General features: G+C 39.2%; 5 protein-coding genes across 13 annotated transcripts in view; 2 read left to right on the top strand and 3 right to left on the bottom strand.

Moving 5' to 3' along the window:
• The window catches only part of CDC73 (cell division cycle 73), a 102,602-nt gene extending 90,626 nt beyond the window's left edge, over positions 1 to 11,976 (bottom strand). The window contains exons 1-6 of the mRNA XM_043484745.1: positions 11,643 to 11,976; positions 9,015 to 9,120; positions 5,439 to 5,508; positions 3,386 to 3,448; positions 3,254 to 3,306; positions 47 to 135 (exon numbers count right to left, since the gene is read on the bottom strand). Of these exons, the coding sequence (XP_043340680.1) occupies positions 47 to 135; positions 3,254 to 3,306; positions 3,386 to 3,448; positions 5,439 to 5,508; positions 9,015 to 9,120; positions 11,643 to 11,773 (512 nt within the window). The 5' untranslated portion in view covers positions 11,774 to 11,976. The remainder of the gene's footprint in view (positions 1 to 46; positions 136 to 3,253; positions 3,307 to 3,385; positions 3,449 to 5,438; positions 5,509 to 9,014; positions 9,121 to 11,642) is intronic.
• Positions 11,977 to 14,007: 2,031 nt separating this feature from the next.
• LOC122452408 (guanine nucleotide-binding protein G(I)/G(S)/G(O) subunit gamma-5-like) lies at positions 14,008 to 14,461 on the bottom strand. Its single transcript, XM_043485987.1, has one exon. It carries the CDS (start codon positions 14,448 to 14,450, stop codon positions 14,244 to 14,246), a length of 207 nt encoding a protein of 68 aa, XP_043341922.1. The 5' UTR covers positions 14,451 to 14,461; the 3' UTR covers positions 14,008 to 14,243.
• An 18,338-nt stretch (positions 14,462 to 32,799) lies between these two features.
• Positions 32,800 to 54,892, top strand: GLRX2 (glutaredoxin 2). 8 transcript variants are annotated; one of them, XM_043486325.1, is made up of 6 exons: positions 32,800 to 32,988; positions 34,452 to 34,515; positions 39,869 to 40,045; positions 41,282 to 41,393; positions 50,808 to 50,992; positions 51,854 to 52,029. In XM_043486325.1, exons 1-5 carry the CDS (start codon positions 32,888 to 32,890, stop codon positions 50,963 to 50,965), a joined length of 612 nt encoding a protein of 203 aa, XP_043342260.1. In that variant the 5' UTR covers positions 32,800 to 32,887; the 3' UTR covers positions 50,966 to 50,992; positions 51,854 to 52,029. The 8 variants fall into 8 exon arrangements, 7 of the variants coding, with proteins under 7 accessions (XP_043342260.1, XP_043342265.1, XP_043342266.1 ...); XR_006272754.1 differs by having other exon boundaries at positions 32,803 to 32,988; positions 41,282 to 41,417; XM_043486326.1 differs by lacking the exon at positions 32,800 to 32,988 and adding an exon at positions 33,432 to 33,518.
• RO60 (Ro60, Y RNA binding protein) lies at positions 43,587 to 73,484 on the bottom strand. Its single transcript, XM_043486322.1, has 9 exons — positions 73,352 to 73,484; positions 60,597 to 61,195; positions 58,094 to 58,314; positions 57,347 to 57,493; positions 56,667 to 56,804; positions 53,206 to 53,322; positions 52,302 to 52,415; positions 51,836 to 51,982; positions 43,587 to 50,146 (listed from the first exon to the last, which is right to left on the bottom strand). Exons 2-9 carry the CDS (start codon positions 61,174 to 61,176, stop codon positions 49,994 to 49,996), a joined length of 1,617 nt encoding a protein of 538 aa, XP_043342257.1. The 5' UTR covers positions 61,177 to 61,195; positions 73,352 to 73,484; the 3' UTR covers positions 43,587 to 49,993.
• Positions 73,485 to 73,654: 170 nt separating this feature from the next.
• On the top strand, positions 73,655 to 117,455 carry UCHL5 (ubiquitin C-terminal hydrolase L5). 2 transcript variants are annotated; one of them, XM_043486324.1, is made up of 11 exons: positions 73,655 to 73,961; positions 82,557 to 82,620; positions 84,551 to 84,656; positions 102,278 to 102,403; positions 102,486 to 102,547; positions 102,634 to 102,764; positions 104,284 to 104,347; positions 108,320 to 108,422; positions 109,302 to 109,412; positions 111,761 to 111,859; positions 117,196 to 117,455. In XM_043486324.1, exons 1-11 carry the CDS (start codon positions 73,886 to 73,888, stop codon positions 117,238 to 117,240), a joined length of 987 nt encoding a protein of 328 aa, XP_043342259.1. In that variant the 5' UTR covers positions 73,655 to 73,885; the 3' UTR covers positions 117,241 to 117,455. The 2 variants fall into 2 exon arrangements, with proteins under 2 accessions (XP_043342259.1, XP_043342258.1); XM_043486323.1 differs by having other exon boundaries at positions 109,299 to 109,412.
• The last annotated feature ends 26,724 nt before the right edge of the window (positions 117,456 to 144,179 follow it).

Genomic DNA, 144,179 nt, shown 5'->3' with positions numbered 1-144,179 from the left:
ATATATACTGCCTAAATTGCCTATTTTCTACCAAAGAAATTCTTACCTGATCTGTTCAGTCTGTACAATCCCTTCTTTGTGACCCTCCAAACGAGCAGCCAATCTCTCTTTATCAAGGCGTACACACTCTTCATCCTGAAAATAATCAGTCAGTAAATATTTTAAAATTTTACTTAACTTTTAGAACAACAAAAACACCATAAACACTGCACGTAACTTTTACCAAAGTTCCCACCTATAAAGTCCCAGGCATCACTGGCGTTGGGTCAATTTTAAAATACTTTTAGTTACATAAAGAACCGACTCATTGGAAAAGACCCTGATGCTGGGAAAGATTGAAGGCAGGAGGAGAAAGGGATGACAGAGGATGAGATGGTTGGATGGCATCACCGACTCGATGGACATGAGTTTGAGTAAACTCTGGGAGTTGGTGATGGACAGGGAAGCCTGGCGTGCTGCAGTCCAGGGGGTCACAAAGAGTCAGACACGACTTAAGCGATTGAACTGAACATAAAAACAATAACAAATGTATGCTGGAGCACCTAAGATTAGAACTGAAAAATTACAAATAAACTTTATTAAGTTTTTCCTATGACTAAGGCTTCTTTTATAATATATCATAGCTACTCTTACTCAGAAAGATAATATACAACAAAAAATTCCTTCTCCTCAGAAAAGTGTATAGCTAAATTTTATCAGTCCTAAATGTTCATTGGAAGGACTGATGCTGAAGCTAAAACTCCAATACTTTGGCCTCCTGATGCGAAGAACTGACTCACTGGAAACGACCCTGATGCTGGGAAAGATTGAAGGTGGGAGAAGGGGATGACAGTGGATGAGATAGTTGGATGGCATCACGGACTCAATGGACATGAGTTTGAGCAAGCTCCGGGAGATGGTGAAGGACAGGGAGGCCTGGCGTGCTGCAGTCCATAGGGTCACAAAGAGTCAGACACGACCAAGTGATTGAACTGAACTGATGAGAAGCCTTCACCACAGTCAAGACTTTCACCTTGGATCCAGATGGTTTTCATATGTTGCCCCAGGTCCTGACTCTTTCAACACAGAACAACACCAGAAGTGAAAGCTGAATGTTTTTCAAAGGACCTTCTTCAGAACACCAGGCACTTCCTACAAAGTGCCCATGAGCCACTTCATACCTGACTTCAACCTTTGCAACTCAGCTTCTACCTTATTTAGGTATTAGAATCTCAGGTAAAAGTTAAGTCTGAAAAGGAATGGTTACTTAAAAAACAAAACATACTAACTCTGATCTAGTTTAATGCCTACATTCAACAAATGAGAAAACTGAGAGCCAGAGTCAGTGTCTATGGCTAACGAATATGAAATTGTATAAATTCCATCAGTAGATTCTACAGATCCAGAGAAATGTCATGCTCTAACCATGTTAAACTCAAAACAGCCATCTTGCCGGGGTGAATGCAAAGATTAATATCTCAACAAATGTGTTAAATACACCTAAAATAAAGGTTTAACACATATTACTCAAGTTCCTTAAGAGACTGATTTTAAAGACAACTGCAGCCTAGGTTTCAACCAGATCCCAAAGTTTCTCGCTGTTAGCACAGTGCCTAGCAGGCCCTCAACAGATATTTAATGAACTGAAAACTCTCCGTGTGTAATATGGCTATTTATGTAGTTCATTCTAACTCTACAAATACTCTGGAAAGAATTCTATTATGCTATTTCTTGTTGGTTTTTAAAGTTATCAGAATCCTAGCAATTCTTCAATTCTGATACATTCAACTTTTTCAAATAATTAAATCATGAATTTCAGTTTTTCCCCAATAAACCATATCTTTAAATTCACTTATTTTGTACACAATGTGTTACAACCTCCTTTCACACACAAACAGTTGTGGAAAATTTCAGTTTTGCTGCCACAAAATCTGTACCCAGCAGAGGGGAACAGCCAGGAGCCAGACTGCCTGGGCTCTAATCCCAGTTATGTGCACCCCAGCAAGTCACTGCTCTCTGAGCCTGTGAGCTCACAGATGACATGTGTGGTACTGCCAACTTCAGGAGGTGATGGTGAGGATTACAGGAGTTAATAATGTACATGAAGTACACAGAGTATCACCTAGCACAGAATAATAACAATGAGCTAATTATCTCTATCATTATCTGAAAAGTCAAGTCTCAGAGTACACTGAAGCAAAAATACATAATCTTGGCATCATATTTTGTCAGTGATTCTACTGTATATATTTAACAACCAACCTTGCTCCTAAGAGTTACTTTCCTTATCCTTCTCCAACTGTGGATGCTTTGCTGTTCATGAAGCAGGCAAAAGGTAAACTATTTGATTGTTACACAAGTGTCAAATGAAAAGACTTACAGTTTCTAGTAATGTTAACCCTACCAGTGATTACAAGTGTTATTCCTATACTGGTCATTTATTTACAGCCGATTTAATCATTTCTCAGATTTTAAGCAAGCCTCTAATGCATGATCTTCCATTTTCAGAGTGTTTATATGTAACTGATCTGATGCTTGTTACAAACTTAAATAAACAGTACTATAATTATACAATTTAAATTTCTAACATTTTAAAACTTCATAAAGTTTTAAGACAACTGAGCTAGTCAATAAATTATCTTTTCAACATTTACTGCATTTCTTACAGGGTTCTATTCAACATGAACTGTCCTTGTTTACCAACAGTAATATTCCACTTGCTGGCTATAAAATACTACCAAATCATCTAACCTGATAAGTCAACATTGGAAAAAGAAACTGTTCACAGCTCTTCAGAGGGGAGCAAACTCCCATATCACCTATTCCAAGGGAAACTGAACCACAACACAAAGGCCAAATCTGGCCCATCGCCCGTTTTATGAAGTTTTTTGGAGTACAGCCTCGCCTCGTCATTGACGCGCTGCTCTGCCTACAGTGCAGAGGGGAGGGGCTGGATGAAGACGAGGCCCCAAAAGCCTGAAGGAGGGCCTCTCTGGCCCTTTATAGAAAAAGGCTCTGACAACCATCTAGTCCAACACTTTCATCAATAAGGATATAAAGGCAAAGAAAATAATTTGTCCATCATGCAGCCTGTATGTGAGAGATCTTATAGAATGTAAGAGCTCAAGCTACTTATTAATCAACTGTCAATATAACCACTTTTCAAGAAAAAAAGCTCTTAGGACTACGATGAGCAAAGAATTCTTACTACTACACAATTTCAATCTCCATTTAAAAAAAAAAAAGAATCACTTTAAAAATAAAGTCCTATTACCTCAATTCGTGGTTTTTTTGCTTCTGCCAAAACTTCATCTGCAGCTCGTTTGACTGTAAGAAAAAAAGAAATTAATGTACAGTTTGGGGATAGGTGTTTGAAAGTTCAGTATAAACATGAAACAAGACATACCTTGAGTAGATCTCTGCAGACCTATTTCTAGAGGGGCACTTCTGTCTATACTGGCTGATGTTGCTGAAGATTTAAAAAGATACGTGAGAGGATAAATATTTGAATATGTAGATTAGAAATTAATGCAAGGGAAATACTCAAGATCTATTACATTTCTTACTTAATATAGGATTATGTCTCTTAAAAAACTAAGTTTTAAAGCAAGTTTGCAAAAGCATTTTATTATAAAAGATTGACCTGTAATAGAAAGTATGTTAAGAGGTCAAACTATTTTTGACCATTTAAGTTACAATCTGACGGAAATCAGCTACAAGGAACATACTCCCACATAATACAATGTAGGTATGTAGAAGTGTAAGAAAACATAAATAAAAATATAAATGTATGTACTAATTCACGAGGGATCAACTTTAGCACACAGCTCTGAATCAGGTGGCGAGTAGTGAGCCACGTGACAACGTGAAACAAAGCGTAACACAGAGGGAACGGCAAGTGCACAGGATCTCAAGTCAGAAAAGCTACAAGAACCAGGGAGACTGGGAGCCCAAGAGGTCACAGAGACGAGCAGAAGCATGGCTGTGCAGGTCAGGGAAGGAGGGTGAGCTGTATTCCAAGTGTGATGGGAAGGCGCAGGACCGCCTTGAGCAGGTGAGTGACAGGATCAAGTTCAGATGCTCTTCAAAAACAGGCCCCTCTAAGTGGTGCTCAGAGACTACACGGTAGGAAACGAACAGCAAGGACCCTCAAGAGGGCTGTGCAATGGTCACAGGAAGAAGGTGGATCCGGGTGGTCATCCGATGCCAAGAACCTGTCATGCTCTCAAAGATTAAGAAAGGACTTGGCTGGTGGAGCTGGTGTAAAGGATGTGAGCTGTGACGGTATAGGAATCAAAGATTTCTCCAGGGTTTGCAGCCTAAGCCACTACATGAATGGGGGACCATTTGCTGAGATGGGAACACTGGGAGACCAGACCTACTCTTTCCTTGTCTGTGGCGAGAAGGAAAAGAGGGAGTCGGCACTCTATTTAAGAAATGTTACATTTCAGACGCCTGTTCAATACCCAAGAGAAGATGCTGACAGTCAATTTATAAATGTGAAGCTCAGTAATACGTCAATGTTGGAGATAAGGAATCAAGGGAAAAAAAAAGCAAGGTGAACAATGAGTAGAAAGAGAACCTCAAGAGTCTGTTGCCCCAAATGGCAAGTCAAGAAAAGCTTTCCAAAGGGGAGTAAGTAGTCAACAGCATCAAGTGCTAGTGAGGTCAGGTTAGCTGTGAAAAGCAGAGACCAAAGGATCTGCCAATCATGCGTCAGCATTGACCTTATAAGAGTGATTTGAGTGAGACAGTGAGGAAGAAAGTTAGGCTAAAGTAGACTCAAGAGAGAATCAGAGGTAAAGAGGAAGCAGTGATACCATGCAACTCTTGCAAAGAATTTTGTAACAAAAAGAAGAAAACTGGAGCAGCAGAGAACAGGAAGCGCGCGTGTGCTAAGTCTACTCAATTGTGCTCCACTTTTTGTGACCCCATGGACTGTATCGCCAGGCTCCTCTGTCCATGGGATTCTCCAGGCAAGAATACTGGAGTGGGTTTCCATTTCCTCCTCAGGGGATCTTTCCTACCCAGAGATAGAACCTGCATGTTATGTCTCCTGAATTGGCAGGCAGGTTCTTTACCACTAGCGCCACCTGGGAAGCCCAGCAAATAGGAAGGAGGGAGTTTAAAAAAAGTTTTTAATGAGAGATATTACTGTGTACATCCTAAAGGGAATGATTCAGAAGAGAACTGATGATGTAAGAGAGAAGCAAAATTTACAAAGGAAAAGTCTCTTGAGAGAGCAAAAGGCGATGGACTCCATATGCAGGGAAGGGCTAGCTGGTCCTAGGAGTAAAGTACATACATGGTAACAGGAAAGAGAGAGCAGCGTGTGGACAGAGTTGCAGGTAGGGGAAGTTTATAATGAGCATTCACAATCTCTCCCCACTGATTCTTATTTCACAGGGAGTGGAAACCAATGCCTGTTTAAGAGTGAGAGCAACTTAAAAATTACTCACATGCTTCACCATTGAGATATCCGAGTAGATCTTTTCGGTCAGGTCTTCTAACTACTGGAATATTTTCGGTCTAAAGCCAAAATTTTTAAATAGATATCAAATCAATAACAATTATAAGAAACTTTAGTAAAGTTAAACAACATTTAACACCTGAATTTTATTCCAACTTATCTGGCAACATATATTAGAATCATATTTCTAGAAAATAACCAGACAGAAAAAATCTAATAAAATCTTGAAAATGTTTAAGCATATTAATTTTTGGTAACGTCTCAAAATTCCAGTAACATATACAAAAGATAACCATTAGAAATGAAACAATAACCCTAACCCTCTTCAAAATACCAACTATATTCTTATTTTTTCCCTTGGATTATTCTAAGTATTTATTAATTCTACTCATGATGTTTTGGATTTAGTCCCATAGACTGCTCATTTTATTTAAGGTTTCCAAAGTGCCTTTGTTTCTCACACCCTAACCACACCTCCTCAAAATATGGTACTTGAACTCTTTCAAATAAACTAAATTAGCCACTAGAACTAAATTTTCATAATTAACAGTAAGTACATGTCCCAAGAATATACACTGGGGAAAAGACAGGCTTTTCAATAAATGGTGCTTGGAAAACTGGACTGTTACAAGAACAAGAATCAAACTGGGCCACTTTCTTATAACATATACAAAAACAAACTCAAAATGGATTAAATACAACAATAAAACTCCAGGAGAAAATACAGGCAGTGTGTTCTTTGACATGAATCTTAGCAGTATTTTTCTGGATCTGCCTCCTCAGGTAAGGGCAACAAAATAAAAAAATAAACAAATGGACTACATCAAATTAAAAAGCTTTTGCACCATAAAGGAAACCATCAACAAAATGAAAAGGCAACCTCCTGAATGGCAGAAGATATTTGCAAACAATATATTCAATAAGGGATTAGCCTCCAAAATAGAATAACTCACACAACTCAACATCAAACAACAATCAATCCGATTATGAAGTCATGGGAATGTAATGCATAGCATAAGGAGTATAGCCAATAATACTGTAAAGATGTTGTATGATGACAGACAGCTACCAGCTAGACTCACTGTGGTCATCAAGTCACAATGTATAAAATGTAGAGTCACTATGTTGTACACCTGAAACTACTATTGCATGCTGACTATACTTCAATAAAGAAAATGACTAAAAAACAGGTATGTGTTATTTAGGCATGGGAAAAAATTTAGGAGACTATACAGTAAAATGTTAATGACAGCTGTTTACTTTCTACATCTCTTTTCTTACCCTTGAGTGTGTATAAATTTTGTAAGCAGGAGAAAAAGAGTGAAAAATTACATCTGGAAAATTTGCCTATTGTGCTAAATGAGTAGGTTTCCTTTATTCTCTGTTAGCAATTTGTAAAGAGGTGAGCAAAACAAATAAAACTGTATACTTTAGGCACCAAGTCGTCCTTGGATGATAAACTCAATGAATTCTGTCATTACTACAGTTTTCCCCAGTTTGTGGGGAATGTAATGCAAACAAACAATGGCAGGGCACAGGGAAAAGCTGGTTACAGGATTATAGTTATAAACTGTTACTCTCTGTAGGCAACAATGAATAAGCACCCTTAATATTTTGGGTAATTACCTTATACTGAATACTGACCATATTTTACTGCACCAAATATTCTGCACATACACCTTGATGATACGAGATAAACAATATTTAATCACTTGAAATTAATTTGTTTTTTAAAAGTTAGGTTATATTTTAATTTCTGCTTGTGAGTATAAACAAGTAAGAGTGCACAGGTTTTGGGCTTGTTTTTAAAAACTAGTCTACATGGACTACCATTAACAGTTAAAAGATTTGAATTTTCTTTAAATTACTATATCTAAGTTTGAAAATACACTTGATTATTCAGTCACTAATGAATTATGTATTACGTTATCACCAACAGAAAATACGGGCTATGAGTCAGGAAAAGTTGTTTCAGAAAGTCTGCTCAAAAGAAAAAGCAACAAAGGAGTTAAAAATTTTGTAGAACCCTACTTTCCAAATTCTACCCTTTCAATCTAGCAAATATTCAAGAGAAATGATAGTTAAACCTTATGCGACCAAAGGTCCTAAGGACCACAGTAACAATTAGGGCATCAGTTATGTGCTATAGTCATTCCCCAGAAATATAATGTAAACCTAAACTAAGAGTCTGGACTATCTTTATCAGCTCAAAATGAATGGACCTATTCAACAAAGCATTCTAATGAGTGCCTGATTTCATTTTTAAAGATCTGAGTTAACATAGCTTTATAGAGCACGATGCTTCTATTTTATACCACAATTTCCCAAGTCACAAATAATTTCACCCCACATATTGCATTTTTCAATACACACTTGACACTAAATATATATTTCTTGTTCAGAGAAGCAGTGTTCAAGCACTTTGAGGCAGAAAGCAGGCACATTTCAAGCATCTGAAAACAAATAAATTTATCAATAATGAAAAATGTTTGTTGATTAAAAATTCATCTTAAAAAGCCGTCTACTAGGTTCCCAGCAGTCCAGTAGTAGGGACTCTAATCCCTGAAAAAAGGAAAAAAAGGGGGGAGGAGGGAAAGCTGTCTACTAACTTGACTCTTTTTGATGCCAAAAAATCCTTTTTTTCTTTGAGATTAAACTAGAGCTCCAAAATCACTGCAGATGGTGACTACAGTCATGAAATTAAAAGACGCTTGCTCCTTGCAAGAAAAGCTATGACCAACCTAGACAGCATATTAAAAAGCAGAGATATTGCTTTGCCAACAAAGATCCATCTACTCAAAGCTATGGTTTTTCCAGTAGTCATGTATGGATGTGACAGCTGGACTATAAAGAAAGCTGAGTTCCAAAGAATTGATGCTTTTGAATTGCGGTGCTGGAGAAGACTCTTGAGAGTCCCTTGGACTGCAAGGAGATCCAACCAGTCCATCCTAAAGGAGATCAGTCCTGAATATTCATTGGAAGGACTGATGCTGAAGCTGAAACTCCAATACTTTGGCCACCTGATGTGAGGAACCGACTCAACGGAAAAGACCCTGATGCTGGGAGAGATTGCAGGTGGGAGGAAAAGGGGATGACAGAGGATGAGATGGTTGGATGGCTATCACCGGTACGACAGACATGAGTTTGAGTAGGCTCCGGGAGTTGGTGATGGACAGGGAGGCCTGGAGTGCTGCAGTCCATGGAATCACAAACAGTCGGACACGACTGAGCAACTGAACTGAACTGAACTGAACTGAACTGAAACTAGAGTTCTGAATATCAGGATCTTCCCACAGGCTTACTTAATTTTTAAAACATCCCTAAAAAACAACTCTCAAACTCCTACTGCTATAAACATTACCCGCAACTCACAAGTTTAAAAAAAGAAAAAAATCACAAATTTTAAAAAATCCACATAAATTAAATTGATCTATTTTTGACCCTCCAGGAGACTTTCTTACAGATAAACCTTTCATTCTTTTGATCTGAAACTCATCAGGGAAGTTATCACTAAATAGGATCAACTATCAAATTCAAAACAAGTCTCTAAATGAATTCTACTTACAGCTGCACGTCGGACATAGACAGGATGAGATAGGTGCACATTATTTAGCAGAAATAAGATCGAATCCAATGTGTAGTACTCTCTAGGTTGGCCTTCCTTCCCAGTCCTGAAATGATTAAAACAAGATTTTTACTCACAATTCTAATACAACTCCTTGGGCTTAATCACATAGTATTATCTACACACACTGCTATCCAACAAAAGATATTCTTAAGAGTATGAAACCTAATAAGTGAAAATGTCATTTGGGCAAAAGGGACACAAATGGAAACAATGACAAAAAGCAAGAGGTAAGGAAAGTACTATTCAAACTTTATTACTACAGACTTTTTAGAATTTGGTACAAATTAGCTTCTGGGCTTTGTCAATAGAGAAACCTAAACAGTTAGGAAGGATCCATAAGAGAAGCAAACTGATTAAAAGAAACACACTCGTCACTTAGGCTAAACTTGCAAGAAATGTACCATGTTTTCTAAGTAAGATTCTGCTGAGAAAACACCCTTACCAACATTCTTTATTACTACAGTTAACTTCAGAGATATGATTCTTACGACTTCTCTCAAAAAGTGATGTAAAACCAAAACTAATTCTACCTGTGATAAAACTAAGTCGTCCAGGAGTGCAAGCTCTTTCATGCAAATACATAATACTACTTGCTCAACAAATGTTAGTGTCCAATCTGACTGTCCTATTACATTCTCCCCACCTAGAAATATCAACATATTGCTTAAATTCATCTGAATATGGCCCAATATAATCAGTCCCAAACTTATTTTTCTAGCCTCTATTTCCAGTTTTTCTCTAAATCAGTATACTTCAAACCACATATCACTTATCAATCACTGTACTATGACGTATATAATACATGAGTAACAAGTTGTATCTCTTCATGATATATTATAAAAAACAATGCACTGCATTCAGAAAGGGTAAATATTAATTTCATGCGTATGTTTGCATTTCCATATACACAGAGAATAACACTCAATGAAAATACATATACTGTTGTGATTCACTGCTGCGAAAGTTTGAAATCTACTGTTCTAAGCACTCTTTTCTTACTACTGACTTCACTCAGCTATCAAAACATTTCCTTTCCAGCTCTCAAGTCTTTAAGTATGCAGTTCCCTCAGCTGGAAAGACCTAGCCCACTACTTCGCCCTCAGAATTCCTATCCATCCCTTAACATTTGTTCATTCATTTATTCAAGAAAAACCTAGCATGTCCATAGGTCAAACACACTTCTATGAAAACTTTCCCAGCTAGAAGTGATTGCTCTCTTTAGGGACTGGAATTCGATTCTTATCAAGTTATGTGTCATCTCTTCCACTCTGACTGAGATAACCTCCTTTGAGGCACCGACCCAGGTTCTCAAAATTTTTTCCAGTTCTCGGATTGAACAGCCTTACGCTGTGAATATTCAACCATTTTTTAAAGAAAAACCAATCAGTTAAAAATTCAATCAGGCCGAGCTCCTACAGAATGTGTGGGGCAGAGGACTCCTAACCTCTTCCAGCTTGGTACTCCCCAAATCAAATAGACTTTTCTTCACATAAACTGTTAATTTGTTTTTAAAATGTAAATCTGCCTGTGCAAATTCTTTTTGAAAGGGAAAAAAAAAAAAACACAGAAAACTCAGAATGATTTTACCCATCTTCACAAAGCTAATTAAACCGTAAGCCCATGATGCAAAAAAATAAATAAATAAAAACCAAGGAACTAAACTTCCCCTAGCTTTTCATCAACTCTTCCTAAAGCCCACTGCTCTCATTCAATCAAGCAAAATAAGTACGGATGTTTCTGTCTAGGGTTCTAGCTATCCAAAGGAAACGCCGCTGAGAGGGCTCACTCAAAAAGCCCCTCACGATGATCAGACCTTTTTTTCCTTTTGCAATATATATGCATATATCTTCTTTTTCAGATACTTTTCCCATGTAGGTTACCCACAGACCTCCCTTTGGGTGTCTTCCTTCAGGACTGAAACTTGGGCAACCCCCACCGGGATCCACATTCCCAGACACACTCTCTTCACGCACATCTGCCCCCAATCGCACACTCCATTCGTTCCCCACTTAGAACGGCAAAGTTGACTTCATTTCAGCAGGAACTTTCTCCCTGAGGGAGACCCCTGCCTTCACCTCCAACAGATTCCGACGACTCGTCCCAGGTCGCCGAAATCTCTTTCCCGTCCTAACCTGACGGAGTGGGTTCCCGTCTCTCTCTGCTTGAGGGAATCGCTAAAGGAGACGGAACCGACCGGGAGCTGCAAAGGGCCAGCAGAGACCATCGCAGAACAGCCTCCGAGAGAGATTTAAAAAAACAAACTAAAGGACAAAACGAGCCGCCCGAGGACCCGGCGGGGCGCTCCTTCATATGCACCTATGCACCCGGCCGGCTCTCCACACACAGGGCCAGCGACCTCCACACGGAGCCGCGGAGGAGAGACCCCTCCGGACGCCGCTCCTCCGGCGCCCCCCTCACAGACGGGCTGCAACTTCTGCTCCCGGGAAAACTTTTCCCCGGAGCACCCGTTTCCCTCCATACCCAAGGGGAGCGGGGGGGAGGGGTTGGGAGAGAGGGGGTGGCCCCGGGGGCGCCCAGCCCTGCCCCCGGCCGCAGCAGACTCACCCCCAAACTACATAGTTGGTCTTCACATTCTTGGGCCAGGAGAACTCGCCGAAGATCACTTCGTCCCCTTTCACCACAATCTCCTTCTTCTGGATGTTGTACTGTCGCAGGACGCTGAGCACGTCCGCCATCTTCGCCCCCCTCGCCGCCGCCGGCCCCGGGCCCCGCCGCCGCCGCCGCGCCCGCCGCCCCCTTCGGCTGTCGCCTCAGACCCCCCCCCCTCCCCGCCCCTCTGCCTCGGCCGCCGCCGCCGCCGCCGCCGCCGCCGCGAGCCAACTGCAGCCGCACTGGCAGCCGTCCGCGCCTACGACAGCAGCGGGGGAAGGAGCCACCCAGGCCGCCGAGGACCCCGCGCTAGGAGGCAAGGCCCCGCCGCGGGCTGCCCGCGGAGAACGCCTGACCGCGCGCGCCGCCGCCGCCGCCCGCCACCAGGGGGCGCCGCGCCCGCCCGGGAAACGCCCCGCCCAGACACCCACTTGGCGCGCGGGGCCGACTCCCGGCCCGCAACTCACAAGGCGCGGGGACGGCGCGCCCACGTACGACGCACGTACGGGGAAGCTTTGCCCGGCGCACGCGCGGGAGCACGTACCTCATCCTCCTTCCCCCCCCCACCCCCGACCCGCCCTCCACGCGCAGCGCGCACGCGGCAGGAGACAGGTGCGCGCGCACCTGCGCGGAGGCTCTGGGACCTCAGTCCCCAGAGCGCGCACTGGGTGCTCCTCGACGGCCCCGCAGTGTTGGCCCCTGGCCAGGGCAGTGTGGTCTCTCCTTTAAGCAGGCTGCAGCCTGGTGAGAGATTTGCAGAACCAAGGTTGCCGTCCCGACAGGTCGGACCTACCTAGCAAATGGCCTCTTGATAAACCCCTATAGAAGGGAAAGGTGTTTGGGGGAAGGTGTTGCTTTGGGGGTTATTTTTTATTTTGTGTTTTTAGTGGACTCGCCTAGTGGAAAAGGCCAAAGATCAATGCTGGGGCACTGGTGTTTGTTAGCTACCTTTTGACCTCAGTCAAGTTACACACCTTCTCACAGAATCAATTGGTTAATGGAGAACATGGAATTAGTATAAGAAGGTAAAAGCATCACGCAAATAAAAAAATCATAAATATTGGATCTTCCTCCTCTCAGTTCCATAGATGGTGGCTTTTTCCATCTTGTCCCCTTCTCCTGGCCAGCCTCAAGAGGCTACAGTTTAATAGCTGTTTTCCGAGATGCTAATAGGAGAGTTAGAGAACGCAAGCTCAGTTTATTGATATAAATTCAATGTACTGTGGCATGTCTGCCTTAAACATATACCATGGGCCATTAAAAAATAAAATTTCTCTTACTATAGCAGAAAAGGGGAAAAGCAAATTTTGTAATTGACGTAACCAAATTCTTTTACCTGATTTGAAAGAAAGCAATTTTTGTTATGTGCACTGCAGAGAGATCTATAGAAGAATGTGGTTCACTTTTCTGTATTCACTCTTCAGCCATTTTGCAGCTGAATTTGAGAAATTTTGACTATTCTGTAAATTTTCCTGTTACAATAGTATTTTCCTAAACTTCACCCCAAACACGTTAAAAAAAGAACCTTTTATTTATCCCCAGTACTATCTACTGGATTTATACTTATATCAGAGCATCCAGTACTACTTGACTATCTCACTGCAGAGGAATTCAAGGAAGTCAGGGTTTTATGATACATTAGGAGAGTCAGAGTCTCCTCAGAAGATACTGAACTTTATTTCCCACACAAATGATGGCTTAGTCCATTAAGGCTGCTACAGGAGAATGACGTATACTAGGTGTCCTATAGACGGATTTATTCCTGATAGCTCTGAAGTCTAGGAAGTCCAAGATGAAGGCACCGGTAGACTCAGTGTCTGGTGAGAGCCTGCTTCCTGCTTCAAATACCTGAGTCTTCATATTGCATCTTCATGTGGTGGGAAGAAAAGCAGTCTCTGAGGTCTTTTTTGAGTAAGGTCCTAGTCACCCCCACAAAGGTCTCACTCTTAGTACTGTCATGCTGGAATTAGAATTTCAACTTATGAGTTTGAGGAGGACATGAACACTCAATTTTACAGCAATTACCAAAAACAGTCTCTCTTTGGAGGTAAATTAAGTTTTTTATTTTAAGGGTAATGATTCTTTTTTTTTCTATTCTATTATAGTTTATTATAAGATATTGGATATATTTTCCTAGGCTATACAGTAAGCCATTGTTGTTTATCTGTTTCATGTATAGTAGTTTGTATCTGCTAATCCCAAACTCCAAATAAACCAAGTTTGTTCTGTACATCTGTGAGTCTCTTTCTGTTTGTAAATGAGTCCATTTGTATCATATTTTAGATTCCACATGTAAGTGATATCATACTACTTGTCTTTTTTTATTACTAATTATTTTATTGTATGCTGCCATCAGTGTATATAAAATAATTACCCTTGTGAAACAGAAAATTATGAATATTCAGAGAGGTAGACATTAAGGACTGAAAAAGTACAAGTTTGTATAGTATGGCACGTTACAGAGAGGCTTTTGTACAGGCTTCAAATTTAGCTTTCCTTTGAATATTCACTGGTTTATGAAAAGTGGTTTGGAAAACCTTGTCAAGATTCGTCTTACTACAAAAAGGAACAGACTTTCTGGGGCCTGAAGGGATTTGCACTTGAAGATACGCCAGTCAGCAGAGGGTCATGTTGAGCATTCTGCAGACAGAACTGTTTCAAATCTGCAACTGCCTGGGAGAACTTCACCCGATTGAGCTCGGCCTCCAGCCGGAGCTGTTGAACCACTTTTTTCATAACTGCGACACTGGATGAACCAGACATGGTGCACTCGAAAAGATGGCAGATTTGCCATCTTGTCTTTCTTTGACTTCACTTAGTGTGATCATGTCTAGCTCCATCCATATTGCTGCAAATGACATTATTTCATTATTTTTATGGCTGAGTAGTATTCCATTGCATACTATATCTTATTTATCCATTCATTTAGGTTGCTTACATGTCTTTACTATTGTAAACAGTGCTGCTATGAATATTGAGGTGCATGTATCTTTTCAAATTGGAGTTTTCTCCAGATACATGTCTAGGAGTGGGATTGCTGGATCATGTGGTAATTCTATTTTTACCTTTTAAGGAGCCTCCAAACTGCTCTCCATAGTGGCTGCACCAATTTATATTACCACCAACAGTGTAGAAGGGGGTACCATTTCTCCACACCTTGGGAGTAATGATACTTAATGCAGTGAGATATAGCATCAGTAATCTATTGCTTGTAACAGTCAAAGGGCTGAAAATTGTAGATCATTTAGTTTAAATCTCTTAAAAGTGCCCCACTAATATTGGTTCAGTAATGGTGTCAAAATACAGTTAAAGGCAAGGTCAGTCGTAGAGCTGAAAAATTAGAAAATTAATTTTTCCAGTAGTCATATATGGATTTGAGAATTGGAGCATAAAGAAGGCTGATCACCAAAGAACTTATGCTTTCAAATTGTGGTGCTGGATAAGCCTTTTTTAAGAGTCCTTTTGGACTGCAAGGAGATCAAAGAAGACAATCCTAAAGGAAATCAACTCTGAAATTTGTTGGAAGGACTGATGTTGAACTGAAACTCCAGTACTTTGGCAGCCTGATGCGACGAGCTGACACATCAGAAAAGATCCTGATGCTGGGAAAGATTGAAGGCAAAAGGAGAAAGGAATGGCAGAGGATGAGATGATTAGATAGCATCATTGACTCAATAAACATGAATTTGAGCAAACTCCGGGAGATATTAAAGGACGGGGAAGCATGGTATACTGCAGTCCATGGGGTCACAAAGAGTCAGACACAAGTTAGCAACTGAACAACAACAAATAGAAAAATATTGAGAAATTAGCCTTGTTTCTTGGTCTTAGAATGAAAGCTGCTCATTTTCTCCAGTCATTATCATCTTCTAAAGAATTCCTAACAATCCTCAATGTGAAGTCTACTAGTAGAATGAAGTCCAGTGGGACTTCCCTGGTGGCCCAGTCGTTAAGAATCTGTCTTGCAGTGCAGAGGACTTGGGTTTGATCCCTGGTCAGAGAACTAAGATCTGACATGCCCTGGGGCAATTAAGCCCATGCATTGCAGCTAGAGAAGCCCTGTGAGCTGCAACTAGAGAAATAAGCCCATGCACCACAACAAAGACTCAGCAAAGCCAAAATTTAAAGAGTGATTTTTCAAAAAGAGAATACTGGAGGACAGGAAACCAGTAATTACCTCACTAATTTTTTTCTCCATGAATGTGCATTTTATATCATTTTAATAATTTGGAAGTAGTAAAAATAAGCATACATACCACCCAGAGACATTTGTGTATTTTGTTAATCCATTGCTTTTCCTAAAAATAGGAGTAAAGAAAAATTATGTTTAGTAACCAGTGGTTTTTCATTCTGCTTTTTACTTAGAAATTATCCAGGCTTCAAAAGATTCGTTATTAGTTAATTTAATTCTGTGTCTCACATCTTAAAGTTAGTTAAGGATCTGGAATTTACGATTTTTAGCTAACACATTAATCCCTCATTATTTGTAGCATTCTAAGAATTTAACTATTGAAAAAGGTATCTGTTATTACCATTTCATTTAGTTAAATACAATTACATATATTTTATTTTTATATATTTATTTATATATACTGCTGCTGCTGCTGCTAAGTCGCTTCCGTTGTGTCCAACTCTGTGCGACCCCATGGATGGCAGCCCACCAGGCTCCTCCGTTCCTGGGATTCTCCAGGCAAGAACACTGGAGTGGGTTGCCATTTCCTTCTCCAATGCATGAAAGTGAAAAGTAAAAGTGAAGTCGCTCAGTAGTGTCCAACTCTTTGCGACCCCATGGACTGCAGCCTACCAGGCTCCTCCGTCCATGGGATTTTCCAGGCAAGAGTACTGGAGTGGGGTGCCATTGCCTTCTCTGTTTATATATGCACACATGTATGAATATAATTTTAATCATGTTGTAGAAACAATGATAATTCATTTAACTCATAAAGCCAACTTTGCAAATTTAAGAAATTTAAATTAAGAGAAGTTTAACCCTAGTCCTATATAAAACAAAATATTGTGTTGACATTATTTTTATATAGTAAATTAAAATGTAAAATACATACTATAAGGTCTTCTTTTCTTTTGGAATTAAGTCAAGCTTTGTCTTCTTATAAGTATGTAACTAGGGCTATTCAGTAAAAACACTTCTCAGGGTTCACAAAATAAACGCTTAGAGTTTGACAAATTTTTTTAAAAAAATATTTTGACTGTTTATCTGGACTAGATATTCCTAACTATGCCAGTTAGAAAGCTAAGCATACAAGTTAATGTTGTGGTGTGAAACATAAAGGAAGAAGGTTTGGGACATGGAAGTGGCAGTTTTTGATTGCAAGGAACCCACGAGAACAGCAGTGTTCCCCAAAGATATGCTTGTACAACGCTGCTGGAAGTTGGCCAAAGGCTCAGCATCACCAAACACAAGTTGGACAAAGCTCTTGCTTTGAACCAGTTGAAATGAAAGGAATCAGGGACACAAAGACAAGACTCAGGAGAAAGTCTTTGTATAATTTTAAAACAGAGACTTGAGGCAAAGTTGGTTCAGAGACACTGGTCCAAGGAGACTGTCCTCATCAGCCCAGGACCAGCTCAAGCATAGACTTATGAGGTCTCTGCCTGTCCTCTTCCCATAGCCTTTCCCTCTAATAGACAAAAAAAGAAGCAGACAGGCCTCAGGGAAAAAAATGTTAGAAAGCTAGAAAACAATTTCACTAAGGAGCAGTTCAGATAACCGATATCTGATAACAGATACTCTTCTGATCAGATAACAGAAGGATCCCCTGACACTTTATTCCGAGGAAAAGAAAGTAAAACCCAACACGAAGGCCCTCAACAAAATACTGGAGCTCAATTAAACATCAGTTTACCTCCCCATTCCAGGAATGAGGGCTTTAATCAGGAGACTATGGAAGAGATTTCAGCCATTCAGCCTAGAAAGTTGTGGGTCCTGTCTGTAGCCATGAAAATCTGAACTCAGTCTTGGTGGAAATTTCACTTCTGTCAATGACCTTCAAAGAGTGACCACCAGGAGCCCACTGTAGGGGAGAGGCAGTCCGCCAAGGGCCCTGGGTGCCCCTCTGTGTTCTTTCTGAGGTTGCCAGACTGCAAGGTTCACCCATCTTCTGATTCTAAATAGTTTCTGTGTTAAGTAACAGAGGCAACTAAATGTCAAGGTAACTGCAACCTCACTTCTGTTCAGCCGGCAGGCAAAAGAGACTGGTTTAATGGCATCTTGTCATAACCTTTGTTATTGTTCGAAAAGCGCTGGACGCTTAGCCCTGGGTTCTTTTTCTGTAAAGCAACACCCTGAATATATATACTGGTGTCATCTGGCCCTCCACATCTCCCTGTTAGAATTGGGGCCCTGGAAACCAGTGTAAACATGCTGATAGTCTAGCCACTGCTTCCAGTAATAAAGTCCTTCTTCTCTGATCCAGAAATCTTGTGTCTTTTGTCATCATCTCTGAAACTGATGCAAATTAACTTGGCAGCTTGTAAGTACAATAAAATCTCAGACCCTTCACAGTTCTTGACCAGGAGTTGGGAACTTTTTCTTGAAGGGTCGAATAAGAGATATTTTAGCATTTGTGAGACATATAGTCTCTGTTACATATTCTTCCTCATTTGTTTGTTTGATTTGAAACAATCCTTTGATTTACAAAAATCACTCATAGCTTTCAAGTCATAGGAAAACAGGCCACAGAGAAGACTTGGCTTGAGTTTGCTGGCTGTTATTCTTGATACATTTATTAGTCAAAGGAAGTTGGGCATATTGACTGTTTGCTATAAGAAAGACTACACATTATGTTTATCTGTACATTTTCTCTGTAACAGGATGTTAGGATTACTGTAGGCTTTGGGGCTTGACTTAGGTAATTTGGGGAACTATTTATGGATGTGGAGCTTTTCTCAGCTTATGACTGGATATCTTACTTTTCTCCAACACATGGATTGATAACTTTTTCTGTAAATAGCCAGATGCAAAAGAACACTTTAGACTTTTCAGGTTACCTATGATCTCTTTCACATATTATCCTTTGTTTTTTTTTTTTTCCTTTAAAAAATGTTAAAAACCATTCTTCACTCAAAGGCTGTATGGAAACAGTCAAGGTCCAGATCTGGCCTTATCTCGAAGGCGAGAGGAATGAAGTGAGACCTAAGCTGTAACTGGCGAAGGAGCCCCGATAGTGCTCATGGTTTGATGCGTGCTCAGATCTGATTCCTGAGTGATCTTGTTTTGTCTTGATCCATCGTGGTCACAGAGTGATCTCATTTGAAGTTAGTGCTCTGTGAAATTCTCTGTATTTAGCAGGAGAGCATCATGGCCTCGCTGTTGGTGTGGACCCAGGCCCTAGATGGCAAGGACAACTTTTCTCTTTGTGAACGGACAGAGGGTCGGAATGACTTCTCTCACTACTGTTGGCCTAACTGGGCCCGCCTCAGGTGCCCTGTAAGATTTACACTTTACAGCAAACAGTTTGATGGACCTCATAGCATACTGGAACTTTGGTGAGATTTGAATTAGAGAAACCTGAGATCAAATTTCAATTCTGTCAGCAGTCAGTCTAGCCTTGGTTCTGTTACTTGCCCTTCCTGCTTTCATTCCTGGTTAGAGATAGGAATATTTCATCATGGGGTTTGGTTTCAGACTACTTGGATTAAAAACCCAATCTATCAGCTGCATAACTCTAGACAAGTTACCTAACCTCATGGTGCTTTGGGTTCTTTATATGTAAAATGGAGGAAAGAACAAATCTGTTTCATAGGGTGGCTAAGAATAGTCAGTGAAAAAACATGTCAAGTACACTTGATCCTTGAACAACAGATTTGGAATTCATGTGTCCACTCATACATGGATTTTTTTTTCAATAGTAGGTACTACAGTCCTGCACAATCTGAGGTTGGTTGAACTCCCGGATGCAGAACCTTAAATATAGAGAAATTGAGGATACAGGAGACCAACTTAGGAATTACACATGGGGATTTCTGACTGTGCAGTGCCCTTAACCACAGCATTGTTCAAGGGTCAACTGGATTTCCCAAGTAAGCTGTTGTTTACCAAGTGAGTTTCTATATTGGAATCACTCAAATGCAGCATCTGACATATCATTAAGTGTGAGTTATTTTCCCCTCTTCATGGTGCTGATAACCTCCTTTTCACCTGGGAGAGGGTCAGGCATTTTGATCTTTGTTACCTTGTAGGAGGATGGAGAGAAGACAGCAGTGGTCTTCTGCAGGTTCCAGGTCCCTTCCTTCTAGCTCAGACCTGGAGCATTGTTGAGAGATCCTCTGTGTGCCTTGGACCTGCCCCTTTACCTTTTTTCTCCTTCCCTCACCTCTGCTGTCCAGACCGACCACCTGGGCCTGCTTCATCCACAGCTTCATGGTCAATCCCTTTGTCAGTCACTTCTAATCTGACCTCTGCTACCACCATGACCATTCGTGGGAATTTGGTCCCTTGAAAGGTAAGAATGTCTTTCCTCTTACAAATCTAAGAATCTGTGTAAATTCTCACTCCCTCACTCCCATTAATGTCTTTTTTTTTTTTTTTTTTTTTTGCTACTATAGACTCTCCTCTCTTTTCAGAAAACTTTTTCCCTTCATAATTCTGCCTACGTTGTCCTATGTGGATTTCCAGAAAGGATAAAAGATAAAATTCAAAGAAAAAGAAACGGGTTACTAAAGTCCCTCTATGTCCCTTGCCCCTTTTTTAAATTATTACAATCACTTTAATATTTCCTTGGCTGTGCCATGCAGCATGCGGGATCTTAGTTCTCCAACCAGGGACAGATCTCCACGCTTGCCATGGAAGTGGAGTCTTAACCGGTGGATCACCAGGGATTTCCTCTCCGCACCTCCCCCACCCGGAACTGTGCCATCTCTTGTTTGTAGGAAAGCTGAAGCCTCCCAGGCTTCCCAAAGTCACAGAGTAGCATTCTCGAGCAGTTGACGATTAGGACCACAGAGTCAGAGACTCTGTCTGATGCACATCGCTGAGTTGTTTTACAGATACTGTAACTGCCACCAGAGGACATGACATAGCTATTCCAACCTGAACAGTACTGAGTCTATGGCTGGTACGATTCTAAGAACTGGCCTCAAGAACATGGGATTAACATTATTGCTCATAGTAATCTATGTCTTTGTGGGCATCAAAATAATTGTAACCTGCTCTGCCCATATACTTAGGGGGACAGATAAAATCGTCAGCGAAGAGACGCTACAGACCTATGTTGACATCTTCCCCTCGGAGGAGATGGCGCCCTCTGTCAGCATGAGAAAGTTACAGAAGATAAACCTTGGCCCCCAGTCCCACAGAAACTAAATGATGTCTAACAATGGGGCATTGAAACAGCTCTTCTGACCAACCTAGACAACATATTGAAAAGCAGAGACATTACTTTGCCAACAAAGGTCCGTCTAGTCAAGGCTATGGTTTTTCCAGTGGTCATGTATGGATGTGAGAGTTGGACTATAAAGAAAGCTGAGTGCCAAAGAATTGATGCTTTTGAACTATGGTGTTGGAGAAGACTCTTGAGAGTCCCTTGGACTACAAGGAGATCCAACCAGTCCATCCTAAAGGAGATCAGTCCTAAGTGTTCATTGGAGGGATTGATGCTGAAGCTGAAACTCTAATACTATGGCCACCTGATGCAAAGAATTGACTCATTGGAAAAGACCCTGATGCTGGGAGGGATTGGGGGCAGGAGGAGAAGGGGACGACAGAGGATGAGATGGTTGGATGGCATTACCGACTCAATGGACATAGGTTTAGGTGGACTCCGGGAGTTGGTGATGGACAGGGAGGCCTGGCGTGCTGCGGTTCATGGGTTCACAAAGAGTTGGACATGACTGAGCGACTGAACTGAACTGAACTTCTGTCCCTTTCCTGTTTGCCCACTTCTGTCCCCTCTGACCTTCAAAGAACCTAAGAATGAGGTCACTAGGCGATATAACCTAACTCCTGACTTAGGCTCTCTTGAATGCACACCATCCCTTGTCTAATCTGTCAGTTCTTTTCCTAGATAAAAAGAAGTAAGAATGAAGAGTTAAATAATTGAAGAATGATTAACTTTTTCTACCCAAAGACCTCCTAAGGACCTGCAGGCAGATCCTGCAGGTACGATAACATCTGAAGAAAGAATCAGCCAGTCTGCTTTCTGCCCACAAGGGACAATGATGCAGAACCCAATCACCTGCCTCCATGATTCACTGAGATTCTTCCCTTCACCTCACTTTTCCCTTTAAAAATCATCATGGCTGAGCAGGATCTTTGGGGTTGGTCTCTGGATATGAGTCCAGATTGTCAACTTTTCTGGTTAAAGCACCTTTCTTTTCTACTGGCACTTGCCCTCAGATTATCGGTTTTTGAGCAGCAAACAGCTGAACCTGAGTTCTGTAACAAGTCCAGCCTCCTCTTAAGAAAAGAAATAAGACAGCACAAAGCAATATTGACCTCCATGGAGACAGAGAGAAGAGACAAAACTTTGGAATGCAAAGGTTGCTGCTGCTGCTGCTAAGTCGCTTCAGTTGTGTCCGACTCTGTGAGACCCCATAGATGGCAGCCCACCAGGCTCCTCTGTCCACAGGATTCTCTAGGCAAGAATACTGGAGTGGGTTTACATTTCCTTCTCCAATGTAAAGGTTAGGAAACATTTATCACAAATACTGTTTGTTCAACACCAGATGGCACTCCGAGTTATTAATTTGTCTAGTGCAATGCTTATAGATGACCCAAGATCTTTTTTTTTAATGTGAGGTATGGCTGAGTTATAATATTATAGAAGTTGCAGGTATACAATACAGTGATTCACAACTTTTAAAGGTTGTACTCCATGTATAGTTATTATAAAATATTGGTTCTATTCTCTGTGCTGTACAACCTATCCTTAAAGTGGAAGTGAAGTCACTCAGTCATGTCTGACTCTGCAACCCCATGGACTGTAGCCTACCAGGGTCCTCTGTTCATGAGGTTTTCCAGGCAAGAATACTGGAGTGGGTTGCCATTTCCTTCTCTCTGTAGTTTATCTATTTATGCATATTAGTTTGTACCTCTTAATCCCTAACACCTATCTTGCTCCTCCTCTCTTCCCTCTCCCCACTGGTATGCACTAGTTTGTTCTCTGTATCTGTGTGTCCACCCAAGATTTAAAAAAAACAATTTGCTCACACTTCAAAACAAAATATTTTCTGGTCTTGCCATTCCAAGTCTACTGACCAGAGACTTAAGAATACACATATTAGAAATGTAGAAATGACGCAGAAGTTAAGAAGTGCTTGACAAAAAATAAAAGCTAAATATTTTCATTAGAGCATGTGTGTGTGTGTGTGTGTGTGTGTGTGAGTTGCTCAGTTGCGTCCGACTATTTATGACTCCAAGAACTATAGCCTGCCAGGCTCCTCTGTCCATGGAATTCTCCAGGCTAGAATCCTGGAATGGTTGCCATGGCCTCCTCTGGGGGATCTCCCTGAACCAGGAATCAAACCTGTGTCCCATGTCTCCTACATTGGTAGGTGGGTTCTTTACCACTAGCACCACCTAGGAAACTCTTCATTAGAGCCTACTAGATGCTAAATCTTCAGTGAATTAAAGTGGTAGAGCTACAACATTCTTTAAGAAAAGTTCCCCTAATTCACGATTTAGCTTTCTTTTCCTTCTTAAGTATGTCCAGGGCATACTTGGTTGAGGAATTCCAAGTCTTCCATATAGGTATAAAATACTCCCTATCTGTTTTTCTGTCCCTTATTCTCCAGGCTCAGAGCATTTAAATATCTCTCAGTTTGACACTTACAGATTCTGAGTAACTTTTGACATAATCCTTTCACTTCTTGCTATGCTGGTGGATATTCTAATCTACCTATCAAAGATATTTTCTTATTCATTTCATTCTTGAATGAGGAACTTGAGCTATATGCCTTCTGAGTATAGGAACTTAAATAACATTTGACATCCCCATTCGTTATGGCTTACCCTGGGTTTCTACAGAAAGATCAGATAGGTCCTTGTGGTGTAATAAAAATATATATATTTGAGTTTTGCTCCTGGTTTGGTTCCCAGCAAAGAGCTCCTAAAACTCTTGCAATTTCCTGAGTGATTGAAGTGTCTTCTTATCCATAACAAATCTCTTTCTCTCATAACTGAGTTTATGTTAATGAAGTTATTATTATTATTTTTTATTCATTTATTTTTGGCCGTGCTAGGTCTTCACTGCTACTCGGGCTTTCTCTAGTTGCAGTGAGCAGGGGCTACTCTTCGTTGTGATGCGCAGGCCGTGGCTTTTCCTGTTGCCGAGCATGGGCTCTGAGACACATGGGCTTCAGTAGTTGCAGCTCGTGGGCTCAGTAGTTGTGGCAGACAGACTTAGTTGCCTTGCGGCAAGTGGGATCTTTCCAAACCAGGGTTCAAACCAGTGTCCCCTGCAGTGATAGGAGAATTCTTAAACCCTGAACCACCAGGGAAGTCCCGGTGAAGTTATTCTTGACGGCCCCATATTTAGTTTCAAGGGAAGCGCTAGCTATGCTTAAAAGATGGACTTCCAATGCCTCTTGCCCCTTCCCCAAACACACACCTCAAAGGAAGGGACTGTTTCAAGTACCACCAAGTCAGTGATCCAATCAGCATCACCCACCCAATGGGACTTTAATACAACTCTGGAGTAACAAGTTTTCAGGGAGCTTCCAGGTTGGTGAACAGGGTGATTTGCTGGGAGGGTGCTGCTCCTGGAGAGAGTGCTGGACTTTGGAACCCAACTTTCTCCCAGCTGCACCTCAAGCATTACTCCTATTTACCTGTTGCTGGATTGTATCCTACATAATAAAACTGTAATTGTAAATACAGTGCTGTCCTGAGTTTTGTTTGTTTTGTCAGTTATTGAAGCTGAGGTGAGGTCATAGTAACTTGTAAGTTTATAGCTGGCTAGGCAGAAGTGTGGGCAGCCTGGACACCCCACTAGTGGCTCCTGTTTGAAGTGGAGGCAATGTTGTAGGACTGAGCCCTTGATCTTTGGGGTCTATGTCAATTCCAGGAAGTTAGTGTCAGAATTAAATAGAATTGCAGAACACCCAGGTGATGTCAGAGCATTGGAAAACTGGATGCTGTCTGAGAAACCAGAGTCCTTATCAAGCTTTCCTGTGAAATAATGTGTAGTGATTTTTGTACTTGTTGAATGAGAAACTGTAATGCCAAAAAGCTTGTAATGAATTTCAGGCATAGGTTTAAACTAATGTGCTTTTAATTTAGAGTTGACGTCTATTTGGGAGGAAAACACAAGGGGGAGACATTGTTCAGAATAAGACAGTGCATGGGCACACATAAGTTTGTTTTCACCTTTTCAAATGGGTGTGTTTTTAACAGCGATGTTAAAGTAAAAATATGACACCTCTGTAAACAACAAAGTTTACACTGAACTTTACAATGTTCAAAAATTTATTGAATGAAAATAAAAACAACAAAAAGCAAATGGGATCTAATTAAACTTAAAAGTTTTTGTACAGCAAAGGAAAAGAAACCATGAATAAAACAAGCAAGACAACCCTCAGAATGGGAGGAAATATTTGCAAACGAAGCAACCAACAAGGCTTTAATTTCCAAAGTATACAAGTACCTCATGCAGCTCAATATAAAAAAAGAAACAGACAACCCATCAAAACTAGGCAGAAGATCTAAATAGACATTACTCCAAAGAAGGCGTACAAGTGGCCAAAAAGTATATGAAAACGTCAACAGCACTAATTATTGGAGAAATGCTAATCAAAACAACAATGAGATATTGTCTCACACTGGTCAGTACAACCACCATCAGAAACCTACAAATAATAAATGTTGGAAAGAGTATGAAAAAAGGGAACAATCCTACACTATTAGTGGGAATTTAAATTGGTACAACCACCTATGGAGAACAGTATGCTGGTTCTATTAAAAAAACTAAAAATAGAACTACTATATGACTTAGCAACTCCACTCCTGGGCACCCACATGAAGAAAACCAGAATTCAAAAAGATACATGCACCCCAGGGCTCCCTGCAGCCCTTTGCAATAGCCAAGACACAGAACCAACCTAAATGTCCATCAACGGATGAATGGATAAAGAAGACATAGCACATGTATACAATGGAATGTTACTCAACCATAAATAAGAACAAAATAATGCCATTCATAGCAACATGGATGAACCTAGAGACTGTCATACTGAGTGAAGTAAGTCAGACACAGAGAGAGAAATATCACACCAATTATATGTGGAATCTGAAAATAAAAGGTACAAATGAGCTTATTTACCAATGGAAGTAGAGTTACGGAGGTAGAAAACAAAATTATGGTTACAGGGTATAAAGGAGGGGCGGGATGTATACACACCACGATACATAAGATATCACAGTGTATATACATCAGTTCCCTGGTGGCTCAGATAGTGAAGAATCAGCCTGCAATGCAGGGGACCTGGGTTCAATCCCTGGGTTGGGGAGATCCCCTGGAGCCTGGCAACCCACTCCAGCTCACTTGCTTGGAGAATCCCATGGACAGAAGAGCCTGGCGGGCTACACTCCATGGGGTGGCAAAGAGTAGTCAGACATGACTGAGTGACTAACACTTTCACAGTACTCTGTAATGGCCTATGTCAGAAAAGAATCTTAAAAAAAAAAAAAGAGTATATATATGTGTGTGTGTGTGTGTGTGTGTGTGTGTGTGCACGTGTGTATGTGTGTGTATGTATGCTTAGTTGTTCAGTTGTGTCCAACTCTTTGCAAGCCTTTGAACTGTAGCCTTTCCTCTGTCCATGGACTTTTTTGGCTAAGAATACTGAAGTGGGTTGTCATTTCCTCCTCCACGGGATCTTCCCAACCCAGGGATTGAACCCTGTGTCTCCTGCATTGCTAGCAGATTCTTTACCCGCTGAGTCATCAGGGAAGCTGATATATATGTATAGACACACACATATATATACACACACATACATACTACATACATACATAAAAGTGATTCACTTTGCTACACATCTGAAACTAACACAACATTGTAAATCAACTGTAATACAAATTAAAGAAAAATTGTTAAAAGATAGAGTGTTATTTCTTATTAGTTCCTCATTATGAGGGATGCCTTTTTGTATCCTATGTTTAGAACAGAGACTGACATAATAACAGATGAAGTAATACAGTAAAACAGACCTAGAAAATGAATATAATGTGAAATCCACAGGATTTTAACAAAACACACAGGACTTCAACGAAATATCAGGATTTCTCTAGGCTGTGTTATGTGTGGTAGACTGCAAAATGGTCCTTTGCTCACCATGTGGAGGTCAAACCCCTGCAACCTGGGAATGCTACCTTATGTGGAAAACTGAGTCTGCTGAGGTAATTTAGTGAAGGGCCTGGAGGTGAAACCATCCAGGATTATCCTGCTGGGCCCTCGTCTATACACAGTGTCCTTGTAAGAGACTAACAGATGAAAAAGGGGTATGAAGACAGAGGCGGAGATTGAAGGGATGTGGCTACAAGTCAAGAAACACTTTGGAGCCACCAGACGTGGAAAAGGAAGGAAGTGAATTCTCCTCTATAGCTGCCTCTAGAAGGCACAGCCCTGCCAGATTTTGGACTTTTGGCTTCCAGAACTGTGAGAGAATAGATTTCTGTTCTTTTAAGTTTGTGGTAGTTTTTTTAACAACAGCCCTAAGGAAACAACAGTAATACAAAGGCCGATCCTTGAGGACTCACGATCACATTCTATTTAAAGGAAGAGTTTTGGAGGAAGAATTTTCAAAGGTTCTTTCCTAGACGGCTAAGGTCCACAGGCTGGACCCACTCTAGAGAACCTCCCTTTAGGTTCTTTCAGGGAGATCTCATTTACTGATCTTAGTGACTTCCAATGCTAGGAAGGGGAAAACACTGCTTTTGATGTAAACACAATGTGTGAGCTTTAACTGACAATTAAAATATAAAAAACAAGAATGAAAACACATTTAAAGATATGTTAATTCTTTTAATGAATAACACATTGAATCATGAAAAAAATTATATAATGCCCAAAAACTGTGTTTGGAGCTTCCCAGTTGGCTCAAGTGGTAAAGACCCCACCTGCCAATGCAGGAGACGTAAGAGATGTGGGTTCAATCCCTGGGTTGGGAAGATCCTCTGAAGGAGGGCATGGCAACTCACTCCAGTATTCTTGCCTGGAGAATCTCACGGGCAGAGGAATCTGACAGAGCTATGATCCACATGGCTGCAAAGAGTTGGACACGACTGAAGTTACTTAGCATGCATACTCACAGGTTGTAATTAACAATGTATTCTTGATCTACCTATACTGGCCATCCCCTCTTATAGCCACAGCTTACATGTAAATAGGCTGGCATATTTCTTCTTATGCCATTGTAGACATCACAATTTTGCCTCCAAAACACCACTTCTGTAGCTACTCAGAGTTCAATTCAGTTCAGTCACTCAGTCGTGCCCATCTCTTGTGACGCCTTGGACTGGAGCACGACAGGCCTCCCTGTCCGTCACCAACTCCCGGAGCTTACTCAAACTCATGTCCATAGCGTCAGTGATGCCATCTAACCATCTTACCCTCTGTCATCCCCGTCTCCTGCCTTCAATCTTTCCCAGCATCAGGGTCTTTTCCAATGAGTCAATTCTTCGCATCAGGTGGCCAATGTATTGGAGCTTCAGCTTCAGCATCAGTCCTTCCAATGAACATTCAGGCCTGATATCCTTTAAGATGGACTGGTTGGATCTCCTTGCAGTCCAAGGGACTCTCAAGAGTCTTATCCAACTCCACAGTTCAAGAGCATCAACTCTTTGGCACTCAGCTTGATTTATTGTCCAACTCTCACATCCATACATGACCACTGGAAAAACCATAGCTTTGAGTAGATGGACCTTTGTTGGCAAAGTAATGTCTCTGCTTTTTAATATGCTATCTAGGTTGGTCATAGCTTTTCTTCGAAGGCTCAAGCATCTTTTAATTTTATGCCTGCAGTCACCATCTGCTGTGATTTTGGAGCCCCCCAAAATAAGATCTCACACTGTTTCCATTGTTTCCCATCTATTTGCCATGAAATGATGGGACCGGATGCCACGATCTTAGTTTTCTGAATGTTGAGCTTTAAGCCAACATTTTCACTCTCCTCTTTCACTTTCATCAAGAAGCTCTTTGGTTCTTCTTCACTTTCTGCCATAACTGTGGTGTCATCTGCATATCTGAGGTTATTGATATTTCTCCCTGCAGTCTTGATTCCAGCTTGTGCTTCATCCAGCCCAGCATTTCTCATGATGTACTCTGCATATAAGTTAAATAAGCAGGGTGACAATATACAGCCTTGATGTACTCCTTTTCCTATTTGGAACCAGTCTGTTGTTCCATGTTCAGTTCTAACTGTTGCTTCTTGACCTGCATACAGGTTTCTCAAGAGGCAGGTCAGGTGGTCTGGTATTCCCATCTCTTGAAGAGTTTTCCACAGTTTGTGGTGATCCACACAATCAAGGCTTTGGCATAGTCAACAAAGCAGAAGTAGATGTTTTTCTGGAAGTCTCTTGCTTTTTCGATCATCCAACCAGTGTTGGCAATTTGATCTCTGGTTCCTCTGCCTTTTCTAAATTCAGCTTGAACATCAGGAAGTTCACAGTTCACCTACTGTTAAAGCCTGGCTTGGAGAATTTTGAGCATTACTTTGCTAGCATGTGAGATGAATGCAATTGTGTGGTAGCTTGAGCATTCTTTGGCATTGCCTTTCTTTGGGATTGGAATGAACTCAATACCAGAGAAATAAACGACCCAATTAAAAAAAATGGGCCAAAGAACTAAACAGACATTTCTCCAAAGAAGGCATACAGATGGCTAACAAACACACGAGAAGGTGCTAAACATCACGTCATTATCAGAGAAATGCAAATTGAAACCACAATGAGGTACCATCTCATGCCGGTCAGAATGACTGCCATCAAAAAGTCTACAAACAATAAGTGCTGGATTGGATGTGGAGAAAAGGAAATGCTCTTACACTGTTGGTGGGAATGCAAACTAGTACAGCCACTATGGAGAACAGTGTGGAGATTCCTTCAGAAACTGGAAATGGAACTGCCACATGACCCAGCAATCCCACTGCTGGGCATACACACTGAGGAAACCAGAATTGAAAGAGACATGTGCACCCCAATGTTCATCGCAGCACTGTTTACAATAGCCAGGACATGGAAGCAATCTAGATGTCCATCAGCAGACGAATGGATAAGAAATTTGTGATACATATACACAATGGAATAATACTCAGCTATTAAAAGGAATGCATTTGAATCAGTTCTAATGAGGTGGATGAAACTAGAGCCTATTATACAGAGTGAAGTAAGTCAGAAAGAAAAATGCCAATACAGTATATTAACACACACACACACACACACACACACATATATATATATATATATATGGAATTTAGAAAGACGGTAATGATGACCCTATACAAGAGATAGCAAAAGAGACACAGATATAAAGAACAGCCTTTTGGACTCTGTGGGAGAAGTCAAGGGTGGGGTGATTTGAGAGAATAGCATTGAAACATGTATACTACCATATGTGAAATAGATGACCAGTCCAAGTTCAATGCATGAAACAGGGCACTCAAAGCCGGTGCACTGGGACGACCCAGAGGGATGGGATGGGGAGGGAGGTGGGAGGGGGTTTCAGAATAGGGGACACATGTACACCTGTGGCTGATTCATGTCAATGTATGGCAAAAACCACTACAATATTGTAAAGTAAAAGCCTCCAATTAAAATAAATAAGTTAATTAAAAAAACTAAGATCTGGCATCCAGTCCCATCATGGCAAATAGATGGGGAAACAATGGAAACAGTGACAGACTTTAGTTCTTGGGTTACAAAATCACTGCAGGTGGTCACTGCAGCCATGAAATTAAAAGACACTTGCTCCTTGGAAGAAAAGCTATGACAAACCTAGAAAGCATATTAAAAAGCAGAGACATTACTTTGCCAAGAAAGGTCTGTCTAGTCAAAGCTATGGTTTTTCCAGTAGTCATGTATGAATGTGAGATTTGGACTATGAAGAAGACTGAGGGCCGAAGAATTGATGTTTTTGAACTGTGGTGTTGGAGAAGACTCTTGAGAGTCCCTTGGACTGTGAGGAGATCCAACCAGTCCTTCTTAAAGGAGATAAGTCCTGGGTGTTCATTGGTAGGACTGATGCTGAAGCTGAAACTCCAATACTTTGGCCACTTGATGTGAAGAGCCAACTCATTAGAAAAGACCCTGATGCTGGGAAAGATTGAAGGCAGGAGGAGAAGGGGATGACAGAGGATGAGATGGTTGGATGGCATCACCAACTCAATGGACTTGAGTTTTGGCAAGCTCCGGGAGATAGTGAAGGACAGGGAAGTGGTGTGCTGCAGTCCAGGGGGTCGCAAAGAGTAGACAGGAGTGAGAGACTGAACAGCAACAACTCTCATTAGGGACTCCCTTTAAAAAAAATCTGTCCAGATAGTTTTGTCCTTAATCTAGGCCATCTATACTATATTAAAATCAAATTGTGACATAATTGTTTCACCTCACAATACACAGTTTGAGACAATAAGGTAAAATTCTGCATCAAAACAAAAAAGTCATAGTAAATTTCCTGAATAGCTAGCTGTCTTTGATTACACACACACACACACACAATATGCCGCGACTTTGTAGCTACATATCTTTATTTTTAAAGTTAATTTTGGATTTATAAAGAAGCACCTTTACACCTTTTGGGATATTTGATTTTGCAATAAATCTTCATCCTTTTATGAAGTGATGAAACATGGTCCACTTGAAAGTAGGAAAAGAACTATTAGAAATAGAAGTTCTCATTCTGAAACTTGGTAGCATGAATCTTAAATTTAGCTAACTGAGAAAGAACCATTAAAAAAAGGTCTGGATTGTTCTAACAATTTCCTAGAATTTTAGACACACTATTTGACCTTTGACCTTAAATAGATTTCAATGTCAGTAAATAAAGGACGACACGCCTCTTTTTTACCTAGCTATGCACAAAGGGCTATTATTACCGTGACTCAATGACACAATGCTGTCATTAACAGCTCTCAAAGCCAGAGTGAACACTCGTCGGTTAAGTTTTATTTTCTAATTTTATGTTCAAAATACAATTTTGTTTTCTTTGGAATGCGCGTTCTACATTGGATCACTTTCTTCTAAAATCCCTGATTTATATGAGTTCTCAATCAACGGCCTAATTTTGAGATGACATCTTTAGGCTCTGATTTCATCAACACAAAGACCAGTCCGACAGGAAGTTGCGCTGACGCTACCATCCTATTTAAACATCCCAGGCATTTTGACTCCGCGTCGGACACTCATTGTTTTTGTTTTCCGTTTCGTCAGAAGGTTGGCCACAGTGTCCAGGCAGTGCCTGCACGTGTCTGTAAGCCTTTATGAGCGTTCTCGATCCGAAAAAGCACAGGGGCGGGACCTGGATGAACCCTGGACACCAGCAGGTGAGGCATCAGCCGAGACTCCGACCGAGGCCCCCTAGTGGGCGGGACTCGCCGAGACCCAGCGCTCGGGCTGCCTGGAGGAGAAAGACCCCGGGGCAGAGTAGAAGAGACCGGCGCCTCAAGGGCAGCCCGGAGGGGGCGTGACCGGCTAGAGGGGGCCGGGCCGGCGGGCGGAGGCGGGCTCTTCGGGGGCAAGGCAGAGGCGGGGCCGGAAGACAGAGGCGGGGCCGGGAAGAAGGGGACGGAACAGGGTGAGGAGGCGGGATCGGCGGGTAGAGGCGGGGCAGGGTAAAGGGGCAGGGCCACGGGCGGGGCGGGGCCGGAAGACAGAGGCGGGGCTGGGAAGAAGGGGGCGGAACCAAGTGAAGAGGAGGGATTCGAGGGCGGAGGAGGGGCCGATGGGCGGGGCGGGGCCACGGGTGGGGCGGGGCCGGCGTGTGGAGGCGGGGCCGCGGGTGGAGGAAGTGCCAGAGGGCGGGGCGGGGCTGGCGGAGTAAAGCCAGCCCGGCGGGGCGGGGCCGCGGTTGGAGGAGGGGCATCCCTGGGGGGCGGGGCCACGGGCGGGGAGGGGCGTGGCGGGTTGGTGTGGGGGCGGGGCCGCTGGCGGAGGCGTGGGCAGCCGGGTGGGGCGGAGCCGGCGGGCGGGGTCGGGATCTCCTGGGCCGAGGTTGCTGGCTGGTCTGCTCGCTGAGGCCCCGCGTAAGACCATGTACTGGCGCCGCGCAGCGCTGGTGGGGACTCGGCTCGTCCGGGTCAGGAGCAGCTCAGCGGGCCGGCTGGAGGGGCCAGCGGTAATTTCGGGCTCCGGGTAAGCGGCTCTGCGAGCAGCACGGGCTGAGCGTGGCTGTGCGGCCTCGCGGGGGTCTGGACCTAGCGGTGGGCTGGGGCGGCTTCTTCCCGGGCGCCCGGTGCACCCCGAGTCGATCGAGCCGCTGAGGCGCCTCGGAGGGCGGGAGGCCGGGAAGGGACCGGGAGAGAAGGAGCCTTAAGCGCTCTTGGCGATTTCGGGACCACGTGATCTTCAGATTGCACAAGCCTAAATCTTGCTGGCTTGAACCTCCCGTCCTCCTCGGTTACTAGATAAAATACAAGATGCCCTAATAAATTGGTATTTCAGATAAACAGCGAATAATTGTTTGGTTTAAGTATATTCCAGATATTGCACGAAACATACGTAGGCTAAGCAGTTATTCGCTGTTTATCTGAAATTCTAATTTAACGGAGCGATCTGCATATCATTTGCTAAATCTGGCTCCTGAGGCAGGAAGTGGAAGTGGCGCTTTCTACCAAATGGCCAGGTCTTCGAGATAGGACTGTGTCGCCTCTGGCTCCAGCGAGGTCAGTGAACACCCGCGGCCCGCAGGCCTGCGTTGCGAGACCGCCTCCTCTCTGCCGGCCTCACTCCCGCGCGGCCGTTCGGGACTGTCCTACCAGCTCGCCTGTCTGTACACCCATCCCTCTGTCTGGGACGTTATTCCTAACTCCTCGATCTGTTAACTTCTGCCAGTTTTGCAAGACTCGAGGAGCCCCTGATTAACCTCTGCTAAACTAGAAACCCCCTCCAGAAGGTGCCAATCACATAGTGTAACTATTTGACAAGTCTTGGAGGTTCAGTGGTGTTTTTACAGTGATAATATCCCTGCGGCATTTCAGCCCTTTGCCTGCTTAGCACATAGTAGGTGTTCCATAAACGTGGCATGGCTAGTGGCTACTTCATTAATGGAGAAGAGAAACGTGTATTGAACAACTTACTTTCTTGCCTGGAATTGGAGAAAAGTGCCTTCCAGCAGCTTTCTCTTTTCTTTGGCAGAGAAGGTGATGTTTCAGAATACACCTTCCACCTCCTCTTTGTATGTAAGGAAATATGGTCTTAGGAAAGTTCTACTAGAATTCCTGCTTCCAGAGTAGATGCAAATGGTAGGTGGTTTGGGAATGCTAATTAAGTGTTGGAACTGAGATGAAAAGGATGTATTCTCTTAGTTGATAAGACAAATAGATGGATGTATTGTTCCAGCAAAGCTCCTACTTAGGTCCACGCCTTCATCCCTTAACCTCCATTTTCTTTCCTGAAAGCTAGATAGGAAAGGATGCAGGCCTTTGTTATATTAGTAAACAAATACTTTGACAATGCTATTTTGTACTGATAGCAAGTAAAACTTTTCTCTTTCATATGTTTGGATATATATTTGCATATTGGGTTTCTCTGAATGGATCTCATCTGATATATTGTCCTTAATGTTTAACTTCACTGCTCTTTAAAATTCATTTTAGGATGGGGAACAGCACATCGTCATCTTTGGGAAACGCAGCAACTGCTCCCGTGAATCAGATCCAAGTGAGTGATGGGGGACATGTAGGAAAAAACTTTCCTTGGTGGAAATAGAATTGTCTTACATATTTAACATGCTTATCCAAACTTGACATAGTCTAATAACTTAATTACTAAGTTAATGTATTTTTAAATCTGCTGTCAAAATCATGCATGTTATAAAGAAATTCTGGATCATTTTCTTAGAATTTATGTGATTTATTCTTTTTCTGGCCGTGCCAAATTGCTTGTGGAATTTTAGTTCCCCGATCTGGGATTGAACGTGTGCCCTCTGCACTGGAAGCACAGAATCCTAACCACTGAACTGCCAGGGAAGTCCCTATGAGGTTTATTCTTCATGGTGCCTTCGCTCCTCTAAGTTGGGTCTATGAGGTTGACTGCTTTTTCCGTCTCACCCACTTCAGGTCTCCTGTTGTTACCAGTCAGGGTGCCTTAGCCAGGCATAGTGTTCGTTTCTGCCCTGGGAAGCTGTTTTTCTAAAACACAGAATCTAGTTTGCAGTAGTTATTGTAGGACTGATCCTCTCAAGGATACTGCGCTGCTGTGTTCTCTTGTCTTTCTCTTGCTTGAACTGCAAAGCCCAGTTAAGTCTGCCTCAGAAAATTCCTCTTGTATGTGTTTTTCTACCCTTGTAGCCTACAGGACATATGTATTTCTCTGTTCCTCACCACCAGACACCACTACACACAAACATTTCTGCCTTTGGTTTACTTGACTACAAAAGTATTCAATCACAGCTGCTGAATATACCAGTAACGTTGGAGACCTGTAGTGAGGGATTGCTTCTTTTAAAATAAGAATAGGAAACCATGAGGAACTTCCCTGGCAGTTATGTGGTTAAGATTCCATGCTTCCACTGCAGGGGGGCACAGGTTCAATCTCTGGTCATGGAACTAACACCTCGCAATTTGGCCAAAACCAAACAAATGAAAAGAATATGAAACCATTTAGCAAGGACAGGGTTGAGAAAAGGTGAGAAGGAAGGTTGAAGACACTGTGACACTGTCATCCTGAGTTTCTGCTCAGTTTGGAACTTCTCAGTTCAGTTCAGTTGTGTCTGACTCTTTGCGACCCCATGGACTGCAGCACGCCAACCTCCCTGTCCATCACCAACTCCCAGAGTTTACTCAAACTCATGTCCATTGAGTCAGTGATGCCATCCAACCATCTCATTCTCTGTCATCCCCTTCTCCCTTTCCCAGCCTTCAATCTTTCCCAGAATCAGGGTCTTTTCAAATGAATCACTTCTTCTAATCAGCTGGCCAAAGTAGTGGAGTTTCAGCTTCAGCATCAGTCCTTCCAATGAATATTCAGGACTGATTTCCTTTAAGATGGACTGGTTGGATCTCCTTGCAGGCGAAGGGACTCTCAAGAGTCTTCTCCAGCACCACAGTTCAAAAGCATCAATTCTTTGGCACTCAGCTTTCTTTATAGTCCAACTCTCACGTCCATACATGACCACTGGAAAAACCATAGCCTTGACTAGATGGACCTTTGTTGGCAAAGTAATGTCTCTGCTTTTTAATATGCTGTCTAGGTTGGTCATAACTTTTCTTCCAAGGAGTAAGCATCTTTTAATTTCATGACTGCAGTCACCATCTGCAGTGATTTTGCAGCCAAGGTCTCACACTATTTCCACTGTTTCCGCATCTATTTGCCATGAAATGATGAGACCAGATGCCATGATCTTAGTTTTCTGAATGTTGAGTTTAAAACCAGCTTTTTCACTCTCCTCTTTCACGTTCATCAAGAGGATCTTTAGTTCTTCTTCACTTTCTGCTATAAGGGTGGTGTTATCTGCATATCTGAGGTTATTGATATTTCTCCTGGCAATCTTGATTCCGGCTTGTGCTTCATCCAGCCCAGCATTTCTCATGATGTACTCTGCATATAAGTTAAATAAGCAGGGTGACAATATACAGCCTTGACGTGCTCCTCTCCCAATTTGGAACCAGTCTGTTGGTCCATGTCCAGTTCTAACTGTTCCTTCTTGACCTGCATACAGATTTCTCAAGAGGCAGGTCAGGTGGTCTGATATTCCTATCTCTTTCAGAATTTTCCAGTTTGTTGTGACCCACACAGCCAAAGGCTTTGGTGGAGTCAATAAAGCACAAGTTGATGTTTTTCTGGAACTCTTTGCTTTTTCTACGATCCAACAGATGTTGGTAATTTGATCTCTGGTTCCTCTGCCTTTTCTAAATCCAGCTTGAACATCTGGAAGTTCACAGTTCACATACTGTTAAAGCCTGGCTTGGAGAATTTTGAGCATTACTTTGCTAGCATGAGAGATGAGTGCAGTTGTGTGGTAGTTTGAGCATTCTTTGGCATTGCCTTTCTTTGGGATTTGAATGACAAGTGACCTTTTCCAGTCCTGTGGCCACTGCTGAGTTTTCCAAATTTGCTAGCATATTGAGTGCAGCACTTTCACAGCATCATCTTATAGGATTTGAAATAGCTCAACTGGAATTCCATCACATCCACTAGCTTTGTTCTTAGTGATGCTTCCTAAGGCCCACTTGACTTCGCATTCCAGGATGTCTGGCTCTAGGTGGGTCATCACACCATCGTGGTAATCTGGGTCATGAAGATCTTTTTTGTATAGTTCTGTGTGTTTTTGCCACCTCTTCTTAATATTTTCTGCTTCTGTTAGGTCCATACCATTTCTGTTCTTTATTGTGCCCATCTTTGCATGAAATGTTCCCTTGGTATCTCTTAATTTTCTTGAAGAGATCTCTAGTCTTTCCCATTCTATTGTTTTCCTCTATTTCTTTGCATTGATCACCGAGGAATCTCTACGTCACTGTTTGTCAGGGCTTCCCTGGTGGCTCAGATGGTAAAGAATCTGCCTATGCTGCAGGAGACCTAGGTTCAATTCCTGGGTCAGGAAGATCCTTTGGAGAAGGGAATGACCACCCGCTCCAGTATTCTTGCCTGGAGAATCCCATGGACAGTGGAGCCTGGCAGGCTACAGTCCATGGGGTCTCAAAGAATCACATGCAGCTGAACGACTTTCACTTTACTGTGTGTCAGCCACCAGGGTGCTCCTCTCTAATTTATGGTCTCATAAATTAGCACAGTGAAGAAGGAGCACTGAGGCAGACAGTGAGGAAGGAGCACTGGCTTTGGTTTGGGGACAGGGTGGGTGGAATCCCACCCAGTGGTGTGAACTCCTCAACCTCAGTTTTCTCATCTGTAAAATGGATTCAGTAGTACATCTCTGGCCTGCCTAGCTCTCCCTGAGATAGACTTCTGTAGTAAATATTGAGAGTGAGCAGAAGAGAAAGCATGAAAATAGATTTGCAGACACCTAGACTCTTGAGAGTCCCTTGGACAGCTAGGCGATCCAACCAGTCAGTCCTAAAGGAAATGAACCCTGAATATGCATTGGAAGGGCTAATGCTGAAGCTGAAGCTCCAATACTTTGACCACCTGATGTGAAGAGCTGACTCATTAGAAAAGACCCTGATGCTGGGAAAGATTGAGGGCAGGAGAGAAGGGGATGACAGAGGATGAGATGGTTGGATGGCATCACCAACTCAATGGATATAAGTTTGAGCCAATTCCAGGAGATAGTGGGCTGCAGTCCATGGGGTCGAAAGAGTTGAACGTGACTTAGTGATTGAAGAACTGAACAAAGACACTGACTTAGAATCCTTCTGACCCCCTAGGGCGGATGTAACTTCTGAACCACTTTGTCCTACTCCCTGATTTTTGAGTTTCACCTTGAAGGTGCTGCTTATGACTTGCACTAGGACAACCTAGCACTGGGTGCTAGATCTGTCCATTCAGAAATTCCCGAAGGACCTGGGCATTGATACACACAAAGCTCAACAAACTTCACCCGTGAAGTTGTGACACAGATGTACAGCGAAGCCTCGGGGTCTTTTTGATAAAGGCAGGCAGGATAGCTTTCAGGGCTAATATAGCTTCCAGGCTGATGTTAGAATTGTCGGGAATGTTTTTCAGAAATAGTTTCTGACCTCTGCCTCAAACCCACTGAGTCAGCATCTCTGGAAGTAGCTTTTCTAGGAACAATGAATGCTGGGGAATATCTTATCAAAACAGTGATGACAGTTGTTTTTTACTATAAAGATGCACAAGGAAGGAGTGGAAGTTGAAGGGAAAAACTATTGTTTATACCTGGATCCTTGAAAGCCCTACATTTTGAAGAGATAGCATACATCATTGGGGCTTCAGGTGTCACTAGTGGAAAGGAACCTGCTTGCCAGTGCAGGAAATATAAGAGACATGGGTTTGTTCCCTGGGTCAGGAAGATCTCCTGGAGAAGGGCATGGCAACCCACTCTAGTATCCCACAGACAGAGCAGCCTGGCAGGTTTGCAAAGAGTCAGATGTGACTGAAGGAACTCAGCATGCATGTGTACATTATTTCTCACCATTTAACATTAAGGAAGTGGGTTGATCATTTTGAAAAATAAAAAAAGACCAAATCACCATGCTATACACCTAAAACTAATATAATAGTGTAAGTCAGTTATATTTCAATGTTTAAAAAAAAAAGCAAAGAAGGGAACTCCCTGGTGGTCCAGTGGTTAGGACTTCAGGCTTCCACTGCCAGGGACATGGGTTTGATCCTCGTTGGGCAGCTAAGACCCCATAAGCTGTGTGGAGCAGACAAAATAAAAACAGAAAGAATGGTTAAGATGGTTAAAAAAAAAATTTAAAAAGACAGTTAGGTAAGGAGTTAATTCCTGAACACCTTCTGAATATTTGAGAAGTATTCAAATACTTAAATACTTCAAATACTTAAGTACCTGGGCTGTGGACTCAGACTTGCACGGGTTCAAATCCCAGCTCACCCACTTACGAGCTGAGGACTCGGGGTAAGTTATTTACCCCCCTCTGTGCCACAGTTTCCTCATGTATGAAGTAGAGGCGATGATAAAGACCTATCTCAGGATTGTAGTGAGGTTTAAGTGAACTAGTGAAGGTAAAGTGTTGAGGATTGTGTTGGCACACAGAAGTGTCTGCTATCTATGAATTGGCTGTGATTATTTGTGTTATTACTCTGTGCCAACACTTTCTACCCATAACATCCCTTTCCCCTAATAATGTTCCTTTGTCCTCAATCTACAGATGAGAATTAGATGATGTTGGCTGATTACTCTGTGCCAACACTTTCTACCCATAACATCCCTTTCCCCTAATAATGTTCCTTTGTCCTCGGTCTACAGATGAGAATTAGATGATGTTGGCTGAGTCTGAGCCCTGAATAGTGAGGCTCCAAAATCTGTACCCTTCCTTCTATATCATGTATCTGCTGTATCATGATTCCTTTCTGAGAGGTAATGTCTAGAATTAAAATGATTTTGTTTTGTTTTGTTTTGACTTTACTTCAGGAGACCATTTCTAATAATTGTGTGGTGATTTTCTCCAAAACATCCTGTTCTTACTGTACGATGGCAAAAAAACTTTTCCATGACATGAATGTTAACTATAAAGTGGTGGAATTGGACATGCTTGAATACGGAAGTCAGTTTCAAGATGCGCTTCACAAAATGACTGGTGAAAGAACTGTGAGTCCAGCCCCTGGGGTGCTTTGCCCCAAAGTGGGTGGTGAGCTGGGTCACCTCGGGCCTGTGTCCTTGTGTTGGGAAAAGTGAGCCAGACGTACTCTGAGACTCTGAATTGATAAACGGCAGATTTGGGAACAGACTCATAGACCAGGAAACAATGAGTTCTATTTTTTTTTTAATGTTTACTGTGGTGTTTGTGAGTAAGTGTGTGAAATGGGTGGGGTAATGGTGTTGGCATGAGTAGTGGTCTATAAATGGTTGACAAACTCCTGGGACTTTTCCAAGATGAAAGTATTCTTCTTTCCTCACTTTAACAGTGCAGATCAAGGGTCCTTCATTTTCTGTACTAATAAGAGTGCTTTCGGGCTCCATGTTTTTAGATTCTTGAAATCTGAGGATATTCCCATAATATGCATTATGGAAAAAAAAGAGGAAATTCCATGGTTGTCCAGTGGTCAGGACTCTTGAGCTTCCACTGCAGGGGGCTTGATCCCTGGCCAGGCAGAATTAAGATCCTGCATGCTGCATGGTGTGGCAAAAAAGAAAAAAAAACAAACCCCAAAGGAACAAAAAGGAAAAATAATGTTGCCATTTTCCTTCCTGTTTATATGTGCCGGTTAAGGAGTTGATAATGTACTCTTCCCCTTTAGTAAACAATGGTAAGAAAGAACCACTTAAATATTATTAATCATTAGAGATTGCTGATTGCTTTATTTTGCCTTTTATATGCTAAAGCAATGAGGAGAAAGGGGTTGAGTCAGTTTGTCCTGGGTTTAAATCCCAGTTCTGTCACTTACTTTGTGATCTTGGGCAAGTTCCTGTGCCTCCTTTGCCTCCAAAATAAGACTAAAAAATAGTACCTACCTGAAAGGTTGTTGTTTAGACGCTAAGTCTGACTTCTTTATGAGCCCATGGGCTGTAGCCCGCAAGGCTCCTCTGTCCACGGGATTTTCCCAGGCAAGAATACTGGAGTGGGTTGCCATTTCCTTCTCCAGGGGACTTTCCCAACCCAGGAATTCAACCTGTCTCCTGCATTGGCAGATGGATTCTTTACCACTGAGCTAACCAGGGAAGCCCCATCAGAAGGGTTGGAAAGTTTAAATAGGTTATTATCAAAGAGCTTTATATGGGCTTTGCCCATAAAAGCACCCACAGTGTAGCATGTATTAGGATCCTATGAATGGCTTTATACTTCTGACACCCAGGGTGACATCTAAACTTTCGTTTACCCAACAGGTACCACGAATATTTGTCAATGGAACTTTTATTGGAGGTGCAACTGACACTCATAGGCTTCACAAAGAAGGGAAATTGCTTCCACTAGTTCACCAGTGTCATTTAAAAAAAAGTAAGAGGGAAGAACTTTAGTGATGTAAGTGCATACAACTCTGCTAGTAATATGTCACTATATATTTAAAATGATGTTGCCTGATAATGCCTTTTAAATATTTGAAGGTGTTTTAAATACATGAATTATCTTCATGAAAAGGTTGTAAAAATAATGAACAATAAATCACTGTGGAAACATCTTATTTGCCAATTCTTCAGTAAAAAAAGATATTTAAAACTGAAGGAGCAGATAATAGGTGACAACCTGGACAGACAGGCATCTGAAGTGAGTGCTTCAAGGGACAGTCCTGTGGGACTAAGCAGCTGCCCAGGTGACATGCCAGTCCCAGATGACTAAGAACTGTAGTCTGACTGACTATGCAGGGACTTGTTACCAAGCGGAGGATTAACAGGAAGACGTTTGGGTCGGGGGACGTAAGTTTTCAGTGGAAAAAAGCATAATTGTTCCTGGGAATGAGGGTTTCAACATAAATTTTGGGGAGACACATTCAGTCTGTAACACCATAAATTACAGCTGGATTAAAGTCTTAATATAAATCTAATGCAAAACTAGGTTTTGGCAGTTGTACTTTCTTTCCAGAATCATAGGTTAGGAAGAAAATGGTAACCTGTTTAAGAAAAAGTATGATCTTTCTTTTGGTCTTTGATTCTTAATGTTAAGATCTGAAACACAAACTGCTTAATATTTTAAAAAAACAGGCTTTTCCCACTCACTTTTACCACTAAACAACTTAGACATGAATTGCCAAAGTATTTAATTGGGAAGCTGAAAAGCTGCTGGGAAAAAAGGGATTTTTTAAATATATTTGAGTTTCATTATTTACTAATAGTAAAAAAAAATACTGTTTGAACAATGTTTTTTTAAAGGCAAGTTTCCTAATTAAGGTTTAAAATAAAGTTTAGTTTTGCTTATCTGTGAGGAAATATTTACAGTTGACTCCTGAATAAGGCAGGGATTGGGGCTCCGAATACCACCTTGAAAATCCAAGTGTAATTTAGAATCAGTCCTCTGTACCCTCAGATTCATCCCGCTACAGACTGTAGTATTTATTACTGAAAAAAACCCACACAGTTCAAACCCACGTTCCAAGGGTAAACTGTACTTTGTGATCTTCCTTTCTCCATACAGCTGTTCACTGCCGTCTTTAAATGGAGAACTCTAATATCGAATGAATGTTTATAAAGTTTGGTGGGTATATTCATATGTAGTTTGTTCTCTTCAATTCCTATGGCTCAGATCTTAGCACTTTTAATATGAAAGTTTGATGGGAATTTAGGGAAAAGAAATCTCTGTAAATTGGCACTTAAAATATTTTTATTTGCATAGTTGAGTTTTGGTGTTACCTTTTCCCAAAGGCAACTTTTATTTTCTATTTTTTAAAATTTTGTAATTGAAGTATTGTTGCTTTTCAGTGTTGTGTTAGTTTCAGGTGCAAAGCAACGTGATTCAGTTACAGATTATATACCTATTTTATATATGTGTGTGTGTATATATGTGTATTCTTTTTCAGATTCTTTTCCCTTATGGGTTATTTCATAGTATTTACTAGTTCCCTGTGCTATACAGTAGGTCTTTGTTAGTCACCTGTTTTACATATAGTAGTGTGTATATGTTAATCCCAAATTCCCAAGTTATCCTTTCCTTCCTCCCAAAGGCAACTTTGAATAATTTTTTTCCCACAAAAGAATCCTTTTTAAACTCTTTAAAAATATGTATTTTTATTAAATCTAGTTTTGATTCTATAATTAATACCCATTGGAAAAGAATCCTCAAGCACATATTTTAAATAAACATTGAGGCATTTCAAGACCAGCATTAATGATCAAATCTTAATTTCATTTTATTCAACTATTATAAGATTGAGTATTCAAATACTGTAAGATTATAAAATATAAGGCCAAGAGCCTTACATCTTTTAAGCCATGCATGCTAAGTCACTTCAGTCATGTCCCACTCTGTGGCCCTATGAATTGCAGCCCGCCAGGCTTCTCTGTCCATGGAATTCTCCAGGCAAGAATACTGGAGTGGGTTGCCGTGCCCTCCTCCAGGGGCTCTTCCATCGAACCTGCGTCTCTTATGTCTAACCTGCACTGACAGGTGGGTTCTTTACCACTAGTGCCACCTGGAAGCTTCTTACAAGGCACATAGTAACCTTAAAATTCTTCTTTCAAGAAACAAAAAGACAAATACTTGATGTGCATAGAGTTTATTTGGTACCTCTATCAAATTCTACAATAATACAAGTGACCAGAAACAGTTCACATTGTGCCCACCTGCACTCGATGTCTAGAATGATTTATCCAGTATGTGTTTTGCAGGGCTCGACAGGAGAGTCCAGACTTCACAGTATTGGTGGAAACTATTTTGTCATGAAACAAATTTCATACATTAGTGTTTCATCCATCTTTCTATCAGAAAACAGCAGAATTACATTGTTAGATGTGTTATTTACAGTGATAACTTGGAAGACTCAACAGAGTATCAGTGAGTTTATCACCAGATCTAGGAAAACCCTGCCCCTCCTTTCAGGGTCCTTTTTCTTTGAAATGGAATGTGTTATAAATCAGACTTTATATACTTTAAAGCACCAGCTTGACAATTTAAAGTTTTCTCTCATTTTTATAAAATATTCCTGCTTTAAAAGGCAAAGTGAATGTAAAAATGTGAATGTAATTAAACATCACTGGCCTTGATACTTCTTATTGCAACTGTTTTACAACTGTATTCACTTTTGGAATGAATTGCTGGTAGGCTTGAAAGAAAATATTTGCCTTTTGTCTTGAAAAATTCCCTTAAAAAATTAATCATTTTTGGAACTGTACAATTTTATTTTTCACTCAGAGTGTTTAAATATGCAACTTGGTCCTTGGAGATCATGTTACATAGAGTCCAGCTTCTTGGATAATTTGTTATATAAAACAATAAAAAACCTTAAACTAATACAAGGTATTACTGATGTTAACAGTCATGTATGTATAACACATCAGTGTCCTAGATTATCCTGTTAATGGGTGCTTAAACAACTAATGTACAATCAGATTTTAACACTTGTTAAATTTCCATTCTTTATGTAAAAAGAGAAAGCTGTAAAAGAACCTTCAAGTTCTATACTTCAGAAATACTGACACTATTAAGGCATTACTTAATGAACAGACCCTAAGCAAAGTATGTATGCCTGTGTTGGAGAGCTAGTCATATTTTAAGGCAGTCAGAAGGTTCATTTTTTTCACTTTAAGGCTCTTATATACTTCAGTTTTATTCTATGCGGGCATTAGTCTGTATAATTTAAATACTGAGTGGTCAAATATGGAAATCAAAGCCTTTATATAAAGAAAATGAGATTTTATAACTAGATCATAACAGTTCTTCCCCAACCAATTTTTTTAAAGCTGATTTCATATATCTCATCCCTTAGGAGAATTTCTTCATTATCAGAAGCTGACAATAAAAGGAGGAAAATATAATTCAGACGCATTACAAGTTATGTCTACTCAAACCATACCAAATTACATGCAGTCCATCTTTAGTAGTGCAACAAAAATATTTTTTCTTGGTTATTATTCATTAATTATATAATATCTTTGATTTGGCCGTGTGTGGATTCTAAACAGTTTGCATTGCAAATAAAGCTTAATAAGTAATTTAAACAGAGGTTTTGATACAATGATTGTATTGATATAATGTTCCATCAATTATGTGGTAATGATACATAAAATAGCAAGGCTTTAACCCCATTTACTACCCTTAACAATCCAAATGTTCATCAAGTGAAACGTATCTAACTTACTATTTCTTTTTTCATGTAGAGATTCTGATAGCTTCTAAAAGCAGAAAAATTTAAATATATTTGAAAATGAAATATTTTCACTTCTGTTCATAAAATTACTATAACATGGCGGTACTAATTTTAGTATATGTGCTGCCGAAGCGAGCACAACATGGCAGTACTAAGTTAAATAGAAGCAAATGGAAAAATTTTCTTAGGCTCAGAAATACCTTTTATATGTTTTCATTGTATTTAGAAAATTAACTCTCATTGAAAATAATCACATTAATTTCAGTCATAGAATTCTGCAACATATCTCCTAAATTTATGTTTCTTTTTACCAATTTCCTATATAATTTGGTATTTTCAGAGTTTAGGAAAATGTGTCATTTATTATAATTTCTATTCAAACAGTAAGTTTAACCATATTATTAGTTTTTTTTTAATTATTAGTTTTCTACATGAAAAATACTACCATAGGATTAATTTTTAAATTAACGTCATAATAATTTTTCAGAAGTAAATAAAATACCAAGTAAAAAAATGTCCAATGTGGATACAAAACCTTTTATACTACAAGCCATGTATATACAAGCATCGTCAAGTACTTGGTAGACCAAAGATTTTGTGGGTAGTCTTTATAATTATGGAAATATGAGCACTGAGGTGTGCTACTTTCTGAGAGTCTTCAGTTATTTATTTTTCAAAGAGTGCTTTTTCTAAGAGCCAGGTACACCTGTAATTGCAAACAAAGGCTGAATAACTAACCCTACTCAAAAGGCCACAGAATTTCTGCATACAGCTTATATAAAAGGTATACAAGTTAACTTGATTGGGAAGAATTTATCAATTTGATTATTGTTCCAGGAGACCTGCCTGTTATTAATTTGAAAAAAAATGTGACCTTAACTCTATGTGGAACAAAAAGCAATCTGCAAAAGATGGGTCCCAAACCTAAATACAGGTGACTTTCTTGTCATTCACTTTATTACTCAGGTAGAGCAGGAGTAGAAAAACAAAAGACCAAAATGTCAGAACAAAGAAAGGAATTTTAAAAGGAAAAGAAGATATAGAAGTAATCTTTCAACAAATAAGGGACTAGGGGGCAGGTATATGGGATATACTAGATTAAATGCGTACAGTAAGTTCACCTAATTAATTAGTCCAACTCACCTTTTTCCCTAATTATCCCTTGTGCATGTGTCCATTGCAGCTATCTGACATTTCTCTAGAGGGGTTATCGCCTTAACAAATCTCCCATGTCTGTGGTAGACAAGACTAGAATTTTTCATTTTTGATTACTTACTGTAAGGGCCTTATTGAGAAATGTGTGGGTACCTTTAAGTCAAATTAAAATAAGTCCAATAAGTGATCACAATCATTTTCCTTTATAGTTTAGACATAGCTTTACTGTGCTTCTAAAGACATTTCTCACTTAACTATCAGATCCTCACATTTATTCAGAAATCCTGTCTTAAATTTTCCAAATAACTTTAAATTGTTTTGCAGAAAAAAAGCCTGATTAACTGATATTCTATCATTTATAGATTTACCTATTATTTAAAAGGTTAAGCAAATGTTTGTAAGACCATCTTCTTAGAGTATGAGTTTGTTTTTTAATGGGATCTTAGACTTGGAATATATTACTTCTTTCTCTTACCAGAGAATGATGACATTTCCCATTCAGAACAGGAGTGTTTAAAAAAATTACTCACCTAATGAGCTGTTTTTCTAAAACATTTTATCTTTCAAAACATATACCCTATTAAAAGTTTTAATTTTAAAGAAGTTCTAATTTGTATTGCAAGCCCTCTTCCCAATTTTGACTTTCATACAGATATAAATTCATTGATTCTTCTATGACCCAATGATCAGATATGTTGTTTTTTAAGGATAGCACAATTGAATCACACAGGTTAAACTGGTTGTCTCCAGTCACACAGTAAGTTAGAGTGAAAGAGGCTCCAGGGAGATGATGGTACATCCCGTTCATTGAGCATTTTCCTCACCAATATTCCCATAAGGTGATCACTAAACTAAACAATACAAGACAGTGTTCCTAAGTGGAATTTCCTAGAAATTTCAACTAACAAGGAAAGGGTAGGATTATAAGATTAGTTTTTGTTTTTACTAATTACAACTATATCCTGAAAATATTTACCTATTTTCTGGGACATAAAGTTTATTTTTCTTAGGGTTGTTTTTTTAAAAGCAACATTTTCCTAATCAGCGGTAATGCTAAAAGTAATTCAGAAAATAAAACTTCTTTATTACTTGAGAATATTTTATTCATAATGAGGTAAAAGTTTTTATTTTTTCTATATGACTATGTTATATAGCAACACAGGTTATTAAGATATTAATTGTGCTTGAGGGTCACTATGAACTACAAAAGTATACATGTTCACAATTTCTCTGTTTTTCTACTCCTAAAGCAATCATGTATATACATTAATTATTTCCTAATACCTAAAAAGATAAAAGTTTTGAATAATTCTATTTTATCCCTTACTCTTGTAAGTAAATGTCCTCCCATTTTGTGGGGAAATGAACACTGGGATGAGAATGAGGAGGCCGTTTCTCGATCTAGGGCTCCAATGTCACACTCTCTTGGACCTCAGGTTCCTAGCCTAAGTCAAAGAATTACCTTTTACGTTTCTAAGGTTATTTCCAGCTCTAAAGCTCCATGATTTGAAAATAAAGCTACCTTGTGTGGTGGTCTTTAGTTTTCTTTCTCAAATCTTAACATTTAATAGACTTTTCTATGTGACTTCAAAAAGGTCACAGCTAATGTTACTTCTCTGATGGATTTATTAATATTAGTTCCTGAATAGTCTGTCTAAAAACAATATAGAAACAGTATTTAACCAAAGGAAATAAGCGTTTATATTATATTCTACTTAATATTTCTATTAGGAATAAAAAGTTAGATCATGTTATAATTTTTAATTTAAGACGACCTTGGGTTTATGTAATGAATTCAAGTACAATTACATGATTCTATTAGGTTCTTTAAACTTTAAATTCAATCTGAGCATAATATTTTAATGTATTGAAAGTAGCTACCATTTCAAATCTAATGCCTGAAGGAGGGTAAAAAAACCAAAGATACCAGAAGCGATGTATTTTTGGGGTGTTGGGTAGTGATGCCACTAGCTTTGTTGACCAGTATCTCAGGTAAATCACAATATTTACAAATTGCTACCAGTTGCCTTGAAGGAATGGCTACATATCAGATAAACCCAATATAAATATGTCAAATAAGTTTGAAAGGGACATTTTCTTGTCACTCCCAGAGCCCAAATTTCTCATGAAACAGAAAACATACAGATTCTAACATTACTTAATCCTTCTGCCCCCAACCTAAAATCTCTAACCCTCAAGCACACACACGTGTGTGATTTACACTTACTGTTTGACTTTTCATAGTGAGAAGGCTTTAAAAATCCCCAGTAAATCTTTAAATACATTTAAAGAACAATACATAAAAACTAGGTTTTATGTGCACATTATCTTAGATAACCATGATATAATTATGAGCAAATATATTGGCATTTCAACAGCTTAAAGCTCCCCACACAGAAGGGGTATTTGCTCAAGGAAATAATGCACTTTATAATGAATAGGAAGTTTAATACACACAAATAAGAAAAATTTAATTTCCTATAGACTGGTTAGTGGTAATATGCCACTCAAAAATTGCCTTTCAAACCTGAAAGACCTAGCTTGCTTATTTTTTTACACTATCAAAAAAGAATATTTTGCCACAAATGAATAGTAGGCAAAGAGAGGAGGATGCCAACATGTTTACAATTAGAAATATCTAAAACCCATTTATACTTGGCTAAAAAAAGTAATTAAAATTAAAACAATATTTTAAAGTAAGGTAAAATATTTTAAATTAAGGTATAACCAGATTATGGTTATAGTTGAGATTTTATTTGTCATATTTTTCAGATTATGAGTAGGGGAAAAATGCTTGAAACATCTTATGTTCTCACAAGATGAAACATGTAAAAAGTGTCCCTACACATGGCTATGTTGGTATAAGCCACAGGAAACCATCAAGTCATGCCCCTCACAGCAATAAACAAACAAAAATAAACCAAAATAGACTTCCTCAGCTGACACAAACTTTAGTTTCTCTTCTCAAAGGTTTCCATTATGTTTCTGGTTAATGGTAAACAATCCTGTACGTGTTAAGTTAACCCTCAGAAACAGAGCATCTTTTTCAGTGACTGAGAATGCTGCTATCTATGCGACTGGAGAAAACTGTTAAAGCAATTTGTAAAACTCATAAGCATATGTCTTGGTGGTTGTTTTATCCCCTTGGTATAAAGATTTTCAAGGAGTTTTATAATCAATCACAGTACATGGTCCAGTGCATTTCAGATTATTTGGACATTATCAAAGCTGTCCTTTACCAATGAAAACATTTAAGAAAACTTAAAGGCATTTCTCAAACAAATGACATGATATAGGACTACTTACACTTTTGGCTCTCACTTCTTTTAAGTACAAATGTGATCATTCACCAAAGCAGAACTGTTTGACTATTTTACAGTGTCTCAACAAGAAGTTCTCTGTTAGGCAGAGGGGGCTACAGTGTATTCTGAAGCTATTTCCCAAAAGCTAGTTTAGTAGAAAGAACTTTGGGCTCATCTTATTGTTCCTTCCTTTTTTTTTTTGGTAAGGTAACCTTTCCATTATGCACATACTGTACCATTGTCTGACTTCTTTCAGTGGATTAAGATTAGCTGGGAAGTAGCTGTGTGTTTCTAGCGAGATCACTGATGGCAGTGGACCTCTTAGATTGCGCTGGTGCTTATGGTTAAATCATATCTAATGTGAAACTTCGAATCACATCCAGAGCTCCAGTATCAAAGCCACACATGTCCAGCATGCCTCTGTCATCTGGGTCTGCAATGGTAAAGCCACTTGATGTCATTCCACAAACAATCAATTTAGCTGGAATATCCATATTCTGTAGGAAAAGATCAAAGACATTTTAAAAATAGTATGTTAATAAGCAAAAGCAAATAATCTCCAAAATTAAAACATTTTAAATTCTATCATAGCTCTTCATTACAAAGCCAATTTGTTTTTCCTCCATAAAATCTGTCAGTCTTCTAGGGCCAGAAGACTTCAGAAGAATAGAATGTGATCTTTAGAAGTATAGACGATTAAACATGTGAACAACCTGCCTGAAATTCCTGCTTCTCTGCTGGATGTTATTACTCATTTTATGGACACAAAATACATTCCTGAGCAGCACAGGGACTCTGTACTCATGAAACCTGTCAGAATATTCAGAGACATCAGACATTTTTACCAGCACATCATACACTGGGGCAGTATGTATGGGTACACATAAGGAAACGGTTCCTGGGGTTATCAATTTTTGTTCTATGGCTTTGCTATGTATGACATATATAAATGTTGTAACTATAATGTCAATGTAATAACTTGTTTTCTGCAACTGTGATTTAAGGCTAGAACACTTGAGTTTTTGAGAAAGACTAACAATCACTGAGTGTGCACTATGTCAGATACCATGAGCTCTTTAGACAACTGATCTAATGTTAACTGTTATAGCGAGGGCTTCCCTGGTGGCTCTGTGGTAAAGAATCCGTCTGCCAATGCAGGTGACAAGGGTTCAATCCCTCGGTGGGGAAGATCCTCTGGAGAAGGAAATGGCAACCCACTCCAGTATTCTTGCCTTGAAAATCCCACGGACAGAGGAGTCTGGATGACTATAGTCCGAGGAATCACAAGAGTAGGACATGACTTAGCAACTAAATAATAATAATTGTTATAACAACCCTAGAAGGTAAGTAGTACTTTTAACCAACATGGTACATACCACAGCAGTGATACACTATCAAGACATGTATCAGTTAAATAATTCACTTGGATCTACAGCTAGTATAAAGAGAAAGATCCAGGACTCAGAACCCAGGCTTCTTGACTCTGAGTTCCATTCTCTCACTTGTTCTCTTAAGCACACACGAGAATCCCCAGAAAGGGTTATTAACACACAGTCCCATCCCGAGTTCCTGACTCAGCAGGTCTCCCAGGGTCTCTAGGAACATGCGTTTCTAACAAGGTCCAGGCAGGAAACCACACTCTGAGAACCACCGCTCTTCATCAAGTTCTGGTTCTACTTCCAGTCACACCTGCCACAATTCAAGTGCTCCACATTCTCACCTGACTAGTAGATTCCATACCAGATAGTGCAGATACAGAATAATTAATTCCCTCATTTCAGAAAGTTCAACTGCAGAGCACTGACTGGAACTCAGAAATACTCATAACACTTAAAACACACATTATATTATAGCTTTGCTTTACGTTTATGCAGTTGTTAGCAAAACTCAGAAATGATGTTGAATCATTAAAAAATTTATTGGTTAAATTTAAAAAAATTTTGATTGTTCCTGAAAATACTGTTTGCAAAGGATATTAAAATGTGTACATCTGGAACTGGTTGAAATAAATTATATATGTGTACTCAGTACTTCCTCATTTCAAGTACTGTTGAGTCCAGAACTGGTGTCGCATTCCTTTTACAAAGGTACACAGCTACCTTCAGTATCGTTTAAAAATATATATATTGACTGTTTTAGAACTGAATCTTGTTTGGGGTGAGAAAGAATATTAGAATTTGCTTTACCTTTCGATATTCCCTCAGAGCGGTAGCAGGATGGACACTTCCAGCAAAGGTCTCATTATCAGTGAATACGATGAAGACATCGGCAGCTGTATTTGTCTTTTGAGCCCAGATCATCGGAAGAGAGCAATCAGTTTCACCTGCTGGGATCTAACTCAGAATAAAAACATGGTTAAGAATAAAAGAAAATGCTCTCATTTCCATACTGAGATGTCTTAAATAATTAAATACTTAAAAATACTATTTTACAAAAAAAAAAAAAAAATACTATTTTACACGTTATCATCTTGTTTAGCACCAATGTATATGCCTTCTGAAAGCTTGTAAATATATTTTTTATTTTGTGCTCGTAAAAAAAACTGAGATGTAACACAATGTATTCTCATATATTGATTAATATCAGGCATGACATCAATACAAAATTATTATAAAATACATGTTAAGTAAACTACATGAAATAGTTTCTTACCTGACTCATAGCCAGTAAAACTTGTTGTAAGGTCATATCTGTAGTCACTGGACATGGTACCATTTCATCTGAAAAAGCAACTATAGAAGAATCTTTCTCTGTTCGTGTGACAACCTGAAAAAATCAATAGAAGGAATTTTTAGTACATTTAGGGGAAACAAATACAGTCTCTTGAAGTTCATCTTTAAAAGAAAGTATGATGATTTATTTCTGAACTTACTGCATTTGAAAACTATAGTAGACTATAGTAAACTAAAGCAGCAGTATAGCTTTCAAAGCACTTTCACAAACTCTTACAAAGAAACTGGTTGTAACAACAATCCTTTGAAGCAAATAGACTATATATTATTATTCTTATTTTATTAAATAGGCAATAAAGCCACAGAAGAGAAGCTAAGAAACTCGCTGACGGTTACTCACTATTGAGTCAGGCTAGAACCGAAGTCTCCTGTCTGTTATTATTAGTCCCTGATCTTTTAACATCTATATTCATTAATAATTTCTCTAAGCATTATCTATTTCTTTAAAAATACCAGTAACATTTAATCTGTTAATGTAAAATTAAAAGTTCTACTCTGATTTTTCTTTAGACATGCTTTTTCAATATACCTACAATATCGTATATACCTAAGTATTAAAGTATATGTAAGAATGTTTTTGTTGTTCACGCGCTAAGTTGTATTTGACTCTTCGCAACCCCATGGACTGCAGCCCGCCAGGGTCCATGGGATTTCCCAGGCAAGAATACTGGAATATATAAGTATACTCAAGTACATATACAATACTTAAAGCTTTGCTTAAAACAAGTGAAAATATAATTTTTGATCATATCTAACTTTATAGTTTTGCGCCAGGTAAATATTTTCAGTATGGCAAAATCCTAAATTGCCTTAGGAGTTCTCACCATGCACATTGCTGCAGCTACTGTGCTTGCATTGAGTACACTACCCAAAACTCTTTGGTCCATAGAAGCACTGACATCGATTGCCAGTAAGAAACGCTTTCCAGTTGGCTCGACTGTCTAAAGAGAAGACAAAACAATCATTAAAAGCAGTCACAGAAACTGTAAATAAATTAAATTTCTAACATATCATATTTCCTTACTTTTCACTTAAAAGACTAAGATAAAAAGCTTGATTTTTGATTTACCAATTGACAAATACTTAGGAATGCTTAGCTTTAACTAGAGGTAAAACAATGAAAATAAGATGGCCTATTTAGTAACTTAAAGAAGTTACAATCTTTCTTTTTTTTTTTTAACTTTTCCTCATGAAGTAAATTGGGAATTTCTAGCACGGAATTTTTTTTGTAGTAAAATATAAACAACATAAAATTTACTTTCTAATCATTTTTAAGTGTATGATTCAGCAGCATTAAATACATTCACAATGTTTTATATATATATCTTTGTATGTATATAACCACTATTACTATTTCCAGAACTTTTTCATCATCCCAACAGAAACTCTGTACCCACTGACAATAACTCCTCATTCTTATCCACCTCTAGCCCTAGGCAACTTCTGTTTTACTTTCTACATCTATGAATTTGTGTATTCTGGAAACCTCATGAGTGTAACCATAGTATACTTATCCTTTCCTGTCTGGCTTTTTTTCACCTAGCATAATGTTTTCAAGGTTCATCGCTGCTGTAGCATCTTTCAAGTTCTACTACTTTGTAAGGCTGAATACTCCATTATATGCATATATCATATTTCATTTGTCCATTCACCTCCTGATGAATACTCAGGTTGTTCCCACCTTTTGGCTGCTGTGAATAATGCTTCTATCAACATCTGGGTATAGGTACCTGGGTATAAGTATATGATTTCCGGTTTTCAATTCTTTTGGGTATATACATAGGAGGTGGTATTTTTGGATGGCCAGAGCCATCCAACTAGGTGTGAAGTGGCATCTCACTGTGGTTTTGATTTGCATTTGCCTGATGACTAAAGTTGAGCATCTTTGCATGTGCTTAACTGGCCATCTGTTTACCTTCCTTGGAGAAATGTCTGTTCAAGTACTCTGCCCATATCTTGAATTGGGTTATTTGTATTTTTACTGTTGAGTTGTAGGAGTTTTATATATATACACATATATACACACACACACACATATGTATATAAATATATATATACACATGTGTGTGTGTGTGTATTCTGGATGTTAAACCCCTGTAAAATAGATGATCTGCAAATATTTCCTCCTTCTCTGCAGGTATCTTTTCACTCTGTTGACAGTGTCCTTTGATGCACAGAAGATTTGAGTTTTGATGAAGTCAAAATTTATCTACTTTTCCTTTTCTTGTCTGTGCTTTTGGTATCACATCTAAGAATCTACTACCAAACCCAGGGTCATGAGCTTTTTTTTTTTTAATGAGCTTTTATAATATGTCTTATTCTAACAGCTGTGTAGTTTTAAGTCTTATCTACAGGTCACTTTGAGTTAATTTTTATATGTGGTGTAAAGTAACGGTCCAGCTTCACTCTTTTGCATGTGGATATCCAGTCTCCCCAGCACTATTTGTTAAAGACTACATCTTCTCTTCATTGAACTGTCTTGACACTCTATTAAAAAATCAATTGACCATCCATGTGTGAGTTTAATTCTGGGTTCCCTGCTCTATTCTGTTGGTGTACATGTCGTGTTTATGCCAGTACTACACTGTTTTGATTACTGTAGCTTTGTAGTAACTTTTGAAATCCTAAATTTGGAAGTTTGGGTCTTCCAACTTTGTTTTTTTTTTTTTTCAACATAGGTTTGCCGATTTGGGGTCCTTTGAGAGTCCATATAAATTTTAGGGTGGGGATTTCTGTTTCGGCTAAACATGCCACAGGGATCGCACTGAATCTGTAGACTGCTTTGGGTACACCGGCATTTTAATATCATGAAGTCTTCCATGACAACTAGGTACAAAGGATGTCTTCTCATTTATTTATTTTTTAAATTTTTTTCAGTAGTGTTTTGCAGTTTTCAGTAAGTCAGTCTTACACCCCATAGTTAAATTTACTCCAAAGTTTCTCATTATTTTTGATGCTGTTGTAAATGGAATGTTTTAATTTTGTTTTTGGACTGTTCATTGCTAGTGTATAGAAATACTACTGATTTTTTTCCTGCTCAATTTATATCCTGCAACTCTGCTGAATCCATTTGCTAGATCTAATATTATTTTGTGGAATTTTAAAAAAAATTCTTTTTGGTCATGCCACGTGGCATGTGGGATCTTAGTTCTCCAACCAGGGATAGAACCTGTGCCCCCTGCAGTGGAAGGGTGGAGCCTTAACTACTAGACTCCAGGAAAATCCTATTTTGTGAATTCTTTATGGTTTTCTCCGTGTAACATCAAATCATCTGAGAACATGACAGTTTCTCTCCCTTTCCAACCTGGACTGAGATTTTCCTGGTGGTTCAGTGGTTAAGATTCTGCGCTTCTCCTGCAGGGGGCATGGGTTCAATCCCTGGTTGAGGAGCTAAGATCCTGCATGCTGCAGGAGTGGACAAAACAATTTTTTTTAATAAAAAATTTAAAAATGGAAATGAAAACAACCTGGATACATTTTAATATTTCTTTTCCTTTCATAACTGCTAGAACTTCTAGTAAATGTAAATCAAAGTGGGAAAAGTGGGCATCCTGGTCTTGTTTCTGATCTTAAGGGAAAAGATTTCAATCTTTTACTCCTGAGTATGATGATAGCTGTGGGTTTTTTACGCAGGACCTTTATTACACTAAGGAAGCTTACTTCTATTCCTGGTTTATTGAGAAGTGGTGGGTATAGGATTTTGTCAAATGCTTTTTCTGCATCAATTGAGATATCATGTGTTATCTTTTAACATGATGTTATATTACACTGATTTTTCTTTTTTTTAAAATTTTTCTTATATTGTATGATCCTTGTATGTTGAGGGTGACTCTCACTTGTATAATCTCTTTAATCTGCTGCTGAATTTGGTTGCTAATACTTTGTTGAAGAGCAAGATTTTTTAAAAATCAAAAACTTTAACTTATGGCTCTGATATAGAATTTCCATTTGTAAAAAAAATTATTCCCTATCAAGACAGAGGAGATCTACTACTGATTAATGGGGAAAACAGGACAGAAGATCAAGTCCCAGGACTCCACAGGAATGCATATTTTTAAATTTAGTAATTTAACACATCAAAATTTAATGGTTGATGTCTGGTTGTTGTCCAAAGGTAGAGAGAAATACTTTATTCATAAGCTTATGAATATAATCATAATTATATATTCATTTTCACATGAACAAATGAATAATCAAAAGTGGTTAAACTACTAATATCATCTTTAAAATGTGTTTCTAAATCTTAACTGGGTTTTTTGTTTTCAAACAAAAATCAAACCATTACCTTAAATGTTTTATAAAAAGCAGCATCCAAAGCTTGCAGAATTTCTTCATCGGGGCGCCACTTCAGTTTTCCTCTGAGCCCATGACCTGTCTTATAAGTTTCTAACGCAATTAAAACATGAAATGGATGTATACGAGCCTAGAACATGACAGAGACAGAAAGCAAATGTCAAATTCAAGTGAAAAACAGTAATCATGTCTCTTAGATTTTTGTTATTGTAGCTAAAAGATCTATTTCATAAAGAGAAAAATGAGGACATATTAAACTTAAGATTTCAGAGTCAACGCAATATGGTACGGAGAAGGCAATGGCACCCCACTCCAGTACTCTCACCTGGAGAATCCCATGGATGGAGGAGGCTGGTAGGCTGCAGTCCATGGGGTTGCTAAGAGTAGGCCATGACTGAGCGACTTCACTTTCACTTTTAACTTTCATGCATTGGAGAAGGAAATGGCAACCTACTCCAGTGTTCTTGCCTGGAGAATCCCAGGGACAGGGGAGCCTGGTGGGCTGCCGTCTATGGGGTTGCACAGTCGGACACGACTGAAGCGACTTAGCAGCAGCAGCAGCAATATAGTATGATAAAAGTCTCAAAACACCTAAAAACTTCGCTCACTCCATTTCCAAAATTTAAGAGCCAACTTTTTCAATTAGTAGTAGTTAACAAAGGTAACACCTACCTTTTTTAACAGTTTTTCATTACACAGCTTTTCACATACTAAAGACACTTCTGAGTTTCCTGGTTCAAGCACTGAGTTAGCTGTCATCTTTCCCAGATTCCTTAGTAATGCTGTGAGAGGCATTTCTTGTAACAAAGCCTTCCATACCTATTGCAATAAGACAGGCAGAAATAAAAGCAATTAAGGGGAAATGAATACATGTAACATACACATATCAATTAATAACAGTCTTTAAGGCTTTCTTTTGGGGGTTCGGACCACTTTCTAAATAAAAATTTGTGTGGGTTGGTCAAAGACTCATGGAACAAAGTAACCTGCTCTTTATTAGAGTAATAAAGTTAAGTACATTATATTTTGTGAAGGAACTGTATATAAGAATTTTATTATTTAATTAGCGAGGTAAACTAACCAATACATTTTCTGGAGTGGAGCTAATACTTGAAAATTGCCAACTACATCTGGGCATTGTGCCCAGGTGTTTTAAATAAATGTTAATTTTAAGATATATTTAAGGTTTTTAGGGAATTCCCTGGTGGTCCAGGGGTTAGCACTTGGCACTTTCACTGCCGGGGGCCTGGGTTCAATTCCTGGTCCCCTGGTCAAGGAACTAAGATCCTACAAAGCATGCAGTATGGCAAAAAAAAAAAAAATTTTTAAGTATTAATATAGTTTAAAAGCATTAGCAAAATTTATCCTTTTACTACACAGCCTAAGTTCCTCATGTTAAATGTATTATAACTTTCTTACCTCTTTAGACTTTAAGTGATTTGTTAGGAGATGTTCCCTAACCAGTCTGTGCTCTTCTATCAGATGAATGACTTCCAGTTCATCTTTTGTGTGCTTCACTTTCTCTACAGCCTCGAGATACTTTAATAATTTTTCAGCCTCCACAGAAAGCGCTTTTTCTTTATACAGTTCATGGACCTCTTTCCAGCCCTTTGTAATATATTTGGTGACAATAGCAAGTCCTTCAACAAAATAAAGAATTAAAAAGGCATGTAGGATTAGCAGGTAAAAAACTGGACGTGTTACTGAGAACACCTTCTGTGAATGGCACATCTAGATACACAGGAGTTTTAAGCCCGGATGCTACTTCCCATAATATGACAAACACACTTAAGCAAACGGAGTCAACTAATTTCTGCCTATCCCATGAGACTCTGGAGGTAAAACTCTAACCTAATGTGTTTTGAAGTATAATGATTCCAAAGTCATTTTATTACAGAGCTTTTTTTTTTTGAAGCAGTAGCATTAGAACCTTTAGTACACGGTGGCTATCTCAGGTCCACAATCTCAAATCACAAAAGTATAGATCTTCCTCAGTTAATCTCATATTCACTTGCCCCTTTACCTGCTAAATAAACATGCATTTGTAAATTACAGAGATAAGTGAAGTGGACAGGTAGGTAGGTAACTTGTAATTTTTAACAGCTGAGAAAGTATGACAGGGCTAAATAATGTGTCCATTTCTTCTATAATTCCTTTCAGTAGTTGAAAAAGCTTTGGGTTGGGGGAGTGAGGAAATCTGGGTTCTAGCCTACATGCATGTGTGACATCTGAAGCCTTAGTTTCCACTTCTGTAAAACAGTGGTGGGACATAATTATCAATTTCAAGATCTATAGGGGGAAGGTAGGTAAAATAAATAAAAGAAAGAGGTCATTGATACAATAGTGGTCATGACTATGGTGAATTAAACAGAATACGCCTGACAGATATTTTAGTGAAATATTTGGGAAAAAAAATTGGCTTGGTGCTGCTAAAGGAATGTATTTTCAATATAAGGTACAATATGGATTTTTATGTAATACTGGCAAATAATTCATTTTTTTCCCCCAAAATATAGTTCAGGCCAACTAAAATACACCTCTAAGGCAGATTGAGCCTGTGTGCTATTTCTGAACTCTAAACAATTTGACTAAAAGTTAATATTAACCTGAAGGAACTTCTAAAGTATTGTGACTCTGCTGTCTTACACATCTTAATGTGAAATCTGGAATTCCCTGACAGTCCAGTCGTTGGGACTATGTGCTTTTTCTGCAGGGGGTGTGGATTCAATTCCTCATGGGGGAAACCAAGATCCCACAAGCTACACAGTACCAATAAGTAAATAAATAGAATATATATAACAAGCATGTAATTTCTAATAAAAAAATCAAAATATACATGTTTGTATATACAAATATTTACAGTAATTTATTGCTTAAATTTCATCTGAAAAAGTTCATTTGTAGTTTTAGAAAAAAGTGGTAAAAGAGGAACTACTGAGGAGCTTCCATGTATGATGACATCACCACACAAGATGTGTAGGAAGAAGGAGAAGCAACCAACACTGCTCTTTACTTGTGTCAGAAACTGTGTGTGTAAGTATTCTGATACACACTATCACTGTTAGTGACAGTAATTTCAAGGGCTATTCCCTTTCTACGTTTTTTTAATAGATGAAGATACAGAAACTCAGACAGGTTCAGTTCCTTGGTATACGGACACACAGTAATAAGTAGAACTGAAATCTGAACTCATCTGAGGGGCTGTCATTTCAAGTTTCACCTCTGCTGAAAGAAAAAATGTCAAATTTGGACATGTTTATTTTGTGAGTGTTCACATTTAAAATTAATCCTGTGCAAAAGTCTTTCTTATTTCCTTTCTAAGTAGGACTAAAGAGTCATTGTAGAGCCAAATAACTTCTCAAAAGTCTCTTCTCATAGACACAGAAAAACTGCCCCAAGTTACCATGACCCCTGGATGACTGAAGACAGTTCACATTCTGATTTGTTAACTTCAGCACTATTTGAGGTAGCCTTTAGGTTCCACGGAATGTATGTCCAAGGAAGTGCTTAGTTGTTCAGTTGTGTCTGACTCTGGACTGTAGCCCACCAGGCGCCTCTGTCCATGGGATTTTCCAGGCAAGAATACTGGAGTGGGTTGCCATTCCCTACTCTAGGGCATCTTCCTGATCCAGGGATCAAACCTGCATCTCCTGCACTGGTTGGTGGCTTCTTTATCACTGAGCCACCTAGGAAGCCCCAAGATTTAGAATATCAATCTGCAAATCTGTCATTTGATTCTTAATCATTAATGTGTAGGTGTTTAATTCCAAGTTGGCATTAAACATATGAATTAGTCAATCAATGTCTTATGACTGAAAGACTATTTCTAGAAAATGTTACACAGTTGTCTTACAGCAAATAAAAATTTGCCATTTACTGGATATCTGTACCTCACCTCTCGCCATGAAGATCTCACACTTACCTTCACTGGAAGGTTTAAGATGCGACAGTCTTAACAGATCTTTGTGAGACCAGCCATTTCTCTGTTTGTATTTTGTAACTGCCAGGGCGAGGGCCATGCCACCCTTTTCATTGTACCAGTCTGCTACAGCCTTCCGGAGGGCACGACCCCACATGCCACACTTCATGCTTTCCTTTAGATCTTTCTTAAACTGGATAAAAGTAAAGAGGTGTGTAGGGATGCGACAAACTTCAGGAACAGCTTTGAAGGCGGCTTGTTTGGTGCTTATGTCGGAACACTGGGAGCAAATGGCGAGGGCAAAGAGCGTGGGTTCCTGCTTTGCGGTTCTGCCTTCTTGACTAAAGGACTTTATTTCCTGTATCACTTCACATCCTCTGCCATCTTCAATCAATCTGATTAAAGCTTCGGCATTCTCAAGGCCCAGCTTCTGTTCTTTGATATAGTAAGTCCCACCTTCAGAACCAAAACATAAGAACCGGTGTAGCCGATTCATATCAGTGACTTGCCACACATATCCGCCTTCGGAATTAGCTATCTGCTTCTCATTCAGTGGCTGCATTTGGTTTACAGATTCCTCCATTTTTCTGCCTTTAGGAAGTCTATCAAAAAGCAAAATGTTATTACCAGAAAATAATAGAATTCTGTATCACTGAAAACTACCATTTAACAGAAAAACTTGTAGTCACCTTGAAAAATCCAGATGCATTAACAGAATTATCTTGGAATTTTTTGAAAAATACAAATGCCCAAAGTGAAAGTGAAAGCCGCTCAGTTGTGTCCGACTCTTTGAGGCCCCATGGGCTATACAGTCCATGGAATTCTCTAGGCCGGAATACTGGAGTGGGTAGCCTATCTCTTCTCCAGGGGATATTCTAGACCCAGGAATCAAAGTGGGGTCTCCTGAATTGCAGGCGAATTCTTTACCAACTGAGCTATGAGGGAAGCCCCAGTATCACTATTTTCCCCAGAAAAAAAAAAAAAACCAAAATATTATTACAGCTAGATAGAAATGATAAAGACTATAAAAAGGAAAACCATTTATTACTCTAGGCTTATTGAAATCTGCTATGAAATATTTTAATTTAAAAGTATTGTTTAAGTAAGTTATGGTATGATGATCTGAAGTGACAGTCAGGAAGTTGCATTTTTGATGTAGTTTGCTGCTCCAGAGTCTGAGCAGGCAGCTTGGCGTGGAGTCCAGAGGAGCAGACAGGGGAGAGGAAACGGGGTGGGGGCGGGGCAGTAATGGTCTCTGACACAGTGACTGCAGACAAGCGCTACTTGTGTACCCAACATCTGTTTCTCCTTCCCCGTTTCTAACTATTATCCTCTTTCTGGTAGCAATATCCTTCAGGGGACAGTCCCCAGCCCCAAGGGATGAATCTTGATTGCTCTAAGCCAGTGGTTCTCACAGTCTATGGGCATCAGAATTACTCGAAGTGCTAGTTTAAACAGAAATTGATGCGCCCCACTCACCCTGTTCCCCCCAAGTTTCTTTCACAATTCAGAATGTCTGGCTGAGGCCTGAGTTTTGGTACCAGTTATGAGTCCCCAGGTGATGCTCTCACTCCTCTTGCCATGTGACTGGTACGGGTATTGGGCAAGTATCACAGCTCCTGCCAGTGAGACACAATAAATCGGCTGGTAATACTTCGGAGGTCTCCTTCCCTCTTAAAAAGGGGCCCGGACTCTTAAAAAGGCATGTTCTCTAAAAGAAACAAAAGACCTATATATAGAAAACTATAAAATACTGATGAAAAAAATCAAAGATGACACAAATAGATGGAGACATATACCATCTTCATGGACTGGAAGAATCAATACAGTGAAAATGAGTATACTACCAAAAGCCATCTATAGATTCAATGCAATCCTTATCAAGCTACCAGTGGTATTTTTCAGAGAACTAGAACAAACAATTTCACTATTTGTATGGAAACACAAAAAAAACTTCAAATAGCCAAAGCAATTTTGAGAAAGAAGAATGGAACTGGAGGAGTCAACCTGCCTGACTTCAGACTATACTACAAAGCTACAGTCATCAAGACAGAGTATGGTACTGTCACACAGACAGAAATATAGATCAGTGGAACAGAATAGAAAGCCCAGAGATGAATCCAAGCACCTATGGACACCTTATCTTTGACAAAGGAGGCAAGAATATACAATGGAGAAAAGACAATCTCTTTAACAAGTGGTGCTGGGAAAACTGGTCAACCACTTGTAGAAACTAGAAAAGATTCTAACACCAAATACAAAAATAAACTCAAAATGGATTAAAGATCTAAATCTAAGACCAGAAACTATAAAACTCCTAGAGGAAAACATAGACAAAACACTCTCTGACATAAATCACAGCAAGGTCCTCTATGACCTACCTCCCAGAGTAATGGAAATAAAAGCAAAATCAACAAACAGGACCTCATTAAACTTAAAAGCTTTTGCACAACGAAGGAAACTATAAGCAAGGAAACTATAAGACAGCCTTCAGAATGGGAGAAAATAATAGCAAATGAAGCAACTGAAAAAGAATTAATCTCTAAAATATACAAGCAGCTCATGCAGCTTAATACCAAGAAAATAAACCCAATCAAAAAATGGGCCAAAGAACTAAACAGACATTTCTCCAAAGAAGACATATAGATGGCTCACACACACATGAAAAGATGCTCAACATCACTCATTATCAGAGAAATGCAAATCAAAACCACAATGAGGTACCATCTTATGCCAGTCAGAATGGCTGCCATCAAAAAGTCTACAAACAATAAATGCTGGAGAGGGTGTAGAGAAAAGGGAACCTTCTTACACTTTTGGTGGGAATGCAAACTAGTACAGCCTCTATGGAGAACAGTGTGGAGATTCCTTTAAAAACTGAAAATAGAACTGCCATACAACCCAGAAATCCCACTGCTGGGCATATACACCAAGGAAACCAGAACTGAAAGAGACACATGTACCCCAATGTTCATCACAGCACTGTTTACAATAGCCAGGATATGGGAGCAATCTAGATGTCCATCTGCAGACGAATGGATAAGAAAATTGTGGTACATATACACAATGGAATATTACTCAGCTATTACAAAGAACACATCTGAATCAGTTCTAATGAGGTGGATGAAACTGGAGCCTATTATACAGAGTGAAGTAAGTCAGAAAGGAAAACACCAACACCATATATTAACGCATATATATGGAATTTAGAAAGATGGCAATGATGACCCTATGTGCAAGACAGCAAAAGAGACATAGATATAAAGAACAGACTTTTGGATTCTGTGGGAGAAGCCAAGGGTGGGATGATTTGAGAGAATAGCATTGAAACATGTATATTACCATATGTGAAATAGATCACCAGTCCAAGCCTGATGCATGAAACAGGGCACTCAAAGCCGGTGCACTGGGATGACCCAGAGGGATGGGATGGGGAGGGAGGTGGGAGAGGGATTTGGGACAGGGGGACACATGTACTCCTGTGACTGATTCATGTCAACGTATGGCAAGCCCCACAATATTATAAAGTAAATCCAAGTAAATCCAATTAAAATAAATTAATAAAAAAAGGAAAATAAAAAAGGCATGTTCTTTCTGCCTTGAGATATTCATTTGCAGCACATGATGCCTGAAGTGGTGTCAGCTGTCTTGAGTCATGGGGGTAGCCAGTTTAAGATGACATACAAATAAGGATGGCAGAGCCAGAAAAGATAAAAAACAACAAAAAAGAGAGTCTAGGCCATTGATACTATGAAGTTACCTGGAACTTAGAAATGTACTAATATATCATAGCGTGTTAGTGTTAGCTGCTCAGTCGTAGCTGACTCTTTGCAACCCCATGGACTGTAGCCTGCCAGGCTCCTCTATTCATGGGATTTTCCAGGTAAGAAGACTGGAGTGGGTTGCCATTTCCTTCTCCAGGGGATCGTCCCAACCCAGGAATCGAACCCAGGTCTCCTGCATTGCAGGCATATTCTTTACTCTCTGAGCCACCAGGGAAGCCTAATATATCATAAGTGTATCTTTATTGTTTAAATTGTTTATAGGTTTTCTGTTACCTGTAGCTGAGAGCATTCTGATTAATATCCTGTATCAACAGTGCTCATTTATAATTTGTGTCCTCTGTAACTACCCACATTTTCCTCCTTCCATTATCTCTAAAGCTACTAGAACTGACTGTCTGGCAGCAATATCACTTTCTCTCCTCCTAACAGAGTAACCACAATCATCCGCTGCTTCCCACTGCTGTTCTCTGTACAAGTGTTTACTCTCAGGTCTCCTGCCTGCACCACTACAGGTGCACTGGGCTTCTCCCCATGGCCAACAACACAATGACACAGCCAACAAAAAATCCTCAACCAGCATTTACTGCATACTATGTGTAAGGCATGAAGGAGATCTCTGTTCCATTAAAAATAAGATTTTCAAAACTTTTCCTGCCCTCAGGGAAATCACAGTCTGTATGATGTGGTAGAAATTTATTTATTCCTCAATTTAAATTTATATACAATTATGCACAACTTTATATACAATTGATAAAGCACTTGTAATCAAGTGCTTTGATAGAAAAGTGAATAAGCAGAGGAGGATAAACTAATGCTGTCTCAGTAACCCAGGAAGGCTGAAAAACTGGTATATAAAGTTTGGGGAATGCATTCCAGGAAGGGGTACCTGTAATCTTGCTCTGTGTCTTTAAAGTTTAGAAAAGGAAGTAAGAATACTGCAAAGAAATGTTGACAGGTAAGGCAGTAAAATAAAGAGGCAAAAGAACATTTTTTTGAAGACGATAAAACTTTGAGCATGTTTATATACTGTAGGGAAGGCTAAAGATAGAATCTTGGTGAATATCAACAATAAAAGCTAAGGAGAAAAGGGTCCTTTAAAGGAGAAATAGGAGAGGCCCACAGACTTTAAATCAAGAGAAAGTGGTATCACAGATCGTAACAGAGAATTTCACAGAGTGAATGGCTGGTAATGTCAAACACTTGGTAATCAAGTAAATAAGGCTGAAACTGGCAACAGGAATGCTGAAGAGAGGCAATCGCAATCAGGGGCTGTGAGAAATAGCTTGATTCCAGTGTGGTGAAGAGGGCACACAGCAAGGAAGAGCCTTCACGGGTAAATGCTCTTTTATAGAAGGAAAGTTATAAAGGCAAGGGAAAAGCAAGATGGAAGATACAGGAAAAATCTTTTTACTTTTTCAGATGAGAGGACAGGAGGCTGAGGTTGGAAGTTTAATCTGGAGAGTTGAAGGCAGTGGAGGAAAGGCGTTTAGTGAGGCAATGAGATCCCTGAAAGCTGCTCAGAGCATCCACATGGAGACTGGCCTTGACAGCAAAAGAGCTATCCCCTTCCCTAAGGGTGAAGGTGATGGGTAAGGGCCCCTCTGAGGGAGAAAGAGAAACAAGGAAATGACGGAGTTCCCAGTGGGGAAGTAAGTCTGGTGAGTAAGGCTGGGTCTCAGAGCGGGGAACACACAGTTCCTGGGAGAAGGTAAGTAAGGAGTAAGTGTTTGGGAGAAAGCCTCAGGTTCTGAATGTGACTGAGGGGGACAGAGATTTGGATTGTGTGGAAATAGCAGTGTCAGTATTTCAGTAAGGCTCTGATACAAAGTAGTGAATGTCAGGGCAGGCCTCCCCTCAGGTGGTATCCAGAGGCGGTGGTCACATTGTATCAGTCACTGGGGACCCAGAGCAGCACAGGCTGAAACTCCTGGTGTGGTGGATGGTGCTTTTTCTATGTATTCTTAACCTCTCTTCAACATGGCATTTACCTCTTCTTTTCAATCCAAAAACACTAACTGCCTTCTCAAAGGCTGACAACATTAATAGCTAATTCCAGTAGAAATTATTATTTTGATTTTTATACTGCATTTGACATTAGTGGCCTCTCCTTTAGATTTTACAGAAACATACTCTCTCTGGTGTTACTTCAACCTGGCCATTCTTGCTCACTAGTTATGTTTGTTGGATGAGTGTGAAATGACATTCAATTATTAGATTATACTACTACCCCAGCTTTCCTGCACCAAGGCCCTGGTGGTGAGAGTTCAAGGTCCCAATATAAACCTCAAAACCCCCTCCTCTCCAAATTTTCCCTTGTATTATATTCTTTGTGACACATCCAGCTAACAATGGTTCCCGTGAGAGTGGGGACCAGGTCTTACTTGTGTATCACTCCTCTAGAGTATCATTTTAAAATAATTACTAATATATATTTAAGAATAACTAAGCAGGGCTTCCCTGGTAGTTCAGCTGGTAAAGAATCTGCCTGCAATGCAGGAGAACCCAGTTCGATTCCTGGGTTGGGAATATCCCCTAGTGGAGGACATGGCAAACCACTCCAGTATTCTTGCCTGGAGAATCCCTATGGACAGAAGAGCCTGGGGGGCTACAGTCCATGGGGTCACAAAGACTTGGACATGACTGAGCAACTACACACAGGACAACACCAGTAACATTAAAGTTGATTTTTCTGAACCATTTATGCATGACTTGTTTTTCTTTCCCGTAACGTTTACTTTAAAAATAAGTCTCAGTGCATGTAATTAAAAACATAATTCTCTAACATAAATTCTGTAATCAGAATAAAATAATAAACGTACTATATGCAGGTAACAGAAATACAGTTAAGAAAAATAAAACATGAAAAAGTTACAAAGTAATGAGTTCTGAGTAAAAAAGTCATCTGAGGATACTGTTTCTCTGTAAATTCTTCTAATATGTTTAATATTAGGTATTCAAGTATCTTTTGTACAGCAAGCAGCAAAATGAACTTTAATTCTAGGGAAGATGCCTGAAAAAGAAATGTAATTTTTATAATTCCTATTATAAGAAATGAAATTACTTATTCATAGCTGTACCAATGGAATCTCCCCTTGCGTCTTAAATTAATGACAACTCTGACCATGTATCTTTTCAATATTTCTGCAAGAGAAACTGTTCACCTTTTTTATATGCTTCTGTGAAAGTACTTTCCAGGATGCAAGTGGACATATAACATCATTAACAGCTATGGCACCTGTCTACTTGTTTATGTAGATATACCAGAGTCAGAATTTTTAGTTTAATATAAAAAACAGAATGGCAGCATATTCCAAGCTACACTGAGCCTGCAATAGAAATTAACTTCAAAATTGGCTAGGTGAAAAAAATAAATAAAATAGGCTAGGTGATAAAACTTAGTGGTATAATAAAGAATATTTGGTTTTTGTGGGAGGTACAAACTACTGGGGGGAAGGGCTTCCCAGGTGGCGTTAGTGATAAAGATCCAGCCTACCACCAATGCAGAAGATATGAGACATGGGTTCAATCACTGGAGAATCCCATGGATAGAGGAGCCTGGAGGGCTACAGTCCACAGAGTCGCAAAGAGTCAGACAAGACTGAAGCAACTCAGCACACACACAGACTTCTGGGTATAAGACAGGCTACAGTGATGTATTGTACAACACAGGGAATATAGCCAATGTTTTGTAACAACTATAAATGGACTGTAACCTTTAAAAGTATTAGACTATCTGGTTTTTGTCCATGATTCTCAAAAGGCTTCAAAAACCACTTGGGGTTTATATTAAAAAAAAAAAAAACCTCAAAAATATACATGCATCCAATGTTCACAGCAGCGTTATGTACAATTGCCAAGGTATGGAAGCAACCTAAGTGTCCATCAACAGATGAATGAATAACATGTGGTATATGTATATACAATGGAATACAACTCAGTCATAAACCATAAAAAGGAATGAAATTTTGCCATTTTCGGCAACATGGGTGGACCTGGAGGGCATTATGCTACGTGAAGTAAGACAAAGACAAATATTGTGTGGTATCACTTATGTGGACTCTAAAAAATACAACAAACTAGTGAATGAAGAAACAAGAAACAGGTTCACAGATATGGAGAATAAACTAGTGGTTACCTGTGGGGAGAAAGGGGAGAGGCACAATACAGGTTATAAGGAGAGTTATTATGAGATTATATGAAATCATGTGTGTTGAAACTTAAAAATTGTAAAGCAGCATAGAATTTAAAGAATCTTTTATTCAAAACAATGTTAACCAAAAAAAAAAACAAAAAACCTAGCAATATCCTGATTGATGGGTGTCTTTGTTATGCTAATGAGATGGCTCATTCTGGGCCTTTGGATTGCTTCCAGATGGGATCACCATAAAGACCAATCCTCTGATTAGAAGGCTGGAACTCTGGACCAGATCCTCCTCCCAGGAGGGGAGGACAGCAGCACACTGGGCTCAACCATGTGGTCAATGAATTCATCAATCCTGCTTAATCATAAGGCCCCCACACACAAACTCCGGACCCCCAACTTCAGCACAGACACCAAGTCAGTACTGGTGGGGTGACGTGCCAGGATAGCACAAACAGAAGGGATCCTGCTGCTGCCTCCAGACTGGCCTGGGCATGTCCTCCATTTGGCTGTTCCTAAACTGCGTCCTTTTAAACAAAACTGTAACCATAAGGCTGGTGCTTTTAGGGAGCTGTGCCATCCAGGTGAACTACTGGCCCTGAAAGGGTTGCGGGACGCCCACCTGGGCAGGCAGAAGTGTGGGGAGACTGGGGTCCTCCCAGAAGCTGCTGTCTGAAGGAAGGGCAATCTGTTGGGGTTCCTGCCCTTTAACTTGGGAAATCTGATGGAACTGCACTCTGGAATGGAACTGAGGTGAAATGAACTGTAAGATACTGAGATGACATCAGAGAATTGATCTCAAAACACAGACACCAAAGGCGTAAATGAAAACAGGAAAAAAAACAGACAGGCCTTCATCAAAATTTAAAACTGTGTTTCAAAAGATACCAGTGTTTCAAAAGAAAGCAAACAGACATCCCAGAGAAAGGGAGAAAACATTTGCAAATCATACATAAGACAAAGAATTTGTGTCTATAATATATAGAACACTCATAACTACATAATGATAAATACCCCAATTAAAAAATAGGCTAAGAGTCTATATAGGCGTTTCTTCAAAGAAGATATACAAATGGCCAACACACACAAAAAATGCTGAATATCACTGGTCATCAGCAAATAAAAACTGCAATGAGATACCATTTCACATGTACTAGAATGGCTATAATCAAAATGACAATAATAAGCAGCAATGGTGAGGATCTGGAGAAATTAGAACCTTCATACCCCGCTGGTGGAATGTAAAATGTTGGATCATATGATCTCTCTATATTTAACCTTTTGTGGAATTGCTAGATTCTTCTCTAAAGTGTAAGGGGTTTCTTTTGGGGGATGATGAAAATGTTCTGAAATTAGATAGTGGTAATGATTACACAACTCCGTATGTGTGTGCGACAACTCTATGAATATACTAAAACTCCTTGAATGGGATGTGTGAAGTCTATCTTAAAAATGTTTTTTAAAAAAAAATTTAAATTGACTAGGCAAAAGATATTTGGGAAGTTATTTAAAAAGATAAGCATTTAAATGATATTTAACCCTATTTTTTATATTTGTCTTTAGAAAGCAATTTGAGATACACATAGACATATATATATCCGTGTGTGTTGTTGTTGAATTGCTAAGTCATGACCGACTCTTTTGTGATCCCATGGACTGTAGCATGCTAGGCTCCTCCGTCCATGGGATTTCCCAGGCAAGAATACTAGAATGGGTTGCCATTTCCTTCTCCAGGGGATCTTCCTCACCCAGGGATTGAGCCCAGGTCTCCTGCACTGGCAGCAGATTCTTTACCACTTAACCACCTGGGAAGCCCATATGTGTACATATATATACATATAAAAATGTGTGTGTGTGTGTGTGTGTATAATGAGATGGTTGGATGGCATCACTGACTGTATGGACATGAGTTTGAGCAAGCTCTGGGAGCTGGTGATGGACAGGGAAGCCTGGAGTGCTGCAGTCCATGGAGCTGCAAAAGAGTTGGACACGACTGAGTGACTGAACTGATACATATAAACACATATGTGTATGTTATACACACATACACATACATATATAGGACCTTAATTTCTTCCTTCCCCAACTGCTTTCATCCCCCTTCTCAAAGCTTAAGCTCCAATGTTAGTGGTTTAGAAGGCAGTTGGGCAGGGAGTTAGGTCAGAGCCTGGTCATCAGTTAATCCACTCCTGAACATACAAGTGTTGTAAATCCAGATTAACAAAGATAGTTAATTCTTCTTTCAGCTGGACTGACACACCCAGTATTCTTAAAGCAAACCCCTCCAAAGAAATTTAATACAGCTAAAGTTTTATTAAACTTCTATAAATTAAAATTTGGGGAAGCAATCAAACAAATCATAATATTACTAAAAGCACAGCCACACTTTGAAATTGGTTGTGCTTCTCTTTTTCCTAATTTTGAATGCAAAATCAGTGAATGCTAGTAATTCACAGTATGTAATGGCATTTATTTCTGCTTCTTATTCACTGGAACTAGAACAATTATTGAAGCTGAAGCTCCAACACGTTGGCCACCTGATGCGAAGAGCTGACTCACTGGAAAAGACCCTGATGCTGGGAAAGATTGAAGGCAGGAGAAAGGGACAATAGAGGATGAGATGGTTGACATCACTGACTCAATGGACATGAGTTTTGAGCAAACTCCAAGAGATGGTGAAGGATGGGAAGCCTGGTGTGCTGCAGTCCATGGGGTTGCAAAGAGTCAGACAAGAACAACTATAGTACTTTTTAATAATGCTAATAATACATGTTTTCTAAGGATTCCTACGTTTTTCTTGAAAGTACACATCTAAGTATCTTTCCAAAGTCTCTTGATCATTTGTTACTTGAAAAGGCTCCCTTTTATCCCAAGAGGTCAAATAAGTTTGCAGCTTACTCCTTTTTAAATGAAGTCAAAACTGACTTACACTTATGAGAGCAAGATCGTTTCAAAAGAGAGGGAATACTGCAAAACCAGGGGCTACACGTTCAGATAACTGTATCACTCAGACTGGTAATGAACATAAGTGGATCAAGTCAAGTGTGATGCAATAAAAATCGGTGAGGAACAGTAGGAGACATAACAGCATGAGATCCTGAAGGCATGCACTTCCAGCCAACTGGTCAACATTGTAGTAAGGGCCTTGTAATTCCAGATCCTCTCATTTTGCCCAAAGACCCAGAAATCTGGATTTTTATGTGAACTCTTAGGATTAAATGTTAACAATATAACTAAGGAAATTTGACCCCCATCCCTTTTCTGATTACTTATAGGTTCTGTCAAGGGCTAATTTTCAGTTTGGTCTCTCTACAACAGGCACCACGTTGAGTGGAGTATCAAATGTTAGTTCTGCTGTATTTACTTAGCACTGAAGTTCTAGGTTCTATTTCAAGTTCACAGCAATATTGCAGATTAAAAAGTACCACAAATTACTGCAAACAGCTCTGGGGTCTGATGACACTCATTCTAGGTGCGGTTCATACGGAAATAAGCCTAGACTCCTCGCCTCACAAACTTTCCCATTTAAGTATACGTAGCAGAACTCCCCAGAGAAGGCAATGGCAACCCACTGCAGTACTTTTGCCTGGAAAATCCCATGGACGGAAGAGCCTGGTAGGCTGCAGTCCATGGGGTCGCAAAGAGTCGGACCCGACTGAGAGACTTCACTTTCACTTTCATGCATTGGAGAAGGAAATGGCAACCCACTCCAGTGTTCTTGCCTGGAGAATCCCAGGGACGGCGGAGCCTGGTGGGCTGCCGTCTATGAGGTCGCACAGAGTCGGACGCGACTGAAGCGACTTAGCAGCAGCCGCAGCAGAACTCCGCCACCCTCCCCCCACCAGCTCGAGGACAGAGTCTTTCAGGTATAAACTTCCAAGAAAGTTTCCAAAAATTTTTTTAAATCCAACACCTGACACAAACTCGGGCTTCTACTCCATAATACAACCATGTCTGTCTTAATATTAAAGCTGTCCCGTTGTTGCTCAATAAAATTTGTCACGTTTATTTTGTGGCTTCACACAGCCCTGTAGGACAAGGTTCCCTTCCAGGTCCACCAAGTTGAGAAGCAAAGAATCAGAGTTCTACCAAGTAAAGATTTTTTTTTCCCCCATGAAAGTCAAGGGCCCCTCCTGGGAACTCAGATTTATTGAGTGATGCAAAAGTACTACCACTCTTAAAGACTTTATCTTAACATCAGTATTCTGCAAGGCCTTGGTGAAGGGGGGCTGTTCGTGATTTAGTGAAGACAGCCATTTTTGGTCCAACGCATCCTTTAGTCTTAGGACCATTATACGTGTTTTCAGATTTAACACACTACATTTTTCAACCTCCTGTGCCTTGGAGGCATCGCACAGCACTTGTCTATCACCCCCCGATGGACGACAGGACAGATTCTTCTCCTCTCCCTCGTCATCCCCCCAGCACAAACTCGTCCTGGGTCTTCTCACAAAGATCCTTGTCCTCAAAGCCTGCAGGCCGGGCAACGCCTCTCGGCGCAGCAGCGGCGGGAGGAGGAAGGAGGAGGAGGAGGAAAGCGGGTCCTCAGAACGTCGGCCGGTGGGAAGCTCCGCGAGCAGCACCGGGATGGGTCCAGTCTTCCCGAAGGGTCTGGTCCAGCGAGGAGGCTCACGGAGCGGCCGGTTCCGCTCCCCCACCCCCGAGACGGGCAGAGCCCCGAGGCGGGGTGGGAGGCGGTCTGCTCCGGCCGCGGAGATGCGGGGCGCGGGCCACGGAGGACCGGCCGGACCCTGCGCGTCCCCCACCCCCACCGCGCGCCGCTCAGACCGCACAAAGGGCCGCGGCCAGCCGGCCTCCCGCGGTTCCCTCACCTTTGCCAGGCGGCCGAGCCTCCGAAGCCGCCGCGCCACCGGGAGAAGCGCTGCGCGGTACCGCGCCGCCGCCGTAAGACGACAACGCACCGCGGCCTGACGGGCGACGACTGCTCCGGGGCCGCCGCCGGGGCCTCGGGGTTCGGCTCCCGGGCGCGAACCCCGCCCCCCGGCCGCGCCCCGCCCCTGCCCCAGACTGGCTAGGGGCCCGGATGTTCCCTCCTCAGGGGCCCCCAGGCCCCGCCCTTTCTCGGCTTTTGCCCAGTTCGCCCGCCCCCCACCCCTTCCGAATCGGCTCCTGGTCCTGAGCGGCCCAGGGAGAGTCTCGCCGGCTCCCGGGTGGCTAGAGCGTCCGCCCGCGCTCTGTCGCGCTCCAGGTGACGGCGCCGCGAAGGCTGTCGGGAAGTAGGCGGGGTGACGTGAGGTGGACGAGCCCGCGGCGGGTTTGCCGAGCTCAGTGGCCGGCGGTGGCAGGAGCGAGGGCCGGGGGCTCCCGGAGCCGGCGGTGGAGCAGGGCGGCGCGCGGCCGGGGCCATGACGGGCAATGCCGGGGAGTGGTGCCTCATGGAGAGCGACCCCGGGGTCTTCACCGAGCTCATTAAAGGATTTGGTGAGAGCCCAAGGGGGCCGTCCTGGGCCGGTGGGGGGTTACGAGAGGAGGCCGAAGCTGGGCACCAGCGCTTGTCTGCGGCTCCGGCCGCCCGGCGTCTGAAGGGAGGCGACTCCCGAACCCTGGAGTCGGGGACAGGCGGGGGAAAGGTAGGGCTTCAGCCCCGGCAAGTCGCGTTTCCGTGGCGATCTGAGAGCCACACCTCGGGGACAGGAAGGTGTCCCCGGGATTCGACGCTCCAGGACTAGGTTCGCTGGCCCGAGCCCTGCGCCCCGGCCGCCACTTTACGCCTTGGAAGCCTCTTCTTTCCACCTCGGGGCGCCCCCATCCCGGGCAGGTGTGTCCAGGTGCGTGTCTCAGGTCATCGGTCCTGCAGAAAAAGTCAGGTGTGCCTTGTCGAGGGTGGGGTGTCCAGGGCCCCAAGCTGCGCGGGAACCTGACATCCGAGTCATTCGAAGCAGAACCTGTCGAGTGTGTGTGATCGGCCCTGCAGCCGTCCGCGCGGGCTGGCTACACGGGACGCGCGGGCCACCTCGCTCCTTCTGCTCGCTTGTGGCTTCCGGGAAAGTGTGGTTTCTCCAGCGAGTGTTCTAGAGGCCACATGCTTGCCTCTTAATTGCTCTCTGACTCTATTCCGTGTCTCCGGTCCCAAGTAACCATCGTATTCGACTTGGTGGCCTTCTCTGCCCTTCTTGTTCCCTGTTCTCTACTTTGGCAGTAAGTTTATTTTTATCTGTTACATTTTTTCAAGTATTATTCATTTTAGCTACCATGTTATTAAAACTTGTACTGAGGGTAGAAATTCAACATTGTATACTGTTTGTCGTCCGTCCGTGCCCAGCCGATTCGGTTGTGTCTGACTCTCCGGGACCACATGGACTGTAGCCTGCCAGGCTCCTGTCCAAGGGATTCTCCAGGCTGACAAGCAATATATAATGGCGTATTAACTGGTGCCTTAGAGTATTTACACACAAGTCCTGGAAGAACACAGGCAGAAGGAAAGGCATAAACAGTAGTTTATTATATATTAAAGTATATGGCTTAGGGAACAGCTGCTCAATCCTGTCCATTAGCTCAGTTCTTTACCACTAGCGCCACCTGGGAAGCCCAGGGAAGTGGCTGGGGAAGTGACTAAAACAGTGTAACAGATTAGAGGAATATTTGAATCCCAAACTGAAAAGATAAACTGAGGCCCAATTGTGTGCCATGCTGTGTTGTGTGGATTGGCCTGTGATCCCCGGGGACTTAACTGTCAGATATTTCAATGCTGAAATGACATTTTTATAATTGAAAAGCATTTACTACATGTAGTGTGCAGTACACTGGAATGGAATGAAGTGAGAGACTAGAAAACTCTTAAGATGGTCAGAATCTGAGAAGGTTAGCTCAATATGAAGTAGTGATTTGGAGAGGAGGTAGTCAATAATTTTGGCTTTATTTAAGTCCACAGGACAGTTAACTGGTGGGATAAAGGGGGAAAGGTGATAATGACTTTAGTCTCTAGCTTAGGAGACTGGTGAAGTAAAAGAGAAGAGTAGGGTTGATGGACAAGGAAATAGGTTCAACTTTGGACATACACTGAATATGAAATGTGCACGGGTTTAACCATGAACTTTTACCTTCAAAACCTTAACTGTTATGACATATTAAAGTTAACCTTAAAAAATGTTGTACCAGGCAAATTTGCTTATTTTAAAGTTAGTCCATTCTATTAACAGATGTTGCTTCGCTTTCATATGTGCAGAAAACTTGGAATTGAAAGTGGTTTAAGTAAAATCATGTGTAAGAGACTGATATGGAACCACACCTCCTGTACCTGCACTTGTGAAGAGTGAAGTGATAGTTATTAATAGATTGGCTCAATTAGCAGGAGACCTTTGCCAAAAGTTAAATGATGGAAGTTGTACATCATTATCAGCTGCTTCAAAGAGACAAAAGTTTATTTCTGTCTTTTTTTTTTCCCCTCATTCATGTCATGGATTTAAAAAAGCTTTTGGAAGTTTATTCTTTCAAAAGTGAAACATCTTATTATTTTATAGGTGGCACTGTAGTTTTAGGTTTCTTCACTGAAGGGGAAATTATTTGTGAGTTCAGTGATTATATAATTAAAAATTCTGGTGGAATATAACATCAGGGTAAAACAAAGTTCTTGTATTAAGAAACTGATGGAACAGAACTATATTTTTAATTGATACGGTGCATACATGATTAATAAATTGAGTAAAATAAACTATGATAGTCTACCAATTAAAAATAGAAGCTGTAAATTTCTGCTTCTAGCCAGGATAGAGTATCAGGGACTGGATTTAGTACAGCAAATCAATGACCCCAGCTTTCCATTCAATAAACTAGAAAAAGAAGAGCAGTTTAAACCTATAGTAAGCAGATAAAAGGAAATAATAGAGATCAGAGTTGAAGTTAGTATAACAGAAAAGAGAAGAATAGTGGAGAAAGTCAATGACACCAAAAGCCATTGTCTCAAAGATCAGTAAAATGGATAAACCTCTAGTCAGACTGATTGGAAGAAATGAGAGGAGAAAAATGATGAATATCCAGGAATAAGAGAGATGACACCATTACAGATTCTATAGATATTAAAAGGATAAGTGAATAGTCTAATAAATATTTATGCAAGTAAATTTGACAACTTAGCTGATGTGTACACATTTCTTTAGCACAAATTACCAAAGCTCACTCAAGAAGTAATTGATAAACAGTATAGCCTTATGTGTTTTAAAAAAATTGAAATTGTAATTTAAAATTTTCCTACAAGGAAAACTAGCCAAAATGGATGTCACTAGTAAATTCTTGCAAATATTTAAGGAATAAGTAATACCATTTTTACACAGACTTCTCCAAAGATATTGGAGAATAAGTACTCCTCATCTCATTTTATGAGGGTCAGTATTAATTTTAACACCCAAACCAGACAAAGACATTGTAAGAAAAGGAAACCGCAGGCCCATATCTATTGTCAACATAGACAGAAATATTCTAACCAAAATATTAGCAAATCATATCCAATATTAAATAGACAGTATGTCATGAGTGAGAGGGGTTTATCCCAGGAATTCAGGGTTGGTTTAACATTTGAGATTCAATGTAATTCGCCATATTAAATAAGAAAAACCATATGATTCGATTATCTCAATAATTGCAAAAGATGTTGGACAAAAATCCAGCATCTGTTAAGAATTACAAAGTGTTAGGTTTTAGCCTACTTGCCATCCAACAAGTGAGCCTGCCACTATATTATAGATGCTGGCAGACAAGTTCAACTTTAGAGGTAAATAATAGTATTACTCATGGCTCGGTAGTCAGCAGGACATTCGTGTTTGTATTGGTGTCCTTATCCTTCGAGTCCATAGGAGTGGAGGTGGACGCCACAGGCATGAGTTTCTGTCAGAGCTGAGGAACCCCTGACCTTTGGGAGCCTTAGCTTTAGAGTCTGCTTGCACACTTGCTCAACCTTTGACTCTAGGGAGATGATACAGTGGACAGCAGATCAGTCTTCTCTCTGCCCCACAGGGAGATACTATCCCTGACTTTCAAGTCTGTTTACTGTTTTGACATTCTTGAAAAGACAGTTCTGAACACATCTCGTAATTTGTCTCAGAAGTCAAGCAGTAACAGTAGAAACTGATTGAGGATTGTCTCCTCATACAAATCGATCCTTTCTTACTATACCAAACATGCCATTCCGTCAGCTGATTACTCTGACTGGACCTGCAGGACTGGTATCAAACCTGTTTATCCCTTGCGGTGTTTATGTTAGGAAGCCAGGTGACTTTCTCAAGTTTTTGTATTGGCCTTTCCTCTTGGCTTAAGGCATTAAATCAGGCATAACAGTATGTGTTAGTGATCGCACAGACCCTACCTGGGTCTGCAGGGAAGAAGTCTAAAACAATTCCATCATCTACAACTCTGGACCTTGAGTTGAGGAGTGTCTGAGGGATTCAGGGCCAGTGTGGTGTTTCCTTTACATGGAGGTCTATTTCAAACACTCATAAGGTGTATGTCCATTATTGTGGGGAAAGAGGTGAGTTAATGCCTGGTATTTACACAAAAAATAAAAGAACAGTTGAGTGTGCATGTGGTACCCTTGGAAGTGAGTGTTGATTCTAATCTTTGGGACCTCCAAAAAGGCACCTTCTTATGAGTGAAAGTGAAAGTTGCTCAGTTGTGTCCGACTCTTTGCGACCCCATGGACTGTACAGTCAGTGGAATTCCCTAGGCCAGAATACTGGAGTGGGTAGCCTTTCCCTTCTCCAGGGGATCATCCCAACCCAGGGATCGAACCCAGATCTCCTGAATTGCAGGAGGATTCTTTACCAGCTGAGCCACAAGGGAAACCCAAGAATACTGGAGTGAGTAGCCTATCCCTTCTCCAGGGGATCTTCCTGACCCAGGAATTGAACCAGGGTCTCCTGCATTGCAGATGGATTCTTTACCAACTGAACTACCAGAGGGGTATACGTTAATAATGCCTCCAACTTGGGGCTCCTTGTTCATTTTCAATAACTGAGTTTAGTCCTTTTTGGAGAGATTGCCTAAGAGTTGACCATATAGTTTTTCCCATTTCGTCACATCACCAGTTGAATGGCATTTGTCTGTGCCATGTAATAACTGAAAATGGGCTTGGGAAAGATATCTGGGGCTGTTTTTGTGGGAGGTGCAGAAGCTGGCACAATGCCTGCTGCTTCTGGTGGAGCTGTTTATACAGTCATGGGTTTGGCAATCAATGTGTCCAAGCTCTTGGTTGAAAGATACCGTCCCTAGCAGTCAATTAAATTTAAGTCATTGATAGTGGCTTAGTGTTAAAGAATCCACCTGTCAATTCAGGCGACACAGGAGATTCTGGTTCAATCCCTGGATTGGGAAGATGCCTCAAAGTAGGAAATGGCAACCCACTCCAGTATTCTTGCCTGAGAAATCCCATGGACAGAGAAACCTGGCAGGCTACAGTCCATGGGGTCACAGAGACACAACTGAGCACGCACAACAGTTAGGAAGCGCTTACCCAGAGGATTTTTCTTGGGGAGAAAGACTTCAGGTATATTGTTAAGAATATTATTTTTAGAATTAGTTTCTCAATAGAGCTATTTTATGGAACCACCAGCACTATAGTACAAATGTGTTTGTCAATATATAAATATTTTTAAACAGTTTAATGAATTAATTAAAATTTTATTTAATGTTTTATTAAGTAAAATCAATTAGATAAAAGCAGTGTTCTGGTTTGAATGGCGGATTATTTGGTTATCCTATTTAAGGCCCAGGTTAGCTGTTCTTCAAAGTATTTTTCTGACCTGCAGTGATATTCTGCTACCTCTTAACTTGCAGAACGCAGCCCATGTACTTGTCATATGCAAAGTATGCAGACTGCATAGTCTTTGAGTCATATATATTTGTTTCCTACTAGGTTGAAGTTCTTGTATATATCTGTGTGTGCTCATTTGTGTCCTACTCTTTGCCACCCCATGGACTGTAGCCCACCAGGCTTCTCTGTCCGTGGAATGGTTCAGACAAGAATACTGGAGTGGTTTGCCATTTCCTTCTCCAGGGGATCTTCCCAACCCAGGGATCGAACCCGTGTCACTTGCATCTCTTGCACTTGCAGGCGGATTCTTTACTGCTGAGCCATTGGGAGAGCCCCAGGTTGAAGTTTTTAAATATTGTTAAAGTAGTTTATTATTTTTTGTCCTTGTTAGGGCCTAATACCATGCTTGGCATGTGTTTGCAACCTGTGTTTGGTTGACTCATGCATACAGAACCTATGGATACTGAGTGCTGAATGTATTTGTTAAATACCAGCAATTCATTAACTTTTTAAAGCTCAACTCCCACTCAACATTTTACTTAATAAATATTAGAGAAGTCAGCATGGTGATTCTTTGTGCTTGGTATTTGAGAATGTATACCTCACTAGAGAATTTTGAGGATTGGATGAAGCAGGTAGTATTCTCATTTTAAACTTGAGGAAAGTGAGGCTCAAAGACATTTTCATGCTAAAGGCAAAGAACTTAAAGGCATTGCTAGGATTACAACCCAGGCCTCTAGAATAATTGCTTATTTTTATTTCCATTATAACCTGCATTATTTGAAATTGAATGTACATAAAGGGAATATTGGGCTTCCCTGGTGGCTCAGATGGTAAAGAATCTACCTGCAATGCAGGAGACCCGGGTTCGATCTCTGACTTGGGAAGATCCCCTGGAGAAGGGAATGGAAACCCATTGCACTATTCTTGCCAGGAGAATTCAATGGACAGAGGAGGGCCTTTGGGCCACAGTCTGTGGGGATGCAAAGAGCTGGACACGACTGAGTGACTAACACTTTTACATTTTCACAAGGAGACTATTAGATATTATTAGATAGATTAGAAACATCTATCTCCTTATACATCAAATTGGGTACTGTGTTTTCCTTTTACAGAGATGTGCTTGTGTCTAACATAAGGTTATTTAAACATTGCCACCACTTGAAATTATGCCTTTGCAAAAGATTTTGGGACTCTTAGTGACTTTTGTCATCGTGTTTTTGTGTGATATGAGCAATGTTTTAATGTTTGGCCTTTTTACAGTAGATTTCCAGTAGCATAACCAGTGTTAGCAGTTGCATCACTGCCCTTTTGTGCCCTTTTCTGACACTGGTATAATTATAGGTTCAGTTTCATAAGGTTTTTTTCCCCAGCTTAATTATGTGGACATCTAGCAACATGTTGTACACGTGTGGGTTGTTTCTAGTTCTTCTCTGCTACAAATAACAGAGGGCCTCCCTCGTAGCTCAGCTGGTAAAGAATCCACCTGCAATGCAGGAGACCCCGGTTTGATTCCGGGGTCAGGAAGGTCCCCTGGAGAAGGGATAGGCTACCCACTCCAATAATCTTGCCTGGAGAATCCCTGTGGACAGAGGAGCCTAGTGGGCTACAGTCCATGGGGTCACAAAGAGTCGGACACAATAGAGTGACTAAGCACACACACAAAAAACATAGTAACTCTCCTCGTACCTGTAACTTTAATGCCTGAGTGGGTGCTAGTAGATATTCGCTGAACAGAGCAAATTGTGGTAGTAAATGGTATAAATTTACTGCCCAAAGTCACAGAGTTGGTTGGTCCAATTTTTTTTTTTAAACCAACTCAGTTTTGCAGTTGGTCTAAAAGCTTCTCCAGCTCTGACTGGAAAATAATCTGGAGTATTAGAAAAATGCCCAGACTTTGGAACCAGACATGTTTTAATTAATTTTTTGGCATATGTTAGTGTAGTGAATTTAGGCAAGACACCTACTATCCCTAAGCCTCTTTCACATAATACTTGCTTTGTAGGAGTTAGAGAAAATCCATTTAAAGCACTTTACCCATTGAAGTTACTGGTAAATATGACTGTTTTTTTTGTTTTTGTTTTTTTCTCTTGTGATAATACTACTACCTGACATTTAGTGAACCCTTAAAGTGTGTGAAAGTGTTAGTCACTCAGTTGTGTCTGGCTATGACCGCATGGACTGTAAGCCCACCATGCTCCTCTGTCTGTGGAATTCTCCAGGCAAGAATACTGAAGTGGGTTGCCATGCCCTTCTCCATAAAGTGTGTGGAGGCACTGTATTGAATGTATGTCATGCATAATAAATTATCTTATGAGATAATAAGTAATCTTTATTCCTAACAACAGCTCTATGAGTATGGGGGCAAGAAGTTCAATGGTAATGGAGGCAGGGTTCAGACCCTGGCAATTTGGAGGCCACGTTTTAACCAGAATACAGTTACCACCATATGAACTACTAGAGCTGGATTCTCCACCTTGGTCCTCTTGCCTTTTTGGGATTAGACACTTTGGGTTTGATAATTCATTTTGTTTTGACACTTTGGGCCAAGTAATTATTTGTTTTTGGGTGCTGTCCTGTGCAGGTAGGATATTCAGTATCTCTGGCTTCTATGTACTAGATGCTACCTGCCCCCCCAAGTGACAATAGTGGCAGTAAAAATGTCTTCAGACATTTTGAAATGTTCTGCGAGGGAGAGGGGGATTATCTTGGTTGAGAACCATTGGGGGACTCTGATGTAGTTGACATTAAATTAAAATTTTAATTTGTATAGTATAAAATTTTAATTTGTATAATAATTTGTATTTTAAAATATATAGTATTGGAATTTTGGAAAGGGATCAGATCTGAATATGTGATCTGAAAGTCACTGTTAAGTGGTAGTTATGTATTCCCACCTTATGGATCAAGTGGACAGTAAGGAAGAAAGAGGGCCACGGGCAGAATTGTGGAAACTTAGCAGCTGAGTGAAGAGGGTGGATGAAGAGGAGCCAGAGATAGAGAGAGACTGAGAAGGGACAGTCATGGGTGGTGCTTCAGTGAAAATAAATGGGGAAAGTTTTTAAAGTTGTCAAAGTAATATACTCCCTTTGTAAATAATTAGAAAATAGTAAAGAAAGGGCTAGGATTTGACTGTGAACTTGATCAGTTTTACCATTTTAATTTGTCATGTTGTATTGCCCCTAAATGTGCATTTCTTTCCATTGGTATTTTATTTAACGGTGAAGGGGAAAATGCGTAGTTCTGTCTCCTGAAGAAATAATTTCTCATTTCAGGTTGCCGAGGCGCCCAAGTAGAAGAAATATGGAGTTTAGAGCCTGAGAATTTTGAAAAATTAAAGTAAGTGTATTTTAAATTATGTTAAAAATATGTCTATACTTAAGCAAACTTAAGCACATTATCTCCTTTATTTTTTTCAACTGTGTAAGGGGCTTCCCTCATAGCTCAGTTGGTAAAGAATCCTCCTGCAATACAGGAGACCCCGGTTCAATTCCTGAGTCAGGAAGATCCCCTGGAGAAGGGATAGGCTACCCACTCCAGTATTCTTGGGCTTCCCTTGTGACTCAACTGGTAAAGAATCCTCCTGCAATGCAGGAGACCTGGGTTCGATCCCTGGGTTGGGAAGATCCCCTGGAGAAGGGAAAGGCTACCCAGTCCAGTATTCTGGCCTAGAGAATTCCATGGACTGTAGAGTCCATGGGGTCGCAAAGACTGGGTGACTTTCAAAAACAGAAAAAAGTCGATATTATTCCTATTTTATAACCAAGAACCTGATGATCATAGATAAGTAATTCACAAGGGATTCAAAACTAGGTCTGTATAATTTCATATCAACAAAGTACTGATTGGTCAACTTTTTTTTAACAACATTCACTTTATAGATCAATAGTGTTAGAATGTGGAACACATTTTAACACAAACACATGAATAATAGGTCAGTCTACAAAACTCTATTTAACAGATAATGTATTTGGCTAACGCAATATATTGATAATAATTCAGAACTTTTTTCCCCTACATTATTACATTGCCTCGTGGGGAGGTGTCAGTTCAGATTCCAAATGTTGATGCCTGGAAGTACCTTCCTCTTACCCCGTCCTTCTGACTGGAGTCACTTGTCTGAGTCTCTCCCTAGCCCTGAAACCTCTGTGTCCACAAGCACCAACCCTGTATTACAGATGGAAGGCTAGAAGAGTTTTCAATGTGGGGAGCATTCTTAGAGTCCTGGAATGGGGACTCTAGGGATATGCTTTTAATATCTTTAGTAAGGAAATAGTTTACCACCCCCCCCCATTTTTTCCTTCCCCACAAAAGGAACAGTCATTTTAGATGAAGTAAGAGGATGATCAGGGAAGGTTAATTAAAGGTGTATCATTTAAGCTGTCTTTGCGGAATAGGAAAGAATTTGTTGTGTGGAAGGTAGTGGTGAAAAACTGGAGAGACTCCTCACGTGGTGATTTAATTGTTCAGTGGTAACAACCATTGTAGGGAAGTGGGTAACTTTATTATGTGTGAGATGCAGCATCCATCCAATAATTACATAGTTTGCAGTATATATGCCATCAGCTGATTTATCTGTAAGCATCCTACGTGAATTTTGTTCCTGTATATTGGAATTCACTCTAGGGCTAACAACTTCTAGTTTTGCAGCGTTCATTCTGTTTTTAAGTGAGGGTGATAAGAGGTAGAACTGAATAATTCACAAGACCCAGAGGAATCGGGTGGAGAGGGAGGTGGGAGGGGGGATCGGGATTGGGAATACATGTAAATCCATGGCTGATTCATATCAATGTATGACAAAACCCACTGGAAAAAAAAATAATAATAAAAAAAAAAAAAAAGAATATACCTTTCATTATAATTCCATTTTAATTGATGTAATTTTAAGTTTTGTTAGCCTTATCTTGGGCAACATTCTAGTAACTATGAGTAGCAATAGAAATTGTAAAAAATTTTCCCACATTTACTTCATTTTCACTGTATTTCTTAAGTAAATGACTAAAACTTAATATATTGACAATGTTTTATAGGAAGTAAAGAATCTTCCCACAATGCGGGAGACCTGGGTTTGATCCCTGGGTTGGGAAGATCCCCTGGAGAAGGGCATGGCAACCCACTCCAGTATTCTTGCCTGGAGAATCCCATGGACAGAGGAGCCTGGCAAGCTACAGTCCATGGGCTCACAAAGAGTTGGACATGACTGAGTGACTAAGCATAGCACATATAGGAAGCAGGGTTTGGTGTCACTAATTTATATTTTATTTTGTAGGCCAGTTCATGGGTTGATTTTTCTTTTCAAGTGGCAGCCAGGAGAAGAACCAGCAGGCTCTGTGGTTCAGGACTCCAGACTGGACACAATCTTTTTTGCCAAGCAGGTATGTTCCTTGGACACTTTGAAGTCTCAAGAGCAACGCTTTTTATAAACAAGATTCTTTTCCACCTGTGTGTCTCTAGTGTAGCAGCTCTCAAGTTTCTTGGTCTTAGGATTCCTTTACATTCTTAAAATTATTGAGATCCCAAAAGATCTTCTTTATTTGAATTTTATTTATTAATATTTATCATTTAGATATTAAACTGAGACATTTAAAATATTAATTGATTTAAAAGAGTAAATTCTGTAAATGATAACATTTTTAAAATAAAACATATGTATATTTACCAAAGCAAAAAAGACTGCATTGCTTTACATTTCTGTAAACCTCTTTAATGTCTGGGTTAATAGCACACAGCTGGCTTCTCCTATCAGCTTTATTCAGTCTGTTGCAATATTTTTGTTTTGTCTTGTTTTCAGTTGAAATATATGAAGAAAATTTAGTCTCACACATGTACATAGTTGAGGCGGGAGGAGTATGTTCATTTCTTTTCCAGGAAATTATGGATATTCTTTGATATTATATCAAAACTCCAAAAATGTCCCTCTTCTAAAGATTGGTTGCAATGTGAAATCTGAACTCATATTAGTAACCTTTGTACTTCGTTTTATTAAAATCCTTACTCCTGTAGCATGTGATAACATTGTGCGTTGGTCATTTTGAAAATTTACCGACTGATTTTGATTTTGTAAATGTTAGTATATATGAGTATACACATTATAACAAGTCACATTTATTAATATTATCATCTGTATCATCAGAAAAATTGTTAAGTATCATGAAACTTTTAAACTCACAGTGGTGGATCTAAGTCTTAGAAAATTCTAGTTTTCACTTGAAAGCTCAAATTTTATCAAGAATACCAAATATTATCAGGTGTTTTCCTTAAAGTGACAGACTCAATTCACACATTTCAAGAGAATATCTGCCAGATATAGCTTGAACAACTATTTATCTGCCATATGTCCTTTCAAGTAAAAATGATGTTCCTGGAGAAAACTTAGCTGACAGTTCAAACAGTAACAAGAGTGCCTTTCCTGGAATTGGCTGGCATATTTTGGTTTACAGTAGAAGTGCTTTATTTGTACTTCCTGTTTCACTCAGCAAATATTAAAGAATTGTACTCTGAGGTCAAAATGCAATAAAAATAATTTTTACTGCTTTATCAAAGACGTTCTTCAGTAAAAACTGGTTTTTGTTTTGTTAGTTTTTAGAATTATGCCTATGTGTCAGTGAAAGAATTCAGTGCCACTGCCTAGGTATCTTAATAAAATACCAGCAGTGTTACCCACGGTTGCGATTATGCTGCAGTGGCAATATGAAAGCAGGGGAAAACCAGCGGTCCATGTATCCCATTTTGAGAACTGCTGTTGTAATGTATACAATAAACATTTAAGCAACATTATTAGATGCCTACATATTTTAGAGTCCATTGTTTGGAACAGCTGGAAAAGAGAATGCTGAGAAAAAAGAGAAAGAAGCTTGATTAATATATAAAATCTGAGCTAAAGATGATTGCATTTGTTTGAAAATAGCATTTCTTTCTAAGACTCAAAAGATTAAACTGTTAAACCTTTAGAAAGGTGGAAACAATAAAACTGCTAATTCTCATTACTGCCCTTTTAACCAAACGTTTCCTGTTCCAGTTAGTAGCTTGTTTTTCTTTTTGCTCTTCTTTTATTACTTCTTGTTTTCCTCCCAGCTTTTAAGAACTGAGTGTTTTTAGAGAAATTAGAATTTTCTTGCTTTACTTCAAGGATTAGAAAAACATTATTTTATCATTGTGTAGTTAAAGTACTTAAGTTACAGAAATGTCATGATGAATATACACCTGTGTCTACTAACCCCACCCAACAGTTTGACTCATTCATTTAATCATCAAATAGCTGTTGAGCACTTCCTTTGTGCCGGACTTTACTTTAGATACTAGGGGTATAATGGTGGGTCAGACGGGCATGTCTCTTTGATGTGTTATTACTGCCATGGTAACGGTACCAATGGAAGCCAATGTTTACCATTCCTGTTGTGTGCCAGATGTTGTGCTTTAGACTATATTATTTATTTAATCCTTGCAGCAGCCCTGTGAGGTTGTTATCCTCATTTCACAGATGAAGAAATTGAGGCCTAGAAAAACTTACTTGGCTGAGGTCCCACAGCTAGTACATGGTGGATCCAGAATTTAAACCCAGGTCTAAAGCCCAGGTTTGTGGTTTCACATTCTGTACTACCTCCCACATTCTCTATGCATCTGTTGACACATTCTTATTATCAGTTTTTTAACTGAAGTTGGACTGTTGTGCAGAATATTTTGCTTCTTTTTTCACTTAAAATTTGATTTTGTTCCCTTTCAGTGCACATAACAATATTAGATAACATATTGAAGGTTTATTAGGTACTTATATATATCTTATTTTTTATTAATTTACTTGTAGTAACTGATCCTCACAACCCTATGTGGTTTTACAGCTTCCTCGTTATTTCACAGATGTGGAAACTGAGTCCCAGAGAGATTAAGGAACTTGCCCAAGTCAGTGGCAGAGCTGGGTGCAAACCCAGGCACTGCTACCTTGAAGTCCATCCCATGTCACACCACCACTTCTTTTAAAAGCATTATTAGTATAGTCAGTTCGGTCAGTTCATTCGCTCAGTGGTGTCTGACTCTGTGATCCCGTGAACTGCAGCACGCTAGGCCTCCCTGTCCATCACCAACTCCCGGAGTTTACCCAAACTCATGTCCTTCGAGTTGGTGATGCCATCCAACCATCTCATCATCTGTCGTCCTTCTTAATATAAGTGTCCTGTAATTTTTTAACTCACTTCTTAAGGATAAACATTTTGAGATTCTTCTAATGTGATGCAGATAGTCCATTTATGAGTTGTAATATTTTGTATTTGTGTAAGTACCATTGTACTACAATAATTATAATAATATAATTATAATCATAGTGTGTGATATTCTAGATAGTTCAGAAGACATAAGGGACAGATAATTTCATCCTTCAAGTGATTTTTCTAATTTTTAAGAACATTTTTGTTATTTTTTAAAGGTATATAAGACTGTATACCCATTATACAAAAATGTAAGCATAATGATTGTATGATGTAGAAAATAAAGACCCTTATAATCCCTACTGCAGAGATAACCACTTAAAACAATTTATATTTTTCAAGATGTTTTTCTTTGTGTATGTCTATTATTTAATTATATTTCTTCCATACTAAATTGTAAACCCAGGAGTCAGGTGTTTTGTTTTCATGTATAGTTCCTAGCACATGGTCAGTATCCAATAAATGTAGAAAGAATATTGTAACTAAAGAGCACTGGAATTCACTAACACTAAAACACTAATGATGTCTGACTTATAGAGGCCTGGGTGTTTTTTTTAAGGTATAAGAAAATCCTCTATAAAGAAAAAAAATGTTACTAAAGTATGAATTTATACTTTTTGGAGTCCTGTGATATTTTTCTAGTTCTGTATTGCATTTCTACCTTACTATAATTTAATGTTTTATTTATATTACACTATTACTGCCATGTTTACTAATATTCCAGATTAGTGATTTCCTAGTTATGTCATATTTTTTATTCTGTACTGTGCCAGCAGTTCCTGGTCAGTAATTCAACATTAATATCAGTTCCTTTGATATATGTATCCTATGAGCCTGTGTGGGAACTTTAATAGTATATATTACCTAACATATAATCCTATGGTTCTAGGCTTTACGAGCTTATAGTAATGATTTCTAATCTGGACTCTGAGGAATATTTTCAGACATTAAAAAAATTAAAATTGTATCTATTTGTGATAAGGTCACATAGATTAACTAAATATATAGTTTTGTTATTTCTGTATGGAATCGCATCAATTTAGAGACTGTTACTGCCTGTCTTAGGCTAATCATATGCTGTAATTGAAAGTATGCAAGTGTGTGGGTCATTGATTAACAAAATATTGAGAAAAGAAATTGTCTTCTGGTAATTATAATTTGTGTTTAAGGATCCAGGAATGACCTTTTTGATAATGCTTCTCTGCAAAACATTGTTGTCGTGTTACTGTTTCGCTGATGAGAAGCTGAGTTCTGTCTGATGTACTGTTGAGGTCATGCTGTGGTGGTGTTGGGTGTGTGTGTGTCTCTGCCTGTTCAGTCTTTCAGGGAAGATCGGTTGCATGTCTGCAATGTGCCAGATACTGTGACAGGTGCTTGGGAGGCAAGCTGCAGTCAGCATCCCTGCCCTCGAAGGTGTTCAGAGTTTAGTGGAGGAGATAGGTTAGGCAGTGAAATGAAAAACTATAGTGGAAATAAATGCTACATGGAGTGAACCATCTTGTGAAGTTTGAAAATAATCTATTAAGACTACGCTCACTTTGGACACTGACTGCAGAGTTTTGGGTCTTCAGTCCACCTTCCCTTCTGACGCTTGCCAGTTTGGGGAGTCCCCAAGACCATCCTCAGGTTCTGTAATTTGTTAGAAAGAGACACAGACCTCACCGTAAGCTATGTAATAAACTGTTATAGTCACACGATGGCTTTATTACAGTGAAAGGACACATTAAACTCAGCCATGTGAAGAGACACATGGGTCAGAGTCCAGGAGCGTTCTCTGCACACTGCTTCCGGCTGTCTTCTCCCAGGGGAGTCACAGACAGCGCCAACTTCACCGGCAGTGATTGTGACAAAGTGCACAGCATTCAGGCCGTCTCAACTGATGCCTGGTATTCAGTTTTTATTGGTCCTCGGTCTCCAGCCCCACGAAGCCTGAGCTGTGGATCCAGAACCCACCCCAGTCACGTTGTGAGACTGTCTGCGTGGTTCCCAACCCCCAGGTGAACACGGACACTTTACCAGGCATGCTCTTCAGGAGCTTAGAGGTCACCGCCCGGGGGCCAACGGCCAGGGCCAGGCCTCTCTTAGGCGAGTCTAAATTCTTCACTACACATGTGAAAATGGGACTGACCTTTCAGGGAGATCTGAGGAAGCTTCTCTGAGTGAGTGACAATTCAGCTGAAATCTAAAGGTTAAGTAGGTATTAAGTGGGGGAAGGAAGCTGAGGATCATCCCCGATTACTACAGCTGTGTGGTAGAAGGGAGCAGGGCTGGGAGCGTGCACTGGAAGAAGGCCAGCGCAGCTGGACTGGCGAGAACACGGCAGGGTGGCGAGAGATACACGCAGCGCGTGAGTCGGTTTAGTGTGATCAACTGTAGAGAAACAGCGGTTTATGAGAAAGACAGGTTTTCCCATCCACTGTCAAAGCCAGCAGGGTGGCAGGCTTTTTTGCTTTGTTCCTGTGCTTTCTATTCCAGAGTCACTTCTTGGTCTGAGATGATAGTTGGAGCCTCAGCTGTTTCGTCTCAACTCCACATTCTCGACAGTAGGAGAGGACAGCACACTCCTTTTTGACAGACGTTTTCTAGAATTTTCCTGTGTCGCCTGCTTTCTTCTCTTTGGCTAGAACTAAGTCACAGGACTGTACTTAGTGGCAGAGGAGAGTGGGGAGCTGTCTTCATTCCAGGTGAATGTGGACCCAGATATATGTGAGTCCTTGGTTCTGGAAGAGCGAGAAGGTGGATATTAGAGACTGACTCTCCGCTTCCTGCCAAGGTGCCGACAGAGGCGGATCATGCTTGAGCCCTTTGTCTGTATCCTAAGAGCAGTAGAAGGTTACTGAGGTGTTTTAAGAAGGGTGGTGTGATTAGATTTTCATTTAGAAGAGATCACTTTGGCTCCAGTGTGGGGAATGTGTTTGAGGAAGAAGGAGTGGTATAGGGTATGAGATGACATAGCAGTTAATAGACTTCTGTAGAAGTCCATGCCAGAGTGGGTAACACTCCTAGTAGGGATAGATGTGAACAGATTTGAGTAACACTCGAGATAAAGCAACTAGCACCTTTAATGTGTAACGATTGGGAATGACTAAGGAAGAGAGCTTATCAGTTAATGATGATGCTTGTGCTTTTCTTTTTTCCTTTTTAAAAAATTGACCTTCCAGTACACAAAATGAACGTATTGATTATCCCTGATGGATGACATACATTCCTGCCCTCCTTTACTTTAGTTATTCATTTGATTGGCTTTCCTGGTGGCTCAGAGGTTAAAGCATCTGCCTGCAATGTGGGAGACCCAGGATCCCTGGGTTGGGAAGATCCCTGGAGAAGAAAATGGCAACCCACTCCAGTATTCTTGCCTGGAGAATCCCATGGATGGAAGAGCCTGGTGGGCTACAGTCCACGGGATCGCAAAGAGTCGGACACGACTGAGCGACTTCACTTACTCACTCAGTAAGCACCTTAGAACTCACCCTAGTAAACCTACCCAAGTAAACCTGTCATCTGTCATTCCCTGTGTCCCCCCACATAGCTTTCATCCTCCCTCCCTCATCTGAGTAACCTGCATGCTGAATTCTGTATCTCATTTCCTTGCTTTCTACTTTCTGTATTTTTTCTAATCCTGAAACGGCTGTGTATGTATAAAATTTTAACTTTATAAAAAGTATCATGTTCTGTGTATTTATTAAGATTTATCCAGCTTATTTTGCATGGTGTACAATAGTGATTGCATAAACATGCATGCAGAGTAAGCAATTGTTTGCTGTTGTTTAGTCACTGAGTGCTGTCCGACTCTTGTGACCCCGTGGACTGTAGCCCACCAGGCTCCTCTGTCCATGGGATTTCCCAGGGAAGAATACTGGAGTGGGTTTCCATTTCCTCCTCCAGGGGATCTTCCTGATCCAGGGATGGAACCCATGGCTCCTGCATTGGCAGGGAGACTCTACCAATGAGCCACCTGGGGAGCTTAAATAATTGTTTCCTCTTCATAAGTTAGTGTTTTAGTTTTCATTTGCATCACTCTGAACTGTGCAGCTCTACTTATTTTTGTACATCTATTGTATATGTGTGAATTTCTCCTGGTGTGTAACCAGAAGTACCATACTACATCTGATAGGTAAATGTAAAATTTTAGGAGGAAATACCAAAGTGCTTTCTGAAGTAGAGGCTCGAGTTTATACCTGTACTAGCAATATCTAGGTTACTGTGTAGCCATGTACTCCAATATGTGGTATTGTTAGGCCTCTTTGATTTTTGCCAGCCAGCTCATTCTAAAATGGTACTTCTTCGTGGTCTGGGTTTACATCTCCCTGGTCACTAATCGTGTTGAAAGGGTCTTGATGCCTAGTGGCATATGTGTTTTTTCTGTGAAAGTCTTAAGTTAACTTTTCTGTAGGGTTAATGTACTTTTCTTTTTGATTTATGGGCATTGTTTATATATTCATGATACTGCTTCTCCAAGTTGGTACTTTATTGTTTTACTTGTTATGGGTGTTTTTTGATGATGGAAATTTGTATTTTAAAGCCAGTGCTTTTTGTATCTTGTTTAATAAATTGCTATCTATCTGAAGTTATGAAAGATATTTACCTATACATTTAAGTTTTAATTTTTGATATCTATGTCCATAATTCATCAGGAATTGGATTTTGGTATATCATGTGAGGTAGGGTTTCAATTTTACCTTTTTCCCACATGGATCACCCTTTTTTGAACATCCATATTTCCTTATTTATCTGACATGCCACCCCTGTTGTATATGTGTTCCATACGTGTGTATGTGTTTCCTGAATTGTACTGATCACTTTGTCTGTCTCTGTGCCAATAGCACCCTGACTTAATTCTTTTCACTTCTTTATAAGTTCTTATATCTAATAGATCATGTCTCCCCTACCTGCTCTTTTTTAGAAATATCCTTCCTGTTCTTGACCCTGGGTTCTTCATATAAATTTTAGTCATCTTATCAAACTGTACGAAAACTTCTGTTGGAATTTTGACTCGAATAACATTGAATATATATATGTGAACTTGGGGAGAATTTATATCTTCATGATATTAAGTCTCAAACATAATATGTTTCTCTATTTAGACTGGCTTTTATTTATTTACTTTTATATTTGCTTTTATTATCTTTAATATGTTGCATAATTTTCTTGATAAAGATCTTTTACATTTTTTGTTAGAGTTTTTTTAATTCCTTGATATCTCTGTTATAAATCATCTTTTCTTCAATTGTGTTTTCTAGATGTTTGCTGCTAGTATAAAAGATAATTTTTTTGTCTTAATATTATATTTAGCCATCTTCCTAAACTCTGTTATCTCTGTTATTTGTTGGTTTGAGAGAAGTATTTCTATCTAAATTACTATATCAAATAATACCAGTTTTATTTCCTTATTTTGAATCCCTGTGTCGCTAATTTATTTTTCCTATCTTATTGGTTTAAACCTCCAATAAAATCATTGTGATTTTAGAGGGAATGCTTTTACCATTTCCCATTTCAGATTTTTTTTCCTTAATAGTCTTTTTCAGGTAAGGACATTCTTTTAATAATTCAGTAAGTGTCCTTATTATGGAAAGACTAAGTTTTTTCAAATGTTTTACTGCATCTATTAAGATGATCATTTTTATTTTCCCTCTTAATATGTTAATATGATTAGTTACATTTATGAATTTTTCTAATATTAAATCATTCTTTCATATCTAAGATAAGCCCAGTTGGTCATGATATATTCTTTTTTTATGCACTGTTGAATTTAATTCGATATTGAATTTAATTCAATATTTGTTTAGATTTTTTTTAACATGTATATTTTTGAATGAAATGGGCCTTAATTTTCCTTTCTTGTAATGACTTTGGCTAGTTTTAATATTAGGGCTATGCTTGTTTCATGAATTGGGTTGAAATTTCTTCTTTTTTATAATTGTCCTGAAGAATTTGTATAAAATTTAAATGGTCTGTTTCTTCAGATTTTGGTAGAATTGGCCTATGAAACCATCTGTGCCTGGTATTTTCTTTGTGAATGTATTTTTAACTACTGTATCCATGTGATAGTTAAAAGACTTATTTGGGCTACTTATTTTTTCTTGACTTAGTTCTGGTAAGATTTTTTTTTTAATTTCTCCATTTTAGTTTAAGTTTACAAAATTGTTTTGTATGGTTGTTATTAGTATCCCCTTATTTTGTTTTAATCTTGTGCTTAGTTGTATACCTGACACGTTGAGTTCTGACTTGCACATTTGGGTGATCCTGGTTTTGTTTGCTCCATTAACCTATCGCCCTTTATTATTTCATACTAGCATTAAGGTGGGGCTTCCTTGGTGTCTCAGTGGTATAAAATCTGCCTGCCAGTGCTGGAGACATGGGTTTGATCTCTGGGTCAGGAAGATTGCCTGGAGAAGAAAATGGCAACCCACTCCAGTATTTTTGTCTGGGAAATCCCATGGACAGAGGAGGTTGGCAGGCTACAGTCCATGGGGTCACAGAAGAGTCAGATATGGCTTGGTGACTAAACAGCCACGAGCATTAGGGTTGGAGAAGGAAATGGCAGCCCACTCCAGTGTTCTTGCCTGGAGAATCCTGTGGACAGAGGAGCCTGCTGGGCTGCTGTCCGTAGGATCTCACAGAGTCGGACACGACTGAAGCGACTTAGCATGCATGCATGCATTGGAGGAGGAAATGGCAACTGCTCCAGTATTCTTGCCTGGAGAATCCCAGGGACAGAGGAGCCTGGTGGGCTACAGTCCATGGGGTCGCACAGAGTCGGACATGACTGAAGCGACTTAGCAGCGGCAGCATTAGAGTAGCAACCTAGTGGATCTTGTTTGTTTTTAGCCATTTTCAATCCTTTCTGTAAATTGTATTAAACCGAACCTTTCTGAATCACTGTTTTTACTGCTATTTCCTATTTAAAATATCTTACTCCTAGGGTAAGCTCCTAATTGCTTATCAATACTGATTTAGTAGATGACAATGACCCCATACACTGACTAAAAGCATACTAATACAGGCAGACCAATATACTTATTGTATCAAACATCTCATCTTAATTTGTTTCTTTTTGTACCCTTTTCTCTGCCTAGAATGAATTCCCTTCTCTGTTCTCTATGTTCTATTATGTTTTCCGTGCTCTCTTAAAATTTCACATTCATAGAGAAATCTTAGATACTCCAGTCCAAGATGATTTCATCATTTATTATTTTGGTTTTCTATTCATCTCTTTTTCATGTTTTATATTTCTAAATTCTGAATAAGCAGGACATTTATCTTATATAATTGCCTCCCCTTTAGGAACCTAGTTTCATCCTCAGTCTTTTTTTCTCTTGACTACTTTTTTGTTGTTCAGCCACTAAGTCATGTCAAACTCTTTGCAACCCCATGGACTGCAGCCAGGCCTACCTGTCTTTCACTGTCTTCTGGAGTTTGCTGAAACTCATGTTCATTGAGTTGGTGATGCCATCCAACCATCTCATCCTCTGTCATCCCCTTCTCCTACCCTCAACCTTTCCCAGCATCAGGGTCTTTTCCAGTGAGTCAGCTCTTCACATCAGGTGGCCAAAGTATCGGAGCTTCAGCCTCAGCGTCAGTCCTTCAGTGAATATTCAGGGTTGATTTCCTCTAGGATGGACTGGTTTGATCTGTTTGGTGTCCAGGGGACTCTCAAGAGTCTTCTCCAACACCACAGTTTGAAAGCATCAGTTCTTCTGTGCTCAGTCTTCTTTATGATCCAGTTCTCACACCTGTACATGACTAATGGAAAAACCATAGCTTTGACTGTATAAACCTTTGTTGGCAAAGTGATGTCTCTGGTTTTAAAAAAATTTTTTATTTATTTTTAAGTGAAACAAAGATGAATATTTTTAATGCTAAAAGTACAATTTACAAAGAAGATAGAAATCATGAACCATTAGACAGTTGACAACGAAGAAAAAAGATACATAGAGCAAAAATCAGAAAAAATATAAGGGAAGAGAAAAATGTATATAATCATAGTGAGACATGTTAACATTTCTCTGAGAATATTTTATCCAGTGCAGAAAAAATAAGAATAGGAGCATCTTACCAGATCTGAAAGAGACACGTGCACCCCAATGTTCATTGCAGCACTGTTTGTAATAGCCAGGACATGGAAGCAACCTAGATGCCCATCAGCAGATGAATGGATAAGGAAGCTGTGGTACATATACACCATGGAATATTACTCAGCCGTTAAAAAGAATTCATTTGAACCAGTCCTAATGAGATGGATGAAACTGGAGCCCCTTATACAGAGTGAAGTAAGCCAGAAAGATAAAGAACATTACAGCATACTAACGCATATATATGGAATTTAGAAAGATGGTAACGATAACCCTATATGCAAAACAGAAAAAGAGACACAGAAATACAGAACAGACTATTGAACTCTGTGGGAGAAGGTGAGGGTGGGATGTTTCAAAAGAGCAGCATGTATACTATCTATGGTGAAACAGATCCCCAGCCCAGGTGGGATGCATGGGACAAGTGCTCGGGCCTGGTGCACTGGGAAGACCCAGAGGAATCGGGTGGAGAGGGAGGTGGGAGGGGGAATCGGGATGGGGAATACGTGTAAATCTATGGCTGATTCATATCAATGTACGACAAAACCCACTGAAATGTGAAGTAATTAGCCTCCAACTAATAAAAAATTAAAAAAAAAAAAAAAGAATAGGAGCATCTTGAATGATGTCATTAATAATTTAAATATAATAGTTTTTTTGCTTAATTTATATTAATCTTATACCCTACGCAAATATATTTAAAATTTTGTATCTCATATATCTCATACATTGTTATTAAATTTCCATAGGACATTTAGAAAAATTGGCATAAAGATAAACATTACTAAATTTCAAAGAGTAGACTCCTTTTTTTGTGTGTGATTCAGTTATACATATACATGTATATTATTTTTGAAAGTATTTTCCATTATAGGTTATTACAAAATATTGGCTATAGTTCCCTATGCTATATAGTAAACCTTTGTTGCTTGCTGCATATCTACTTATTTAAAATTAGAAATCTAGCATTCTATTCATACTGTCAATTAAGTGGACTCAAAATGTCACAAATATTTTAGTTAGGCAAAAATTTGTAAGTTTTCTAAAATATATGTATTATACTTATTACCTATGTATATATATACAAAAACTTTTCTACTGTGCTTGATAAAGTCTTGAGAAAGAACACAAAAAGAAAAAAGAGATCGAGAAATTGGAAAACATAAACTAAATGAATGGCAACACTGAATTTGAAATAGAAAAAGTGAAACAAACTAGATAAAAGTGAGAGATCCTCATGTAGTTCAGTAGTTTTGAAACATGACTGCTCATTAGAAACATCTGGGGCTCTGGTGAAAAAAAATAATACCTAGGCAGCTGTATTTTTCAAAAAATTCCAAGATAACTGATACGCATCTGGATTTTAAAAAGTGTGATTACAGGTTTTTCTATTAAATGGTAGCTTTGGTGATGGAGAGTTCTGTTATTTTTCTTTTGACGAATCATGATACAATGGTTTTAAGTAATAGTTGCATAATCACAGTAATAAAAGATGTTTATCAATTTTCATGATCAATAGGTAGACAAAAAATAAAAGATAATTGCAATTGCAAGCCATAATGGGAACATGGTTAACCTACAATATAAAATAGTTATGTACAATTTGGGGGATCAAGCAGAGTGATGTGGTAAGTGGAAGTACACACATGCACATGTTTTCATCTCAGCCAGTCTGTGTCTTTTGATTGGTGCATTTAATCCATTTACATTTAAGATAATTATCAATATGTATGATCCTGTTGCTGTTTTAATTGTTTGGGGCTTATTTTCTACAGGTAGGTCTTTTCCTTCTCTTGTTTTCCTATCTAGAGAAGTTCCTTTAGCATTTGTTGTAATGTAATGCTGGTTTGGTGGTGCTGAATTCTCTTAACTTTTGCTTGTCTAGAAAGCTTTTGATTTCTCCATCAAATCTGAAGAAGAGTCTTGCTGGGTAGAGTATTCTTGGTTGTAGGTTCTTCCTTTTCGTCACTTTAAGCATATCATGACATTCTTCTGGCTTGTAGAGTTTCTACTGAGAAATCAGCTGATGGCCTGATGGGAGTTCCCCTTGTAGATTATTTGTCATTTTTCCCTTGTTGCTGTTAATATTTTGTCTCTGTCTTTAATTTTTGTCGTTTTGATTACTTATGTCTCCGTGTATTCCTTCTTGGGTTTATCCTGCCTGAGATTCTCTGTGCTTCCTGGACTTGGTTGACTATTTTCTTTCCCATGTTAGGGAAGTAAGTTTTCAACTATCATCTCTTCACATATTTTCTCATGTCCTTTCTCTCTCTCTCCTCCTTCTAGGACCCCTATAATGCAAACAGTGTGTTTAATGTTGTCCCAGAGGTCTCTTAGTCTGTCTTCATTTATTTTCGTTATTTGTTTCTGTATTCTGTTCTGTGGCAGTGATTTCCACCATTCTGTCCTTCCGGTCATTTATCTGTTCTGCCTCAGTTATTCTGCTGTTGATTCCTTCCAGTGTATTATTCATCTCTGTTGATTTGTTCTTTAGTTCTTCTAGGTCTTTGGTAAACATTTCTTGAATCTTCTCAATCTTTGCCTCCATTATTTTTCCGAGATCCTGTATCATCTTCACTATAATTATTCTGAATTCTTTTTCTGGAACGTTGCCTGTCTCCTCTTAGTTGTTTTTTGGAGTTTTATCTTGTCCCTTCAACTAGGACATAACTTTCTGCTTTTTCATGCAGATTAACTTTCTGTAATGTGGCTTTTGTTTTAGTTACCGTAGGATTGTGGTTCTTCTCTCTTCTGTCTGCCCTCTGATGGAGGAGGCTAAGGGGATTGTGTAAGCTTCTTTATGGGAGGGACTGGTGGTGGGAAAAACTGGCTCTTGCTCTGGTGGGCAGGGCCTTGCTCAGTAAGCTTTAATCCAAGTGCATTCCCTCCCTGGTAGTTTTTTTGGCCTGAGGCGACCCAGCCCTCTGGTCTTCGGGCTCTATGGTCTGGTTAATGGCGACCTCCAAGAGGGTTTATGCCAAAGGGGACCTTCCCAGACTGCTGCTGCCCGTACCCCCATCCCTGTGGTGAGCCCCTGCCAACCCCCACCTCCACAGGAGACCCTTCAACACCAGCAGGTAGTTTTGGTTCCGTATCCCATGGAGTCACTGCTCCTTTCCCCTGAGTCTTGGTGCACACAGGGTTTTGTTTCTACCCTCCAAGACTGGAGTCTCTGTTTCCCCTGGCCTGTGAAAATCTTGTAATCGAATCCTGCTGGCCTTCTAGGTCAGATTCTCTGGGGATTCCCAGTCCCTTTGTCGGATTCTTAGGCTGGGAAGCCTGACATGGGGTTCAGAACCTTCACAACAGTGGGAGAACTTCTTTGATGTTATTTTGTGGGTCACCCACTTTTCTGGAATGGGATTTGATTTTATCATGACTGTGCCCCTCTACTGTCTTTCTGCGGCTTCTTCTTTGTCTCTGGATGTGGGTGTCTCTTTGGTAGATCCCAGTGTCGCCTGTCGATGGCTGCTCAGCAGCTAGTTGTGACTTTGGTGCTCTCGCAGGAGGGGATGAGTGCACGTTCTTCTGTACCACCATCTTGAACTGGAAGTCCTGTCTCTGCTTTTTAGTTCACTGTCTAGGTTCGTCATAGCTTTTCTTCCAAGGAACAAGTGTCATTTAATTTCATGGCTGCAGTTACCATCAGTAATTTTGGAGCCCAAGAAAATAAAGTCTGTTAATAAATATTAAAAAATTACTAATTTATCCTATAGCTGTGACTCAGTGAAGATTGACTATAATTTATAATGCAGTACTTCAAGCAGTTTTAGATGTGTTTCTCTAGGCATCTGCCATGTTCATTTCTGTGCACCAGGATAAGAAGTTGTTCTTTAGCCTGTGTGTTGTGAAGTCAGGTAGCTGCAGGATCAGATTGGCAGCATGAATGTGTGAACTGGATTTTGTGTAAGAGGTAGAGAGTAAAAGAGCTGAGATGAACTAGAGAATATATGGCCTCTTCAAGGTATTCAGACAAAATTCTTCAGGTTCTGGGGCAACCATTCTTAGTGACCTCCTGGTCTAGCCTTCCTTCTGTTGTTAAACTACTGCTTTATTTAAGTGTGTTATAAGTCAGAATGCTTTTAGTAGAACACTAAGGACTAGGTAAAGATTTAAGCAGTTGGGGACTGTATACATAATTTATACTGCAGAAATTATTTTGTGAAATAAGTTAAAGTTCTTCCAAAAGGATGTATGTAAGGTGATTTTTGCATGTGTCATGAGGACAAGGACCACATCTCTTATGCTCACTGTGTGCTCAGTGTTTGTCACAGTGTCTGGCCCGCAGTGGGTGTTTCAGTAAATATTTGAACAACTGAATGGCTGTGCACTTTTTAGTGTCTGAAGAAGAATTTTTTGCTGCTTCTGTGCAGTATTCCCCCCATATCTGCTGTTTTACTTTCTGTGGTTTCGGTCGGCTCTAGCTGGAAATATTAAATGGAAAATTTCAGAAGTAAACCGTAAGTTTTAAACTGTGTGCTGTTCTGGGCAGTGATGGTCTCATGCTGTCCTCCACCCCACATGGGGTGTGGCGCGTCCCTCTGCCCCCCGTGGGAGCTACCAGCCCATTAGCATAGGAAAGAACGTTTTATTTTTCGGGGTTGGCACTGTGCATGTTTGAGGCATCCCCTGGGGGTCTTGGAAGAGCTCCCCCAAGAGTGAGACTAATGTGCTGTTTATAGCCTTACCACTTGGTGGCACTACACTCATTTAAAAACCTGAGGAGGTGTACTCACACCCGTGCACACGCAATGACTTCCTCACACAAACACAGAACAGACTGCAGTAAGTCATGGGCACTGTTAAGTCATTATTAACTCCAGAAGAGGAGTATCAGTAACCACATGATTTTCTCTCTTTTTTTAAACCCAACTTTATTGAAATATAACTGATATACAAAAAAACTGCATATTTAATGTATACAGTTTGATGATTTTGCATAGAGTTCTTTACTAATCCTTTAAAAAAATTTCTGAAGTGATAGATTACAGATTTGAAGTTCTTAGATCATAGGAGTGTTTGTTAGCATTTTCTGCTATAGCCTCAGTGTCTAGCGTAACATTGGGTGTAGAGTATATCTTTAATGTGTCATCATTTTGAAAGAATGTGTGAATGAGTATAAATGTTAACTTCTGTTGATTTCACTCCTACCAACCCATCCCCAGATAATTTTGGCCCAAGATAAGAGAGCCCTAAGTCTTGTTTTAGTTAATGACCTTTATGATGTCTCCTTTAATCATTACAAATTTTCATCCAAATTTACTAAAGAACTGTGATTAAGATCAGAATACATATTAAAAGAAGTCAGCGGCGATGTTAATTGGATTCTAGATCTACTGTTACTTTTCTTTAATCGTCAACCATAAGATAGATTTGAGGACAAAATACTGTAATAAGGGGAATTTCAAGAGTGTGGTGGTATTACTCTTTGAGAGTTGGGAGTAAGAGAGTGTTCTCTAATGGAAAAAGCAGGCTCATCAAGGAATTTCTTGAACATATTGCAGTCAAAAGTGTAAGAACTCATGGATATTTATAAGACTTCAAAAGTCTCTGACCACAAAAAAGTGTAGGAGTGCAAGAGTTAATGAAGGAAGATGATTGAAGGATTTTATTTTGAAATTAGGCAGGATAGAAATAATTTACCAAATTTTAAGATCATAAATGAATTAACATTTTTGGAAAATGGGTTTTAATTACAGTGTAGTAATGAAATATAGCAGTAGGAATAATATTTTAAAAACTAATTTATCAAGTTTAACTTTACAGTGAATCTAGCTGACGTTTGCAATGATGGTCTGAGGCGCTTCCCAGCTCTGTAATCTCAGCCCTGAATAGGTGCTGTAGGGAGTGTGGCAGAAGCCCTTGTCCTAAGTAGGTTATAATCTTGTTGGAGAGACCACAAGTGTGTATGGAGCCAGCCTCCAGTGTTGGCCAAGAACAGCCAATTTCTCACATCAGATCACCTGCCTCTTAGCTCTGTGCCCTCTGGGCAAGTTACTTAACCTCTTTGTTCCTCAGCTTCCACAAATGTAAAATGAGGATATTAATATTACTCCTCCTCCTTAAGCTTTTGACTGACAGGATTAAAAGAAGCCTAGAAAAGGACTTGGCACATAAGTGTTATCTAAATGTTTTCTTCTCTCACTAGAATGTAAGGTCCTCACAGTTGGTTAAATCAACAGTTAATAGCTAGAGGTCAGAGCTGTAAAGATTGCATTGAAAAATATGTGGACAGTATACTGTCATATATGCTGTCGTTTTTAGGAATTCAAATGAGGGAAGAAACTAATATAGATTGTAGCATAATTTTTCTAACAATTACACAGGTAAGTTAGAGTTTGCACTGGATTCTGAAATTTGGATTGAATGTTTGTAGGTAGAAACAGGCTTATTAGGAGGAAGTGAATAGGAGGGAAGGATAGGCTCTTTTGGTTTTATCAGGTATATTTTAGACCAGGAAAGATTGGTTTTGTTACTCTAACTAGATTAGTCTTCACTGATATTATGAGTTCATTTAATTTGATTCAGCTCCAGAATTGCAGAAAATTCCTGAAAATAGATTAAAAGTGGAAATTAATCATGTTTGTTATGTTTATGCTAATACTATATTAAATAAAATTTGGAAGCTGTTATTTTTTTCATATTTTAGGGGTCAGTGTCACCAGTTGAAAGCTGGGTTTTTTTTAAACACATTGATAATATATTTCCTTTAATATTTTATAGGTAATTAATAATGCTTGTGCTACTCAAGCCATAGTAAGTGTGTTATTGAACTGTACCCATCAAGATGTCCATTTAGGAGAGACATTATCAGAGTTTAAAGAATTTTCACAAAGTTTTGATGCAGCTGTGAGTACAATCTTATTATTCCTAAAATACCCTGTTTGTGGTGGTTCTTATTTTAATAGGCTACTTTTAAAACTTATTTCAGATGAAAGGTTTGGCGCTGAGTAATTCCGATGTGATCCGACAAGTGCACAACAGTTTCGCCAGGTAAAGATACTTTATATTAAATAAATATAATATTTGCAGGTTTATCTTTGCTGGTTTGTTTTTCACCATTTTTCTCTTCCCTGTAGACAGCAGATGTTCGAATTTGATGCTAAGACAGCAGCAAAAGAAGAAGATGCTTTTCACTTTGTCAGTTACGTTCCTGTTAATGGAAGGCTGTATGAATTAGATGGATTAAGAGAAGGACCGATTGACTTAGGTAACGTGGTTCCTATTCCTGGCATTTCAATTTTGACAAAGAAAAAAAGATCGGATGTTCACCTTTGTTTCAGTCCCAGTGCTGCATAGGTTTTGAAAGGGGAGGTGACTGAGGTGTGATGTCCTTAAGCTCTTCAGTCTTTTATGAAACTAAGTAACAGGCAGGGAGGACATGTTGACTACTGTAGTTTCATTGGGGCCTTTAATTTTTTCCTATGAGAAAAGTGTTTTTAGTCCCTAGATTACATAATTTATTTTTTATTTTTCAGTTAACTTTTAAAAACTACTTCTTTTAGTGAACCTAAGTTGTCATTGATAAGAAATACTGTCCCATCCCTGTCATCTGTGTTAAAATATTTTCCCTTGGATTTAGATCTTTCAGAATCTCTGTAATTCAGTGTTCAAGAGTCTATAGAAATGTTTTTCTTCAAAGCTGCTATTTAAATAGTGTAGTAATGTGCTGTCCTTTGTGCCAAAGGGTGAATTTGTCCTGATCCCACCCCAGCTCCAGCCTTGAGCTCATGATAAATGGTTATTGAGTGAGGCTGAGGTGGTTCTGATCTAGTAATGAACAGGCCCACCAAAGAAGTTTAACTCCATATTTCACCTCATTAAGTTTTTTTTTCTTTTTTTAAAGTTAGGTTTAAGTTCAGTGAAACCTGTTTTTATGAAATCTAATGTTATTTGCTGTTCGCAAAACTTTATACTTTCAGATTAAAAAAAAAATTTGCAGTTTTATTTTGCTTATTCTTATTGCCCACACCCATGTCTGGAACCAATAGTTCATCTAATGCAGATTTACATGTTTAAAAATATTTATTTTTCTATGTTTCCTAAAGAAAATTAATAGAATGTTCTTTTAATTATGTAGAAGTTGATTTTCTCTGGTTTGGGGGTTGATCTGATCTCTGCATTTTTTCTCTTGGCATCTGTCTGATCAGCCATTCTCTATTCATTGGATCCATCAGCTATAAAGGACGTAAACTATAAAACAGAACGGCCAGTTTTGCTACACAGCTGGTGGCTATGCTAAAATATAGGTAAAAATGGAGGATTAAAACAATTGGGTAAAATCAGTTTTGCATTGTGTGTGGATTTCAGGATTTTTTTTTCTATAGTTGTGATGGTGGGGAGTCAGATAAGGATTCAGTCCTTACTTTGTCACTAACATGTGAGCAGGCTTTTCTTAGCCCTGAGTTTCATCATCTGTAAAATGAAAGGCAGTCATCCGTATCTCACAGAGACAAGAGTTTTAATGAAATAATTCCCTAATTCATTGCTTTCTCAAACATTTGTCTAGCACCGCAAGTGACACAATAATGTGGCAGTGCAGATTATGATAACTTATCATTTCCTCCTAATCATCACTGAGAAAGTAAGAGTTGAAGCTTAACATAGTTATGCTGAAAAGTTTTTTCACTATACTGAATTTGCCAAAATATTAATAAAAAGATGCTTTGAATAAACTTTTGAAATAATATTGATGTCGGATCTGATATAAATGCTTCATTTCTTCCTAGGTGCATGCAATCAAGATGACTGGATCAGCGCAGTGAGGCCAGTCATAGAAAAAAGGATACAGAAGTAAATGCTCAGCTTATTTTTTTTGCCTAACGAATGTTCTCATTTTAAACATTTCTTTAAGCCTTTTTTTTTTATTGTTTTAGCTGTACTTACTGCACTTTTTCTTTGGATTGGATTAATATGTTCAGGAAATCATACAGAAAAATCTCTGAATTCTACATAATAATAAGTTATCTTGTCTTTATAGGAGCTAAACGTGCACATCTCTGTTTAGGTAGATACTTTTTACAATTATTTTGTGAAGTTTATTGTTTTAGGACTCTGTCTTTTTTATTAAATTAATTTTTATGTTGAGATAATTATAGATTCACATTATAAAAATAATTCAGAGAGATCCTGTGTACCCTATACCCTTTGGGAGGAACATCTTATAAAACTGTGGTACAGTGTTGCAGCCAGATACTGACGCTGATATAGTCAAGATGCAGGATAATTCCATCACCGCAGTGGTTCTTCATGATGCCCTTTTATAGCTGCAACCACTAAACCCCCCCTTCCACCCCACATCCTTAATCTGTAGTTCTATAATTGTTGTCATTTTAAGAGTGTTACATAAATGGGATCATAAAATATGTGACCTTTTTGGATTGACTTTTCACCCAGTGTAATTCTTCGGAGATTCATCCAGGATGTTTAGTATTATCAGTAGTACCTTCTTTTCTATAGATGAGTAGTAGTCCATGGTATGGATAGTCTATTATTGGGTTTTTTTTTTTTTTTGTCCATTCACCTATTGAAGGACATCTGGATTATCCTCTGGTTTTTGCTATTATGAATAAAGCTGCAGTAAACATTTGTGTACATATTTTTATGTAAACATAAATTTTTGTTTCTCTGAGATAATACCTAGCTGTATGGTAAATGCATGTTTAATTTTTTAAAAGAAATTGACAAACTCTTCCAGAGTGGCTGTACTATTTTATGTTACATTTCCACCTGCGGTATAGTATAAGTGATCCAGTTTCTCCACATGCTAGCTAGGACTTGGTTTTGTCAAAATTTTTTATCTTAGCCATTTTAATAGGTGGCTATTAAATCTGGTTTTCATTGTGGTTTTAATCTGAGTTTCCCTGATGACTAATGTTGCAAATCATGCCTTTTGTTTATTTTGTAATTGAATTGTTTTCTGACTGTTGAGCCTTGAGGTTCTTTATATACTCTTGATATCACCAGTCCTTCCTCAGACACTTGACTGAAAACAGTCTCTCCCAGTCCCAGCCACTCATCCTGCCACTGTGGTCTTTCACAGAGCAAAAGTGCTCCATTCCAGTCAAGTCCGGTTTGTCAGTTTTTCCCACTATGAATTTGTATTTTTGTTGTCCAATCTAAGAAATCTTTGCCTAGACCTAGGTCCCAAAGATTTTCACCTTTTTCTCCGGAAGGGTTTATAGGATAACATTTTATGTACAAGTCTGTGATGTATTTTGAGTTAATTTTTGTGTGATGTGAAGTTAGGTCAAGGTTCATTTTTTTGCTTTGTATTTTCAATTGGTTTAACACTATTTGTTAAAAAAGTCTATCCTTTACTGAACTGCTCCTGCACCCTTGTAAAAAAAAATCCAGTTGGGCACATTTGTGTGGGTCTGTTTCTGGGTTCCCTCTTCTGTTCCATTGATCTGTTTTTCTCTTCTCTGCAAGTACCTCACAGTCTTGATTGCTGTAGCTTTATTATAAGTCTTGAAATGCAATAGACTGATGCCTCCAACTTTATTCTTTTTCTTTAAAGTTGTTTTAGCTGTTATAGTTATTCTGCCCTCCATGTAAATTATAGTGTAATTTTATATCTACAAAAGTTCTTGTTGGGATATTGACAGGAATTGTGTCAAACATCAGTTTTAGGAGAACTGGTATTTTTTTTAACTCAGCTGATTCTTCCAATCCATGAGCATGGTATGACCTTGCATTTACTCGGATTTTCTTTAATTTCTTTCATCAGCATTTTGTGGTTTTTAGCATACTAATTCCATACATATTTTTTCAGATTTATACCCCAAGTAGATCATGTTCTTTTGACTGATAATGAATGATACTGTATTTTAATTGATTTCCATGTGATCATTGTTAGTGTATAGAAATAAAGTTTAATTTTTTTCTTTCTTTGTCTCGTATCCTTCAACCTTGCTGAACTCACCCACCAGCTTTAGAAGTTTTTTGTGAATTCCTTGGCATTTCCTACATAGATAATCAGGTCATTTGCAAACAGAGACAGTTTTGAATTTGCCTGTTCCTAATTTTAGTTTTATCAGTTTTTAAAGCTTTATATATTTTTGCAGGTCTGTTGTTTAGTGCATAAACACTTATGATCACTATTTCATGTTGGTGGATTGACATTTTTACCATTACACAATGCTGTCCCTCTCTAGTAATTTTCTTTGAAGTTTACTTTATCTCCGGTTCATAGTCTTTTCTTTCAGCACTTGAGAAATGTTATGCCTCTCCCTTCTGGTCTCCATGGTTTCTGCTGATAAATTCAGTTATTCAGTGTGTTTTCACCCTGTAGATGTGGTTAACTGTATCTGTTAACTTTATTCCTAGGTATTTTATTCTTTTTGAAGTAATTGTACATGGAATTGTTTTCTTGGTTTGTCTTTCTGATAGTTCATTATTAGTGTATAGAAATGCAGTAGTTTTTATTAGCTATTAATAGCTCTAATAGTTTTCTGATAGAGTTTTTAGGGTATTTTGTATTTAGTTTCATGTCATCTGCAAATAGTGAGTTTTGCTTCTTCCTTTCCTATTTGGATGCCTTTTATTTCTTTTTACTGTGTGATTGCTGTGGCTAGGACTTCTAATACTGTGTTGAATAAAAGTGGTGAAAGTAGGCATCCTTATCTTGTTCCTGGTCTTAGAGGAAAAGCTTTTTAGCTTTTCACCATTGAGTATGATGTTAGCAGTAGGCTTGGCCCTTACTGTGTTGAGATATGTTCCGTCTATACAAAGTTTGTTAAAGAGTTTTTAATCATGAGTGGATATTGAATTTTGTCAAATAGTTTTTCTGCCTCTATTGAGATGATCATGTGATTTCTCTCCTTTGTTTTGTTGATGCAGTTATCACACTGATTGATTTGTGTATATTGAACCATCTTTATATCCCTAGAATAAATCCCACTTGATCATGATGTGTGATCCTTTTAATGTATTGTTGAATTAATTTGCTAATATTTTATTGAGAGTTTCTGCATGTGTGTTCACCAGGGATATTGGCCTGTAATTTTCTTTATCTGAAGTGTCTCTGATTTTTGTATCAGGGTAATGCCATACTCAGAATGAGTTTGGAAGTATTCCCTCCTCTTAATATTTTTTAGAATAGTTTGAGAAATATAAGTATTAATATTAGCTGTTCTTTAAATGTTTGGTAAAATTCCCCTGTGAAGTCATCTGGTATTGGATTTTGTCTGTTGGGATTTTTTTTTTTTTTAGTTACTGATTCAACTGTTGTTACTGTTTGTTGTTTAGTCTTTAAGTCATGTCTGACTGTTGCAACCCTATGTAGCCTGCCAGGATCTTCTGTCCATGGGATTTTTCAGGCAAGAAAATTAGAATGGGTTGCCAGTTCCTTCTCCAGGGGATTTCCCAACCCAGGTATCAAACCTACGTCTCCTGCGTTGGCAGTATATTCTTTACCACTGAGCCACCAGGGAAACCCTACTCATTCAATTATATAATTAGTAATCAGTCTATTCAGCTTTTCTGTTTCTTCCTGATTCAGTCTTAGAAGGTTATTTCTAGGAATTTATCCATTTGTTGGCATATCATTTTTCATAGTATTCTCTTATGATTGTTTGTATTTTTGTGATATTGGTTGTAATGTCTTCTCTTTACGAAAGCTTTCTTAAAATGTCAGTTTTTATGGTTAGCCAATTGGTAGATTTGTGTTTACCCCAGAGAATAAGGGAGTAATCAAAATAGATTATCTTAATTATAACAGTGTTAGATTTCTTTATTACAGTATAAACTATAATTTTTTCTTAGGTACAGTGAAGGTGAAATTCGATTTAACTTAATGGCCATTGTGTCTGACAGAAAAATGATCTATGAACAGAAGATAGCAGAGTTACAAAGACAACTTGCTGAGGTTTGTGGCCATGTGTTTTATGTACAAAGTTCTAGTTATTCTCTCAGGGGAACTATTTTCTTTTCTTCTTTCCTTCCTTTCTTTTTCTAAACTATAGATTTAATCAAGTGTCCTGAGTGGTGGTTAAGATAATGCACCCTGGAGTCAGGCTTCCTAGATTCAGCTCCTGCCTTTGCCACTTAGTGAAAGTATGATTTTGAGTGTATTTCTTTGTGCCTCAGTTTCTTCATGTAAAGTGAAAATAATAGTCTTTACCTTAAATGTTGTTGTGAAGAATAACTGAGATAATATATATATATACAAACCACTTCAAAAAAATGATGGACAAAAGTATGTACTAAATAAGTGTTCACAATTAACTATTTACTGTAATTTTATTATATAATTAAGCAAGTTCAAATATATTTGTTACAGAATTAATTGGGTACATTAGAATCACATGTAATCTTTGTTATTCCTTATGATGATTATCTTTCTAGTAAATATGATTGGCAAAGAGAATTAGTAATAGACAAAGACTTTTGTTTACGTTTCTTTGATCACATTTTCCTGAGTATGTTTAAGCACATTTATTTTATAGCTAACAGAAGATTGTAACAATTCATTACATTATACAATGGATGGTTTTTAGGTAAAAATTCTGATATATTGTAGGACACAGAAATTTGGGAGAAATACTACTTCTTCCTTATACTTACTTATAAGCCCTAATAAGTATTTCTTTCATCCTTTAGTATTACAGTTATTAAGCTGATATTCCATCACCAATATTAAGATCAAAATTGGGAAATGACTATACTATGTTTATCATCTAAAAATGTTTTAGATTTAAGTCTCAGTTATTAGGGTGTGCTGTTTCTTTTTCTTTTCCCCAAGGAGGAACCCATGGATACAGATCAGGGCAGTAATATGTTAAGTGCTATTCAGTCAGAGGTTGCCAAAAATCAAATGCTTATTGAAGAGGAAGTACAGAAATTAAAAAGATATAAGGTAGGTATTTTTCTTTTGTTCCTTAACGTTTTAACATAGAGTAGGGTATTTTGATGTGAAGGTGTATTGACTGCTTGAACTCTTCTCCCCATCACTTACGTGTTTTCAGAATGTGTTATCTGCCTGGCATCCTACAGAGGTAACTAGTAAAGTTTCTTTCCTTTTTATTTTTTTTCAAGTATGACTGTGAACAGATATTTAACACATCTGTTGCTAATGTTCACTGCAGTTATTTTTAATGCTCAAATTACCCCATCTTTGGCCATTAGGAGGCACATCAGGCTGTCTACCAAGTTCTTTGGATTTGACTGTCTTCATGTCTAATAGCTTCCTTGCTTCCTAGCATGACAAGATGTTTCAGACTCTATCTTGTACATTTCCTGCTTCAGACTTGAAACTGGCCATTTTTTCAAGAAGTCCTAAGTGCTTTAGGTGAGAAGTAGTGTTTAGAAACCATTATCTGGTTGCTCAGGGTGCTTAGCAATATTGATTCTTCATTATTTCCAGGACTTTTCAGAGTCAAGAAATACGTTTTTACTTGTTTCTTGTTTTATCTTTGAAGAGAAAATACAATTTGAACTCATGTTAATACTCGAACTGAGAATTAAAGGGCTTTATATTTGAAGTTAAGCATTTGTGTCTTTTCAGTTGAAAATCTTGGTTCCTGTCAGCATTAACATAATTACTTACTTGCTTTCTGCTATCTGTGTATGTATTTATGTATGAAAAGGTTCAGAATAGCAATGCCAGTAGTGTTAACAACTGAGACGTGTTCTCTTAATTTTTTTCCTTAGGATATATTTCATTTTGAATGTGCAATCAAACTAGCATATTTTAAAATTCACTTGAGAAAATTTTCTCTTGGTGTCATTCTGTCAGCAGTTTAGTACATAGCTGGGTTCATTTTTTAAAATTTTCTTTCTAATTTGTTTAGGGTTTTAAAAATTTTAAATTATGTCAACCATTATATAACTCAGGGTGAAATACTAAGTAAGCCTATCTTCAATTATGTCATTTTTCTTCATTTGCGGTCTGTCTGATAAACTTTTCTCAGAGATGGAGAAGAGTGAAGGAAACTTAGTTTTGTGGGATGTTGGAAACAGTACTTAGGTGATCTATCATGTTTGTCACAGTAGAAAAAGCAGTTTTCACCTGAAGCTCAGTTAAGGGCAGGGATTGTTCTTCTTTCTCTTGTTTACCATAGTGTGAGAATGCTGCTCTGTAACATAATTAATAGCCAACAATGTGATTGTTAAAGTACATGGACCCTGGGCAAGTAGGATTTCTTCAGGTGGAGGTGGTAGGGGCTGGCTCCAGAGTGTTCCAGACAGGAAAAAGAAGGGCCAAATTCATGGAGACAGGAAAGTAAGGGATGGAAGCTTGAATGATTTTCTCTTTTATGTGGTATTAAAAAACTTCCTACTATTTATGTATTCTGGTGCAGTGTTGTTACATAATTAACTAATTTTTCATATTTGCTTTAAATATAACACTGAGTTTAGAATGTTTGCTTTGAGAATGCTTTGTTCAAAAATTGGGCTAAAGAATTTAGCCAAAAAGAATTCTCAGACCAGATATAAAATAAACATGCTAAAATTTTGTTTACTTCATTAATTGAGCAAACCTGTAAGATGTAACAACTAGTTCAAAGGAGAAGTCAAAGAAGCTCAAATTTATATGAACTGTAGGAATGCCGAAATGAATTTGCAAAAGGTGGAAACTTTTTTTTTCCTGTGGAAAGGAAAGTAAATTGAACCTCTACCAGAAGCACAGATTTTTGCCTACAGCTATTCCCTTTTGGTCAAAAATAATCAAAGAAAGATTGTTCTTAATCACACAATAAAACTGGCCTTATTGTTTGCAAAAGTGTAGTAGCAGGAGTATTAATTTATCTTGTGGGCCTTCTTAGTTTGCTTTCATGAGTTACGTTTTCTTTTTTGGGCGCCTGATGACCTCAGCTAGCGATCAGAAGTTGTTTTGTGAAGTTTGCTCTGCGTTCAGATATTCTTTTGATGAATTTGTAGGAGAGAAACTGGTCTCCCCGTCCTACTCCTCCGCCATCTTGGCTCCCACTCCATGAGTTACGTTTTCATAGATTATCTCCAATTAGACTTTTAAAAGCCTCTGTTGTTTGCTAAGCCAAGAGTAGGATGCTATACCCCAGAGAATTCTCTTCACATATTTAATTGTAATTAATCTTTATTCTCAGTGGCAGTGAAAATCTCATTATTTCTAATGCTTTTCTTAATGTAAGATTTTCTTTCATTTCTATTTCGAGCTGGATCCAAAAATTAAAATATCAGAAACTTATTGAAAATAGTGTGGTTTGATATGTGTTTTATTTTCAGATTGAAAATATCAGAAGGAAGCACAATTACCTGCCATTCATTATGGAATTGTTAAAGACTTTAGCAGAACACCAGCAGTTAATACCACTAGTAGAAAAGGTAAGTCTTTTACTGGTGAGTACTTAAATTAGATTTAGTCTCCAAAAAATGTTACTTGACTTGAGTACAGATAAAATTTGTTGAAGCTTTGCTTTTACCTGCTTGTTTTTCAGCTTGAGAAATGCTGGGTCAGTGTCATATTGCAAAATAAAAATAAGGAATTGCTTTGTTGCTTTAGCTTTCTGGAATGCTTAATGTTAGAAATTCAGATTGTGCTATATTAGAATGAAATTTAAAACATCTTTCTTTAGCTGAAAACAAATTTAATTATTGAAGTGATGTTTCTCATTTAATTTAGCAAAAATTTGAATTATCATAGAATTTAGAACTAGAATGAGCATTGAAAGGGGGAAAACAGCATAACCTAGCCTGAGAAATAGATTTCCTTATTCCCAAGCTGTTATCCTTTGCACTAAGGGAAAACTACTACAGGTTAGTGAAAAATTCTGATTACTAGGATTTTTTTCTTCCATATAAGGCACTTTAAGAAAAATTTTGAATAAATGAAGTGTAGTAGTTTTTTAAGTTTATACAATAAATCAGTGTTTCTGAAAGTGACCACTGGATACTCTTTTATTTATTTATTTTATTTTTAATTGGAGGATGATTGCTTTACAATGTTGTATTGGTTTCTGCAACACAGCATGGATCTCTTTACAACACATGTTACCTGGCCCCTCCCCAGATAGTCTGGTATAGGGAGGGAATCTGTAATAAGTTCTCTCAGGGGATTCTAATTAAGCTGGTCTGTTTACCACATTTTGACAAGACATTACTAGGCAAGTACCATTTTGGACCCTTAACTTAAAGACCAGAATACATTGTAGATGTTTTTTCTTATTAACTTTAAAGTTCATGAAGCACAGATATATTTCAACCCAACTCTTTGATACCATCATGCTGCTGCTGCGAAGTCGCTTCAGTCGTGTCCGACTCTGTGCGACCCCATAGACGGCAGCCCACCAGGCTCCCTCGTCCCTGGGGTTCTCCAGGCAAGAACACTGGAGTGGGTTGCCATTTCCTTCTCCAATGCATGAAAGTGAAAAGTGAAAGTGAAGTCACTCGGTCGTGTCCGACTCTTCGGGACCCCATGGACTGCAGCCTACCAGGCTCCTCCGTCCATGGGATTTTCCAGACAACAGTACTGGAGTGGGGTGCCATTGCCCTCTCCAGTACCATCATGAAATCTGAATAATTCAAGATGTGTGTTCAGCTTTTTGTTTATACTTTATTATTTAGATCCTGAACATGCTATGTATTGTACTTGGTCACTCAGTTGTGTCCAATTGTTTGCGACCCCATGGACTGCAGCCCGCCAGACTCCTCTGTCCATGGGCATTCTCCAGGCAAGAATATTGGAGTGGGTTGCCATACCCTCCTCCAGGGTGGTCAAACCCAGGTCTCCCACATTGCAGGCAGATTCTTTACTGTATGAGCCCCCAGAGAAGCCCAAGGATACTGGGGTGGGTAGTCGATCCCTTTTCCAGGGAAACTTCCTGACCCAGGAACTGAACCATGGTCTCCTGCATTGCAGGTGGATTCTTTACCAGCTGAGCTACCAGGGAAGCCTGAATTACCAAGGAAGTCTGAAGCATATGAACATGTGCTTCAGCTTTTAACATTAAAAGTAAAATTGTTGCAGGAACACTGCTAAATCTTCTCTGTATCCATATAGATTTTTTTCTATTTATGTATCTCAAGGTAGTAAAAATCATAAAAGTCCAAGATGTGAAACTAATTTTTAAAGGTTTAGATTAACAGTTAGGGTCCTGTAATCCTCAAGATTGCCTGGTTAACCAAATATCTAAATATTAATATTGCTGGTATGAAGCACTGTGAAATATTTCTCTGTTGAAAATACTAGAATATAGACTGCTGTGGCAAATTGTATGATATATCTGTTATTAAATGTAGATAAATATTATCAGGAACCAGACAAATACTTTCGAGAAATTTTAAATGTATGTATTTTGCTTTAAAATTGGTCCGTGAGTAAACTTTTTTGTGCAACTTAAGAATAGGACCATTTTTATATAACTTTAATGATAGTATACTTCCATAATTTTTTAAAAGCATAGTTAAAACACCTTTCAGCTTTTTGCATTAGAACCATAATTCCTTAATTCCTTAGTTCACATTATTTTGGACACAGGGTGGCAGTATATGAATGCCTAGTGTTGGTGGAATACCAACCCAGTCTGTTCTTCATCTGTATTTGTTTTACTGAAAGAGTAGTTACTGACTTTCTTGTTCTTTGACTAATAATACTGCACAGGCAATATTGAGATACATTTATTTCTTGTATATATGCACCATCTGTTATGTGCATAGATTCTGAAGGGAATTCAGATTCATTATTTGATTAGAGTTTTTGAGATGTTTTGATTATCCAACATTTATCTAACTGAAACTGTATTTGAAGCAGTCTGTTAAAGTCAACAGATGTACACATAATTAAGACACATCTCCTGTCTTAAGCAACCCAGTTGGGGAGAGGATAGGAATACATAATTATAGTACTGTGCTGTATAGTAGTATTCTGATAAGTGCCAGAATAAAGTCATGCTAGAGATTCTGGGGGAAGCACAGGGTAGCTCCTAAATATTAACTTTATGCCATTTAAAATTTCATATCCTCAAATTTTTAAATCTGTGGTTAGAATTAGATGCTTAATTTTGACCAGTGAATCAGCTTCTTTAGTACAAATATATTTTTGTTCATCTTATTTTGAAAAATCATATCATACTGAAATATCAGTTTCTGCTGATAACTGCAAATATTAAAAATTAAAAACAACAGATCAAGATTAAATTTTATAGTTATATCCAATATAAAGATTTTGGTAGTGAAAGTTACTTAATAAATAAGTGACACTTCTAGGAAAAAATTACATGTAGAGTTCAGAAATGGATTATTACATTGAAACCCACCCCTCTTCCCCGCAATGCCAAGTGAAAGAAAAATTAGGGACAAAGTGTGGAAGGGGTGGAAGGAACCGGACAGGAAGGTGTGGCTACTCTTGGCAGAGTTGCTAAGAGCTAAAGCTGTCCAGGATCAGATTTCTGAGAACAGTGGCATTTACTTACTGCCTGTGATGGCTTGGAAATATTTGAGCTGTGAAAATCTTTTCATTTTACAGAATAATAAAGAGTGCAGACTTTGATTCTCTCAAGGGCCTGTGCCTTTAATGAATTAGGTTAAGCTCTTGCCTTATAAGTGTTCTTGTTCTATGAAGCTTCTATTCTTATCTGATGAGTTCCTTGAGTGTATGTTACATAAAAACTGCTCAGGAGGTAATATAAAAATGTATAGTTATAAAATTTCTTGTGCCATACATCAAATCTGTTCCTTAAAGTATGAAATAAAATCAGCAGATTAACGTTTCACTTGTGAAACTTTTACTTATTCAGATATAATTCTTTAAAAATTTTATCCCAACTTTTAGATGTGTTTCTGAATCATTGTCTGTCTCAAGTTTTTAGCAACCACCGATACCTACCATAATTTAAAATCATAGATTTTGTTACTGTGGGGGGTTCAGAGCAACCTCACAGTATTGAATTTTGTCCAGATTTTACGAAGACATTATAATTCAACTTGTAATAAATAACTGATGTACAGAATTTACTTTTTCTATCCCTTAATAGAAACAAGGTAGAACATAGTTAAGTTGTTCACAATAATATCTATATTAATACCTATGATTACAGAATTATCTGACTTGAGTCAACAATTTTTAATATCTCAATAGCACACTAAATAGAAGGAACATATTTCTGAACAGTGAACATTTTTTCGATGCTATTTTGAAATACAGTATTTTTTATGCTTCAGTAAAGGCCAGAATACAAACTTGGTTTAAATCTCAGAAATGTTATTTATTGTTAGCTGTTGCTTTTAGGCAAGTTATTTATTTTACTATAGAATCTATTTCCTCATGTATAATTTGGGAATCATACTTAGTTCACATTCTTGGGGATTAAATGAGATCTTATTGGTCAAGGTATATAATTATTTTTAACTTATTTTATTTAACTTACCTTTAGTTTTATCTTAATTACATATTTTAATACATGAATGGATACTCTACATGTCTTTGGTTATTTAATTACGTTGTGAAATTTGTTATTAACCATTTTTTTCATTCTTATTAATCCTAGTAAGGTACCTGTGTATTCAGACATCATTAAGAAAAGAAGTACACATTTTTATTTCCCAGTTACATCAAAAATGGAATTGTGTTTTTATTATTTGGAAACAGAAAACTTCTTTGAGAAATCATATGCATCAAATTACAAATTATTCTTGTTAACTGAAAATGTTTACATACACAGTTTAAAAAACTATATGGTACATACAACATATTTACTTTAATATATTGTAAGGCCTAGCACTCAGTTTTATCATACAGTTGTGTAATAATTTTATTACCTAATGCAATATAAAAAAAGATTATAGTTCTAATCAAGGAAGGTTTTTCTCCTTAATTGTATAATATCAAGGGTTTAATTTATTTGTTCCTTTCTGATTCAAGTGCCATAGTGAAAAGAACATTATGTTCTAGTCTTGTAAAATGTTGCTTCTTAAAGTGTCGCCTGAGGGCCAGCAGAATTGGCGTCACCTGAGAGTTAGAAATTTAGATCCTCAGGCATTTTACTGAGTTAGTCTGCATTTTGACATGGTTCCCAGGTTATTAGTTTGATAACACTTGTTAGCTCTGGCCTCCTCATCTGCTAAAAAGTAAAATGGAATTACTGTGTTCAAGCTCTATACTTGTTATGAGCTTCAAGTGAACAACTCTTGAAAATATTTTTTGAGTCATTTTAGTGAGGTTTATCAACATTAAGGGTATGTGATCCTTTTAGTTAAGTTAAACTCATTTAAACTATTATGTTAAACTCATTTATTCAAATATACAGAAATCAGTGTAGGATTTTTCTTATACTTGGTTTGTATGAGTAATGGACACATACGTAAATATATTGTTGTGAAATAGTTATGAATGAATATGACTTTATGGAATGAGTAATTTTTTAGTTTAAAATTATTATCATTATAATAATACATTTTCAACTTCAGGTAAGAAATAACTGCAAACCAAATATGATCCTTTTTTATTGAGGACAAAGAGTCACTATATAATTGTCCAGGAGGAGTTCATTGTGAGTCTCAAGTTATAAAAGATAATACTTTAAACATCTTATAAACAATGTATTTTAAGCATTTTAGCTTAAGAGTGTCCTCTTAGACACATTTTAATATGACCTGAAACATACTTTTTTTTTTTTTTGAAACATACTTTTAAGATGTTATTGTGTGCTATCTTTAATTTCTAGGCAAAAGAAAAGCAGAATGCAAAGAAAGCACAGGAAACCAAATGAAGAGGACGCTTTGGGATGTGCATACATTTCTGCTTCTGCACTTATCTTCATGGAAACCATTAAGTATAAAGAACCTTGAGCAACTTTCTCACTGACTCAGTGCACGTTTGGCAATAGTACCAGTCTGTCTTGTCTTTAATGCATGGATTCATAAACTCTCCCTACCTGCATCATGTGCATGTGATGCGTACTAAATAAAAGCGGTGTTCAGAGCACTTGCCCAAATTCCATTATTTGACCTTGGATCTGAGAACTCCTGTTGGTTCTCTGGATAGATAACCGTCATAATGAACCGAGAAAATGGACAAATGCTATTCTCTACCTGTAATTGTTATAATTAATCTTTCATTCAATCTTCCAGCTCGGTTAAATGCTTAATATTTATAAATGTCAGATCTTGATTAAACTGAATCTGTTTTCTTCTCATCATTAATGGAAAAAAAATCAATATTTCTATCTTATAGTATCTTAAGTATTTTGAAGATTTAAAAATGATTTTATCTTCTATACCAATTATTTAAAAAAGCTTGATTTTTAAGCAGATCATTTGAAAAGAACAAAAGTATAATTTCTAGTGATTTTCATTGCTACCAGTAGAAAAAGTAATAAACATCCCAATTTTATTTTAGCAAACTTTTTTCAGTGTTTGGAATTATTTATGTATTGTAGAATTGTTTCAGGAAGGTGTATTATGCGTCAAAGCAAAATTTTAGGTAAAGAGCAAATTGTGAAATCTTCAAGATTTTGGGTGTTATTGTTTGGCAACATTTTTTCAAGCTGGTAAGCTCTATCTTTATAAAAAATCAAAGGTTGGTCAATTTTGGCTATTACCTGCTTTTTTATAAAAAAGGTGATGGTGGTGATGGAAGATCCTTGTTTGCCAATTTGAACAAAATTAGTACAGCCCAGTAGTTTATAAGAGCCATCTATAGTTTGCCCACAATGGAATTTGCTATTGCTTTGGAGAATTGCTTTGTTCTTTATTTTATAAAATGATACTGTATTCTTGCTCTTAATCTTCTTTTTCGAGTTAAACTTTATAAAGGAAATTTTATAAAACTTCTATTTATAAAGGAAATAATCTACTTTTTTTCTTTACTAGGTACTTTTATAAAATTGATTCATGACTCTTTAGTATTTTATTATGGAAAAATTTAAATATATGTAGAGAGACTGTATGCATCCTCTAATTTGAGACATATGAATTTTTTAAGATTTTTTTTGTTGTTGCTGCAAAAAGCTTTATTGTTCCCATTTGGTCCAAGGCTTGGAAGAGGGCCCCAGGGTGGTTAATAAACTGCCTAGTGGCTGCAGAGAGGGGCTTTAGGCAGAAGTCCTGACACCAGTGGAGCTCCTCAAAGGCCACTGGGCTCCAGGGTCTCCTAACTGTGCTCGAGGGTGGGCCTCTCAAAGAGATACTCATGCGGGTCAGCCTGGGGACCTCCAGCCTGGGGAGGTTAGCCAGGTGGTGGCTTATCTCCTGGATGTTTCACCCACTCGTCTAGGAAGTGGCTGTCTAGAAAGTCACAGAGGTGGGAGTCCACCCGGGCAGAACCCAGGGCACGCAGACCCAAAAGGGCCTGGTTCATAGCGTCCTGGGTTTTGCCCCATTCATCTTGGGATGGCTTCTGCACCTCATGGAAGAGGGTGTGGTCGCCCCTATGGTTTTGCACCCTTCAAGAGTCGCTGGGGGCCCTGTTGCTTCATCTTGGCCAATTCACAGAAAAAGTGGCCCACACTCTCCAGAACCACATTGTCGCGGTGGGAGCAGAAGCCCAGAGAGGTAAGTGTGGGAGACCTGCAGGTGCATGTTGACAGGTGGTGAACCATGGTCTCTCCGTCTGTGGAATCGGATGAATCTCGGATCTCATGACTATTCCGGTAACAAGGAGTTCAGTTCAAAAAAGAGAGTTGGCTGGTTCCGGACACCGAGTGACTGATTCTGAGGGTTGAAACTGAATTAAAGCTTGGAGGGTGGTCGAAAGCTGGAGTACAGGGGCGTCCCTAGGTCTGTTCTGTCCAAACACTGTTGAAATAAGAGACAAATCCACAAGTAGCCAAGCGCACTGCTTAAGGATTGTTTTTATGCTTACTATATTGTGGTATTTTTAAAATAATGTGAGAAAACCTGGTGGGAAATTGAGTAGTGAAATTAATGAAATATTTTTCATACATGATTTCAATTAAAGGTCATAAAGAAAATTGAGTTTTTCGTTTGTTCATGAGTAAATAGATTTTGCTTTGGATACAATAGTGATTATGGAGTGTTTTCAAAACCATGATAGAGTTTAAAAATGATTTCATAAGGATTACTTTAGGTCCGTCTTGATCTATACATTTATTTCAACTTTATATATTTTGAAAAGCAATGCTAGGAGTATTGTAGTAAGTAGTATCCAGTGATCAAAGACAGTGTGATACTGGCATTGTTGTCCTTTAGTTGCTAAGTTGTCCCTGACTCTTTGCGACCTCATGGACTGTGGCCTGCCCTGCTCCTCTGTCCAGGGAATTCTCCAGGCAAGAATGCTGGAGTGGGTTGCCATTTCCTTCTCCAGGGGATCTTCCCGACCCAAATTGAACCCACAGTCTCTTGCATTGGCAGGCAGATTCTATACCACTTAGCCACCAAATCTGTATTTATAAGGTTACTTGAGTTTTGACAGAGATAGCAAAGTAATCCAACAGAGAAGGAAACTCTTTTCAACAAATGGAGCCAGAAGAGCTGAATATTCCCATGGAAAAGATGAACTGTGATCTTCTACCTTACAAAAGTGATTTTGAGGTGAATCCCAGACCTACATGGAATAGCTATAATACAAAGCTTTTTATAAGAAAGCAACAGGTGAATATCTTAGGTCACAGAAAGCAGTGACCATAAAAGATCTAAAATTAGTGTTCATGATAATTAAAAACTTGTCATTGAAAGATTCTTTTAACAAAAGTAACTAGTATCAAATGACATTTAAAAAATGTCATAGTGAATTAAGTCAGAAAAAATATATTAATTCATTTATGTGGAATCTAGAAAAATGGTACGTTTCTGTCTCTCAGTCATGTCAGACTCTTTGCGGCCCCATGGACCATGCCAGGTTTGCTGTCCATCACCAACTACCAGAGCTTGCCCAAACTCATGTCCGTAGAGTTGGTGATGCCATCCAACCATCTCATCCTCTGTTGCCCCCTTCTCCTCCTGCCTTCAGTCTTTCCCAGTATCAGGGTCTTTTCCAATGAGTCAGCTCTTTGCATCAGGTGGCCAAAGTATTGGAGTTTCAGCGTCAGTCCTTCCAAAGAATATTCAGGACTGATTTCCTTTAGGATGGACTGGTTGGATCTCCTTGCAGTCCAAGGGACTCTCAAGAGTCTTCTCCAACACCACAGTTCAAAAGCATCGATTCAGCGCTCAGCCTTCTTTATGGTCCAACTCTCATATCCATACATGACTACGGGAAAAACCATAGCTTTGGCTAGATGGACCTTTGTTGGCAAAGTAATGTCTCTGCTTTTTAATATGCTTTCTAGGTTTGTCATAGCTTTTCTTCCAAGGAGCAGGCGTCTTTTAATTTCATGGTTATAGTCACCATGTACAGTGATTTTGGAGCCCCCCAAAATGAAGTCTGTCACTGTTTTTTGTTGCTTCCCCATCTATTTGCCATGAAGTGATGGGACCAGATGCCATGATCTTTGTTTTCTGAATGTTGAGTTTTAAGCCAGCTTTCTCACTCTTCTCTTTCATTTTCATCAAGAGGCTCTTTAGTTCTTCACTTTCTGCCGTAAGGGTGGTGTCATCTGCACATGTGAGGTTATTTTATTTCTCCCGGCATCTTGATTCCAGCTTGTGCTTCATTCAGCTCAACATTTCGCATGATGTACTCTTCATAGAAGTTAAATAAGCAGGGTGACAATATACTGCCTTGACATACTCCTTTCCCAATTTGGAACCAGTCTGTTGTTCCATGTCCAGTTCTAACTGTTCCTTTTTGACCTGCATACAGATTTCTCAGGAGGCAGGTAGGGTAGACTGATATTTCCATCTCTTTAAGAATTTCCCACAATTTGTTGTGATCCACACAATCAAAGGCTTTGGCATAGTCAATAAAGCAGAAGTTGATGTTTTTCTGGAACTCTCTTGCTCTTTCAATGATCTAGTGGATGTTAGCAATTTGATCTCTGGTTCTTCTGCCTTTTCTAAATCTAGCTTGAACATCTGGAAGTTCTAGGTTCACGTATTGCTGAAGCCTGGCTTGGAGAATTTTGAGTATTACTTTACTAGCATGTGAGATGAGTGCAATTGTGCCATGGTTCAAACATTCTTCGGCATTGCCTTTCCTTGGGATTGTAATGAAAACCAACATTTTTCCAGTCCTGTGGCCACTGCTGAATTTCCCAAATTTTCTGGCATATTGAGTGCAGCACTTTCATAGCATCATCTTTTAGGATTTGAAATAGCTCAAGTGGAATTCCATCACCTAGCTTTGTTCGTAGTGATGCTTCCTAAGGCCCACTTGACTTTGCATTCCAGGATGTCTGAGTGATTACACCATCATTTTTATCTGGATCATGAAGATCTTTTTTGTATAGTTCTTCTGTTGTATTCTTAATATCTTAAGAATTATTAAGATATTCTTAATATCTTAATAATTATTAAGATATTCTTAATATCTTAATACCTCTTCTTAACATTTTCTGCTTCTGTTAGATCCATGCTATTTCTGTCCTTTATTGTGCCCATCTTTGCATGGTATAGATGAACCTATCTGTAGAGCAGAAATAGAGGCCCAGATGTAGAGAACAGATGTGTGGCCACGGACTGGGGGAGAATGGGGCGTGGGATGAATTGGGAGGTTGTGAGTGACACATATATACTAACTGCCGTGTGTAACATGGACAGCTGGTGGGAAGCCTCTGTATGGCACAGGGCACTCAGCTCAGTGCTCTGTGATGACCCAGAGGAGTGCGGTGAAAGTCCAAGAGGGAAGGGATGTGTGTATACTTACAGCTGATTCATGCTGTTATACAGCAGAAACTCACATTGTAAACCAACTATATCCCAGTTTTTTAAAAAAAAATTAACTGTATAAAGCCACTGAATTAATAGCTATAAGGGTATTTTCTTATTAACCTAATTCTAATAAATTCCTTGATAGGCATGCACATACCTTAAGAATGGTTTATTTTATCGGCTCCTTCTTTGATGGAATGCAAATGCATTGTGACCCTGCATGATAATTTCTGGCTTTGAATAAAGAAGTATGTTATCCTTTCCTGTGTCCTAAATCATGAAGCTAGTGGAGAAAATTGAGGAATAGGAGCAATTCAACAATATATAAACTTTGGTTATGTGGAAATTTTTTTTTTTAAGTTTTTAAAAAGAAAGTCTTATTTGCTCATTTCACTTCTGCCCTTTCTTTTCTAAAATCTGGTTTAGTGATTGGGTAGATAAAGGCACTTCCATTCTGTTTTATTCCTTTTAATATAGCCAGTCGTAAGGGATATACTTCTACTGTTTTAAACAAAGAAAGCTTGCCAACAGCTGCGGTACTGGTTAGTCTCACTTCATATGTTTAGTTCCCAAGATAGCTGCCCTTTTTCTAGCAGAGAGCAGTCAGCTTGACTGTGTCACTGGAATAGACAAATATTTGTTCTGAGATCATGTGCTGTGGGGACTTGCTCCCCTATTTAGATCATGATGAATACTCCTGTGTGTCTTGTGGTCTTACATGTAGATTAATACCATTTAGTTACTAATCCTAGTTGCCTCAAACATTTCAAGGTACATTAAGAAATTGCTGTTTTCCTGTAAGATGATAACTGTTGCTTATGTTTAAGGGGGAAAAATGGCTTTTAAAAGTTTTCCCCTTAAAAGAAAACTTAAAGAAAGATAAGCAAAATAAAATATAAATTATTCTTGATTCTACCACCAGAGATGACTACATTAACATTTTAGAACCCTGAATATTGATTGGAAGGACTGATGGTGAAGCTGAAGCTTCAATAATTTGGCCACCTGATGAGAAGAGCTGACTCATTAGAAAGGATTTCGCTGCTGGGAAAGATTGAAGGCAAATGAGAAGGGGGCAGCAGAGGGTGAGAGGGTTGGGTAGCAGCACCGATTCAATGGACAGGAGTTGGAGCAAACTCATGGAGATAGTGGAGAACAGGGAAGCCAGGCATGCTGTAGCCCCAGGGGTCGCAAAGAGTTGGACACAACTTAGCGCCTGAACAACGAAAGTGATCCTTTTCCCTACATGTTTTTATGTGTTGGTCTTACATGCCCTCTCCACATCTGAAATAGATTTAGGTAGTATACATTATTTTTAAAGTTAGTGGTACTTTTTCTGTATCATTGATGACTTCCTTGCAGGAAATAAACCACTCTAGCTAGTTTAAGAGGAATGGGAATTAATATTGGGAATTTTGAAACTTAGTCCCTTACAAAGTCATTAGAATGTATGGAGGAATGAGCTCAAGTTTGGGTCTCCAGAAATGACATGTAGGAAAATTGCTGGCCAACCAGGGCAACTGCCACTGCTGCAGTGTCAAGGTGTTCTCCACTGGGTTCCTGACATCAGAACAGGTTACAGTGGCTGTGTTCTGGGAGTGGGAACCTGCTGCACCGTCTACGGGCAACGAGTGACCATACATGGGAAAGCAGAAAACCGCCACCTCTCCATGGCTGCACATGCCATGGAGATGGCTTCCACCTTACCTGTCTCTTCCAAGTCTTAGATTTTCTGCAAAGGGAGTCTGGGAAATTAAGTGTTTAGCACTTCAGTCTGCAGAGTAGGAAGGCTTCCCAGAGATGGATGAAGAGATCGATGTGTGTGCTGGGTGCAAATCCATTTCATCCCACACTGCTGTGTTCTCCACCAAAATAAACAAGTCCTTTTTACATGAGTGAAACATGTTTATTTTAGAGAAATGAGAAAATACAGAGAAGGAAAAATGTGTAAAAATAAAATTTAATCCCATTAACCAGAGATTAATAGTGTGATACAGATTTCTCCAGAGACTGTGTGTTTACACTCACACATGTAATAGATTTTTTCTTTTTCTGAAAACGGGACTTTGTTGCATGTGTTTTCACCCCAAACATCTTTTCATATTGGTAATTATACTTATGTCACACATTTTTTCAATGGTTGCTTTGAATTCCACTATCTAAATATGTTTTAATGTATTTAACAAGCCCCCATGGGGGCTTATAAGGAATAAAACTTAGAAATAAAATGGGCAAACTGGATACCTCAGTTTTTAGGGAGAAATTTCATTTTTCATTTTTATTTTTTAAACAATGCATTTTTTGCCAAAAACCACTACAATATTGTAAAGTAATTAGCCTCCAACTGATAAAAATAAATGAAAAAAAAAAAAAAAAGAACCAACACAGTGGTCAAAAGAAAAAGAAAATGCATTTTTTTTTTAAGTCTGTTTTGAATTTGTTACAGTGTTACTTCTGTTTATTTTCTGTTTTTTTTCCTGCAAGGCATGTTGGGATCTTAGTTCCCCCACCGGGGACCAAGGGCCTCCTTGGTGGCTCAGTGATAAAGAATCCGCATGCAGTGCAGGAGATGCAAGACACGGGTTCAGTCCCTGGGTCGGGAAGATCCCCGAGAGAAGGAAATGGCAACCTGTTCCAGTACTCTTGCCTGGGAAGTCCCATGACAGAGAGCCTGGTGGGCTGCAGTCCATGGGGTCGCCAGAGTCAGACACGACTTAGTGACTAAACCACCAGCACCACCGGAAGTCAAACCAGCACCACCAGCATTGGAAGGCAGAGTCTTAACTACTGGACCACCAGGGAAGTTCTTATTTTTTAAAGTAAATTCAGCTCCTAGATCAGTCAATGATACATATCTTTAATTTGTTGTTTTCCTTATCACATGGTTACTGGCACTAAATCCAGTGACCAACTAAAGATTGATCACTCTTAGCGTACCTAGGACTTTTGATTTTGACTTGATATGTTAGTATCTTGACATATCTTTCTAGATACATTAATATCTTTGGTAATTTATTCTTATGGTCATTTATTCAGCATACCTGAGTTGTTCTAGATGCTGGAGATATAGTGGCGAAAGAGATAAGGCCCACTATCATGGTAAGACCAGTAATAGACAAGCCTGTATAATACCGTTTTTCAAGTAATAGTGAGAACTATAAAAAGAAACCAGGACAAAAGGATGAAGGGAATTGAGGCTTAATAGGATGGCCATGGAAAAATCCCTTTAAAGAGATGATATTTAAGCAGAGACCTGAATGAAGAGAATTTTCTTTCTGAAGTACTGACTCAGCAATATGAAAGTAAATTGCATATAAGCACAACTAATGTAATAATTCAGAATATTAATTTGCAGTAATGTTTGATGCTGTGGTTTTTCCAGTGGTCATGTATGGATGTGAGAGTTGGACTGTGAGGAAAGCTGAGTGCTGAAAAATTGATGCTTTTGAACTATGGTGTTGGAGAAGACTCTTGAGAGTCCCTTGGACTGCAAGGAGATCCAACCAGTCCATCCTAAAGGAGATCAGTCCTGGGTGTTCATTGGAAGGACTGATGTTGACGCTGAAACTCCAGTACTTTGGCCACCTCATGCGAAGAGTTGACTTTTTGGAAAAGACCCTGATGCTGGGAGGGATTGGGGGCAGGAGGAGAAGGGGATGACGGAGGTTGAGATGGCTGGATGGCATCACCAACTCGATGGGCATGAGTTTGAGTAAACTCCGGGAGTTGGTGATGCACAGGGAGGCCTGGTGTGCTGCGATTCATGGGGTCGCAAAGAGTCAGACACGACTGAGCGTCTGAACTGAACTGGACTGAATGTTTGATGACATATGATTTGGGGTGTCAAGGTGAAAATAATAGGTTGAATAAAAGTTACATTGAGAAAAGGCTAGGACCGCTGGCCTGTGCTTTTTAGGCTATCCAGATATTTACATAATAAACTTCTTTAACCCTTTATTGTAACAGTAATGTAGTACTGACTAAATTGTAAAATCTAGTGATAAAAGCCTCATGCAAATATATTTTTAAAAATAGTTTGAGATATGACTAATGATTTAGATGATACAACTAAAATTACTAGAAAAATATTTTATTTATAAATTTATAATATTTTATAATAAAATAATATTTTATTATTACTAGAAGAATATTTTATTATTTGGGAGTCAGGAAAAGCTTCTAAGCAAGAAATAAAACATAAAAAAACATTAAAAAAGAATCCAGAAATGAAATGCTTGATTCTATGAAAACTTCTGTACAATAACATACACCATAAAACTTTAAAAAGACAGCAAGCCAACAAAATCTTACCATAAAAAATGCAATATGTATATTAGAAGTATAATATCTAATATGCAGAGAGCTCTTACCAAAAAAAAAGGTAACCTAGGAGAAAAATTGGCAAGTGATATAAAACAAACAATTCACAGAAGAAATTAAAATGGCTAGTGATATTTTAAAAGATAGCAAATCCCACTAGTGATTAAGAAAATGAAAGTTAAAATAATAAAAGGATGCCTTTTTGATTATGAAGGCAGTTAAAGTGATTGCCAATGTCTTTTTCACAGTGTGGACATAAGACAGGCTCCTGAAACAGTGGTAGAAGCTGTTTTGAAAAGCAGTTTGGCAATTCTCATGTTTAAGAAAATTCATCATTGTATTATTTGTGAGTGTGTGTGTGTGTGTGTGTGTGTGTGTGTGGCTCAGTCATGTCTGACCCTTGTGGCCCCATGGATATAGTCCACCAGGCTCCTCTCTTCATGGGATTTCTCAGGCAAGAATACCAGAGTGGGCTGCCGTTTCCTACTCCAGGGGGTCATGCCAACCCAGAAACTGAACCTGAGTCTCGTGTTTTCTGTATTGGCAGATGGATTCTTTATCATTGCCACCTGTAATTGCAAGTAATTGGAGACATCCTAAACACACAGCAATAGGGAAGGATAAATGAGTTATAGTATGTTGGAATACTGTGCAGTCACTGAAAAGGAGGAGGTGAATTTTTATGTATTAAGATGGAAGGATGTTTGTGATATATTTTTGAAGACAGAACAAGTTGCATTATAGTAATGTAGCAAGAATCCATTTTCGGAAGAAAAATCTTATATGGATTTATAAGAAAAAATACTTTAAAGTATCATACCAAACTCTTTAGAGTTTTCAGTCTAGGAGCTTAGAACTTTAAGGGTGAAGTAGGGGGATTTTTCCATCTTAAATTTATAGGTTTCTGAGATAATTGAGGTTTTCCTACCAGAATATATTACTTTTGTATTCTAAACAATAAGTAAATTATCAGTAAATTAGCTAATTATTGTCATAAGAGTATTGGCAGAATTTTTTTCAATAAGATGCTCCCTAAGTACAGTTAAATATGAACAAAACAAACAAATGTAGCTATATGCATATATATATAGACACATATATAAATAAGACATATATTTGAAATAGATATATTTATTGTGCAATCTAAGGCATACCTAGAATGCCTTCTGAGCAATAATAATACAACGGATTATGGAGTTCTCCTCTCTAGTGACCATTCCCCTCGCATTTTAAAGATATTCTTTGATTTTACTTTCTTCCTCCTAGTTATTTTTTCCTTCGAAGCAAACCATCTATATATAGCTGAGCTACTCACAGACCAGCAGCATCAGCATCACCTGGAAGCTTGTAAGAAATGCAGAATCTCCTTGCCTTAGACCAGGGGAATCAGAACCTGCATTTTAACAAGATGCCCAGTTGTTCCTTATGCACATGAAAATTTAATAAGCACAGCCTCACTTGTTATGTTTATGGAAATGTTTTTATAATCAGTGGGCACTGGGCTTTATTTGTTGCACTTAAGAAATTGGTTTTAGGATTTTTACAGTTTCTGTGGCAAAATACAAAAGTGCAGTTGATTAGAAAATTTATTAGAAATCAAATGCAAAAGCATCCATAATGTGCCAGGCACTGTCCTGTGTATTTTTACATAGTAGCTCTAACCCCCTACGAGATTGAAAGTAAATCCTGTTATACCCGTTTTTCAGACGAGGACACTAAAGCACTAAGATAGTTCCTTGCTCAAGTTCACACAGCTAGTAAGGAGTGGTCCTAGGATTCAAACTCAAGCTGAGGCTGCTCAATTCATACTTCTTTCCTTCTCTCCCTCCCTCCTCCTTCCGTCTCTTCTGTTTTTCCTCCCTTTCTCTCTTTTCTCTATCTCCCTCTTCCTTTTTTTTCCCTATCCCACTCTTCCTCCCAGCCACCTTTTCCTTCTCGTCGCCCTTCTACTCTCTTTCTTCCTCCCCACCTCCCATTCTTAGAGGTGATGTTGCTGTTGTTGAGTCACTGAATTATGTCTAACTCTTTGCAACCCCCTGGACTTCAGCACACCAGGCTTCCCTGTCCTTCAGCATCTCCAGGAGTTTACTCAAACACATGTCCATTGAGTCGGTGATGCCATCCAACCATCTGATCCTCTGTCACCCCCTCCTCCTGCCTTCAATCTTTCCCAGCATCAGGGTCTTTTCCAGTGGGTCAGCTCTTTGCATCAGGTGGCCAAAGTATTGGAGCTTCAGCTTCAGTCCTTCCAATGAATATTGAGGGTTGATTTCCTTTAGGATTGACTGATTTGATTTCCTTACTGTCCAAGGGAGTCTCAAGAGTCTTTTACAGCACCGCAGTTCAAGAGGTGAAGTTGCATTATCACAAAGTCTCAGAGTGGAAGCACTCCCATGAGAAAATTATCTCTGGATTTATTAGAAGCTTTGCAGGAGATGCTGATGACCTTTGCTGGGTTATTCAGGAATGCACATAAGCGGTAACCAGAGCTCTGGGGCCTGGTTATTATAATGATTCTGATTAGAGACTAACAAACTCTCCAGCTTGGGCTGTGTCTCCTAGTGAGATTACCAAAGTCCAAGATCTGCCCTTTAGGCTTATGATTTGAGGCTTTGAGTATACACAGTGAAGGTGATAAGGACATTGGATAGTTGAGACAACTTAATAAAACTTGCAGGAGGCTAATGTACACCTGGAAGACAATTTATTAATTTACTTTACAATTAAAACTGCCAAGAGAGCCAAATATTCCTGATTGCCTATCAGTACATTCTCTCTCGGGTTACCAAGAAAACATAATTAAGACCAGGAGGTTCGTTGACTGTGGTGGTGTGGTTTAGTTGCTAAGTTGTACCCAACTATTGTGACGACTGTCCCCCCTCCCCTATGGACTGTAGCCCACCAGGCTCCTCTGTCCCTGGGATTTCCCAGGCAAGAATGCTGGAGTGGGTTTCCATTTTCTTATCCTGGGAGTCTTCCTGACCCATTAGAAGTGATCCCAAAGGAAAGTACTTGTGTTTTAGAGGTACTGGCTGTTGTAGCCTGTGACGTGTTTTGCCATACTTAATGTATGTCAACCAAATCTGCCTGGTTCACTACATACCTCCTTGGTCAGAGTTACTATATCCTTTTCCTACATGTTGCTAGGACTCAATGATAAAGTTTTAAACTCCACAATTATCACTGGTTGATATTTTCCTACTACTCATATCACATGTTTTCAAATATGTTTTAAGTTAGGTTTATTTATTTCAATGTTGTGCTAATCTTATTTCTAATGACATGTGGAGGGAACTCTTATATTTTTTAAAGTTTAGTATTTTAAACTGTCTCCAAATAAGGGGACTGTTTCCTATAACCTGTATAACATCTGGGTTCAGGCCCTGGGTTAGGAAGATCCTCTGGAGAAGGAAATGGCAACCCACTCCAGTATTCTCTGGGAAATCCCATGGACAGAGGAGCCTGTCCATGGGGTTGCAAAGAGTCGGACACAACTAAGCACACACACGTTTAACACCTATGGACAAGGAATCAGTGCTTCTGTCCTAACGTGGCCGGCAGGATCTTTCTTAATATCACCTTCCTGAGAAAATTTATGTCTAATTTATGTATTTGGAATGCCATGCACACTTCTGTGGAAAGTTTTTCTCTTAGAGCACACAAGTTTGTTAATTGGGATAGTTGTTAATACTGTGAACATTTGGTGACACAGTTACTTTTTCAGATTTTCTGGCAAACTTCATTTGGATGAACATTTTCAATCACAAACACTGATGTGTCCACGTAAGTCCCCTCTTTATATCTTCTGTGAATCACTTGATCACTGTAGCCTCGACTGTCATCCTAAGAACTGAGCGTAGTTGCTAACTTGCTTAAAGCTGGTAAACACAGCTTCACAGTTAAAACACTGACCTTTCTGCATAAAATTTTCTTCCCAGATTGTAACTTCCTGGTGCAAAATATTACCAGCTACTGTACTTGGACTTGAGAGGCCTAGGATTCTAGTCTTCCCACACTACTAACTATCGTGTGACTGTGACCTATATTTTGTTTTCTGCTTTTGAAACGTACTTTGTCCTTTGTTATACATTTCAAGTAGCCCTTCTGGGGCAAACAGATGGCTTTCACATCCGTTTATACAACTAACCCTTAAAACAAATACTGCTTTATTAAAGCTTCATTGTTTTAGACACACACTTCTGGCCCTCTCTTGCTCTCATGGTTGAGTCTAAACATAAGAAATCAAGGCTGTGAGTATAAGCTGTATAAACTATGTATTCTGACACAGCATCTCCAATCTGACCCTTAGTTGTTTGTATATACCATCTTTATAGCTTCTTTCCAAATGTATTCACCAAAATGAAAATCAGCTGCTTTCTGGATGTGTCTTTAAATAAATGCAAACAGTCTGGGGGCCTTGGGATAGAACTACCATTTTAAAAAATTTGAGGGACTTGGCTGGTGGCTAATAGTCTGCACTCCCAATATAGGGGGCCAGGTTCAGTCCCTGGTCAGGGAACTAGATCCCACATGCCACAGCTAGGAGTTTGCTTTCCACAACTGAAAAGATCCCACGTGCTGCAACTCAGACCTGGTGTAGCCAAACAAATAAATACTTAAAAAATTGAATTCTATATATTAGCATCAGTAAATGTCAGAACAGAAGCCCTGATTTTATAAATGCCACATGATAGTATTCTAATAGAAGGAAGATTGAGAATAGGCTTTACCCTCTGCTTGCCCGTTCACTGGCTCATTCAATCTGAGGTTCACTGCTTTGTTGGGAAAATATGGATGAAGAGACATGGTCTTGCTCTGTAGTCTTGGGCTGTGTTTTATCTTGAGAGATTATAATAGACACTGGTGATAACTTCCCCAGAGAGCAGGGACAACATGATGATAAGTAACTATTACCCACCCATTAGACAAAACAGTCTAAATGAAGTCTAGTTACTGCCGCACATGCAGTAATAATATTTATGTAGTTCGAACAAATGTTTATGAGAATCAACTTCCACTTCAGATACCGACTTACTATTATATGTTGTGGTCATGGTGTAAATACTGCTGTCAACATTTTTCTTTTTTCAGATTCAGTAACAGCTTCTTGTGGGGGGCAAGAAATAGGAGAAAAGAGAATAGAGGTGTTAGCTGGTCTTCAGTTTAGGTTCTAGATAAACAATATGTAACAATGGTGACTTTTAAGTTCTATCAGCATTTGGGGGCTAGAGAAATACTCCCCAGGAACTGGGGAATTAAGGAAATAAGATTGCATTCTGCACGTTAAATTGTAAGGTCAACACCTTAACAGAGTATTGAAGTAGACAGTCCCCAGAATGAGGCAGACTGTTTCCAGGCCATTTGCATATGACATATACCAGAGGTCACACTTGGGCCTGCAGACCCAGGCAGGTCATATAAAATAGTGAAGCTATTCAGGTTTAACATACTGAGCACAAAGTGATAGTCGTCACTTTTCACAAAAATACATGCTTTCTTCTGTTGTTCTTTGACATATACATCCCCCTTTGTTCAATTTCCTTTTCTCTCTCATCTGTGAGATACAACAGCACATGTTTTATTTTTCTCTCAAGTTTGAGGGGGAGAAAGAAGAACACAAACAGATTAATGGCAGGTGACCCGTGGCCAGAGTGGCAGAAGTCTAGTGAGCAGGAGAACTCCCACCTTACCTGAAGGGCACAGCCATTCCTCAGACATGGCTGATTATTTCAGGTGAAAACCAGGGCTGTTAATTGCAGATCTGTTTTTGAAAGAAGCCCCCAAACCAGGATTTACTAGAATTTCTCAATTTGGCAGTGTTGGTTTCCGTTTCCTTTGAAACACCATGCACCAAACAAAAACCATCTGTGGGCTGAGTTTGACCCAGTCTCCACTTTAAAACCTCAGCTATAACGTAACTGAATGTAGTAATATTTTATGAACATAGCTCACCCAAAAGGAGTTAGTCAAAAAAGAATGGCCAACTGTAGACATGCAGTTATAATACAGTCATAGTATATATTGAAGTACGTCTGGAGGAAGAGTCTTTCCCGCTAAATGCCTGGGTGTCTCTGATCTCAACACTTAGGTATATCTAATGTTAAACCCATCTTCCATTTCTTGGATAAAACCTAATTTGTTCCTGCTATAGTAGGTGTTTTTATATATTACTGAATCCTGTTTGCTAACATTTTGCTTGGGATTTTTGTCTCTATAACTGTGAGTAATATTGGTCTTATTTTATCTTTCTCTTACTACTTTGCTTTGATTTTGATAATAAGGTTTTGATGCCACATAATCAGTCTGATCATTCCAAAATCTGGAGTCTTAGTGGATCTTTTTTTAGGTTTCTGTTAGTTCTTGCTTGAGTTGCCGTGTGTGTTACTTATCTAATTGTTCTTGAAAAGTTATTTGTAGGAATATTTTGAGGCCTGGGCTGCAGGTTTCCTCCAGAAAAGGTTTACATTGCTTATACCAGGAACCCAGGGTTTCCGTGGTGGCTCAGGGGGTAAAGACACTGCCTTCAATGTGGATTCAATCCCTGGATCGGGAAGACCCCCTGGAGAATGGAATGTCAACCCACTCCAGTATTCTTGCCTGGAGAACTCCATGGACAGAGGAGCCTGGTGGGCTACAGATGGGGTTGCAAAGACTTGAACATGACTAACACACACACATATACCAGGTACCCAAGGCTCAGCAAGTTTGGAATAACTTTAATCTGTGTTGAAGACCAGAGGTTTCTTGAGCTTCCTGAATGGTGCAGACCTGGGCTATTGGACTGTGCAAAGGCTGATTTAAGTATGTATCATACTTTGGAGTCAAAATTTTTTTTTTTTTTTTTTTTTGTGGAGAGAATTTACAATTGAATCCTTATTGTACAGAAGACAGGGCTTTGATTTCTCTTCCTGTTGACCTGGGTGGCCATAACAATTAGTTTAAATTTTCAGAGCTTGACATATGTGTAGAGCAAAGGCATCTTTCATGGGTTCTTGTCTCTTTTTTCTTTGGCTTGGTAATTTCTTATTACCTTGTTGGTACTTTGATAATTTCATCCATTGTTTTTTGTTTAAAGTTGTTCTAAGCAGGAGATTTAGTCCACTACCAGAATAGCATTAGTAGACAATTAAGTTCCTGCTCTGTTCATTTCTACATGTAAAGACTGTCAAGGTTTACTAGTAGAGTTCTTTTTGTTTTAATTTAAATGTAATTGACATACAACATTATATTAGTTTCAACTACCCAATATAGTGATTAGACATATACTTTATGAGGTGATTGCCATGATAAGACTAGTTATCATCTGTCACCATATAAAGTTACTTTGATATTATTGACTATATTACCTATATTACATCCCTGTGACTTAATTATTTTAGAGCTGGACATTTGTGACTCTTAATCCCCTTTACCTGTTTCACTCACCCTCAGGCACCTACCCTATGGTGACCACCAGTTTGTTCGCTGTCTCTATGAATCTATCTCTGTTTTGTCTTGCTTTTTAGATTCCAACTAGTAGTTCTTACTTATTTTGAAAGTCACTCAGTCGTGTCTGATTCTTTGCAACCCCATGGACTATACAGTCCATGGAATTCTCCATGTGAGAGTACTAGAGTGGGTAGCCTTTCCCTTCTCTAGAGGATCTTCCCAACCCAGGGGTCAAACCCAGGTCTCCTGCATTGCAGGCAGATTCTTTACCAGCTGAGCCACAAGGGAAGCCCAAGAATACTGGAGTGGGTAGCCTATACCTTCTCCAGCTGATCTTCCCAGCCTAGGAATCAAACCGGGGTCTCCTGCATTGCAGGCAGATTCTTTACCAACTGAGCTATCAGGGAAGCAATAAAGAGGAGGAATATTGGTATGGGTGGCTTAAGGCTAATGATATTTGTCTCATTATAGTGCTGGAGACAGTGTCCTCTAAATATTTACTCACCATACTAAGCATCAGGTACTTAATGAAGTTCTGGGCATATAATAGTAAAAACAAGTTATGACCTTCATCTTCATTAAGTTGCTCTTTAGTGAGGTTGACAAACCTGAAAAAGTCATATGTATAGATACACACACACACCCACACATATAGATACACACACACATTTGTTACTGTTCAGTCACTCAGTCATGTCCGACTCCTCTCGACCCCATGGGCTGCAGCACATTAGGCCTCCTTTTCCTTCACCATCTCCCAGAGCTTGCTCAAACTCATGTCTATTGAGTCAGTGATGCCATCCAACCATCTCATCCTCTGTTACCCCCTTCTCCTCCTGTCCTCAATCTTTCTCTGTATCAGGGTCTTGTCTAATGAGTCAGCTCTTCCATCAGGTGGCCAAAGTATTGGAGCTTCAGTTTCACCATCAGTCCTTCCACTGAACATTCAGGACTGATTTCCTTTAGGATGGACTGGTTGGATCTCCTTGCAGTCCAAGGGACTCTCAAGAGTTTTTTCCAACACCACAGTTCAAAAGCATCAATTCGTGCTCAGCCTTCTTTATGTCCAACTCTCACATCCATACATGACTGCTGGAACAACCATAGCTTTGACTAGATGGACCTTTGTTGGTAAAGTAATGTCTCTGCTTTTTAATATGCTGTCTAGGTTCATCATAGCTTTCCTTCTAAGGAGCAAGGTTCTTTTACTTTCATGGTTGCAGTCATCATCTGCAGTCATTTTGGAGCCCAAGAAAATAAAGTCTGTCACTGTTTCCATTGTTTCCGCATCTATGTGCCTTGAAGTGATGGGACCAGATGCCATGATCTTCGTTTTTTGAATATTGAATTTTAACCCAGCCTTTTCACTCTTCTCTTTCACTTTCATCAAGAGGCTCTTTAGTTCCTTTTCACTTTCTTCCACAAGGGTGGTGTCATCTGCATATCTGAGGTTATTGATATATCTGCCAGCAATCATATGTATATATAAAATCAATATATTTCTCCTGGCAATTATATATATATAATTATGAACCAATGTAAGTGCTATATGAGTAAAGATCTCTGTGAGATTATAATAGATCATAGGAGACCTGACCTGGAGGCTTTCCTGATGGCTCATTTAAAGAATACACCTGCAGTGCAGAAGACACAGGAGATGAGGGTTCGATCCCTGGGCTGGGAAGATCCCCTGAAGGAGGAAATGGCAACACATTCCAGTATTCTTGCCTGGATAATCCCATGGACAGAGGAGCCTGGTAGGCCACAGTCCATGGGATCACGAAGAATCAGACACGACTGAGTGACAGCACACACCCCTGAGTTGACCTCTCTGGGGGAACTTTGAGCTGAAATCTGAAGGAGAAGAGGGAGTTTAGTAGACAAACCTGGGGGTTGTGTGTAGAGGGCAGTGTCCCAGACAGAAGGAAGGATGAAGGCTGTAGATAGAATAGAGCTAAGGAGGTTTAGCAATGCTATGGTATGCCTGGGGTGTACAAAGTGAACGAATGTGTTGAGTCTGGAGAACTAGCTACAGTGATTGTGCAGATTTTTGTGAGTTACTCCAAGGAGTCTGGTCCTCAAACTGACATGAATAGAAACCATTCAAGGGGCTGAAGCAGGAGAATGATGTGGTCGTCACGTTGGGATCTTCTTCAACCAGAGGTGACTCTGGCCTACTTAAGTCTCCATCTGTGTCTTTTTGGTGATACCTCCCTGCCACGATTGAGTTATGACTTAAGTGTCTTCTGACTCATGGCTTTCAGCTTCCCTGTTCTTCCTACACTTATCACATTCTGCCCCCACACAAGGGTGGGCCCTCCTCAGAAACAGGTTACTCTATTTCTTGTGAAGTCTGGGAGCACACTTCCTTTCAGCCACAGGAGCCTGTGATGACATCCAGGGAGAATTCAGGTTCCTGCATGAGCCATTGGGTAAATGATGGATGCAGTTGTCTACTACCCTTGAACTCTGCCACTGCCCAGTTCCCACTTACACATGCTCACTTCATTAGCATCTACATCCACTTCCCTTCTCCAACATAATAAGTGGGGAGCAACGCTTTTCATTTTGTTAGGCTGAGATTAGAAAAAAGATTCTACGACTTTTAAGAAAAATAACATTGCTTCTCCTCTCAGTTCAGTCGCTTAGTCGGGTCCGACTCTCTGCAGCCCCATGGACTGCAGCACACCAGACCTCCCTGTCCATCACCAACTCCTGGGGCTTACTCAAACTCCTGTCCATTGAGTCAGTGATGCCATCCCACCATCTCATCCTCTGTCGTCCCCTTTTCCTCTCACCTTCAATCTTTCCCAGCAGCAGGGTCTTTTGTAGTGAGTCAGTTCTTCACATCAGGTGGCCAAATTATTGGAGTTTCAGCTTCAGCATCAGTCCTTCCAATGAATATTCAGGACTAATTTCCTTTAGGATAGACTGGTTAGATCTCCTTGCAGTCCAAAAGACTCTCAAGAGTCTTCTCCAACACCACAGTTCAAAAGCATCCATTCTTCGGCGCTCAGCTTTCTTTATAGTCCAACTCTCACATTCATACGTGACTACTGGAAAAACCATAGCTTTGACTAGACGGACCTTTATTGGCAAAGTAATGTCTCTGCTTTTTAGTATGCTGTCTAGGTTGATCATAGGTTTCCTTCCAAGGTGCAAGTGTCTTTTACTTTCATGGCTTCAGTCACCATCTGCAGTGATTATGGAGCCCCCCAAAATAAAGTCTGTCACTGTTTCCATTGTTTCCCCATCTTTTTGCCATGAAGTGATGGGATTGGATGCCATGATCTTACTTTTCTGAATATTGAGTTTTAAGCCAACTTTTTCACTCTTCTCTTTCACTTTCATCAAGAGGCTCTTTAGTTCTACTTCAAAGACTTTCTCCCATAAGGGTGGTGTCATCTGCATATCTGAGGTTATTGATATTTCTCCCGGCAGTTTTGATTCCAGCTTGTGTTTCCTCCAGCCCAGTGTTTCTCATGATGTACTCTGCATATAAGTTAAATAAGCAGGGTGACAATATACAGCCTTGACGTATTCCTTTCCCTATTTGGAACCTGTCTGTTGTTCCATGTCCAGTTCTAACTGTTGCTTCTTGACCTGCATACAGATTTCTCAGGAGGTAGGTCAGGTGGTCTAGTGTTCCCATCTCTAAGAATTTTCCAGTTTGTTGTGATCCACACAAAGGCTTTGGCATAGTCAATGAAGCAGAAATAGATGTTTTTCTGGAACTCTCTTTTTCAATGATCCAGCAGATGTTGGCAACTTGGGCTCTGGTTCCTCTGCCTTTTCTAAAACCAGCTTGAACATCTGGAAGTTCACAGTTCATATATTGCTGAAGCCTGGCTTGGAGAATTTTGAGCATTACTTTACTAGCGTGTGAGATGAGTGCAATTGTGCGGTAGTTTGAGCATTCTTTGGCATTGCCTTTCTTTGGGATTGGGATGAAAACTGACCTTTTCCAGTCTTGTGACCACTGCTGAGTTTTCCAAATTTTCTGGCATATTGAGTGCAGCACTTTCACAGCATCATCTTTCAGGATTTGAAATAGCTCAACTGGAATTCCATCACCTCCACTAGCTTTGTTCGTAGTGATGCTTCCTAAGGCCCACTTGACTTCACATTCCAGGATTTTGGGCTCTAGGTGAGTGATCATACCATTGTGGTTATCTGGGTCATGAAGATCTTTTTTGTACAGTTCTTCTGTGTATTCTTGCTACCTCTTCTTAATATCTTCTGCTTCTGTTGGGTCCATACCATTTCTGTCCTTTATTGTGCCCATCTTTGCATGAAACATTCCCTTGGTATCTCTAATTTTCTTGAAGAGATCTCTAGTCTTTCCCATTCTATTGTATTCCTCTATTTCTTTGCACTGATCACAGAGTAAGGCTTTCTTATCCCTCCTCGCTATTCTCTTCTCACAGTGTTCTATTTTCTTTGTTAGGCTCCTCCATTCTTACAGGTTCAACACAGAGATCTAGATGACTTCCAAGGTACGGTTCCTCTCCCAAGTGCTGTCCAACTACTGCTGAACTTCTCTTTCTAGATAGTCTTCTGTAATCTCAAAACCATTGTGGCTAAAAATACACTCACATCTTCCTTCCTGACTTATCTGTTCCCTTACTGGTAATTAGACACCCAAAATGAAAAGTGATAGTCATGTTTGAGTTCCTTTTGCCTTCTACTCATTGTGGAGGTCTTGAGGAGATATTTCACCTCTGTAATGGCTCATCATCACTAGCTTGCATTTCCTATGCCACCACCCTGACACTGGCAGGGCTATCTTTAAAGCTTTAAGAACCATACTCAAGTTTGAAGCTCTGCCAGGACTTCTCTGGCAGTCCAGTGGTTAAGACTTTGCCTTCCAGTGCAGGGGGTGTGGGTTCAATCCCTAGTGGGAAGCTAAGATCCCACATGTCTCATGGTCAAAGAGTGAAAACATAAAACAGAAGCAATATTATGACAAATTCAATAAAATACTTTTTAAATGGTCCACATTAAAAAAAAAACCTTTAAAAAATAAAATAAAGTTATGTTCAACCCTAACATAGGAAGCTTAACTTGCACATTAAAATTTTAGAAATAATTTACTAGAATTTATTAAAGCAAAAGCAAGTGTCAGACACGACTGATGAAAGTAAAATTCTGTATATATTCACTGATAGTGAACTTTTTGTTTTCTTGCTATCTCAGCTTTATTGTTGCCTTAAGTTAGTGGACAGAGTTCAGCCTTACCCAGACTAATACAGATATTTTGCTTTTTAAGTCTGTAACTGCATATATTTCCCTTTGATTTATTCTCTTCTTTAAATTAATCTTCCCCAATCAGAACTCTTCTCAGGAAAATTGAAATGCTCTCTCTTTCACTTACCAAATAAATAAACTAACCAGACGGCTAAGACTTGGTGCTTCCACGGCTGGGCTCGCAGGTTTGATGCCGGGTTGTGAAACTAAGATCCTGCATGCCACAGTGGGGCCAAAAAGAAAAAAAAAGTGAGTGGTTTATAGGCTGCTCATGTTGAATTTCTGGGCTGCTCTCCAGAAGTTCACCAAGACTCAGAACCAAAGGTGTCCCAGATATTTGTTGGAATGCAAATGAAGCTGAGTGCCAACTTTTTCTGAACTTGAACTCTGGCTTGGGCTTTCAATTTCTTCCCACCTGTTTTAAGTAAGTTCTGCTTACCAGATTCTTCTCTTCCCACATGCTGTTGAATTTCAGACTAAGTGTCCACTGCTTACACATTTATAAAAATATTGAATTGCTCCCTCAAGAGAGTGTTGCTTGGACCTAGCAGATTTAGGGCAAGTGAGTGAGATTAATTTCCATTTTACTAAGCAGCCCAGAGCCCATCATTGGGTGCTCCTTTTCACTTTCCTTTTATTGTTATTTATCTTTTAAATCAAAAGTAAGTGGAGAGTATTTTTTCATCTGTCCTATAACACATTTTTCTCTTCTTTTCTCTCTGTGTCTTTTTAACACTGAAAACTCTTTGCCAACAGCTACAGAGCTGCCTGACTCTCAAACCAAAAACCCACCCCAGGACTGGGTGAGAATCTGTGAGACTGGAACAAGTTTGGGGTAGAAAGACTTCCAGAACCCATCTGTTTTAGGGAGAATGAGAGTTCCTTCCTTGCTGGAGAGAGGAAAGTGGATTTGAGGGAGAATGGGGAGTATTTCTGTCACAAACCAGCTGCTAAGTGTTGACTAAAGTCTTCTGGTAATTAGCCACATTGTTTATAGCATATACATCGTATAGATGTATTCTGCCCATTTCTGAGGAATTCAGTAGGTTTTCAAAAATCATCTCTTCTTAATTTTTTAAATAATTTTTAAGTCTTTGTTTGCCTTTTGAGATGGGAGAATAATCATTTTTTCAACACACTTTACCACTGAAGAAAACAGAGAAAGGCATATTTACATCAATTTCCCAAGGTTATGCAGAGACATGTAGAGCAGAGTCCTTTCTATATATTTCTTAAGTATTTTTTTAGGCTATTTCAGTGGACTCCATAACTTCCACTTGCTTTGTTGTTCAGTTGCTAAGTCGTTCCCAACTCTTTGCAACTCCATGCCATTGCAACATGCTAGGCTTCCCTGTCTTTCACCATCTCCTAGAGTTTGTTCGAACTCATTTCCATCGAGTTGGTGATGTCATCCAACCATCTTGTCCTCTGTTGTCCCCTTCTTTCTTGCCCTCAATCTTTCTCAGTGTCAGGGTCTTTTCTAATGAGTCAGCTCTTTGCACCAGGTGGCCAAAGTATTGGAGCTTCAGCTTCAGCATCAGGCCTTCCAGTGAATATTCAGGTTTGATTTCCTTTAGGACTGACTCGTTTGCTGGCATTTATACTTGCTACTGCAGAAAATAAAACAGTTAACACTTCCCCTCTCAACTCATCAGAATCAAAGGAAACTTTAATACTTTTTGTGTAACACCATTGTGGTCATTTAAAAAAATTAAATTGCAGGAGTAAATTATAACATCATAGCAAAAAGTAAAGGGTAGCTTCTCCCATATTACAAATGTTAATAATGCAGTTGTCTGCTCCTGAGAAGAACTAAGGAACACAGAAGGCAGTCCTTTTGTCAGTCAGTAAACCAGTGTTTATTGAACACAAACTACACTACTGGCCCAGGTCTGGGATCCAGCCTGACAAGCCTGTGGCATGCAGCATGCACGCCTGCTAGTGCACACAGTCCAGGAAGATGGGGCGTTCTTGGCTGTAACTTCCTTGTTGAACTTCAACATCCTTTCTGACAGTGTTCCAGCAGCCCCTGCTGGAGAACTGGCTAGGGAGGTAACTGACTTTCCTTCTCTATCTGAAGTAATCACTATTAATCACTGAATTAATCACTTTGTAAAAATAAAACTGAATGGTGTAGTACTGCGATCATAGACTTTGAAGAGAGATAAAGCTGGGTTTGGAAATTATAGACTTTGAAGAGAGAGACAGCTGGATTCGAGTCATGACTTTTTGATGGTTGTGTATCCGTAAGCAAGTCAGTTAATCTCCCTGAGCCTCAGTTTCCCCATCTGTAAAACAGATGAAAATAACCTCCCAGGACAGGCAGTGTGAACACTAGTGGTAATGGCATGTAGAAAGTGCTCAGTGAATGTATGAAATGGAAACTTACTCTTCATAAACATTTGAATGATAAAATGGGTTGATTAGTTTTCATCTGTGTTTGGCATCATATAGGTATCATTACTTTGCCAACGAAAGTCTGTCTAGTCAAAGCTATGATTTTTCCAGTAGTCGTGTATGGGTGTGAGAGTTGGACTACAAAGAAAGCTGAGTGCCGAAGAATTGATGCTTTTGAACTGTGGTGTTGGAGAAGACTCTTGAGAGTCCCTTGGCCTGCAAGGAGATCTAACCAGTCTATCCTAAAGGAAGTCGGTTCTGAATATTCATTGGAAGGACTGATGTTGTAAATGAAACTCCAATCCTTTGCCTACCTGATACGAAGAACTGACTCATTTGAAAAGACCCTGATGCTGGGAAAGATTGAAGGCGGGAGGAGAAGGGGATGACAGAGGATGAGATGGTTGGATGGCATCACCGACTCAATGGACATGAGTTTGAGTAGGCTCTGGGAGTTGGTGACGGACAGGGAAGCCTGGCCTGCTGCAGTCCATGGGTTTGCAAAGAGTTGGACACGACTGAGTGACTGAACTGACTGAAGTGTAGCCCTTGTGGCTCACCTGGTAAGGAATCCGCCTACAATGTGGGAGACCTGGGTTTGATCCCTGGGTGGGAAAATCCCCTGGAGAAGAGAATGGCTCCCCACTCCAGTATTCTTGCCTGGGAAATCCCATGGACAGAGGAGCCAGGTAGGCTACAGTCCATGGGTCGCAAAGAGTCAGACACGATTGAGTGACTTCACTTTCACTTTTCATTCTTTCCAACAGTGTATGAGGTTGCTGTTTACATGTGAGGACATGAAGCTAAATTTGGTTAAGGGAGTTATCCTAAATCATATGACTAAAAAGTGGTAAAATCTAGCTCCAAAACTTCTATCATTTTAAGTACTCATGTAAGATCAATGAATTGTTTATATCTAAGACATGAGTTTCTGAAACTTCACAATCATATGTCTGAATATTCAGGCAGTGAGGTATTGACTGCCTATGTCCACTGAAAGCTTCTGTCCCAACAAAGAGGCTTTCAAATTTGACAAAGGATCCTAATGGTCAAGTAAACCTTGATGATATAAATTGAAAAATAAAATATCCAGGCCAGCACCAACTATTTTAGTTTTCTTACAGTTTTTCAAAAAGTGTAAGTAAATTTGGAATCTTTGATACTTTGGGAAAATAATCAATGATGTTAAGGTGTATCCTTGGAATGGGGAAAATTTTCTAACTTTAGAGTCACTACTACAGGTATAAATAAAGACAGATTTCTCCTGATTATAAAAGTAATATTTGCCTATTAGAAAATGTTTAGAAATAAGGAAAATATAAAAAGTGCTTTTCCATTGCCCCAGCTCCTAAAGACTACTGTTATTATTTTGGTTATTCTGTATATTTAAAAATTAAAGAGTTTTTGAAAAAGTTAACTGGATAATTTTTAAGATTAGAAAACAAGGTTGAGAAAGCTTACATGCCTTACCTAAGGATTTGTTGTTGCTGTTTAGTCGCTAAGTTGTGTCCTACTCTTTGTGACCCCGTGGACTGTAGCCCACCAGGCCTCTCTGCCCATCAGATTTTCCAGGCAAGAATACTGGAGTGGGTTGCCATTTCCTTTTCCAGGGGATCTTCCCAACCCAAGGATTGAACCTGCATCTCCTGCATTGGCAGGTGGGTTCTTTACCATTGAGCCACCAGGGAAGCCCTACCTACAGATACTAAAAAAACAAGTATTCATTTTGATCAAAAGTAAATAATCATGTGCTAATTTACATGACTTCATTGCAAAGATTGGAATGCATTTAATTATCATTAATAAGTGTATTGCCCTGTTTTAATACTCAGATGAGGTATGGAACTTTTACAGCAATCACTCCCAAGTCTTTCTTTTTTTCAGTTAATGAAAGCAGATAACATTTAGGGCCTTCCAAGAACACTCACGAGTGAGAAATTCCAAGTGAAATATGAAGTAACAGAAACAATGACCTTAGGGACTATTTTAATGGCCCATGTGGTTGTTCCCTTCTCCTACCCTCAATGTTCAAAAAGGCACTTTTGTTCTAGAATGAAAATAAGAAGCAATGTGCTAGATGAAATAGGATCTTTTTGCACCTTGACTCAGAGAAACAAGCTGCTCTAAGAAACTCTTCTGGGAACTACACAATTCTGTTCTCATAAATTTGCAAAATAATATATTTCTTAAAAGTTTGGTAACCTGAGGTTTAAAAAAAGGCCTTATTGAATCTAGGGTGAGTCAGAACACTTTTTATTTTGATGGAACCAGTTATTTTTATTTGTTCAAAAGCCATCTTTGTTCTAGTTAATTTGTCTTCTGTTTCTTTTCTATTTTTATTTTGTTTTGTGGAAATAAAACATGGTAAAGAGACGCGTGTTCGGTTCCTGGGTCGGGAAGATCTCCTGAGTAGGAAACAGCAACCCATTCCAGTATTCTTGCCTGGAAAATTACATGGACAGAGGAGCCTGGTGAGCTCCAGTCCATGGGTCACAAAGTGCTGGACACGACTGGGCAATTGAGCGCATACACATGCACACAATTATAG

The sequence above is a fragment of the Cervus canadensis genome, chromosome 13, assembly GCF_019320065.1.
Source record: "Cervus canadensis isolate Bull #8, Minnesota chromosome 13, ASM1932006v1, whole genome shotgun sequence".
NCBI lineage: Eukaryota > Metazoa > Chordata > Mammalia > Artiodactyla > Cervidae > Cervus > Cervus canadensis.
This window is presented reverse-complemented; position numbering and strand designations above follow the sequence as displayed.

Coding starts and splice junctions, on each gene's coding strand:
- GLRX2 (XM_043486325.1), top strand. CDS start 32,888: ATGTACTGGCGCCGCGCAGCGCTGGTGGGGACTCGGCTCGTCCGGGTC. Junction 32,989..34,451: donor GCGGTAATTTCGGGCTCCGG/GTAAGCGGCTCT, acceptor AATTCATTTTAG/GATGGGGAACAGCACATCGT. Junction 34,516..39,868: donor CTCCCGTGAATCAGATCCAA/GTGAGTGATGGG, acceptor ACTTTACTTCAG/GAGACCATTTCTAATAATTG.
- LOC122452408 (XM_043485987.1), bottom strand. CDS start 14,450: ATGTCTGGTTCATCCAGTGTCGCAGTTATGAAAAAAGTGGTTCAACAG.
- RO60 (XM_043486322.1), bottom strand. CDS start 61,176: ATGGAGGAATCTGTAAACCAAATGCAGCCACTGAATGAGAAGCAGATA. Junction 57,494..58,093: donor ATCACTTAAAGTCTAAAGAG/GTAAGAAAGTTA, acceptor TTATTGCAATAG/GTATGGAAGGCTTTGTTACA. Junction 53,323..56,666: donor CTTTTTATAAAACATTTAAG/GTAATGGTTTGA, acceptor TCTTCTCTTTAG/ACAGTCGAGCCAACTGGAAA.
- UCHL5 (XM_043486323.1), top strand. CDS start 73,886: ATGACGGGCAATGCCGGGGAGTGGTGCCTCATGGAGAGCGACCCCGGG. Junction 102,404..102,485: donor CACAAAGTTTTGATGCAGCT/GTGAGTACAATC, acceptor AACTTATTTCAG/ATGAAAGGTTTGGCGCTGAG. Junction 108,423..109,298: donor TACAAAGACAACTTGCTGAG/GTTTGTGGCCAT, acceptor CTTTTCCCCAAG/GAGGAACCCATGGATACAGA.